Source organism: Tauraco erythrolophus, chromosome 1 (genome assembly GCF_009769465.1).
Source record: "Tauraco erythrolophus isolate bTauEry1 chromosome 1, bTauEry1.pri, whole genome shotgun sequence".
Classification (NCBI taxonomy): Eukaryota; Metazoa; Chordata; class Aves; order Musophagiformes; family Musophagidae; genus Tauraco; species Tauraco erythrolophus.
The window spans coordinates 48,382,541-48,524,326 of NC_141465.1; the positions used below are offsets into that span (position 1 = coordinate 48,382,541).

The 141,786-nt window shown below is 39.5% G+C and overlaps 2 protein-coding genes across 8 annotated transcripts; one reads left to right on the forward strand and one right to left on the reverse strand.

Moving 5' to 3' along the window:
• The first annotated feature begins 245 nt into the window (after positions 1–245).
• Positions 246–93,950, forward strand: MAP3K15 (mitogen-activated protein kinase kinase kinase 15). Of its 2 annotated transcripts, XM_086608999.1 has the most exons (30): positions 246–576; positions 27,982–28,121; positions 31,072–31,095; positions 35,960–36,031; positions 38,921–39,114; positions 41,609–41,777; positions 43,064–43,170; positions 59,442–59,612; positions 60,695–60,807; positions 61,857–62,016; positions 62,638–62,788; positions 63,206–63,313; positions 64,628–64,677; positions 67,609–67,704; positions 69,287–69,374; positions 73,132–73,265; positions 73,861–73,988; positions 75,738–75,868; positions 76,159–76,264; positions 80,308–80,465; positions 84,193–84,376; positions 86,910–87,087; positions 87,805–87,979; positions 89,861–90,046; positions 90,376–90,481; positions 91,697–91,907; positions 92,754–92,866; positions 93,042–93,139; positions 93,262–93,338; positions 93,830–93,950. In XM_086608999.1, the coding sequence occupies exons 1-30, from the start codon at positions 246–248 to the stop codon at positions 93,948–93,950; spliced, it is 4,080 nt and encodes a 1,359-aa protein (XP_086465125.1). The 2 variants fall into 2 exon arrangements, with proteins under 2 accessions (XP_086465125.1, XP_086465132.1); XM_086609006.1 differs by lacking the exon at positions 35,960–36,031.
• A 578-nt stretch (positions 93,951–94,528) lies between these two features.
• PDHA1 (pyruvate dehydrogenase E1 subunit alpha 1) lies at positions 94,529–108,368 on the reverse strand. 6 transcript variants are annotated; one of them, XM_086609034.1, is made up of 13 exons: positions 108,305–108,368; positions 106,588–106,602; positions 106,475–106,489; positions 104,996–105,064; positions 103,241–103,414; positions 102,370–102,496; positions 99,876–99,967; positions 99,400–99,492; positions 97,673–97,828; positions 97,377–97,448; positions 96,446–96,513; positions 95,633–95,741; positions 94,529–94,927 (listed from the first exon to the last, which is right to left on the reverse strand). In XM_086609034.1, exons 1-13 carry the CDS (start codon positions 108,353–108,355, stop codon positions 94,763–94,765), a joined length of 1,206 nt encoding a protein of 401 aa, XP_086465160.1. In that variant the 5' UTR covers positions 108,356–108,368; the 3' UTR covers positions 94,529–94,762. The 6 variants fall into 6 exon arrangements, with proteins under 6 accessions (XP_086465160.1, XP_086465177.1, XP_086465144.1 ...); XM_086609051.1 differs by lacking the exon at positions 106,475–106,489; XM_086609018.1 differs by lacking the exon at positions 106,588–106,602 and having other exon boundaries at positions 108,281–108,368.
• Positions 108,369–141,786: the final 33,418 nt, after the last annotated feature.

Consider the following 141,786-nt stretch of genomic DNA (forward strand, 5'->3'; position numbering starts at 1 on the left):
GGGGCTGTCCCGTCCGGGGAGGGCGGCGCCGAGCTCCGCTCCGCTCCGCGCCAGCCGCCTTCACCTCGCCTCACCTCATCCTCGTCCGTGTCCGCCCGCCGGGGCGCGGTGCTGCCCGGCCGCAGCTCGCGGCCGCGGGGGCGAGGGGAGAAGCGCGGGCGGAAGGAGGGCTGTTCGCCATGAGCCGCGGCCCCGCCTGAGCACCTGCCGGCAGCCAGCGGCTCCCCTCAGCGCTCGACGCCGTCATGGAGAGCCCCGCGGGCGGCAGCGCGGCAGCGGAGCCGGCGCACCCCTCCGCGGAGCCAGACGTGCCCGCCGCCGGCCCGGCCGAGGCGGCAGCGGGCGGCGGGGAGGTGTCGGAGGTGGCCGCGGCAGCCCCGCGGCCGCGCTGCCTGCGGGCCGTGTACGTGCTGAACGACTCGCTCAAGGGGGCCGCCGGGGCGCGCAGCCCCGAGGCCGGGGCGCGGCAGTGCCTGCTGCGGGCCTGCGAGGCCGAGGGGGCCCAGCTGGGCACGGTCAACTTCGGGGAGCTGGACTTCGGCGAGACGGCGGTGCTGGACGCCTTCTACGACGCGGGTGAGCGGGCTGAGCTGAGGCGGGGCTGCGGGGCGGGGGCTCAGGCTCGTCCCTGCCCGGTGCCTCCCTCCCGGCTTGTGCGGGGTCACGGCCGGCCGCGCTGGGGGAGGCTCGGTAGAGGAGGTGCCGGCGAGGCCAGAGAAGAGGGGGAGCAGGGCAAATGTGAGGCTGTGAAGGGGAGTCTTGAGAAGGGGTGTGAGGACAGGAAAACGGCAGCGAGGGGAACCTCATGTAATGGGAGCAAGAGCCTGGTCTTCAGGAGCATCCTGCACGTGGAGGAGGAGGAGGTGTGAGAAAAAATTCAGGCCCAAAAAAATTCACCAGCTCTTTCGGTCACCACAGTGTATTGCCTCAGCAGGACTGTGAATCCTACGGTACCAACCAAGCTTTAAGGAGTAGCAAAATTCTTGCTAGTGTGATTCACTAGGAACCCTCTTCCAACCTCCAGCCTGGTTGGGAGCTTAGAGCGAGACATAGTATGAAGGCAGGTCAGCCAGAAGCCTCTGAGCTGGCTTGACCAAATGTTCCATGTTCTCTGACTCCAGCCCTGGGCAGTGAAATTGGCTTGCACGTAGCCAGGCACAGAGTCATCTAGGACTGCTCTGAACAGGAAAGTGTAGAAACGTACCCTAAGGAACGAGACTTGTGTGTATTGCCTACCTTGTCCCGGCTCCAGCTGGCGTCTCGTCTCTGATGGTTCAAAAGTAAGCTGCTGTCCCTTCTCCACTCAACACCTGGCCAGCTGGGTGCTGTGGGAGAGAATTGTGAGCTTTGTGGGCAAGCAGAGGAAGCCCCTGAGTCAATAGGTACTGGTAAAACTAATCGAGGTAAGTATGTAGACATGTTGCAGACATACTTTTTCTTATATCTGTATGAGTAGGCGATGGGAAACTGGGGGATTGACAGACTCTGAAGAGGGGAAGTGCTGTAAAGTCTAAGTTGATATTTGTCTTTCGCAAGATAAACTTTGTTTTGTCCATGAGGTGTGTTACAGAATACTTCTTAAAACTTCAGTCTTGTTTTAAATTCTCATATGATGATGTGTCCATTTCATCCCCCGATAAGTCAAATATTGAGGAACCTCACACCCTGTGTTGTTGTTGGGTTTTAACTTCCCATTGAGAGGATTTCGTTATATCTCTGCTAGCAAGGTTGAAAACTGTATAATAAATATTTTCTTTGTGTGTCTTAGTACACAACCATGAACTAGTAATTTCTTTCTGCATCTCCAGTGTTTTTGTAGCCCTTCTGAGGGTAAGCATACTGATGGTCTCATCAATGCAAAATTATTTCTGTTTCTTCTGATAGTTCTATCAATGTATTATGCACTCACTTGCTCTGCATTGTACTGAGAGCTTGAGACAGTTATTTAAAATGTTTTAAGTTCCTGCATTCTGAAGTGGGTGTCTCTTGTCTGGGGGTGTGGCCTGCCTTCGCTGACTTTTGCATTCAAGTCATCTCATAAGACCAAGATCATTTTATCAGTGATTAAGACCACTTTGTAATAGTAAAGTGCCTTGTTACTGGATACTCCTGCAATGCTTTTATGTCCAGGTTTAATCAGCAAATACTTTGTATCATTTTTAGTGTCCATTAAAAACTGAGTAGTCCTGAACCAGTAACTGTTCCAAAGGAGACTGTTCAAAATAGTCTTTGTGTGGATTTCTTTCCAGTAGTACCAACATTTTGAGACGAGCCAGGGGGGCAACTTTTTAATCTGTGTAATGTATGCCTCTATTCGTCAAACTTCTTGGTCAAAGCATCCTTTAATGATGTTACCAAACTCAAGTATATTAGCATGAGTCACCTTTATCAACCAGACGTGCAAGCTGTCAAAAAAGCAAAGAGATTTATTTGAAAACTGTGCTGAATGTGTTAGTAGTATTTTAGCGTTAATTCATTGTCATGAGTCCCAAATTAACTGCAATGTTACCCTGAAAATGTAAGCATCCTTAATTAAAAAAAATTGTTAAGTGTAAACAATCATTTTAATAGAGTATTTATTTCACTCTTCTGATGTTTTAATTTTAATAAGTAGCTCTTCTAGCATCAACATTTTTAATAGCTTTTTTGTTCTTGCGTTACTGCAGTTACTGTCTTTTTTTAAACTGAACATCTCAAAAGTTTCCCTTTTTCCCCTGACTCTGTAGTCAGGCTGTACTGACATTTGCCCCATCCTTTGGAGTTTTCCCAATTCCTATCATGTGTCTAAAATTGATGTTCAGAGAAATCCTCAGTCAGAACCTTTACGTTTCTGAAATTTAAACTTATAAAATTATGCTGGCACATTGAGGTGAAGTGTCTTTATCTTGGTAGTTGTTGCTTCATTTCCTCCTACTACATGATAGAGGTGGGGAAAATTTTTGATTAACAATGTCATATGGAGTAATTGTGTCTTCTTGCTTCGTTCTGCAAATTGACGAAAATTATCGATTATGCTTCTCACTTTATTGTTTTTCTTTCTTTTTTTTTTTTTTTTTCCTTTTATCTTTCTGGTATCAGCTAACAGTGGACCTAAATTTCATGTTGGATTTTCATTACCATGGACTTTACAGTGCTGCCTCTTTTTTTTTTTTTTCTAGTTATCATTTTATATGCAATGATCTGTCGTTGTTTCCTGAGAACTTTTGTTATGCCCTTCTTGTTTTCCTGCTCTGGGTTGTTTATTGGTAGGTTCTCCCTGCCTCAAGTATTTGAATATGTATCAAGCTATTATCCAAAAATGCTGAATCTGATAATTGTTAATTTACATGCAACATGCTTAATCTGCTCCCCTGCAATTTGTTTAATCTTTGAAAAATCAATCCATTTTAATTTCTGTATTTTATAGATACAATTAATTGTTGCCATATTCTTTTTCCAGAATGTGTGTTGGATTGGGTCTATTGGCATCTGTTCAATTCTTAATGAAGAACAACATTAAGAACGAGTTTTAAAGTGAGCAATCCTATGGCTCATGATGAGCTTTCTGTGTTAGGAAATTACAGTGTGTTTATTCTTAAAAGAAAAAAATCTAAAGAAGTTTTATTACTGCCTGTGTAACATATTGAGCAGGTGTTTCCCATACTGAAGATATCTATTATAATGTGTATTTTCTTCCTGTACACCATGAGCAGAACCTTGAGAAGCAGTTCTTCTTGCTCTGTTATGAGAATGGGAATTCTCTAAAAGATGCTTGTCTGTAGCCACCTCTTGGTTTACTAGTCGGAACCTTAACCACTAGGTATCTCTAATGCTTAAGAACTGAGCATGAGGTCCATCTGCTTGTGAACAGCAGTGACAGAGTCTTTGTTAAAAGTGCCTGAAATTGTAGCCTTTTACTTAAAGTCGTAAAACGCGCCCCCCCCCCCCCCCCCCCCCCAACCCTGTGAGCAAGCTTATCTGTCATATTTAGTATGAATTTATAACAGAATGATTCTTGAAATTGGTACCTTTGATGACAAAACCAGCAAACTTTAAGGGCAGGTCAAAGAAAAAGATCAACAGGAACCTCTGCAGGCAGATTTTCTAGTAGATGATTTTTCAGTAAACCACTAAGAAGAGTGCTGTAAAAACACCTATATTCCATACTCAGAATATGATGCCTCTTTTTTCTCCTTGAGTGTACTCATTACTGACTTCCCATCATTTGAAATCTTATCGTGAATGGAAGTGTGACTTATGCCTTTGGTTAGTTATTGCAGACCAGCAGGTAATGCAGAATGACCCTAATCTTAAGAAATCACCAAACTTTCTAAGATGCTTTGCTAAAGGGGAAAGACAGCACTTGATAGAGCAAACTTATGATAAATTGTGAAATAAGGACTTGATAACAGAAAGACGAGGTCTCTTTGCTTAGTCTATGCTAGAAACAAGCTGTCAACAAAGTAATTTAAGTGGGTGATTGTACCTGCCCAATAGAGAAGCAACACGGATGCTTGCCTACAGAGACTGTATCTCTGGGAAGAAACAGAGGCAGTATTTTTAGACTGAAAGCCACAAATACTGCGTATTAGTATGAAGCTTTTTTTGCACAAAATAAAAGCAATTTTACATATGAACAGTGAGCCTAGGAGCTAACTGGGGGTTTTTAAAGTTCTTCAGAATAATTCTATGCAGAAAATCAAACTACAGGCACTGTAATCCATTCATAAACAGCTTTAGAGACAGTGAAAAGGTGAGCGTGAGTTGGCTAGTGATGTTATAGGTGATTCAGCCTCTTTGTGCTCTAACCATAACTGCAAAGGATCTTTTTTGTTCTGGATGTACTAAGAAAGCAAACATGGTGTCAAAGTTAAATGCCTGACCTGTACCTATGGAAGGGTGATGCTAGATAGAAAGAGATGTGGCTTTTACTTGTCTACACTTTACTTTATCAAGGCTTATTGCTGAAATGCCACAGTATTTGGCTACAGCATTAAGTGAAAGATTGGCCTTTACAGTTGCATGAGTTTTGGATGTTCTCATTTTGGTTCTGTGAACTCCTGTTTCTGTAGCTGATCATCCTTTTGCCTCTTGAGGGATGTACAGCAATCTGTTTTGAGGCTTGGAATATTTCTTTCACCATTTGACCACAGCATTTAGAGATAACTGTGATCACTGAAGTCAGCAGGATGAAAGTCAACTTGAAAGGAAGACAAGCTAGAGAGAGACTGGAGTAGTAAAGAATAAAGCTAAAAGCTTGCCTGAGACAAACGAGTATTCCTCTGACAATCCAGGAAACTATGTCAGATCATTTGTGAGTATAGTGTAATATTTTGAAGTCTATTTCTGTTGGTTTGCTATGAAGTATGAACATCCTGCATGATAAGGCAGCCCCCAAAGGCTTTGTCTGGTATCTGTCTCTGCAGCCTCGTCTTCACTCAGAGCCAATGTTAGACTTGGGAGGGGGCCCAGACAGAGACTGAAACATGGGTCCTCCTTACTTCTGTGCCATAGTTGAACGACTCTTAACATAACCCTAATTTCTTGTCACTGAAACTTTTTTTCATGTCAGTTACATCGTGAAAGGGGAAGGAGGAAAGGTATGTTCTGGATCTTAATTTTCAGGCTCTGGCAGCCGCTGAAGGAATCATTGCTGCCTGTACCCAGCTGCCTGCCCTGAAGCCCTCTGAAGGCTCCTGTCTCTGCTTCAGAGTTGGCAGGGGCGCTTCACCCTCTTCAGCCCAAAGGTTAGTGTGTCAGGGTACGGTACTAGTTTAAGCTAACATACAGCATGGTAACTAGTGTCGCTGAGCTGGAGGCACATGTTTGTCTTGCTGACTCTGCTGCAGGGATTGTAATCTGACAGGAGGGCAAGAATGACAGCTGAGGGAAATAACCTCTTGAATAAACTTTGACAAACCTTCCTGCCGCAATTCGTCTTTGCCCCTGGGTGTGACAGTGAACAGTGGGGAAGGGGTTAAGGTTTAGCTCTCTGATGCTTACCTCAGCAGGCAGGGTTTGCTGGTTTTCCGAGGAATACTTAAATTTTTTTCTTTCCTTTCTTTTTCCCTGCAACTGGCTCTAAGGCTGGGAATGTATTTACTTTAAATCTCAGAAGAGACATATATACCACAGAATACAGAAGTGTGAAGAGAAGCAAACCAGCCATCTTCAGAACAGGAAGGTGGTGGCTGAGAGGCTAGGGCTAACTAGGTTGGTTATTGTGCTGCCATAATACAACTGCAGAGCTATCAGGACCTGATCTTTTCTCTCTGCGTGGTACTGCACCTCTAAAGCAACTACAGGTGTCTCCAGCAAAACTCTGCATTATGCCATTGAACTAAATATTCAGGACTGGTAATATACCAGTATTGTAATCCTTTTATATCCAAGTGCGTGGTGTGAGTTTTAAGCGGCAGTAACAAGCCTGATGCAATCCATCAAATCTATATGTTACTATGTTATGATACATCTCAGATGCTGTGACACGTGCATTACATTCAAGAGATGTATTTTGCTTTAATGATATTAGTTGGAATCAACTTCCAACATGAAGCCTTCTTGCAGAAATGCTTATTTGTTTGAAGATTTTCATGCTTTTGCTCAAGAGTGCAGAACGTTATTTTCTACCTGTCACCTGTGAAAAAAGGCTTTGTATCAACCCTGTTGTTTTTTTCTGTGTGTAACCTGAAAGGCTTCATGTTGGTTCAACTTGTATGTATGCTATGAAATAGCTCCTTTAATGTCAGTTGAACAAGCTTAGGAACATGCAAATAAATAACCGTACATTGATTATGCAAATAAATATCCATAAATAGTTAAGATGGAATTCATTAACTTTCCTTTTGTACATTGCCATGGGCCAAACACAACATCAGAGCTGTATTCAGAGAATGATGAAGATGTTAAAGAGAAGAAATGTACCTTGATTCTCTAATGGAGAGAGACTCTGTTTTGTTACTTCTCCTTTTGGAACTGACTTATCTTTTTTCAGTTGTGATGCGTCGTATGGAAAGAAATACTGATAGTCCAAATCCAGTATGAGTCCCACCTTTTGATGAAGCTTTGAATGAAGTTCACATCTCTCAAAATCTGGTACTAACCATGCAAATTTAGACTTCTTTCATTGTTCCAACGTGATATTATGTAGGTGTGCATGCCCTGTCTTTGTGAAGTGACTCATTTCTCTGCCAGGACTTTTGGATAAAAGGAAAAAAAAAAGTTAGGAATGCAGTTATTTTTTTCCTGTTCTTTCCTCTGCATGAAACTTACTTGCATGAAAAAAAAAAAAACATTATCAAAACCAAAAAACAACCCAACCTACAACTGTCCATTTTCTCTGCTTGTCTTTCTCTCTTCCTGAACTTAAATATTAAATCTGAGAAGGCTTCCTGGAATCTGACTGCGAACCCTGTGTCGCTGGATTTTGTAGCTAGGAACACATCAGATGATTTCTAGGTGTTGAATCAGCTAAGAAGGAATCTTCTCCCTGAATATAATACAAATTGTGTGTGTTTCTGTTTTGTTTCAATCTACTCTGCAAGTAACGTTTTTCATCGTATAATTAAAAGTCTTACTGATTCTTGCTAAATAGACTTAGTTAGACAGAAGCTTTTATGCCCATTACAGCCATTATAAATGATTTAGAAAATTTGAACATTTAGGTTTATTCTGAAGAGATGAATGACTGTATCTATCTTGAGCTGCCTTTGATCTGAAGACCAATTATTGTCACATTTGTGGCCCTTGAAAACACTATGGTTAGAGTGTTTCTTGTTTTGTTTTTTTAAATATTGATTACATGTTTTTTGGGAGATGAAATATTTCTGCAGCGTTTTCTGGAATTCTTCATACAAGTAAATGTTGTTCTGATTACTGATAGGAGAAAAGCAAAGTGCTGGCTGTATATACTAGTCAGCAAATTCTAAAGGTCACTTTTTTTTTTTTTAAGAATCATATACAAACATATTTTTCAATATACTTCCTAAGTCACTCTAAAGGAATCTGCTGTACCATTTGACCATGAGATGCTGGCAAGCAGATCTCTGGTTCTGCCTTGTCACTGAAAGGCAACTTGAAATGAAACATCAGAGAGCTCCTGAAAATAAGCTGTACGTGAGGCTGACAGGCTTGAGTCAGCCAGGGTGGGCACAGGTGGCTGCTTATGTGGGAGCCTGGTTCCTGGCCACTCGTCTCCTTTGCAGGGGTTGCATGCTTGTTCAGTCTTGCTGTGCTGTGTGTAGCATATTCTTTGTAGGTTTAAGAATTGTTTCTCTGAGACCTGAGGTCACAAAAATTAAGTTTGATTTTTATTTTCAAAAGGAAATATTTGCTTATTTGGGTTAATTACATTGCTTTAATTTCCATCCTCCCATAAAATAGACAATTATGATGGCTATGTGGTAGCTCATTTTATGTTCTGCAGTCACGTCCTGCTTTTATCAGTTTAATCATACATTGCTTTTTTAATCATCAGATTGCACTTGTATGTTAACAAATGTTGATGTACTCCCTGGTTAAAAAGTAACTAATGTTCCTAAGTTGCAGACATAGAAGCTTGAGGTAAAGCTCTTCTGATGTGTAAGGAGTTGGTGCAGAACTCAGGTGAGAACTCCAGACTTTTTGGCTTCCTCTATGTTCTGCTTATAAGATGGCCTCAAGTTCAAATTCGCTGGCTGTCCGCGACGGCTGCAGACCTGTGTTCAGGTGATACTTGGAGCAGACACAGCTCCTTTGACGCACACGGAGGAGCATCCCCAGCCCTGGGTGCTTGGCTGCTGCCTCTTTTCGCACTACAGTGATGTTACGTGGCTGAAATTAGTCAAGATGAGCGCAGGGCCTTTCTTAGGAGGAACTCAACCCAGTTTGCCGCTCGCAGGTGAAATTTGTGAACTTGGTAGGCTCCGTTTACTTTGCACTTCAGCACGGATGTGTATTGCTTTAGCCTCAGGCTACCTTTGAACAGCGATGTGGGTGTCTGAGGCTGAGCCAAGAGAAGGAGCGCAGCTGTTGCTTTATCCTGCTCCCTGGCACAAGCTTGCTGTTAACAGTGCAGCTCTGGTCTCTGCTGAGGTCAGCATGATTCACCTGGCAGCTGATGGGCCAAACGTGTACCAGAGTATGATTTCACTCAGACTGTCTTCTTTCTCTCAGGAATACTGCAAGTACCTTCACCTTTTCCTGGGCGGTTGGGGTGGCTATAGAGCCATGCCTGGAACAAAAGCTACATCACTGTAGTCTGCAAGGAGGAACCCGAAGCTGGCACATGAATTCTGGCACTTAAAAGTATTGGATCCCTGTGTCATGATAAACTCTGCTTGCTTTTTTAATCCTTTGTAATATTCAGCCTGACAAGGTAAATGATTCTGCTGTGGTGTTCAAAGTGGTAGAACTGAAACTTTTCAGATATTCTCTGGTAAGGCTTCTGAGCATTCGGACTTTGGTCTAAGTCAGCATAACTTTGGCATAACAACAGTTATGCCTTGGAGCTCAGTGCCAAATGGGATTCACAGCCTTAAAAAGTGTACCTCAGCTTTTATTGCATTGAAAGTACATGATCTCAGCCTTGGTAAGCGTGGTCTTTCATTGACTGAAGCAGACTGTGATGACAGGCATAAATCCAAAACAGTAAAGACATGGTTAAGACTATGTCTCTAGATTTCTGCTGATAGGGGATGGAATAGCTAAATCCAGTATTAAGGGAAGTACTCCACTTTATCAGAGCTAAACTTGTGTGCATATAGTTGTGTCTACTGTAGGATATACTGCTTTTATGCTTAAATTATGTTTAAAAATTCTTCAATATCTCTTTAAAGTAAGAAACAAAGGGTAATAGTAAATAGAATAATTTCCAAGTGCTTTTTAACGCTATTTCACTCAGTATAATATTTTTTGTTTCATTTTGTATCAAGTTACGGACAGAAATCTTTAGATTCTCTGCTGTTTGTTTTTTCTCTTCTGTTTAGGAAAACGTGCATTCATACACAGAACCGTAGCTCAACCACTGATGGTCATTGACCTCTCAACAATTTGAGAAACGTTCTTCACCTAATATTGAAAGCTTTTGAAGCCTAAGCCCAAAACACAGTAGTTCTGGAAAACAACCTCCCATATAAATCAGCATATTGAGTTTTCCCTAAAATTCTTCAGTTCCCTACTGATGTCAGCAGTGCTTTCCATGAATTGTGGTACTTCATTGCCCCCAGGCCTGTCAAAAACAGAGTTGTAGGTTCGTGAAACTGATTGTGGGGAAAATAGCAGGGGAGTTACATCATTTACACTTGGGATAGTGACTTATTTGCCACTTGATCGCTATCCCCTCTGCTCTCCCCCTTTAAATTTGTTACAGATATTTAGCAGCTAGCTCAGCCGGAACAAATCGTCTTGAATCAAGTGTCTTTGCCTTAGCAATCACAGAAAGACTGCAGGTTTTGTCTAATGCATAAAAATATCTGCCTGTAATAATTTCACTGTGGTGAGACTAGCTGCATTAACTCTCCTGTTGCTGCCTTTCACGGCAGTTGAAGAAAGAAAAAAGATTTTTAATTATTTTTTTTTTAAATTCTGCTAATTTGTGTGTGTTGAGGGGAGAGATTTCTTGGTAGTTTTGACTTTGCTCTGAGAGTGACAAGATGAAACTGGAGTTGGGAATTGGTAAATGAAAACAGCACAAGGCTGTATTCTATGTGTGTTGCTTTCCAGCAGTGCTAGACCAGTCGTCTTTGCTGCTCCAATCTTAGTTGATAATAAAAAAATGCAGGAGAAGAGCTAATGTTTACAGTGATGTTACTGTTTGGCACTAGGCTTCCTTACTTAGCAGAGCTTCTGTGTGCTCCATCGAACAGAGTAACTGTCCGCTTTTATCAGTGTCATCTCTGTCTTTTGTGGAACCGAGTTATTTGTTTCAGATGTTTTCTTTGTAAACGGGTGCTTGACATGCTTCAGTCTTTTTAAACCCAGTTTGAGAAAGGGCATGACCACCAGGCTCAAAGCCAGACATTGTGCCTGTTCCTGCTGCTGTTGTTCATGGTCTTTAAGATAACTGACAAGTTCTGGGTTGTTGTCAGGTGGAGAAAGTATCCAAATCAGAATGAAAGGAAGTATGAAAACAATCAAGATGGATATTTTTGTTTTCATGGTAATTAAGTTTCAGAGTTGATAAACTTACCTTTTTGCTTATTGTAATAACCACAGAACAAAACTAGGTAAGTCTTCATATTGTTTTTGGAAAACCAGAAACTGCCTTGAATTTCCAGCTTGCAATCAAGGCACGAAAGAATGCTTGATTATCTTTTTTTATTATTTTTTTTTTTACCCTTTAATGCCTCTTCAGATTCCTTGTTTTGCACTAATGATTGCCTCTGAGAAGATATAATGCAACTTCTGAGAAGAATAACAAATTAATTTCCTTAACGTTTGGTATTTTAGACAATTTTAAAGATGGATAATCAGAATTTAGGATTGTAAACCTAAACGTCCTTGCATACTCCCACTATGACACAGTCACAAGGTACAGAATGGCAATGAACTGTTGATCCTTTTCCTTCAGTATGACTTCAAATTTGAGTTTCCACCTTATAGTCCCTGAAAGAGGTGGCAGTTGCTATTCTGTCCTGTCTGTTTACTCTATCTGTGGGGCCTCAGCTCTGACTACAGTAGTTGCTCGACCCTAACTTTGACTTGTGTTTCATCAAAGCTGATAAAGCTTTAAGGATTCATGAAAAAATGAGTGCTGCAATGTGTCGAATAGATTCTTTCCTCCTTCTGGAGCATATGCTGCTCTTCACAAAAATACTCCCCATTGTCATATTCCTTAAACACTTTTAACAAGTCCTTTGAAAAATATGCTGGTTTAGTCTTGTATTGCAAGCCTAATACTGAATTCCAGCTAGTGAACAGCAGCCAAACTCTAGTTCCAAAGGAAAAAGCAGTAAATGCCCACTTTCAACAGCGTTTGACATCATCTGATAGTCTGGGTGTCTCATAGTCGTACTGCTGTCCAGAACACGTAGAAAAGCTGGTTCTAATGGTGTGGAGGCAGCCTTATGGCTGGCCTGGCCACAGATAAGAACTGTGCTGTAAATGCACAGACCCAGTTTTCTGGCTTGGTCCGTGACTACGTGACAGGCTGTCAGAATGCCCAGCAAAATTCAGTGAATGTGACTAGTGACATCATTTCTTTGGAAGCAGCATGATGCAGGGAGCTACATTCTGCCTTCTTTCGTGTCACTGAGGTTAGTAATAAGATAATCATGAGATGTACTCAGTTTCCAAACAGCATTCCAGTGATGATAATTTTTTACATACAGCCTGTCACAGTTACCATTGCTGTGATTATGAGAACTCAGTCTGTGAATGAGGGCTAGTTTAGTCAAGGGAAATCAGGCAATATCAGACTGATGGGAAGATTCTGCTGATGTATGCTGAAGGTACAAAGCCCATGTGCATCAAAACGCCTCAGGATTGTGTAGTGTTTGGATGACCTGATAACACAAATTTCCAAAACATTTTCTTAGAAACTACTTGCCATCTGAAAACTTCACTGCAGTAATTAATGTATTTCTTTTTTGCTTGTTACATCTGAAACTGTGCTTATTAAATCCAGCACACAGACCCTAGTGATACGAAATTCAGTGTACTGCCTGCTCCGTGGCTCAAGCCTTACAGCATAGGCCTGTAAGTGCTTCCAATCATTTGCAATTGGCTTTTTCTGTCAGTTTAAAACTGTAAACTAATTTTCAGAGTGACTAGTATAACAAACATTGGGGTTTTTTTGACTGCTGAATTCTGATCAGTGAACTATAATACACTACACAGTGATCTCTGGGGCAATGCAGAGAAGTGGTCCTAGGGTGAATATGCATGAACCTGGGGTAAAGCAGCCTGTCTTAGTGTTATGGCTTGACATTCATTCTCTCTACAGAAGATGCAATACACAGAATTCAAAGCCATCAAAGGGGAAAATTTGCTTAGTAGGAAAACCTGCATATTAATAAAGATGCTCATTGCTTCTGCAAGCTTTTTTTTTCCTGGCTTTTTATTTTTCTTTGCTGATCATCCCCAAATCTCACTATGGTCTTTCCCCAAAATAAGAAGAAAAAGATGCTCCACCAAGAAGTGCCAGAGATTTCATGAAATTTGTTCGGGACTTTGGACAATGAAAGTACTGATAAACTGCTGATTTGATCAGCAGTGTAAAAACTTCAGCTGTGGATTCAGCTGTGTGATAAATAGAATGTTGCAAGAAATTAGCCTCAAAACAATACCTTAGAGTTACATTTACAAGGAAAAAGCTAATCTATCTTGGAATTTATTAAAAACAGAAAAAAATACACCATTGAATACTTAAACTGAGATATTGTCAGCATCCAGGCTGGGATTCATCTTGTGACAACTTTATATGTATGTATATTTTGAGGTGAACCGTCCTACACTACATTTAATAAATACTGGAGACCATGTTTAGAGGCTCATAGCAGAGTCACAATTTCATGGAGGGGTGCCATGCTCGACCTTGTGCTCACCAACAGAGAGGGACTGGTGGGCGATGTGACACTTAAGGATAGCCTTGGCTGCAGTGACCACGACACGGTGGAGTTCAAGATCCATGGCGCAGCAAGGAAACTATACAGCAAGCTCTGTGCCCTAGACTTCAGGAAGGCGGACTTTGGCCTCTTCAAGGACCTGATGGGCAAAGTGCCATGGGAGGCGGCCCTGGAGGGACGAGGGGCCCAGGAAAGTTGGTCTACATTCAAGGAGCACCTCCTCCAAGCTCAGCAGAGGTGCATCCCGATGAAGAACAACGTGTTGGGCCCGGCCCTCTTCAACATCTTTGTCGGTGACGTGGACAGTGGCATGGAGTGCACCCTCAGCAAGTTTGCCGATGACACCAAGCTGTGTGGTGCCGTCGACACGCTGGAAGGGAGGGATGCCATCCAGAGGGACCTCGACAGGCTAGAGAGGTGGGCCCGTACCAACCTCATGAAGTTCAACCAGGCCAAATGCAAGGTCCTACATCTGGGTCGTGGCAATCCCAGGCACAAATACAGACTGGGCGGAGAATGGATTGAGAGCAGCCCTGAGGAGAAGGACTTGGGAGTACTGGTGGACGAGAAGCTCAATATGAGCCGGCAATGTGCTCTTGCGGCCCAGAAGGCCAACCGCATCTTGGGCTGCATCAAGAGGAGCGTGGCCAGCAGGTCGAGGGAGGTGATTCTTCCCCTCTACTCTGCCCTCGTGAGACCTCACCTGGAGTACTGCGTCCAGTAATGGAGCCCCCAACATAAGAAGGACATGGACCAGTTGGAGAGGGTCCAGAGGAGGGCCACGAAGATGATAAGAGGGCTGGAGCACCTTTCCTATGAGGACAGGCTGAAAGAGTTGGGGCTGTTCAGCCTGGAGAAGAGGAGGCTCCGGGGTGACCTTATAGCGGTCTTCCAGTACCTCAAGGGGGCCTACAGGAAAGATGGGGAGAGGCTGTTCAGGAGGGCCAGTTGTGATAGGACAAGGGGTAATGGTTTTAAAATAGAGGGAGGTAGATTCAGATTGGATATTAGGAAAAAATTTTTTACCATGAGAGTTGTAGAACACTGGAACAGGTTGCCCAGAGAGGTGGTGGATGCTCCATCCCTGGAGATGTTCAAGGCCAGGTTGGACGAGGCCCTGAGCAACCTTGATCTAGTTGGAGATATCCCTGTTCCTTGCAGGGGGGTTGGTCTAGATGACCTTTGAAGGTCCCTTCCAGCCCTAACCATTCTATGATTCTATGTTACTCATTGTGTTTGCTGAATCACAGTTTGGAAGTACTAATACTCCTCTGACTCTAGAGAGATCCTATGATGGTTAGCTTTGCGTATCTTACTTTTAGTTATAATCTTAGCTAAAGTAGGGAAATCTAGAATGAATCTGCTGTGATGACAAACAAGCTGTGTTTGTGCTTATTCCCTACCTACATACTTGAAGTAATAACATACTGTGTTTATAGGTTCGTTAAAGATTAAGTAGATAACGGTTGCGACTTGCTTTGGAAAGGCCAGTTTCTACTGAAATCCTAGATTTAATTGATCACTACTTAATGCCTTAAAATAGATTTTCCTCATTTTTTAACGAGCATTGCCCATTTTTGAAATCAGTGTTCAGTAGCACATGCAGTCTTTTAGGCTGGCATATAAAGCTTGTACTGTTTACAGGAAAGTTAAAAATAGCAGGTTGAATCCGCATCTGTCCGACATCCAGACTATTAGATCAGGAGCTCTGTATCCATAGGTGAGTGCAAGTTTCTTGACTCATGGAGGATGCTGTGGCTTTGTGTAAACTTTATTTTCGTTGGCACTTTAATAGTACTGCCTTTCCTCAGTTAACATTTTTCTCTGTGGATAATTTATTGTGCTTTTCTGTGAGTCCTACATGATAGTCTGGGAGTCTGTCAACATAAAGAGGAAATCTGTAATCTAGTTATGAGGTGGGATACCTCAGTTTGGTATGTACAAGTTCCCAGTGCTAATGATGGAGATGTCTCTTGATGTTTGTTTTTGAAAAAAATGTTTGGGGAAAAAGAAGAGATTCAGACTAGGAAAGTCTCATCTTTGTATACTATATTTTTAGTTCTTAAAGAAAAGAATAAAGATCTTAGCTTAACTCACACTTATGGACTTTAGTGTACTGAAATCTTTTTGTTTCTATTATAATGCCTTTTATTTTGGTTACTTTTCTTATCTCTTAAATTTCTTTGGGCAGAAGATAAAGCTCAGCACAATTTTATTTTTTCAGATGTTTTTGATATATATTGTTGGTCAGTGTGTGACCTGTTGGAGATGTGCAGATTTGGCAGGTTTTTTTCTGCTCTCCAGCCAAGGTATTCAACATTAAATAACTGGTGACTCTCAAGTGATTTAGTTTGGATAAATGTGTAAAAGTTTGGAGCTTATCTAAACCTCCTTGGCCTAGAAATTAATTTGCCTGCAGTCAGGGAGGAAGGGAGAGCCTTTCTTGTTGAGTTTCATACTCTTTCTAATTTCACTTAGGCCAGATTATCACATAAGCAATCTTTTTTTTTTCCTTTGTGGTACTTCATTCCCTTTCATTGCCTTTTATGACCTTGTGTGGGAAGTGCAGAGGTGTAGGAAAAGTTAAATAAAGTTCATCTTTCTCATTTCCACCCACCCAAACTACTGGCAAGGTTCAAATTAGGTTCATGTGTTGGGGTGTTTTTTCTGTATGCTCAGCTGGCTAGCTCAGCTCTAGTAAACATTGCAGTGGAAATAGTCTCATGTGACGCTTGGCACACTGCTAGTGAGGCAGGCAAGTGTGAAGCGCCTGTTTTTAATTTACAGCGCTGTTTCTTTTCTTCTCTACTGTTAAATAGGGCAGAGAAGTGGCAGATTCTGTAGAATTAGTCTACTCTTTGGCTTGCGAAGAAATTTTAGGAAATAATGTCATCCTTAATGACCTGACATAGTAAAAAGTATGTATGATGTGAGACATTTGCTCATTATGACTGTCTAGCATCTATGTCAACATTTTTAATATACTAAGAGTATATAAACGGGAAATTATCAAACTGGTTATCTTTCTCAGCTCATCTGTGATGGTTAAGTAAGTGTCCACTGTGATAATGCATTTGGGAAAAAGTGAGAAGTGACTTCTGGAGTCTTCATTTGTCTAATGTCTGTGAATAACAAAGAGGGAAACAAATGTAGATTATTTAAATACTCTTTAAGAAATTATGAATTCTGCTTTGTTAGTATTCTTTTCAGTACAAAGATTGAATGAGCACATGGGAGGTGCCAATATCTGTCTTTTTTTGAGGTAGGTTTCAGGCATACTGATTACGGTTTTGCAATGCTTAGTTGTTTTGCAGATGGAAGACTACAGATGCTAAATCACAGATTATTTGAGTTGTAACTCGTGCTGAGGTACAATTGGATGATAGAAAGGAATAACTTAAGTAAAATATTAGGAATTTTCTTCTCTCTGAAGGCATTGCATTTGTTACAAACTACCTTTAAAATGAGGCCTCTATTTTTCAAAGCCACTTTTGGTGTTCCAGAGAGGTATTTGGATTATTTTTTCCCCTCCTGAAAATCAGAATCTTAGTAACTGTATGGTCACCAAGTCCATCTCTGAAATCTCAGTTTATGTGACTAGGCTAGTGTCACGCAGCAGCTGAGGGGTAGAAAGAAGCAGGAATGGAATTCAGTTTTGCAGGCAAGCATTCAGCTGCTTAAGCCATGATACTGCCCTTTCTCTTCCTGCAATCTTGTCAGCCTCTGTCATGGTGTCACTGCTCATCCTCTGCAGCCATGGAGGCAGGTGGGAACTGCGTTGTTGACAAAATATCCTACAGTTGCTCATCTGCTATGAGCTGTGGTGGTTTAAAAAAGGTTTCTTGGAATGTTAAGATTCTTCAGCATATTTTAACAGTAATTAGGTAGTGAATATGTAGTATTTCATACAATATATTGACTTTTTAAAGGAAGCTGGTAGCTGATACCACTTACAGGACTGATAAGCTGCAGTGACAGAGTTTCTATCTGCTGCTGTGCTAGCAGTAAGTTAGGCAGAAATTATCAAGATAAATACAAGTTGAGGGATAAGGGGAGGATAGAATGGAAAGAGAGAGGAGGAGAGACCATGGGTCATGGGAAAGAGGTAGGAGTTGCAGGCAGGCATAAGCATTCGTCTGCCTGAGCCATGAAATTGCTCAAATGCCTAAGATCCGAGTGACGAGATCTCTGTCTTGCTTTCTAACCCAGGAGCTTGAATGCTTTAATTTTAAAAAGAAATGGTATAACCATTGATCTCTTGTGCAAGTCACAACTTTCAGAATTCATTTATTAGCAGCGTGCTTATCTTGACAAGACCCATCTGTTATGATTGTGGTTGGTAACTTAACTGGGGACTTTGATTGTGGTCCCAGAGTGGGTAAATTTTTACAGCCCTTCCTCAAGGAAGGATGACTGTGCAAAGGGGTGTGTACTGGGGGAGTTTCCAGTAACAGTGTGTGCATACGTTCTTTTTATTGCTGTCATCTCTCACACCACTGTGTGTTAGCTCCCTCAGACTTGAAGCTATGTTGTTCCCAGGACCTTGCAAGCTATGGTACAAAGAAAGATAAAGTCTGCCTTACAGAAAAATGTAATGCTTGTGTTTGGTTTAAAGGTAATTTTACTGAGAATATAACTTGAGTATAAACGTAATCCATTGGCCAGGAGGTTATAGTCAATGTTTCAATGTAAGTAAACAATCAGATCATATTGAGTAGCAGAAAAGACTCTGGCCTGAGGTAGAACACACAACAACGCCTCTTGAAGAACAGTCATTCACACAGTTGTTTAATCATATTAAAAAAACAACAAAACAAGTGCCAAAACAAGTGTCATAAGCTGGGATTCACAAATGAGCTCCCAATTTATGGAAGACTCAAGCAAGATTTAGGTGTTTCAGAGACTCCTTTGGAGATCTTAGCTGAGGGTTTGAATTGTTACAATCCTTCATTTTCTTTCTCACAAGCAAAGTGACTGTAGGTATAGTACTTGTGAGAAAGAGCTGCAGTCTTTCTTTGTTGGCCAGCAATTCATTGATCAGCTGGTGGGAATATTGGCAGTGAAATATTTACTGAGATTATATAATTCTTGACTGAAATGCCTTAATGGTTAATGAAATTTTTCAAAGCAGAGCTGCTGGGCTCTATGAAGGGTGTTCATAGCACTGAACACCTTCAGTGTGGGTGTCTGCAACTGGCTTTGACTCCTTCCATAGTAGAGAGAAATGAGCATTCCTGGGGTGCGATTCATCTTGTCTTGAAGCAGACTTCTGACAGATCAGATGAATGATGCTTTAAAAGTGCTTTTCCTCTTCCTGTTTTGGCAATGGAGTGAGGACTGGCTCATCTGAGACCAAACATCTCACTTGTGACTCTGACCAACTCACTGCTGAAGTCAGCTTTGAAATTTGCAGCATTTCATGAAGCTAACAAGAGTACTTCTGGCAAATTTCTGTTTTGGTGCTTGGAAGCACTAAGGCTTTTTAATTTGGCGTGAGAGGATGTTTAACATGGACCAGAAAAATAAGTTCTCCAACACAGTCTCAGCAATGGCTGGGTTGTTTTTAATTAAATCTTTTATAAAGAAAAAAAAACCAACAACTTGAAGCAAAGACTGGCAAAGTTGAAAAGGATTGAAAGCAAAACTTTGTCTTGGAAAGCATTAAGCAATTTCTAAGCTTAGGCATATACTGTTTACAGTAAATTATATATTTCCTAACTTCTGCAGTTCATTATTGCAAGAAAAGTTTTTTGAGGATTAGTTCTTTGTTTCCTTCTTTCCCTAAGCTACCAACTGTACAAAAAATAATAAAGTTTTCTGATCTCTTCTGGATGGCAGGTTATTTTTAGGTGTTTCACTATTCCAGTTGTACAATACTTTTCTCCTTCATACTTGTGCAGAATTAAATATGCATTCTAAGTTTGGATGCCCTATGTATTACCTTAACTGCATTACTTTTCTTCTCACACCTGTTCTTGTGGGTGCCGGTTGTATTCTGTTTTGGCAGAGTCAGAGACTCTCTTTAAAGATCAGTTAAAGAAATAATAAGCACAGGCATGCTCTTGACACAATTTTTACTTTTCTGGATCAGTAGAACTGCATTCTTATTTTAGTGTTGTGCCTTGCCTTGTTTGAAAGTTAGTTTTATTGTGAATTTAATCATACGTAAGAAACATCTAAAATGTTTCTTAAAGATTTTGCTTTTGGTATCCAAAGTTTTTGGAAGAATCTTTGCTTTCATTTAACAAAAAAGTTCCTAATATGCAATTGCAGGGGAAAGAATTAAAAGCTTTAGGTGATGTAACTAATGAATAAGGAAACCCCAAAACATAAAAATAAATGAGAACTCATGTTACAGATCAACCTCTAGAACTGGCAGTGTTGCTCACCTGCTGTAATTTGTTCTGTTCCTTTTGACTGAAGTGCAATTTCTTGGGTGATTTAATTTTAGGAACAGATGGTTATTTTGATATTAAGGAATGTGTATCAGTTATAAATATGGCACAAATACTTTGTCTTGGTTTAGAAAAATGAATAGTTTTAGATACTACTATCTCTTTAGATACTATTTCTCTTGAGTTGCAATAAATGCCGCTGGAGCATGAAAAATGTGCTCTAGTTCTATTTTTAATGTGTGTTTTGTGTACTAGAGGACAGATGAAAGATGCGATATTTGACTACAACTGTAAAGTAACACCACAGTGCTAACGTGATTAGTGGCTGTAATGGTTGGGTCTGAATGTCACCCTGTTGTGACCAGTTGGTTGCATGAAAGGGGTGCTTGTACAGACCTACGAGTGCCAGAGATGAGCATTGGCCCCTCAGTCTTGTCTGTGCTGTTGTTTTGGATGGTTTCTGACTTTCACTGTATCCTGAAGGTCGATTTTGCTGGATGGGAATTGCCAGTGAATGTTACCATGTTGTATGTTACTAAGATAGCCTAAGACTAAAATTTTCAAGTGTTGTTGCCAAAGGCTGGTATTTGACATCAAAAGGACAAAAGGTTACTGGTGAGAACTGATCTCATGAACAAGAAGTTTCTTTCTGGTTATAACTGAAGTAAATATTTAAAATAAAAATGGGTTTTTTATTCCTTACCTACATGAAAATGCTTTCAGGCTCTGTGTATGCATTGCCGTGCTGGTTGTGTTCGTTGATGGTCTCACTCCAGCTACCTGTGCCTCTGTTTCTTCCGTGCTGGATTATTGTGCTGGCTGCTCCTTTGGACTTCACATTTCACCACCTTGCAGGATGGATATCCAAAAAAGCCCTCGTTCCTGTGCCATTTCAGGCTGCTGAGCGTTCTCCCAGTGGTTTGAATAGAAGCTATGTGAGACGCTTCCATGATCTATACACGAAAAACAAGTGTGCCAGCTTCCTTATCTCCACTTTCAGAGTGTAATCCAGGCTATGGCTTTGCTTGGTAAATTCTAATCATTCCAGTAGTTTAAAAACTGTTGTATTTCAGTTTTTTGCCCTGGGAGCTGAGAGGCTTGAGTTTGATTGCTCCAGACTTTTTAGGTATATAGGAAGGAGGAGATGCCTTGCTGGGCCACATGAAAGGACCAGCACTCAAATGCTGTGGTTAGAAACAAACTTGGACGCCAACTCTTCTCTCTATGTGGATGTGCCTGCTTTCCAAACAAAGGCAGCAGGTCAGCTGGATCTGGCCTGTGGAGTGTCAGTTGGACCAGTTTTCTTAAGACAGCTGTTCTCAGATTTGTCCCTGGAGGTGGGAAACTGCCAGTTTTAATGAGTTTGTGTGTTAAGTGCAGCAAAGCAGTTGTCCTGATTGTTGCTGTTAGCAATGCTGCCATATAGTGGAAAGGCTCATCTGAAAACTAAAGTTTTGTTTCCTAGCAACAGCAGGGCTCTGGATTTTCCTGGTCCTTTCAGGAAACTTATTTCAGCTGACTTTCCTTAGTCACGAATGCTTTTTGTGCTGAGCTAATACATAGTTAAAATTACTTCTTCAGCACTCACAGTATTCACATTCACAGAACAGAATGATTTTATGGGGAAGGATGTGAAACTGCTTTCCAGAGCAAGATTTGACACACAAGAAGGAAGAAATGCAAAAGAAAAGTCTGACTTTCCCGCTTGTGTTTGATGTTCTGATAATGTTGTCTTTTATAAGGGCCCCAATCCTTAGGCTTTTTTTACTTGCCTTCCATTTTGCTAGGTGAGAGGAGCAGAATTGATACATTTGGTGCCTGGTGCAGCTGTCTCACAATAGGTTGTTTTGTAACATAATACCTGTGGCAGAAGAAGGTAAGATTAAAGCCACAACTGAGTAAAAGGCAAATGACAAGCTTGGTCTGAGAACACAAATTAGAGGTGTTGCCCCGTTTTTTGATAAAATAACGCGTGCCTGAAATTGCCTCATTACAACAGTCCTTTTGTTTTCCTGAGCAAACAGACAAATGATGGACAAGCTCATTTCAGAATTTTTTGCCATTTGATGCCCCGGTTTTCAGAATTCCTAAAAGCCTTAACAAATCCATAAGAGCTGCCAAAAGTGATGTATATCGAAGTTTACATTTTGCTTCATTTTGTAATCAGAGTGGATGTGGATAGATAATACACCAGAATCAGAATCTAATTCTCCTTGTTGACTTCCCAAGGTAATCATCCTTTAAAAATAGTGAATTAAAAATGATTTGGCCAACATTAAAGTTGTCTTCTTTCTCCAATTTGTGATTGGTGTCGTTAATAAACCCCCAAAATCTCTGTTTTTTTCTTCAGTGCTTACTATAAGTAAACAGAAAGAAATCTTCTTTTTTCCCTGACTTAAGGTGAGGATTCATACCTAATTTAATTCTTAAATTTCCTGTCCTTTGAGTTCTCAATTCCTTTGGCCTGTGAACTAAATGCTCTTTCCAAAGGAAGTGCCCTCACTGTATCAAAAAGTTTCAGACCTCCAGTGTGCATGCTTGTGTTTCCTTTTCTGAAGTAGGAAGTAGGCTGAAACTTTTTGTCAGACTCCAGCCACAACTGAGTTCTTGTTGATTGCAGCTTATAAGAACAACCTTCCTTCTTAAAGGTGCTTTGTAAGCAGTTTCTAAACTACTACAGTTAATTTTAATTTTAGTATTCATACAGAGGTGGAGGACTTGGTTTTAAACTACAAGAAGTTAAGCTTAGTCTGAAATATATGAAATGGTTTTTAAAATGCTATTTAATGTGATTATAATATATAAAAGTCTATATTGGAGGATAAATTATTACTGCCTAGTCGTTTTTTAATTTTGCGACCAATTCTGACCCTATAGCAAACCAGCAAAGTTAGCACAGTTCATGCTATAATATTGTGAAGAGATTGCATAGAAATACTCTTGGTTTCAACCAGAAATTCTGAATTTTATAAAAAAGTTACATGTTTATGTCATGAGACTTTTATCTTCTAAGGGAACTTCTGATTATATTTTTGTATTTTACTACATTATTTTGTGATTGGAACAAATTCTTTTCCTTTTTTTTTTTTTTAAAGAAAAGTAAGTATATTCTTACAGAATAGCATGATTTTAGAGCAGTGAGATTTTAATAAAACTCAACACATTGTGAAAGACATAATAGCATCACAAATGTTGACAGTGGTTTTACACTGAAATTACCTTGTTTAGGATCTAATGGAAGGCAGTGACAGTTTGCTGGTATAACAAACTGCCGAAAAAGTACCTTAATGGTTCTATTGGTAATTACTACTATTCTTTATTGCCTGGGTCTATTCTCTTTCCCAGTTTCTGGGAGTACAGGGTGTACTAAATTTGAGAGTGTTGTGCCTTTAGTTTTAGCTTAAGTGAAAGCTGCAAAGGGTTCCTACTTTTCAAATACACTTCAAATTTTACCATAGTTGTTTCCCGATAGAAAAATTGGTATTCTTTCCTTTAAAGGACCATGCGGTCATACAGGAAAAAAAAAAAATTGAATGTACTTCCTGAAGTTATGGATTCTTGAAGGTAGTTATGTTTTGTTTTGTTGTTTTGTTTTGTTTTGTTTTTTTTCCCCTTTAGGATCACTACTGTTCTTCTGAAAAATAACTTTGACAGTTTCCTCCAGCGGATTTCAAGGCTAACACATTTGTTTATTTACTAACTATGAAGGACACCATGCAAATAAACAATAATCTGAAGCAATAGTAATCTGAAGGTTCATAATTTACCAGGATGGTAGTGAATAACAACAGAGTTCTGCATTTATCTACAATATTATCACTTTAAGGGTTTTGTTTTCTTAAAATCTATTATGTATAGATAGGTTCTAAATGCTGAAAAATAATGAATCCATAATAGACTGAGGTTCTTGCTTTCCACATGGATAGGGCTGGATGGAGGTGAGCCTTAGATTAGAAGTTGAAAGCAGTACAGACTTTTTCTGTTAGAGGTCCTAAATTCCATCTAACTTTCAGCATATTTCAGGCATTGTTTACTGCTGTTAACTTACAAATCCCCAAACCTGGTGCAAAAATTTTCTTGTTGTTGTTGCTAGCAATGCCATAAATCATACAATAGTCACATGAAGACTTGTGATTTACTTAGATCATTAAATTATATGGTGCCTTCAGATACGTTCTGGATAGAGAAATAAGTCCTCTGGTTTTAACCTGTGTAATAATGTTTTTCCTGTTGAATTATTTATTAGTTTCATAGTCTCCTGTTTTACCTCAAATAATGATCTCTAATCTTTGTTTCAGTTGTCGTATTTATATCTTTCCCTGTCTGGTCTCTTAAGACACGATAGTATTAAAATATGTAAACTGTAGTGTAGGAAATTATTTATGTGCCATCTGCTGCAACAATGCAGAGACCTAATCAAGGCTGTATTTGTAACGCTGGTGAATTACCTTAATGCACTAAAAAATATACATGTAGCAGAATTATTTTTAAATGGAAACAAAAGCTTAGACAAATGAACTGTAATCAGATTCTTAGTAAAGTGAGACAATTTTTGGGTTCTTGGCAAAAGAGAACTATTTTCAGGATGAAAATAGTTTGAAATGCAATTATGAGAAAACAGAGTTGAAAAGATCTCATATGCTTAAGAAGAAATGAGGAAGGACACACTTTTATAGGTATGTTCTTTTCAATGTGAGTTGCTACTACGGAAACAAAGCAATGATTTTAAATGTTCTGTTCCAGAAACATCCAAAATTGGTTGTGTGCGACACTAAGCACACCCCCATCCCTCCACACCCTCTGGTGGATGCGTTGTAAAGATCTTTGTACTTGGAAGCCTTCTGTCTGTACAGAAGGGCTGTACCTTGCCCTGCTCTCTTTCCTTCTGAACACAGGAAACCATATCCATTGGTCTTTTAGACCTATGTGAAATGTTTCATTATTGCGTAAAATTCCTCATTCATTAAAAGATTTGATCAAATTTGACATTAGCTCTTGCTTCACGCTTGTCTATAATGGAGATTGAACCTAAATTTTGAAGGGGAAGCCCAGAAGTATGTTTGGCTGAACAAGTTCTCCTGATATGGAGGACAGGAGATGAGGATGAAGTATGACTGACTTACGTTTCTAATCATAAATCAAGCTTTGTGAAGCTTTTTTATATCTCAGGAAGTTTAAGGGAATTCTTATCTCTTTCTTATCAGCCATACTAAATATGTGCTTGAAGTACAGGGCCCCATGTCTGTGTTTAAAGAACTGTAGATGAAAGATTTTAGCATAAATCAGAAGAAAAACACAGGACAACTGAAACAGAAATATTTGTGGTGTCACATTTTTGCATTGTTCATTGAGCGATTCACAAAACTGCCTACACCAAGAAGAGAGATGTAACCCAGAAAACAATAGTACTGGGGAGTGTGCTTAGACCAGTGATCTGTGACACGGAACACCGTACTCTCAGCACCCCGTGCGCTGGATACATCTTACAGATCTGCTCCTTTAATAAGCATTTATTGTTGGTCATCTGTTTTCCACCCAAATTTGCATTCATTTCCTGGGCCTTCTGTAGTTGAGCTACATTTCATTGGCATGTTAGTAAAACTGGTTTGTGAGTAGATCTCTTTTCACCCTGCTTCAAGCCTGCTGCTATTCCTGCTGGAGGGGGGCTTGGAGAGCATTCCCTGGGAATGCAGCCTCTCATTACTGCTGTAGTCCACAGCCACTAGCACTTCTGATGCTCTGCTTCTGTCCGCTGTCATTTGCTTCTGTGTCATCCCTTGATTCCCATAATCAGACTAGATCCATTAAATTATCCTCCTGGGGCTTTTTTTCAGTTGCATGCGTGTTCTTGTGATAGTGTCTTCATCTCTGCTACTCTTCAATTTGTTTTAATTTTATTTTATTTTACCTTATTCATGCCTGTGTTGGCGAGGTGTGAATAAACAAGAAAAACTAATTTTCATAAATCTTCTTTTGTCAGTGTGAATGAATATCTAAGTGATGAATAATTACCCTTTTTAATGCAGATGCTTTCTTCTGTTCTTATGTCCATTTAATGTTCTTGATACTACTTATATTGTTACCTAGCAGCAGTCGATAGAAGATAAATTGCAGTTGTAGGCTACTACATGTGGCAATGAACTGTGTATAGCCTTGTTTCAATAAACTCCGTTACAGATCATTGCTCATGTTGTGTTGTAAAATGCAATATCTGTTTGCTACATGAACACGTTGTCTAAATTCTCGTACTAGGATGGTGGTTTTGATTTCACAGCACTCTGGTTCCACAAAAAACAGTTTATACAAGTGCTAAAAACAGTCCAAGCTCTTAGACTTAAATTTATTTTCTTGGATGGTATTTGAGTCTAGATCTGCTTGTTAGTCTTAACTTTCATTTTATGGATAATTTGTATTTTCCAAAAGGATTATGTAATATTAGGGCAATCTAAATTTTGATGTATTTATGGAGCTGGGATTTACTGCTTCAAGACCACTCAGTTTGTGTGACCCTACAGTGTGTAGTATGCTAATTTTGACCATGCTGTAGAGAGCTGGCTAAAGGGGAACTGGAAAGATCATCAGTAAATGGTGCAGGATTTGAGGTTCTACAGGAATAAGGGAATTTTCTCTTCTTGCCATGATTTCGTGTTGGAGTTTTCATTTTTTAGAGGGGAGAGGGGTGTGTTTGAATTTTTGTGTTGTTTGTTTTGTTGGGTTTTGGGAATGTTTCTGCTCTTGAATGGTGATGTCTTGATCTTAAGGCAGGTCATTGTCTTTAGACTCAAAATGTTCCTTGTGCTTTAACAGGGAGTCTGTTAGTAACCAGAGGGACTGGCTGACCCCGGTGTGGTGTGTTAGCATTCATTGCAGGCTTTTCCAAGAATTTGCATGCTAAGTATGGGGTATTGATTCTTGTGATGTGTAACCTCGGTGGAGGCCAGGTGAACTGGCTGCTGTGTTTGGGACCTTATACATCAGACCTGCTTTTAGATTTCTTGTTTACTAGTAGCTCACTCTTCTCTGTCATTCCCTGTAGGTACAGACACTGTCTGTTACCCCTTCAGAGATGTAGGATTTACTGCCCAGCTGCACTGAGTCTCTGGAATCGGTTTTGAACCTCAGACTCCCCTGTGGTTTCAATGCCAACACTGTCGTCTTATGAATGCTTTGGATTTAAGTTCACCCATCTATCTCATAGAGAACGGGCATATAGATACAGGCCTTTAAAGCAAAATTTTCTTAGGTGGTGTAGAGGATATAAGGATCAAGGAAAAAAAACTCAGCATTCAGTGTCCTCTTCTCTCTCTACTGGCCTTTAGGCTTATGTGAGAGCCAAATGGTTAACTCAGAACTTTTTGCCTGTATCTAACTGTTCTGCATAATATGGGGTATTTCTCATTAGCTCTCTGTGAAGATCACCTTCCACTGATGTAAATTTTTTTACTTCCATTTCTGACTGGAATACTACCCAAGAGCAATGGACATCTTGCTCTGGCTACTTTTGATTGAATCCCCTTGTTCCTGTTCTTCTTGAACTTCTTGCCTGTAGCTTTTAAGAGTCAACTTTCACAGTCATTTCTTTTTCTACTGTTTAGGAATTTCCTGTTCTTCAAACCTCAGCCTCTTAAGACAAAATTGGTCTTTCATTTTCCCTAATTTTCTGCTACATGATTGTTCTTAGAGGTTCCACCTGAAGGTTTGGAGCCTTCCATCCTATTGGGTGTTCAGGCTGTCAGTCCCAGCTCATAGAGCAAATGAAGAACTACTTATTCACCTGAGGTATTATTCCTGATGCAGTGATTTCAAAATGTCAAGCATAATTCATAAACTCTGCCTCCCAGTTACTGTAACACTGTGCTACTTTCCTGAGTAGGTTCTTATCTTTCATATGAATGGTAAAATTTACTTGTATCGTGAGAAAATGACCCTTGTTTGAATATATTGATTTTGTTTGTCCAAATATATGTCTAAGTTAAGGATTTATTTTAAAGCCTGTGTAAGAATAAAATGAGTTTCAAAGGTTTTTTTTTAGCACTTTTCTCCCCCTCCCTCTCTCGTTTCAGATGTTGCAGTTGTGGACATGAGTGATATTTCCAAACAACCATCACTGTTCTACCACCTTGGTGTGCGTGAAAGCTTTGACATGGCTAATAATGTTATACTCTACCATGACACTGATGCTGACACTGCTCAGTCTCTCAAAGTAAGATTCTCACTTCAAAATCTGCTTCATTTCAGAAATACCTTTAAATACGTGGTCCTCCAAATGTTTGTGTTTTTCTGAAACTTCTATTGAATGTGATTTCCTGATAGCTACGTAACAAAATCATGCTGTGATAAACACGTGCTAACAGAAATAGTAATGGTTAGAATAGTACGAAAGCTTGTTTATAAGAAAAGGGCCATGCTGTGGTACTCATTTTGCTTCAGACGGTTAGACTTGGAAGTGAGAGTGAAGGTAGTGAAGGTCTGATTTTTTTTCTTTACTTGCTTTCCCTGTTTTAATTAGAGTACATGTAAAAAGAATGTTATGGCCTGTATAATAACAACACTTGAACAAGGGCTGTATTGCAACCTACTCGTACTGTTGAAGCACTTGTCAGATGAGGTTAGTATCTCCTAGGTGCTGAGTAGCTGAGACTACAGGAATCTCCTTTTTATTGCTGTTTGAAGATAAGAGATCCTCACTAAATCTTTTTATAGCCCTGTTGTTCATTTTTATAGTAGGGTAGTACGTGCTATACACTTAAGTCCTGAAATTGCTGTTCTGGATGCAAGTAATGCATTGTGGATGCAAGTCATATACTGTGGATGTTTCTGTCTTTCTCAGTGTAGTTTCTCTTTTTTTTAGATCATGTTTAGACTTTTATCCTCCGTATCATCACCTACTGCTGCTTTTAATATCATCCATTTTCTTACTACCTTCACTGAGAGCAGCGTTGTTTGTGCTTTGTGTTTTTTTCCTTATTTTGAGTTATTGCCTCTTAATACTTTATATTTTTCACACTACCAATGTCCAAAAATACTTTTTGGAATTCTTCAACCTCTCTTGATCCTTTAAGAATATTATATTTAATCTTAATTTCGTATGAGTCTGCTTCTTTTTTCGCAGAAAAGCTCTGTTCTGTCACAGCTTCTTTTTCCTCTTTTCTGCTCTCAGTGTCATTGATTTTACTCTGATGTGTCTAGTATCCCACACCTCGTTTCTTCAGGTGGTGATTTATATACACATTCACATTCTATGTGATCTGGAGTCACAAGAACTCAGAGTTGGAGCCTCTCACACTCTTTGCTCAAAGAGGTTATGCATAGGCGCTAAGGCATACTTGCATGCCCTCCATACCTCTAGCTAATCTGGGTGGGCAGGCATACAACTTTTCATCCTGCGTTGGTAATATGCATGACTGCAAAGAGATCTTAGGTGTATCTTACTATGGAATCAGAAGGCTTCATTTAAGATACTAGAACCAAGTAGAAGAGATCCTCTGGATCAAGTGCTGAAGTAGTTTAAGCAGGGCACTGGTACGTGGTTCATTCCTACGTTGGTGTCCTTGATACCTCTTCTGCAATTTAGCAGAATTGCAGTTCAGTGTTGGATACCATCCAAATATGCTAATACACTACTTTAGGAATACTTCAGAAGATAGATAGGGATTGTTCTTGGGGTCTTTCAGTGAAGAACAGTTCCTGATACCTTTCCTGGTGTAGGTGCTGGATAGTTCTCAGAAGAGTTTGTTCCTCCCTGCTGAGAAAGATCTTTATCTGCAGTAGGTAAAGCTCCACTGGAGATGCTTGCTTAGCTAGGTAGACATATTAATGTTCAGTTATGTGATATTTCAGATGTCTAAGCCTTCTGTCACCTTTGTTCTCAGGTATTTTATTGGGCTTAAAGAGTTTAAGTTAATCAGTAATGCTGCTTAGGTTTTGGTACCTTAATATGTATTTTTGACCATCTGCTTGTGTTTCTTTATTCTCAGGTTTATGACTAATTTGGTCAGGTTTTTTTCCTTCCTTTCAGGAATTTTTTCTTTCCTTGGATCTAGGTTGCTGTGCATGCCTCTTAAGAGCGGTTAGCACAGGTGTTATAAAGGCAGTTTTAATGACTGATATTAGTTCTACTGGGAAGATCTGTGAAGTTCAGACAGCCTGACTTTGTGTACCTTATTTCTGAGGACTCATCCTAAAATTCTCCTAAGAGTTGTCTCTTCAGTTTCACCAGTGTTCTTTCCAAAACAGCCTAGTTCCAAGCATAAAAGAATATGTAATCTGGATTTCAAGAGGGCCATATTTGCAGAACTAAACCTCTTGGATTTCCCCTGATTTTTGTCTGTCGTTGAGGAAAAGGGTTCATTAACACGATCATATCTGTGCAGTGGTTGTTCAAATGGATTTCAGGCTGTCAATTGTGAAGTTGCTCAAGCAGAATCATTTTAGGTTGTTAGAGCACATACAATTAAATTATATCAATAACTTTGCTTAGAAACAAGTCTATATCTAATGTTTGTAGGGTGTCTTACCTGGAGGTCCCTTTTTAGTTTCACCAAGCAGCGTTCATTGCACACGTAAGCCATCACTAGAAGGAGGAGGGAGTTACGTACCAGCAACTGGATACCTTCGAGGTCTGCGTTACATGCCCATTAGTTTATCATCTGCCTCATAGTTTCATTATCTCTTTAGATTTTGAGGTGAGAAGAATTAAGTTGTAGGAAGAGTGTGTTGGTCTGTGCCCATCCAGGTAGGAAAGGGGCCTAGGTATCTTAAGGACACTCTTTCAGAGGAAAAAAAATCTCCATGAATGCATTTTTCTCACAAATGCCTGGAGTGTGACTGAGCATGTGCAGTGCCCAGCCTGAGAAACTACAATTACTGTCAAGTACAACTTTCTCATCTTCTGAGTACTTCTTTAAATAGATTTCTTCTTCAAATTGCTAATTTTTTCCTAACCTGAATTACTAAGGCTTTTCTTGATGATGTTCTGTCCCTTCACTTGGAATTTGCTGCAGCAGGAAATCCGGATTATGCTGTGAAGAACACATATCTCTGTGTGTGTGTATATGTATGCCTGTTATTTTAATGTATGCCCGTTCTTTTTTAAATAATAATTCCTAATAAAAATGAATAAACATTTTTCTTTTCTTTTTTTTTTCCCCCAGGATATGGTATCTCAGAAAAACACAGTAAGTATTAAATCCATGTTCATTTTAAAACACAAAATGAGAATACTACATTTGAAGCAACTCTAATAACAAAGCTGCCAAGCATGTATACTCTCTGTATGATTGAAGGAAGTCTGTTTTGACTTTCTTTTCCAAAGTAAAGCTAGATTAAAAAATTACTTTTCTTTAGAAGTTCCTTTTTAAATTCTAGAAAAGTGCCAGTAGATATATGTTATTTATGTAAGTTGATAGATCAAAATGTAAATTAAGAAATTCAAAGTCTCTTTCTTCAACACTTTCACCTACTTGTGTAAATGTATATGTGTGTGTGATGCCTTAATAGGGCTTACTCTTGGATCTCAAACAGCTTTGGCTACTGTATACCCATCCTCTTCCTCACAAATTCACAGTTTTTACTTAGGAATGCCAAAGCTTATTTCCCAAAATCAAAATATTCTTACCCTTAATGCAAATAAAACCAAACAAGTAAGTAAGCCTGAACCAAGATAAAATTTAGTGGTTATTTTAGGCTTATTGCAGTATGCCACGATGTCTTAGACAGTCATGTTTTGTCATGCTTCACATCATGTCAGCGTTTATTTTCATTAAACACTCTACACTGTTATTTTGAGGACTATTGAATTTGCAAAAATCTTGAACTTCCATTTATTCCTTTCTGTTTCTCCCCATTCGCCATATACTTTTATTTTCTTCTGAAGAATATTGAGCAGGACTAAAATAATAAAACATTCTTAGAGTTTGCTAATAATTTAAAAGAGAACTAGAAGAAATAATACATTAGTTCACAGCAGTTTATTTTAAGCTGCTGTTTATAGTTGGCCACAGGGCTGCATGTGGGCTAAAGATAGATCAGGTGGAGCACCTAAAGAAATCCGAGTCTGTCTGTCTTGGTGATCTTTGAAATAGTTTCACCTGTGGGGTGTGAAATGCATTTACTGGTCTGTAGCTTTGTGAAAGCTACTATCCATCAACTGGTGGATGATCAAAATGTCTCAAGCATGTGTCTTCCCCCTCCAGAGCAAGAGGGAGAATTATTATTGAACCATTCGGTGGTAATTCCAGAAGTGGAGTAAAGGCAAAGAGGAAGGTGGCAAGTTCAGCCCGGTGCAATCAGATTAGCAGCCTGCAATCTTTTCTCTTGGCAGAGTCTTTCTCCCACAGAGGGAGGTATTTACCACGTGGAAGAGAAGATGGATCTGGTGGCATGATTTCTACAGCAGGGCCTGTTATTAGACTTGTAAACACCATGTGGCTAGCAAAAGAGGCAGGGAGGCATCTTGAAACTAGGATCCTGATCTCTCCTTTAAAAAGGAGGGATTGCCTAACCCAATTTCTTCAAGTGCTTAAATTAAGAAAACAGTTGTGAGTAAAAAACAGTGAGTAAAAAAAAGTTACTTTAAATACCAAGTATGGATTCTTGAGCCTTTTTTATTATTTGAAGTTGTTGATACTCTCTTTTATTAGGTAAATGTGCTGCCATATTGCATTCTTTTATCAGTTTTTTTAGTCAGAAATTACAACAAACTACTTATTAAGCTAAATAGTAATAGGTTAAAACTTTGTATTTCACTAAGATGATGTTGACTTCAATTAGACAATTGCTTCCCCCTCCTTTCAGATACAACGAGTTGTCATGAGAGGCTTGCAGTTCGCTGCTGCCCCAATATGGTGCCACTGCTTCATTGCTTGGTTCAGTATTTTACAACCATGTGGGCAATGTCTTGTTTGAAGTTAATTGCTAATGAAGGTTCCTGTGCTAGTTAAGTAGGTACAGAATTGGTGTGAATTTACTGTGTCTAATCAAGTATGTAGCTACATAACCATTTCAGTTTAAATGCTGAATATTAGGTACAATACTTAACACCCCTGTACTAGGCTTTTGTGTTTTCCTTTCACTTTTCCTGATTGAAAAGTGTGGGTATGCCTCTGCTGTACCTGTAGAATAGCAGAAAGAGCTTTAATGTACTCTTCGTTAGGGTCTGGAGACATGTTGGAAAGAGGATAGGTACTTGATCTGCCAAGCCTTTCTCCAACCCAGAGGTAGCAAGAGGAATACCATTGCTGGTTTTATGAAGAGAAGTCCTCTCCATGTCTTACAAGCTATGTGTCCACACATCTGCACTGTGTCTAAGGGAAGGGGGACAACTGAGGCTGCTATCAGGCACAGCACGCCATTTTTCCAGCAGTGTGAGTGAAACTTTCTGGGCTGTCTGCTGTAGCTCCAAGCTTCCTCTGAGGTTTCCCTGCCCTCACCGTTGCTATTTATCCTGCAAATCTTAAGTCCTGTACAAAGGTGCAAAAAAATAATGGCACAGAACAGATGTGGAGCCATGTTAAAGATGCAGAGAAGATGAATGTCTAGTGTGTTGTCTGGGGAGATTTTCTTGTGTGTATTTCAAGTAAGCCTTGAAGAAAATGAATGTTTTCCTTGTAAAGAAAACATTATTCTAATTCAGCATCAAGGAGAAGGCAAGAGTGAGGAAACTGGACATAAAGCTCAAAGTGCACAGAAAAAAGGTCAGCAATTCATTTGCAATTTGGCCTGAGTACAGCTGATCTAACAGTGAAAATTATAGAACAACATGCTGCAGTGGTATGAGTCTGAGAGATTTAATAGTTTGCCATCTGAAAAAAGAGTATAAGAGTAGGAGAACTTCCTTCCTTCCCTCCACCATCCAGAAATGAAGTCTTCAGGGATAAGATAAGATGGGGAACTTGATTCAGTTCTACTTGACTCCCCCAAACAAGCAATTGAAATTCTGTATTGATAATTTATTGCGTACTTGGATACAAAAGGAAAGAATTATTGGCTATGGGAGTTCAGTTCCCAAGAAAGAATTGCCCTGGCATGAAATTCAAGGTCAAGATTCTGTGTCATGTTAGTTAGGTTTCCTTCTGCAGAGCTCCTCTGAGCTTTGAGGACTATTTTCTGCTATTTTTACTGAGGGTGTATGCAAAGCTTCCTAGTTTCTGTCAAAGTTATCATTGATAAAATAAATTGCAAATATACGGTCTTGCAGAACAGTTTGTTTCCTGTGTCATTATGGAAAAATCGAGGTTTGAGAGCACAGTGGATGCTAATGGACTGTAGGGTATAGGAAAATAAATTTATCTATGGCAAATGGGCTTGCGCTTTGGAGTTTCCTTAGATGTCAGATAAACATTGGTTTACTGGAGAAATGAAATTTCAAGAATTTTTGAAAGCAAAAAAACCCCACCAAAACTTAAAAAATAATCTTCCCCCAAACCAATGTAATAGATAAAATCAATGGGAAAGTTATTCTATTTCTATGTAACGTTTTGTTGATATCCTTGATTTATTTTTTTTATCTCAATAGGGAAATTTCTTCTCCCTCTACAGAATTTTAAGGAATGATGAATAAAATAAGTTCAAGATTGAGTGAAGAAAAGAGATGCACAAAGTGTTTTTTAAAAATGACTGGAGTCAGAAAGGAAATTGTACAGTCCTTCTGGCAATAGTTCTAGCATTGGTTGCACATAGTTTGAGATAAATCCTTTGATCCATTCAGTTTGTTTGAATGTGGCATTGAAAATATAAACTAGAACTTCTCACTCTGGAAAAATTATTATGGCAAGTAAAGAATATAAGCAGAAAGACTGAGTAGTTAATTTTTCTTTAGTTGATGATATGCTTGAAGAAATTTGAATAACTGTTAATTGCTTTCAGAGAAGGTATTTAAAGGAAAGTAAGCTGTCTATTAAACCAAGAGGTTTATTGTAGTATACTTAGGCCTGTGGGCCTGATGAACTATTTTCAGAGATTTAAATGTTTTTTTTTCATTAAATCCTGTAGCAGCTCTTATAGTAAGCATAATGAATAATGCCTGGGCCATGGAGGACTCATTAGCAAAAATTCTTCTTGATCTAAAGGGAACAGAATTGCAATTTATCCTTGCCACAAGGAATTTTTATGTTGAAAAATCACTTTTTATTGTAATTGGCAGAAAGTCTCTTCAGAGTTTCAGTAGGTGTATAAATTAGACTGTATCTACTCTTTCAAGGCAATGAACATTTAAGAAAACTAAATAGATAGATTTTTAGCACTTGGGCTCATATTCTCCAATTTAATAGTCCCAATGGATTGAAATGAGAGTCAAGACTCTAAAGTATGATTATATTGTATGAATTTAATAATCTGGAGAAATAGTATTGCAGAGTAGCTTTCTAATTTTTGTTTTCTGATTATTTTTTTTATAATATATAAAAGTTTGTGTGATATGGTCATTTATTGTTATATTTCTAAAAAAGCCTGAGGCGTCAGAAGTATGAAAAGAGTTTGCAAAAGGGCACAGAATGAAAGAGGAGTAGGAACATCTTAAATACAGACAATCATTTTTCCTTTTGGGGGTGAAAATAGCATGAAGGCAATGGATAGCCCAGTAAATATTACTTTTAATGATTCTAATCATGAAATATGCCACTGTTACTGTTGATATAATGAAAACTAAGGCTTTTAAACTTTGTTTATTAAAGTTCATTTTTATGGAAAATTACTATCTCAAGGGATGCGTACTTGTAGTGGCTGGATTATAGTTACCTAATCAGTCAATGAATCTGATAGGTTCATAAAAGTAGGACTTGAAAGCGTGTTAATGATGACACAATCAGATGTATAGACAAATAAATGATGTAGATAGATAGAGAAATCCTACATTCTGAGTGGCAAAGAATTGCTCTTTTTCCTTGGCCTTGTAAATATGGACTTGCTATAAGTATCTGTATTCATTTTCTGTTTTGTTTCTTTAATAATTTCTCTATTCATGTGTCAAGTTTATCTTTTTCATTCTTATGCTGTTTGGTGGTGGTGTTTTCCTCCTTGTTGTTTTATTTCAATTTGGAGTAGGTTGCCAACCACAAAGTTTTTCTTCGGGTTCAAGTACCTCCTGAATACCACAGTGGTAATCCAATAGGCAAAGTATGTACCCCTTTAAATCTGCTTACTGTTGAATGAATATGCCGTTTTATTACTGTGTTTTTTGGCATTTTTATATAAGTATGCTTCAAGAACAGTGCTTGGCAGGGTCTTTCCTTCAAAGTGATTGTAATCTTGGAATACTCATTCCTTGCAAGTTAGATCTCAAGCATTTAGAACGTTTGGCTTGTGATAATCTCTCCTCACAGTCTTTACATAAAAATACTGCATATATTCAACTTTGGAAGAGGAAGTATTTTTTAAAAGTCTTTAGCATCTTAGTCATCTTAAATCTTAATTCTTAAGACAACAGTGGATTGAACTCCCTGAACACTCAAAAGTTTGTGACTTCTCTGAGTGAATGCAGTTCATTTTCTGTTATCCTGTGTGTGTTCCTTCTAACTGCTTTGTAAGGTAAGCATGCCTAACACTCTTGATGCTTGAGTAAGGGGCAGAATGACCTGCATGGCTCAAGTAAAATAACTGTGCTATTAGCTGTGCAGGTATAACTCCCTCTCTAAAAATACGGAGATTTTGCTCACCTTATTTTTAAAACAAACAAACAAACAACAAAAAAACACCCTTTAATTCTATTGTAGCATCTCTGTCACAAAGTGACAGTTGCATCAGAATAACTGCAACTAGCAGTACAATTAAAAAAACTGTTTATGTTACTAAGGTCAAAAGCTTACTTTTAACAGCATTTGCATTTGTTTAGAAGAGTGTTTTAAGACAAAAAGCACTTCACATTTGGCCTGTCTTGCCTACAGTCTAAGAATGACCTATGTGGGCCTGACTCTTTCAGCCCTTAGGCTCCTCCATGTAGGACAGTAGTTTTCACAATGATTAACTATTGGTCGATGCCAGAGACCACCATCCTGAGTAGACAATCTGAAGAAGCAAGGATGATATTTTCAGCCATCTCTAGCCCTTGATAGTGTAAGAAAAGTAGATGGATAGAACTGATTTTCTACATAATGAAGACAAGAAAGACTCTCTTACAAAGGCCACACCCTATATGAAGGGCCTTTATGATTTATTATATGTAAATATTGGACAGAAGAAGCTAGAAAATTGGAGCTGATTGCTTTTGAGACAAGATAATATGCTCAAATACGCGCAGGGTTCCTGACTGCTGCACCCAAAAATGTGTCTGTCATGGATAAAAATCTGGTTTTAATTGCATGGATTTCACTTTCCAAAAAGAGACAGGAAATCTAAGTCAAATAGACGAGATGTTGGCTGAATAAGATCAAAAAAGTGTTTCACTCGTGTCATTGAATTTTTTTTTCTGAAAATTACTTTGCTTTTTCAGTAGATAACTGCAACTCTCTTTGCAACACAATATACATCATACTTTCAAATTATTGTAGTTTGGTTGTTTGTGTTTATTTTTGGTTTTGTTTTTTTTTTCCCCACTGCAGGAAGAGTTAATTCACTGTTACAGGTTTACAAATAGAGTTTATACACAAGCGGCTTTTGCATTGCATTGAACTCAAAGTTTATTTGAATAAACCTGAGACTAAATTTCTTTAACATACTGGTAATTTAGGTTGCAATTTTTCCAACTTTTTTAGTTGGAAGTACACATAATGTTGCAACAGATAATTATATCGTTACAACAGAGATACTGTACTACAGGTTTTATGAGGAAGAAATGTAGCTTGAACTTTATCTGTTAGAAATATTTTAACATTCTAAATCCTTACAAACTCAGATCAGCAACAGGATGTCGCTGATACATTTTTTTTTTTCCATCTATATTCTTAGTAACTATATGCTCTACATTTTTACTTCCTGTGGTTTATTTCTTGTGTGTAGTTTATTAATGCATATAAAAATGTGCCATCTTCATATCCATTCTTTCCATCATCTCAGCATTCTTCCATTGTTCAAGATGACTTTAAATGACTATGGCTTTACTGCAGGCTTAGATGATATGAAAAAATGAAAGGTATCATTTTGCTGTATGTGTTTGATGCCTTGATATCTCTAAGGTGGCAACTGAAGGGTATTTTGAGGTAGTGCTTGTGTTAGATGTATCAGACTGACCCGTGCTTCAGTGCTTCTATCTAGTTGCTCTGAAATGCAAAGTTTACTTTTCTTTTAAACAGCAGAGAATTGTCATAGCTCAAAATGGGATAGTGGTGCTTCTAGTAGCTGTGGAAAACTTCACAGTTGTCTGGTTTTTGAGGTCTTGCTCAAGAGTTGAAGACTCTGAACCTGCTGGTTTGGGCCTCCGACGGGCATTTCCTGTTTCCTCTCCCCTTTCAGCACCTTGATCATTTTTACACTCTATGTGGCATATTAAGGATTTTTGGGCTTTACTTCTAGAATTTTGTGGTAAAAGTCTTAACGTATATTAATAAACATTTCAAAGTTTTGTTGGTTGGTTTGGTGTTTGATGGCAGCATGCAGCAGTGTTTTGTAGGCTCTGAGTTAAACATCTCCATAAAGTCCTTCCAATGTCTGTGTTTCTGTATTTCTCTTTCTCTCTGTGGGGAGCTCTGCATCATATCCTTCCTAATACAGAGTGAGTCTAGAGGATGCAAGTACATCTCTGACCCCAAAAATTTGGGAGCAGAAGTTTAGCTTGTAATTGTCGAACCCTATTAGAGTCCATGAATCACATAAAAATAATTGAACAGTTTCGTCCTGTTGTTGCTTAACAGATCTGGACCCTTATTCATCACCCTTATTAATATTTGTAACTCTTCCACAGAAATCCTTTGAATTTAATGCTTGCAAATCTTGTGCTAAACCATGTGCTAAAGCTTTGTAATGCACCAGCCCTAATCTAGCTGTTTTTTTCTGATAGTAAAAGATTCTGTATATACACAAGCATATTTCCACTTTCATTGTTTTTCTAAACTGTGCCTGTTTGTCTTTTAGGCTTCCAGTGGCAATTACTATTTTATTCCATACGTTGTCACACCTTGTGCTGACTACTTTTACTGTGAAAGCCATGCCCAACGAAGAGCTTCTGAGTATATGCAACCCAGCTGGGACAATATCCTGGGGCCACTTTGTGTTCCACTGGTGGACAAGTTTATCAGCCTTCTCAAGGATGTTCATGTTACTTCATGGTAATTTTACAACACATATGCCTCCAGAACATTTGATAGTCTCTTTTTAATATTTTGAAAAAAGATGCAGAATCTCTAGTAGCATTGTTTGTTTGTTTGTTTGTTTTTTATTTTTCACTGCACTTAATATAGCATTAAAAGAAGCTGCTAACTTTACTGCTTACTGTATTAATATCCTGCAGCTGTTGCAGTTAACTAACCATGTTATGATAGAAAATGATTTATGGTTATTTTCTGAAATATCAGTAAGCAAAGGTGGTCCATGGGTAAAGTAAAGTGCTTAAGTATAAATTACATTGCATAAGGTTGTAACAGAACATAAAAGCACAGCCTTTTCATAGACCTCAAAGTCAAAGACTGTCCTTTTCTGTCACCAAATAAGTGTATATATATGTCAGCAATGGGCAATCAAATATAAATTTTGTGGTTTGCTTTTTTTACCTTTTTTTTTTTTTTAATATTATCCTTCTGATACCACCTAATAAACATGATCCTGTTCAGCCACTTCTACAAGGATCTGTTGGAGTTTTGAGGATGGGGACTGGAGATGGAAGTCTCTCCCTCTTAATTGCTCACCTTGTACTCTGCAGCTAGTCTGATTTTCTTTGTATTTCTGGAAAACACTGGGAGATATTGAGCTTCTAGGTTTTCTTTTCCCCAGTGTCTGAAGCATGAAGTAGTGCTGAGGGCCCTCAGATTTCTTTCTCTTTCCAAGTTGCCATCGCACCCAAGTGAAAGGCTCACCTAAAAAACTCCTTTTCTCGCCTGACCCCACTCTTAGGATGTCATAGATGAGCTAGATGACCCTGCCCACACACATCTTGTCTCTTACACCTCCATCCATGACAGCTGTGCTATTCTCTGGCACTTTGCTGGCAGCAAGTGGAACATTGCTGGCCTGAAGAAGTGCAGGCTGCTTCTCCAAAACAGTGCTAGAGGGGAGGCTACATGCAGGCAACACAGGCCCACTTTGAGGAAAGGGACAAGAGGAGAGGCAGAAATTCAATATAAGTTGGTCAGCCTACAGAAGAGCTCTGCTTAGCAGTGCAGACTCATGGAACTAGTAGCGCAATAGGTCCTGGTAGTAGTAAATTTTGGTACTGCTTAGCGTTTGTGTTGTTTAGATGGTACTCGGCACCAACTGTCCGAAGCTACTTGTATACTTTTTCTCTGACATTTATGGCCAGGGTTGTGGGTGATTTTGGTTTGATAATTGTGTTGTGAAGTCCTACAGTAAAGCCTCTTTTGTCTTGCGTGTTTTCAGGCTGAAGTGCCTGAAAGAGGCTTTCGTACAGCTTCAGAATTAGCCACTGTTGTGGTAGATCCCCTTGAAGAGGAAGATGTAGCTAGATGATCCCTCATTCCTGCCAAAAGCTTGAATAAGTTTGAAGAGGTTAAGTGTTGCATCATTCTTGAAAGTGAGACACTCCCATTCCTAAGTCATTTAGATACTTCTGAAAAACATTATCCGGTATCTCCCTGTGGTTTAGTTAGCACAAGAAGGACTAATAATCATTAGCCTGGTAGCAGACAATGCTGGACAAAAACCTGAGATTGGAAATCCATGATGAATTAGGCCTAACCTCCACTGACAATAAAACCTACTGTTAGAAGCTTTCCAATAGTGCTTACTGTGACCTTACTGCTTTGCATTGTAAACATATCTTACATGTTATATGCAAGATATAAAGTGTATTAGACAGAGAACTTACTTTTCTTTGCTATGTGTAGGGCTTAAGCTAAGCAAAGTTGAATACTTGGCGGTACTCATTTGTAAACCAAAAAATCATCGTGTTCACTTGAGTATCTGCCAGGTGACATCTGCTAACTTCCAAACTGTAGACTCCATAAGCTGCTCCAGATAAAGTTGCCTCTAAGAAGCCTGTTCAGGTCATTTATAACTGTCATAGTGATAATATATGTATGATTTTGTATTCTACAAAAGCTCTGGTGTTGCATTGCGCACTGATTTCTGTGTAAATAAGATGCACTTACTGGGTGATTTTACGTAGATCCTGCCCACATTATGTATTATGTCCATCAAACAGATTGCAACTAAATCAGCTTTTGGTGGCTTGTTTTTGTTTTAGTTTCTTTGTTTGAAAATCTCTTTCCTCCTTTCGTGATAAAATCATGTACCTCCTCTTTACATGACACTGGTCTTTCTGTGTCACTTTATTATCCCAATTGCTGCCTTCTTTAGGATACAGGTACAAAGTACCACATCTGTCGTGATCAGCAATGGGACAAAGAAACGCCCCAGTTTTACTGTGATGATAAATGTATCTCACAATCCTGGTTATAAACGTATTGATACATAGCCCCACAGTCTGAGGTCATGCAAGGTGGAATATGTATAATGAGTTAAGAAAAAATGTGGAAACATTTGATGTACACCTCACTGAGGAAATGGTGGTTTATATTAGAAATACAACCATGTTTCGTAAGAAATATCTAACAGTCGTCTTCCCATATGTCTATCTTATTTCTTTAGTGCCTATTATAAAGAAACACTGCTAAATGATATTAGAAAAGCTAGAGAGAAGTATCAAGGAGATGAACTAGCTAAGGAGCTGGCCAGGATTAAGCTTCGTATGGATAATACTGAAGTGCTGACTTCTGACATTGTCATAAACCTGCTTCTTTCTTACAGAGATATTCAGGTATGTTCTTAAAGAGTGAGGAATCCCATTTTACCATGGGATTTTGGCTCTTGTTTGTTCTATACTTCATTGTTTGCTAAGCGGTGATTCAAAGCTGACACAGAATTGTTACATTGTTTAACAGTTTGATTGGTCTGTTGGGCAACTTAAGGGGCTTTAGACTCTTATTTATTTTGCCTATGAACAAGAGACACAGATTAGGTGACTTCCTGAGATCTCCTCCTTTGTTTTTACTAATTTTTAACCTCCCTAAAAAAAAAAAAAAAAAAAAAAAAAATCCCTTACTGAAGCAAGATGTTTTCTTTTCCCTTCCTTCTCTTTCCTTCACCAATCCCAAAGTCAAATATATTTAGAAATGAAGAAAATGCATTTGTTGTGACCATTGTATTGGCCAGAGATACCCAAGTTGGGAACCACCATTCAAAGAAACATTAATTTGTTTTTAAAATATAACTGCACCTTTTTTTTCTTGATTTTGTTTTTTAAATAAGTTCTGTTTTTGCAAAAACACAGCCTGTGTACTGTATTTCCAAACTGCCAGTCTGTGTGTTTGACATCCCTTTTAAAATATACTTCCAACCATTCTATGGAATTTTTTTTCTATCAGGAGCTACATTGGTTGTTTTGAAATTATAAATAAGTCATGAGAGCAGTGAGTGACCACATCATCCTGTATTACAGAACTTTCCATTCTGAGATGTATATTATCCTGCGGCACTTTATCCAGCTTCATTGCATCCTTTTGAAGGGTCTTCTCTCTAGAGAAATGTCATCATCTCGAAACACGTTTTGAACAAAAAAATTGAGTGAGGCCATTTGTGATGTTAGTAAACTGGCCTCTTCAGCAATGTGTATGCCCTGAGAAACCAAAATGAATGCACAACCAGCTGATGTACTGCAGAATAAACTATGCTTGAGTCTGCGAAGACCTGATGAGTGTCATTCATCAGAAGTCCTTAATAAGGCCTGAAAAAGCCAGACTCATCACCTGTCCTTCCTTGTGCTGGGATTGTAATCAATCAAACTGGCCAGAGGGATTTGGTAATTTGGGCAGTGACATTGAGGTGAGGAAGAGTCAAGCACTGACATGGATAGATAGACAAAATTCCTGTTTAATTCCTCTCACAGTTTGTGGCTGTTTCACTGACTCTTCTAGCAACAGTCAGGTGAGATAGTGTCTAACAGTCGTGATGAGTTTTAGTTCAGTGATGCTTTCCTCTGCTTTCAGTTTCTTTTATTTTCTTTCTTTTGTCTTTTTTTTTTTTTTTTTTTTAAATTCATACCAGGACTATGATGCTATGGTGAAGCTGGTAGAAACACTAAAAATGCTTCCTACCTGTGATCTGGCTGATCAACACAACATTAAATTTCATTATGCTTTTGCATTGAATCGGTAAGGATGATTGATTGAGGTTGTTTCATTTTTTTACTGTTCCATATGGGGTTATATATAAATTTATAGTGCAGATAATATCGAATTCTTTTCCCTTTCTGCGTACACTGATATTCACCACAGTCATCTTTCCTTAATCTGATATTTCCAGCGCATGAGGACAGCTTGTAACTTTTGAAATCATTGATTTCCAACAACTATCATTTTGTCAACAACCTGATGAGAGTGGATCTATTCCAAAGGCTACCCGAGTAATTGCGAAAGACTCCAGTGATACCAGTGGGTTCTTAGTCAGGCTGAGATTGTTTATTCTGAGTCAGTGATTATTCTGAATGTCTTGATAAGTTTAGCATTAATAGAGTTCTGGGTGAGGTTATTAAAGTAATAGGTAACAACCACTGCTTGATCCATGAATGCACATTCATCATATAGCTTCCTTGAAAGGCTGAAACATGATCTGGACCTACAGGCACGTTGCTAGATTAGGAAGCACGGAAATGTTGAACTCTTCTAGTTAGCTACAGATCTCTGTAGTGCCTATGTATGATAGCTACTTCATGTCTAAAGGATTTATATTAAGATTATATTGTAGAAAATAGATCTTATACAAATTAAATCATATGTAATAAAATAACTGGTTAGATGCAATCCACTTGCTATTAAAAATTGTGACCTGAGGTCTAACTAAAAATTAGCACTGGATAGCATCACGATGGCATATGCCAAAGGGGTTAAGAACTTAACAACAGATCTAGAAGAGCAGTTCCTGTCGCATTTTGTGGAAAGTAGTGACAAGTCTGGTGCCATTTGACGGTTTCGTCAGACTTAGGAGTAAATGCAAAATCATTGTTCAGAAAAGTATATCACTGCCTCAGTTCTGTGTCAAAGAAAAGTCTTCTCACAACACTTTATAGATTGTGTTCTCTAAAAAAATAATAATATATCCTCCTCATGCAACCATATGTAAGATCATACACATAGGAACAAAGAGTGCAGTGCATGCCAACAAGAAAGTTCATAGTAAACAGTGATTTTTTTAAAAGGATCTGGTCGTTTGTTAACAGGCTGAGCAATCATCTGAGTGATGCGGTAGCAAGTAGCTTGAAGTGATCTTTGAAAGAATGTGGCAGTGAGTAATACAAAGTGTACAACATAGGGGTGGCTGATACTGCACATAATTGTAATGTCTGTGCTTTTATGACAGCTAGCTATAGTGATGTTTTTTGAAGGCTGCAATTAAACCTATTTATGATACCTTTTTTTTACTAAAAAACAAAACAAAACAAAAAAACCTGTAAGTTCTAAGAAGTGAACTGATAACAGTGAGAATTACCTCTGTGAGAAGAAATGTATCAGGTGCCAGGTAACGCTCAAATCTCTCACAGAAAAAGAAAACTAGACCCATGTTTGGAATCTTAACTCAAATTTAGATGATGACGAAGCCTTTTTAATAAGAACAATAAATTCTTAATATTTAGCTCTTGGTAACAAATATATGAATATACTTGCCTACATATATTTCAACTTCTGTAGGGTTGGGGTTTTTTTTTGAGACTGGAAGTGAAACAGTGGGTGTCTTGATTCTCCACTCCTGATATCATAGACCATTAAATCTCAGCTGATTAACTATTTACTGAGTCAGTTAACTTGTTTTACTGAAGTGTATCTTTCAGAAAATTATTATCTGAATATATAAAGATGGAAAGAATCCATTTATATAATTTGCAGTTCGCTCTGGTATTTATCACACCTAATGAAAGATAATTTTCTTACTAGGCTGCTTAGAAATAAAAGGAAAAAGTGTATTTTCAGTATACAATTTTCTAAAATACTGGCACACAAGACAGTATTTTAAAGTAGACATGTCTTTAAATGATGTAAATTATAAACCATTTTCTTGGCTGCATAGTTATCATTGTTATTATTGAATATTATTTTTAGTATTGAATGGCGTGTTTTTCCACCATTTTTCCCCAACCCCTAAAAATTGCAGACTTGATCTTATAAAGCTTCTGAAAGTCAAGTCTCTTTAAGATACTGATGTCATAAGAAGTGGTTTCAACAAAAGGGGTTTGACCCTGTTTTTCAGTTGTTGTTTTTCCAACTTTTTATTGTTTCAGGAATTTGACTGAAGATGTTTAAATTTGCCAGTAAAAATAATGCTAGGGTTGTGCCTAGCATACCTATTAGATAAATATCTTGATATGATCAATCAGTTTTTAAAACTTTTTTGTTTAGATGTGCGTAATAAAATTGACAACTCTTTGTCTTCAAATTCTTTGTATTTTGAGCAGCATGTGAAACTCATGCCATTAAATCTTCTGTTTTGCGATGCCAATAGCACCCTTGTAAGACAAGACAAAATGAATTACTCATGAACTTGCTTTCCCCATAAACAGGTTTCATTAGATCGATCGCTAGCCTGAACCAGCGTGACTCTCCTTGTGTTCTTCTGGGAACAATTTAAACCTTGCTATGGAAAAGTTTTTTCAGAAAGAGATGACCAGTTTTCCATCAGTAAGGATGCAGAATTTAGCTTCTACAAATGTTTTTTTCCATCTTGAAACTAAATGATGGACAAAAGTAAAAGTTAAGAGTTGAACGTTTTCAGAACAAGTCAACTTAGTTCAAAATGACCCCTGAAGTGTTGCTTTTAGCATCTTATTTCCATGGGATTTTTGAACCACTGTTTTTTTTTCTGTTTTAAAACCTATTTTTTTTTAGCAAGTTCAATTGGAATCTATTTATAAAAATACACAACAATATTTTCACTTCATTTTCTATTAATTTCAGCATACAGAACAGTATTAATGTCGCTCAGTACAACTGATTGAGCCTACCAGGAACAAAATACATCACAAACAAAACAGAATAAGCAGCTGTAAGAATATCTGACCCTGCAGAAGTTAATGTTTACTTAATTTCTTTATGAAAGTGTGCCAGAACCGTGATCATAATCAACCAAGAAATTCATTCCTTTCTTTCCTCTTGGACTCCGTAACCGAGTTCTGTTGGCAATTAGTTTCACTTGGCATTTTCAAGTCACTGTTACTCTAGAGCTGGTGATGTGACAGGCAAGTGGTAGAGGGTGGTTGCTTCTGGAGGCCTCGGGTCTTAGCTGGTGCATCAGCTGGAACAAGCCCAATCTGAACCACAGTTGTGTGCGGTTCTGCGTCCAAGTTAATAAGTTGTGCTAAGGAAAAGGACAGGGAGGTTTTACTTTAGACTCAGCACCGTTCTAGCATAGCTCCATGTCTTCTGGTTCAGAGCCAGCCTGGATCTGACCTGGCTTGGATCATGAGCAAAGCAAGCCTGGGCCTGGCTGCAGAGTACTGTGCAGAAATGTACTAAATCGTTTACTATTATCTATGTATAAGGGAAGCAGACATTTTCATGCGAATTTCTAGTACCCTGATTCACATAGCAGGTTTTTAAGCACAGCCTCTCTCCTAGATCACTATCTTTCTTATTTCTGTTTCAGAGCAGACTATAGAGAGTGTCTTAGATTTGTCTTCTCTTATGTCTAATAGCAGACATAATAAACAGGATGTTTGCAATGACAGGCTTGTGCTTGTTTCCAAGCCTGGGCTATCTAAATAGGTCACCCTTGTGGATGCTTGTTTAGGGGTCCTTGGGAGCAAAAGGCCATTCCCCTACCAGTGTCTTAAGCTAATTAATTTTGACTCCACACACAAGCAGAGCAGTGTGTGCTCTCTTTTATACAGATGTGGGTTGATTAAACACATTTTTCCTTCTTGTTTCCCAACTGAGATTTAGGTCTGAGAGTATCCTAATTTAGGCTTAGGAGAGAACGCATCTTTGTAGATGTAAGTTCAGCCCAAATGTGCGACATGGATGTTTTCAATATTTGTATTCACAGCTTTGGTATGAAGTAAGATGCTCTGTAATTGAGGGCCAGGTTTCAGATGTAGATGGCTGTTTGCTTCAGTCCATCCTTGCCTGGAAGGCAAGCACTGTGTAAGGAGAAGATGAGGTATAGGAGCTGCCATGAAAGGATGTTCTTATAGTTCCAGATTCTTGAAAGTGAAGAAATTTCTGAAATAAGGTTGCCGTTTCATTTCCTCTGTTTGAAACGTGTGTCTAACTGAAGGCTGTCTGACTTTTTTCCTTGAGAGCTTTGCCTGGTATAGCGCACTAGAATAGCTGGAGGTCAGCTGGTCAGGTTCTCAGTATTTTATGTCGATCTGCTTGTTAAAGATGTAACAGTGCCATATGATAAATAAATACACATTTATTCTATGGCACAGCTCTCCACCCCATGCATTAGTTCTTTACGGGTCTTTTCATGTTTATTATTGCAATACCTGAGTAATTTGGCACCATATCATGAAGAAATAGAACAGTAGTGTTTGCTTACGTTTACAGATGTGGAACTAACACACAGATACATGAAGTCCACTAATTAAAGGTTCTCAAATTGACATGTCTACAGTGTGATTTGTCTTTTGAAGAATAAAGCATGATCAAATGTAGTTAAAAATCCCATTGTCTTCAACAATAAATGTAAATGCACTTTTATTAATCAGCCTTCAGGCTCTCAAGCTAGCGCTCCTATAAAATGAGGACTGCGCATTTCTGTGGCAAGTCTTTGGGTGAAGGGACTTGTGTAAAGCTAGAAGACAGTCATGCAGGATGACCTCCAGCTGCCTCAGGTGTATGGTTGTCCTTTCTCCTGCAGCTCCCAGCCACTACTCTACCTGCATCCTAGCTCCCGAAGCAAGGGCCTCAACATCAATAGTGAATGCAAGTCCATGGCAGAACCTGACAGTAAAACCAGCTCCTGAATGAGATGACCAGTAGTCATATTTCCTTTAAACAAAAAAACAACCAACCAAAATAAAGACCACCCACACATCCCGCCCAACTTTGATCACACAGTTCAATTTTATATGGGCCAGAATTTATAGGGGGCCAGAATTTACATTGTAATGATGACCTGAATTTCTAGTTGGTTTTTTTTTTCTGAAATTTTGAGGGGTTTGCAGTTTTAAAGAGTGTTCCTGTGTGTTGTGCCATGGTCTGTGTGTCCCTACATTTGTTACTTTTGTCTGCTCTGCTTTCCTGTGTGAGCTACAGCTGTAGTTCATGGGATTGACTTAGGTTAATACTGCTGGCTTTAAGACATGGCTCTTCCCAGATGAGCTCTTTCATGTACTGCTTTTACAGCTGAGGTCTGCTGAATGCTTTTATTGTTTAATTTCTAGATTCACACACAGACGAGCTGGTCAATGATCCATTTTTTGTGGAAGCTTTCACCATGGGATTTGATGTCTTAAAGAATCTGAATGTGTGAACACATCCAGCCATCCCTCCAAAAAGTAATTTGCCTAGATATCTAGTGCAATGGCTGTCTTTGTTAATGAAAATAAGGTAGAAATACTACCTGCATGTATGGCATGGTGCTAAAACTTGGTTCTCTAGTATAACAACTTTTTTCTTCCTTTTTTTTTTTTTTTTTAAATTAAAAAACCCCAAATATTCTTCTTAAGGGAGATGGATATAGAAAGTGATTTAATGTGCTTTATTAATGTATTGTATATGCATTTATTCATGCCTTTTGTGTTTGGAATCACAATGTTTCAATGTTTTAAATTATCATGGATTAATTATAAGCAGCAGTTAAATTTTTGATCCATCTGGGAAAAAAACCCCAAACAAACAGTGAAATAAGATCTTAAAGTTTTTTTTAAAAACAACTACTATTGTTTTCCACCAAGTCTTTTGTAGAAAGCAGTAACTGTGATAGAGCATTTTAAAAAAGAGTTATAGAATATATTCTCTTATGTGATCATTTTAGAATAAAATGAACCATTTTCTATTTTGTGTTGTATATTGCTTCAGATTATCTAAAAGCATTGAGCAAGTCACATGAGCAGTACAAAACATGATCAAAGCCAATGGGGCAGGAAAGTTTTGCAAACCCATTTATGTGAATTTTTCTTTCTTGTAATCAGTTTAAAAGAGTAATAGGAAAGGATGCTAGTTTGTTCTTTATTGTTTTATTTCCTGTTGCTGTAGTATATATGTAGTAGATAGATTAAGTACAGATATTTATAGTTAATTCAAATGCTAAGTGTGCTTGTCAGCTGGCTGTTTGCTTAGGAACTATGTCACTAATTTCGGGTTGCATGGCAGAGTTTTTGATGATTCACGGTACACTTTTGTTTGAGTATTTTCCAGTTGGCCTTATTTACCCAGGACTGGAGTTACCAAGTTCTGGAAGCTTGCAAAGAGGCCAAAGGGTATGCCAAATACTGTTCAAAACAGAGTAGACTTCAAAACCAAACCCAGCCCTGGCATGAGGCCAGAAATGGGAAGACTTCAGTCTCTTTCCAAGGCAGTTCTGTCTTCACTTACTCTCAAGATGAAGGCAGCTGCAGTCACTATCATTTAACTCAGCATGCTGTGTTTTAACAAGCAGCATATTCCAATACAGTAATAAAAAAAGGCAATTAGCAAGTGAAGGGCATAACAGGGTGCAAGCAGAAAATCACTAGTAATTATGAATAATAGTAGCCATAGGAAATTATTCCTATTGGAAAAACACTGGGTTATTTAAAATGTTCTGTTCTGTGATTACTCAGACTTAGTAAAAAACACATCACGGTGTTCCTCGTTTTATGTGAGTGGCTTGCATGAAGCACCTGAAGTGTATATGAGGGGAGGAAAAAAAGCAGCTGTTTTTTTCATTGTCATATCCAACTGGAGACTTGCAAATTTAGTTCCACTCTCAAAGCCCAATTTAGGATCTTGTTTTCCTCATCCACTGTTTCAAATATTGAAGAATCTACAATCAGATTGCATCCTCAGTGAAATGTATCTTATCTTACAAATTAGTTTTTTCTTTTAAGTGAGAGTGCAAATGTAATAACTCTAATTTAAATGAGTTGTATTCCTCAATAATTAAGAATTTTTTTGAAATATTTTTTGCTGTAGATTTCTGTACAGTTAGAAGCAGTTTAGATCATCTGCTATGGAGTCATGAAGGCATACTAGATAAGCGTCCTATTTTTATGCAAGAAAATTCAAAATACATGTTCTATTATTAATTACATATAACTACAGTAAGCAAAGGTATTGTACACAATAATAAATGAACACAGTATTGTATATGAAGACTAGTTATTTTATGAAAGGCTGTATTTATACTAACCTCTTAAGTTGTCTCACTGAAATTTGCTCTGCAATGTGACAGTGAGATCAGAGTGGGGTTTAATTGTAATGTGTGCAGTAAAATATTGATAGCTGCTTCAAGGTTGAAATCAGAAGATGGACAAGATTCATATAGGAATAGAGCGGAAAAAAAAAAAAAACAAGTTACTCTTTTTGAATGTGCTATTCTATGGGAAATGTTTTCAGACTTGTTTGTTGCGGTTTGATTTATTCCCCTCTGTGTTGCTCTTAAAGACATCTGTTTTCTTGTAGAGGCCTTAAAATAATAAGAGATCAGATCAATAAGTCAACATGAAATATGAAGGAAACCAAAGGTGGATTCCCTTGAGCGAATTGCTTTTCACTGGCACATGGTTTTCTGTAGCATATAGTCTTCAGCTGGACAGATGGAAACGAGCCATACAGGGGAAGATGTGAACAAATAGGTGAAAAAAAGATTATATCAGCTGTTACTTGCAGAGCAAGCTAATTCTTGTCCCAGTGAAATCCATGTTGTTCCTATTATCTTTGTTGGACAAAGGCTTGATTCACTAAGTGTAGTTCTGACTCCTTAACCATGCCAATGCTTTAAAGCTGGTAAAACTAGCCTGTGAAGCAGGATGAATTTTTATTTTAGAGATATTTAAAGCTAGGAATCCTTATGACTACAGTGGAGAGAAGAATTTGAAGAAGAGAATGGATTTGAGGAGGAAGAAAGAAGCCATGAAATCAAAAAGAAAGAAAAAAAGAGAATTTGTGTTTTTCTGTAAGGCAGTGTTATTCCAGGTGAGAGACTGTGATGTGAATATGATTCTTGGATGATGTTTGAGAGCTATGAGAGAGAAACAGCATAAGGAAGGCCATACTGGCTCAGGGCATAGTTCCTTCTAGCCTAGATTCCTGTCTCTGACAGTGGTCAATAGCATATGCCTGGGGACAGCAGTATGAAGACGGGAAAATGCATAGCAATAACTCTCCCTAAATATTCCCACTGCTTTCACCAACTTGTGGCTCAGGGACTTCCTGAGGCAGCAGTGATAACTTTTGTGTTTGTCAAATAAATTTGGGAAGGGAAAAGGAGGATAGATTTGTAAAGAGATTCTGCTTTCTGCAAATGGTGATTGATTGCTGGTTTTGTAACCTCTCTCCATTAGTACAATCTCAGAGAAAGCTTGAACAAACTGAAGCAAACCTCAACAAATTATTCTTGCACTTTGGAAGGGGAGAGGCCTAGAGAACTGTGGGGGTGATGGAAGGGGACAGAACTGATTTGTGGAGGAGATGTTTCTGGTACCATTAGCAGTTTGTGAATTTTCAATCTGATAAGGTCTCAGATTCTTTAAATATCAATAGCTACGGAGGATGCCGTGAGTACAACACAAGGAAAGAGCATGAGTGCTTACTTTAGGACTTACTGCTTGGTCCTGTAGTTGTTCCTCCATGGAAACAAGCAAACATGTCTCAGCAGCACAGAGTACCTCTGGGCTTCTAAATCCAAGGTACAATTCCAGTGACTGAAGTTGCCAAGTTATGAAACATCAGCTTCTTTCCGAGAGGGAGAGGAGAGTGTGGAGAAGTGGGGATGGGGCAGGGAGAGAGAGAAAAAAATCCTGTCATAACTTAGTAGTAGAAAGTTTTTTTAATACTTTTTGGAAGAAGTGATATTGCTTCATTTTAAGACTTCTTCCTTGGCTCCAGAAAGAAAGAGTCTGAGTTGAATACCTCTCGTAACGAATAAGAACGTCTGACTCCAACCCTGGCTTAAGACAAAACATGACAGCAGTAGGGTGTGGAGAGCAGCAAGTTAGAACGTGTGATACAAAACCGAAGTCACACTGTAACTTGATCATACCTCTATTCTGCTTGTTCAGTATATGTATTTATAAGCATATGCTGAAAAACTTACTTTTATGATGTGCTAAGCTGCTTTCATCAAATTTGTAGCCCTGCAGAGTGATTCAGAGAGGTAAAGGAGGAGTAGATATTTGGGCAGGACAGGGAGACAGATAAAAGAGGCTTGAGTAGATAGGGAAATAAGAAGACTACATCTGTGATTAAAGAAAGATGGTAGAGTAAACAGATAAGTCATGTGGCGACACTGGAATGAGCAAATTAGCAAATTGGCAAGCAAGTCAGTAAGCAGTTTCTGGAGGATGCAGCCTATCAGGCGAAACTAAAGTGGCAACAGAACATTGAGACTAACTTAGAGGAAGCGATTAGAGTCTATAAATGTGTACTACATGGCAACGTGGTTTTTTTTTTTTAGGAAATATGTAGTCATTTCTGTCTGAAAAGACTTAGTTTATTGAAGCTTTCTTCGTACAGAAACTGTTCCATACCTTTGATCATTCTTCTTTCTGTTGTTTTCCTCCTCCCCCTCACCCCACTAGTTTAGATTTTTTTTCAGATACAGCCTAAAACTGTACGCAGTACTGAAGAATAGTATGCCAGGTATTTGTAAAAAGGCATCATGATGTTTTTAATTTTTACTCTCTGTCTATTTCCTTTTAATTCCTAGTATTTTGCTTGCGGGAGGATTTGGTGGGGTTTTATTGAGCACTAGGATATTTTCATAATTGCCCTAGTATTTAGGAGTAACTTGAACATCTCTTTCCTCACTGACAGTAGCTTTTGCAGTTACTCCGTTCAGATAATTTAGACTGATTTTCTCTGTTTGATTTCTGTGCAAGTTTTCACATGGCCAGGTTTGTAGGGAGAGGACTAAAATATGCTAACAAAGAAATCAGTGGGGAAAAAAATAGTATTATTAACAGCTCTTCCAAGGCATGTGCTTTGTTTTAATATAGTTTAGAAATACATTGTAGCTCATTTACCATTAACATATATTTTGTAAAGGTAAAACTGTATTTTGAAAGAATTTTCAGATTGTGATTTAAAAAACTGCTCCCCTCTCAATCCTGGACAAACCACAAAGAGTAACTCATGTTTTCACTGCATGTATATTCAGGCTTGTTTAAGGTAGGATGCATCTTATCCCAGATGTGGAGAGGCTTACAGATTGTATGTTGAAGAGCTCCAATGAAAAATGCATATTTCAAAATTGTATTTCATTTCCAAAACAATTTAGTTTGTGTGATGCCACGAGGAAAATCACAAAAGCCATTGTGCAGCAGGAAGACTATGATATAGTTACCATAACATGGTGGAATGACTTGCACAACTGGAGTGCTGCAATGGATGTCTATAAATTCTTCAGAAGAGATGGACAAAGAAGGAGAGGTGTTGGGGTAGCCCTGTGTGGTAGGGAGTGTTTTGACTGTTTAGAGCTTAATGATGGTGATTACAGGGTTGAGTGTTTACGGGTAAGAATCAGGGGAAGGCCAACAAGGCAGATACCGTACTGGCAGTCTGTTATAGACCACCCAACCAGGATGAAGAGGCAGATGAAATATTTTAAAAGCACCTGGGAGAAGTCTCACAATCGTGAGTCCTTGTTCTCATGGGGGACTTAAACTTACCAGATGTCTGCTGGAAATACAGTAGAGCGGAGAGGAAGGCCTACGAGATTCCTGGAGTGTGTGGAAGACAACTTCCTGACACAGCTGGTGAGGAAACCAACTAGGGAAGGTGCTCTGCTGGACCTGTTGTTTGTGAACAGAGGAGGACTTGTGGGTGATCTGATGGTTGGCAGCCATCTTGGGCATAGTGATCATGAAATTATAGCGTTTTTGATTCTTGGAGAAGTAGGGAGGGGGGTCAGCAGAAACGCCACCTTGGACTTCGAGAGGACGGAGTTTGGCCTGTTTAGGAGCCTGATTGACAGAGTCCTTTTAGGAGGCAGTCCTGAAGGGCAAAGGAGTCTAGGAAGGCTGGACATTCTTCAACAAGGAAATCTTAAATGTGCAGGAGCAGGCCATCTCCATGTGCCAGAAGACGAGCCAGTGGGAAAAAAGACGGCCTGGCTGAACAGAGAGCTTTGGCCGGAACTCAGGAAAAAAAGGAGAGTTTAAGACCTTTGGAAGAAAGGGCAGACGACTCAGGAGGACTACGAAGATGTTGTGAGGTTATGCAGGGAGAAAATTAGGAGGGCCAAAGCCCAACTAGAAGTTAATCTGGCAGCTGCTGTAGAAGGCAATAGAAATATTTTTATAAATATATTACCAACAGGTGGAGGGCTAAGGACAATCTCCATCCTTTATTGAATGTGAAGGGAAACATGGTGACAAAGGATGAGGAAAAGGCTGAGGTACTTAATGCCTTCTTTGCCTCAGTCTTTCATAGTAAGACCAGTTATTCTTCAGGTACCCAGCCCCCTGAGCTGGAAGGCAGGGACGGGGAACAGAATGAAGCCCTCATAATTCAAAGGGAAATGGTTAGTGACCTGCTACACTGCTTAAATACACACAAGTCTATGGGGCTGGATGGGATCCACCCAAGGGTACTGAGGGAGCTGGTGGAAGTGCTCACCAAGCCATTTATAAGAAGGGCCAGAAGGGGGATCCGGGGAGCTACAGGCCTGTCAATCTGACCTTGGTGCCAGGGAAGGTTATGAAGCAGATAATTCTGAATGACATCATGTGCCAGGTACAGGACAACCAGGTGATCAGGCCCTGTCAGCATGGGCTTAGGAAAGGCAAGTCCTGCTTGACTAACCTGATCTTCTGTGACAAGATGACCTGCTTATTGGATGAGGGAAAGGCTGTGGGTGTTGTCTACCTAGACTTTAGTAAAGCCTTTGACTCCATTTCCCACAGCATTCTCCTGGAGAAACTGACTGCTCATGGCTTGGACAGGTGTACTTTTTGCTGGGTAGAAAACTGGCTGGATGACCGCACCCAAATTGTTGTGGTGATTAGAGTTCAATCTAGTTGGTGGCCGGTCACAAGTGGTGTTCCCCAGGGCTCAGTACTGGGACAAGTTCTATTTAATATCTTTTATCAATGATCTGGATGAGGGGATCAAGTGCACCCTCGATAAACTCGTAGATGTTGATTGACAGCCAGCTGAATATGAGCCAGCAGTGTGCCCAAGTGGCCAAGAAGGCTGCTAGCATCCTGGCTTGTATCAGAAATAGTGTGGCCAGCAGGACTAGGGAAGTGATCGTCCCCCTGTACTCAGCACTGGTGAGGCCTCATCTCAAATACTATATACGGTTTTGGACCTCTCATTACAAGAAAGACTTTGAGGTGCTAGATCATAGAATCATAGAATGGTTAGAGTTGGAAGGGACCTCAAAGATCATCTAGTTCCACCCCCCCCTGCCATGAGCAGGGAAACCCTCCACTACACCAGGTTGCTCAAAGCCTCATCCAACCTGGCCTTGAACACCTCCAGGGATGAGGCATCCAAAACTTCTCTGGGCAACTTGTTCCAGTACCTCACCACCCTCAATGTAAAGAATTTATTTCTTATATCTAACCTAAATCTGCCTCTTTCAGTTTAAATCCATTGCCTCTTGTCCTATCACTACATACCCTTGTAAGAAGTCCCTCTCCAGCTTTCCTGTAGGCCCCCTTTAGGTACTGGAAAGCTGCTATAAGATCACCCCGGAGCCTTTTCTTCTCCAGGCTGAACAGCCCCAACTCTCTCAGCCTGTCTTCATAGCAGAGATGCCCCAGCCCTCTGATCATCTTCGTGGCCCTCCTCTGGACTCGTTCCAGTAGCTCCATGTCCTTCTTGTGTTGGGGACTCCAGAGCTGAACACAGTATTCCAGGTGGGGTCTCACGAGAGCTGAGTAGAGGGGCAGAATCACTTCCCTCGACCTGCTGGCCATGCTCCTTTTGATACAGCCCTGGATACGGCTGGCTTTCTGGGCTGCCAGCGCACATTGCTGGCTCATGTTGAGCTTCTCATCCACCAGCACTCCCAAGTCCTTTTCTTCAGGGCTGCTCTCAATCCATTCTCCACCCAGCCTGTACTTGTGTATGGGATTGCCCCGACCCATGTGCAGGACCTTGCACTTGGCCTTGTTGAATTTCATTAAGTTCTCATAGGCCCACCTCTCCAGCCTGTCAAGGTCCCTCTGGATGGCATCCCTTCCCTCCAGCGTGTCCACAACACCACACAACTTGGTGTCATCTGCAAACTTGCTGAGTTTAAACAGCAAGTTAAACATACAGTACTTTAGCTTTCCCTGTTCAGAGAGGCTGTGGCATCTCCATCTTTGGAGGGTTAATAGATTCAGCTTTTCAGGCAAAGCCAAGGTTGCCATGGTCTAGTGTTGGGAGATGGTCCTGCTCTGAGAAGGAGGTTCTATTAGAAGACCTCCAGAAGTCCCTTTCAACTTGTATTTTTGTGATTCACTCTACTGTGGCTTTAAATGGGGCCCAGGGAAGGTGTGGAAGCTACTTGATATTGGGTAAGAAAAATAGAAGTCAGTACTACAGACTCTTGACACCTTGAAACAAATTGTAAGTTGTCAGACATGCAGATCTAACAAAATGTGGGGTATGAAATAAGAGATGAAAATCTGTCTTGGTCCAGCATAACAGGTTCTGCGTATTATCCAACAATATATTTTCATATTGACTTAGAGAAGTTGCTCAGAGCCTAAATGCGATTTTTCTAATGTCTTTTTCTTGGTTAGCCCTCTCTTTTTTGATTGCTTTAGAAGGTGATAACTGTTCCCAAATTTGTAGATTATTGTAATTGGTATGTTGAGTTTGTATAACCCAATGGTCATCAAATTCTGCAGCCGTGAAAAAAAAGAGTTTAATATAAAGAGATCTAAACTGATTTTCTTTTATGATATCCTGTTAGATTAGTGCATACTTGTCATGTGCTAAATTTTGTTTATCATAATATATTTTTAATGATTATTTTTTCCTTATCTTACAAGAGATAGAGGCCCTCAATTTTATTTTGAGTCCTCTAGTACACTGGTTATTTAGGGCTTGGTCCTTTGAAATGCTTCTAGTGTTGTATTTGGTGTGTACAGGTTCATCCTTAGATGTCCAGAAGTATTAATCTTCACAGTGTCTTATTTTGAACAGGGTCTTGCTTTATGCATTGTGCTTTTTCTTTAAAGTTATGCTTTTTCAATCAGTACATAACACCTTTTTATATTATCATTAATATTTAACCTGTTTTCATACAAGGCAGAGTTGAGTCAAAGTTTGTCTTGTCTGGAAACCAGTGATTTTTAAATTATCTTTTTCCATGCTAAAGTGCCGCATGTTAGGTACTAGTTGTGCATTTCTTGTGTTTTCAGCAAAAGTCTGAACACATACGGACTTCTGTGACCACGTTACACATGACCTGGGAGCTGTTGGACTTAGTTTTAAGGCCTGATTTTGTTCTAAACTCTGTTTACTCACCTTTCTCTGTGTTCATATTAAGAACAGTGTCATGATGATGGAGCCAGGCTCTTCTCACTGGCATCCAATGATAGGACAAGGGGAAATGGATATAAGCTGGAACATAGGAGGTTCCGCTTAAACATGAGGAAGAACTTCTTCACAGAAAGGGTAACAGAACACTGGAACAGGCTTCCCAGAGAGGTTGTGGAGTCTCCTTCTCTGGAGATGTTCAAAACCTGCCTGAATGCATTCTTGTGTGATCTGATCTAGGTGGTCCTGGTCCGGCAGGGGGATTGGACTTAGATGATCCTTTGAGGTCCCTTCCAATCCCTAACATTCTGTGATTCTGTGTGATTCTGTGAAACTTTGGTGCCGTTACCAATAAAATCCGGTAGTTCAGATTAGAACATAGGTTAGAGCACACTGACCTGCACAGTGGATTTACCCCCATACTTTTTGACTTCTATTTATTTATTGTAAAACTGAAAAAAGATACTAACTTTCTCCTTGTGTGCTTGTTAGAGAAGACCAGTATTAATTTCAGAACAACAGTCAATCTGAAATAAAAATACTTTTAAAAATATTCAAGTACTTGGTGTGAAAGTTTATCCTCTTGCCAGAGACGTCAAAGGCAGGATAAAGCCTGCACAACTAGCTATGAATCTGTTTAATCTTATTAAGTGTTCTCCGTCACCTAACGTGCCTGCATGTGTGGCATGGAAGCCTGAATTTTGTTATAGGTGTTTTGTTATTGGTCTTATTGCATCAGCTGGTTACCTAAGGAACTGAGCTGCTTTACAGTAAATATTAATCCTTTCAGGGCATGCAAATAATAAATTTACCAGAAACCGTTATCTGCTGCTGGTACTGCTGACAAAGCAATCATAATACTTGTAAGCCTGTTCCTGGATACCTAGGTAGGGATCAAAAATGGTAAATAGTTCTGAAAAGGGGTTAGTAAGTGTTTTAAATCCCTCTGGTGATTAAAAAGTGTCTTGAACAGACTAATAAACTCTTAAGCTGTGTTTGCAGTACTCTTGCAAATAGACATTTTTGTTTGTTCTAAGTGACTTTTTGCCGTAAATAGCAAATTCGAAACTTGGAAAAACAAGGTAAAGAGAGGCAAACATTCTGGTGTGTTTAATAATAAGAAACTTAAAATGTTAATTAATCAATTTCATACTGTTACAATTGTTGAATATTTGTCAAAAGAAGCTTTGTGACAGCTGTTTCCCAAATTTTTCTCTAATCTGAAGAATTTTAATTAAAGAAAGAAATACAGTTCAGTTTTGCCCTTTTATTCTCGTTGTATTTCAAAGGCCTGATATTGAGCTCCATCATTCTTTTGGCTAATACAGGATTAACCTGGCTTCTTCTGTACTTAGTCAGTATTGCCTGGTATTGGCTCTGGATTCAAAATTACAAATCTTGGGCATAGCTGAACGAGCTGTCAGCTCAAATGCTGAAAACGGCCAGTTTTGTGTAAATATTGTCAGGAATGAACACTAAACAAGCACTTGTTTTCTCATGGCTGGATGTGCAGAGTCTGTCAGCTTATGCAGGGAGGAAACAAGCTAGAAGGCAGATTTTTTTTCATAGAGGAGCTCCGGGCTCGACTCAGTTCTTATGTGAGCTAGAAGTAGAGTCCAATGGTAGGAGAATACAGTTGATTTTTATCAGTCAACCAACAATCATACATCAGTGTAAATGAAGTCGAATCTGTATATAGTAATGATAGATGGGTTTTGGGATAGGTGTGGGATGATTTTATTCTACTGTCTTGCAGTTTCCGTTTCAGATCTGAACTCATGTTTTTTATTCTCTGTATTTGATTTCAGAAGAAATAATGCAGGTGACAGAGAGAAGGCACTACAAGTTATGCTTCAAGTCCTGCAGACGTGTGATCACCCTGCTCCAGATATGTTTTGCTTATGTGGGAGAATCTACAAGGATATGTTTCTTGATTCTGACTGTAAAGATACCAATAGTCGAGATCATGCCATTGAATGGTAACAGGAAAAAAAAAAAAATCTATTTAAAAGCGTTTTCAGACTTTTACTTCTGGTTATGAAAAGCAGGGTGTAAGAATTAGAAAATCAGTTGTTTTACTTATCTTTTTTTTTTTCAGTGTCCTGTTTGAGTAACTGGTTTACTGAACACCATATCTTCGGATATGTGTTTCCTTGCTTCTTTTTGTAGACTCTCATGAATATAGAATGATACCACTTGGTTTATTGGAGGGGATGATGATTCACCCATGTCTTTGTAAAGAAAATATACAATTAATCTGCTTCAGGGCCAAAATGAAGTACAAGTGAGATCATGGGACTTAGGCTGGTCCTCTGCGCAAGGATCGTTTCCACCTTGGATCCCCAGGAAACGCAATGATACACTATATACAGGAAAATATTGATAAACTGCACTATGGATTTTCTTAAGACAGTGAGGCATGCATGTGCACACAGGCTTTCACTGACATACTGTTCACATAGATATGGTTGTGTAATCATATAAGCCACTGCTGAGTACAATAATGTTAGCAATGTGGGTTTGTACTGTGACTGTGAAATACTCCTCTCTCTCTTTTTTCCCCTCAAATCACCTCAACATAGTTAGAGCAGCATGGATCAGTAGTAGTGAAGCTTCAGATGGATCTTTTCATCCTGCACCAGCTAGTGGCATGCATACAGCCTTTGTCAGCTGTTTCTCAGTTACCTTTAATGAATGTGAAGCTTTAAAACAAAGGGCTTGGAGCCTTTTTTAAAAACTTGCACTGAAGACTAATATTTTCATTGCTTTTCTCATATGAATAACATAATAAAATTAGATCTATTGCATTTAAGAGTTTTGCACTAACCAGTTTGTTTTGTTTTCACAAAACTGCACAAGGTGGCAGATTAAGCAGAAGTTTTTCTTTCTTACCATAAGACAAAAAGCTACTTTCTTTCAAGTGCTCTTTGCAGAGTGCCATTAGTACCAACTAGCCATACAGTCCTCACAGTAAATTAATTGCTTAAAATACCTACCAAAACTTTGAAGTATTTCAGTTCTTCTATACAGTTAGATGTGAGCTCTTGACTCTTGTCTGCAGGTATCGCAAAGGATTTGAACTCCAGTCAACTCTGTATTCTGGAATTAACCTTGCAGTTTTGCTACTCGTTGCAGGACAACAGTTTGAAAGCTCGATGGAACTGAGAAAAATAGGTAAATATCCACACACAGTGCCACAGATGAGTTTTCTGTCTCTCTCCCTACGAAGAAAACAAAATGCTTATAGAGATGGGTTGCATAGACAGAAAGGCAGTTCAGGCTTTTTAAAGGTGGGTCCTGGATGGCAGGCTAAAACACAGGGATCTTGAAGGACTGTTTTTCTCCTTGTTGCTTTGGAGCAGCTTTCTAGTAACTTGACCCATCTAAAGGTTCCCAGAGATGGGAGCAGAACAAGGAAGGACCAATTTCAGCACCATCCATATACTGCATTTACTGCACCAGAGAGGTTATCCCATTGCATAGCCAACAGGGGACAGAGACACGAAGTGACAGAATGCAGCCCAGCCCTCCTCAGGGATGCCAGAGCAGGGTCCATGGACTTTCCGTTGTCTCTGAACTGAGACATCCACAGCAAGTGTCACCTGGAAAGATCCACCCAGACAGTAACTAGGTGCCTACCTAGGTTCACATCTTCCATGTAGGTGCTAACTAAACCCCGCCACTTTACATCTATTAAAAAAAAAAAAAGTCATACAATAGAAACAGAGATGCAGTTCTTCCTAGAGAGATAGTAGTTGAAAATTATATTTGGAATCAGATGCTGTCTGGAACACATACTTGAACCTTAAGAGGGGAGAATGCAAAGGTGGCTCTGAATCATTCCCCTGACCTTACTCTGGGGTGGACTTGTGTAAACCTCTAGCCATTGACCTCTTGCAGTTGATGCAGATCTCAAGTACACAGAGATGCGCAGCTTACGCTGGGAATCAGGAGGCAGATAGCCCAGTTAGATAGCACAAGAGGTTTTTCAACACTCTGTGTGATAGGAGTTCTGACTGTCTGAACTGTATTGGGGATGTTATCTGCAGACCTAGCCTCTGTGTTGGGCAATGTGTTTTTTTTTTCTGGGGAAAACTTGCTCCACTTTATTTTTATCACTAATGCTTAATCAAGTCTTTTTAGTCTTTTGCTGTAGACTTACCATTAAAAACCATTAGTGTTTTACTGATAGAAAAATATGTTTTTTAATTGAAATTTTACAGGTGTACGGTTAAACAGTTTATTGGGAAGAAAAGGAAGCCTAGAAAAAATGAACAATTACTGGGATGTGGGACAGTTCTTCAGTGTGAGCATGCTGGCTAATGATGTTGGTAAAGCAGTACAAGCAGCAGAGAAACTTTTCAAGCTGAAACCTCCAGTGTGGTATGTGATGGAAGGTTGTAGCTCAAGTACCCAGCTATAGGGAAATACACAAATTAAAAAAAAGCTTGTAGTAACTTGGTTAACTTAACTGGATTTTTCCCTCTTAGATTGTCTGTAACTCTGACTTTATACTCTCTTCTTTTATTTTGGAAAGGAAGGGGGAAGGTAAGAAATTGTTACTCATCATTTTTGGGTTTATATCCCATTGAAGCACATCTTTTATAAGAGTTTGGAAATTAGTGATGATTCCTTTTCAAACAATTGTGGAAATATTGTGCAACTATTCAGAGTTTAGCTAGCTGCTGTTTCCCTCTCCCATCATCTTCCAGCTCATAATATCCTGTCTAATCACCATGTAACTACTCATGTAACTATACCCTTTTGCAAAAAGATATTGTTCATGAACATCCCTGTGAGCTTATGACTTTAAGGTTTTGACTAAACTTGCTATTCTTTCCAGAAATCTGTAAAAATCAACATAATCATTTCCATTATGGTAGCTTTTAAAGTACATTTAATTTTGCAGTTAATTTTTTTGGATGTATAAGTCAGTTAAATGGTTGTAGGATCTGGTCAGATTTAGTTTTCTCTCTGTTAACTCACTAATTCAATACATTCTAGGTACTTGAAATCATTAGTTCAGAACCTGATGTTAATTCAGCGTTTCAAGAAACTCACCATAGAACATTCTCCTAGACAAGAAAGATTGACTTTCTGGCTAGATATAATTTTTGAGGCAACGAAAGAAACAACTAATGGACTGAGATTTCCAGTAAGATGTTATGTCCAAACAAGTTTTGTATGTCTTATGTTTCTGGACAGGATATAACAAGAATTGAAAGATTCTAAACACAACACTTAACATACTTAACTTCCTGTTATTTCATTGCATGAACCAACCCCCTGTATTCTGCTGATCTTTACTTTGCAAAAAACATTTAACCCACCACCCTAAAAACATTCTAAGAAATACTTTCAAGTCTCCTACAACAAATTGTGATGATACTGTTCTGTTGTACATAGGAACACAACCTTTTCCTGCCTTGTCTTGCCTTTCTCTCTCCCCCTGGAAATTTTTTAGGCCTTAGTTTGAGATTACCCATTGTCTGTATCAGAGTATTAGTTTTTCTGAAGATGCTGTGATGTATTAGCTGCTGGTTTGTTAAGCAAAACTGTTCTTTTTCTTCAGGTTTTGGTGATAGAACCAACTAAAGTCTACCAGCCTGCATATGTTTCAATCAACAATGAAGCAGATGAGAGATCTCTCTCTTTGTGGCATGTCTCTCCGACTGAAATGGTAAAACTGCCAGCGTAGGTTTCATGTATCCTGATTCATTGTGTTTAAAGTTATTTTTTTGCAATTAGATTTTGGAGCACTTTTCAATAATTTGAAGTTTGCTACGTTTCTGTGAAGCACAAGCCTGAATATCTCTTTTGTGCGGTATGAAAGTTGACTTTTTACAGAGAAAGTGAAGGGAGGGACTATGATTAGAACTCAAGTGGTTTTGACCTCTAGTTCAGATTTCACTTATCTTGACCATATCTCTTAAAAGTTCTTGTGTTATTTGTTCCACTTATAATATTTCTTGTTAGAATTGTGTGATTTTTATTCAGATGCAGCTCAAAGCTAAATAAAAAGTAAAGATAAAGTCCAATATTATGTTTAATGTTTTAGAAATTTTAAAGTTTTACAATAATAAGATTGAAAAATAAAAAAAAATAGCAGCCTGTGACAAACAAGTTTCAAGAAGTGAAATATTTGTGTCTTAGATTATTGGATGAGGCACGGGAGATTAGGAAAGGAGTAGGCACAGTTATGGACAGTGTAATCTCTTAAAAATGAGAAATAATTTCAATTTCACATTGAAAGACTTGAAATCTGGAACGTATTTCACCACCTCTTCTTAGTATCAGAACAATGTCAGTGGAGAATAGACTGAAAATGTAGAGAGGCAAAGTGTGGAAAAGCAGCATGTTAGAAAAAAGAGAAGACCACATCGTTACCTGGATCTGTGAGCTTCTTTCCAGTACACTGTTCTACTTCGCTACTTTGAGTGAATGTGTCTGACACAACTTTGCTTTATGGAACAAATTCTTGGTGCATATTTGGCAGTGCTAAATAAGATCCAGCTATTAGCTGGGGATTTATGGAGGGCTATGGTCCCAGGCACAGGCTGTCCTTTCTCTGTTTTCCCTCCAGTGTGCTCTCTGGACCAAAGCTGTTGGGTCACTATCTGTTAGGAAGAAGTTTCCTTTCCCTTTGAGCCTAAATAAGAGTAGAGCATAGTCTGCTCTATGTTTAATATGAAATGTTCATGTATTGAGTTAAAACATAACGTTTGGTAAATTGTACTTCAAGATTTATTCTTAAAATTTAATTTTACACAAGGACATGCGGCCTTTACTTCCGCCCTGTACCATTTATATTCATTTTTTCAGCAATATATGGTCTTTCTTTACCTATATATCAATCTTACTTGAAATTTGGTAGGGAAGAAAGGAAAAAGAGACATGTTGGAAAAACTTTATTTTGTTTACCATGCTGTGACTTTGTTTTCAATAGTACGTCAAGATTAAACTGTGGTTGATTGTAGCTCTTTATTCTTTACAGAAACAGATTCATGAATGGAATTTTACAGCTTCTTCCATTAGGGGAATAAGGTTGGTATGTCAGAAAACAGTCACATGGTTTTTATTTATGTTTTATATTTCCCTTAAGTGGGAAATCTGGATTCTGCCTTAAATCTCTGCTTTGCATTGCCTATTATAAAAGCTTATTCTGTCCAACCTGCCTTGAAATGTCAACACAGAAGAGTTCCATGCATAGGTAGAGCTGTACTTTTCTCATAGGAATACTCATCTAAGAGGAGCATGTGGGCTTGTGTGTTCTCTGTTAGACTTCCTTGTTTTCAATCATGTACCTGTTTTTATATATCTTTCTAAATTTTTCAGTGAAGTTATTGCCATCTTTGCATTTAAAAACATGGAGAGCAGAAGAAAAGAAGAGCCCGTAGCTCTTCTTGCTTCCTTTCATAAGTAAAAGAACAGTTTGTCCATTTTCCTCTAAGGGAAACCATGGTTTCTGTTTTCTGTTTGGAATTCAAAATTACTTCTGATATGGTTCTATCTAAAAATCTACTAGCTAAAACGTAGATTATTAGAGAAATGTTAAATGAGGCATGGACATAGTTTGTGCTAAGGAGGGAATTCTTGAGCTGGAAGGAGACTACTAGTGGAGTTTCTCAAGGACTAGCCTTTAAATAGTTAAAGTAGTTCCATTTTGTGATGCCTGGATTAATGGACACACTAGTGACAAGTAAATAAGTCCAAATATTAGTACAAAAGAAAATCAGAATATTATATAGAAAGAACAGGATTGTTCTGAGGACTGAAAGGATAGAAAAGAATTGTGTTTGGTATTAACAACTGCAAAATGCATGACTACATTTAGAAGGTAGCTTATATATCTTAAATTTGGGCTACTTTACTGCCAAAAGAGGGAGAGACAGAGCACCAGGAGAGAAAACAAAATGAAACCTATCTGTACAGCCTGGCAGTGCATCCATGGCATTCTTGGTTTCTGTCTGCCTTATGCAGACTGCAGCTAAGAACCAGAGGAGCCATAAGCACAAGGAACAGTAGGTGGGCTTTTGCCTTCGTTCTGAGTTTGTGAGTCACTACGTTGGTGGATCCTGCCTTTTTAGGGCCGTAAATGACGGGGCCACTTGTTTGCTGATTCAAGTACAAGTATAAATTAAGATACCTAACAAATTCTGTGGTTCTCAAAGCAGAGGGTTTCTGGGCTGTGATTTTGACCGTAAGCACCTAAGTTTTAGGCCCCAAGTTTGTCTTCTCTTAACTTGATAATTTGCTTAAGCAAATAAGCTCAAGTGAAAAAATATTTCACTGAATAAAGTGAGTGGTGATTGCTATGAAAGTCTACGGCTGTGGATTTGGACATAGACTCTACTATAACTTCAGTATTTTCTTCTAAAAGAAGCAGATATTGGTTTGAATTCATTCAATGTGCTGTTTTATTCTACTATTCCAGTACAATGTGAGTGGATGTGAAGTTCTCATTACTGAAGTTTGTGGAGCTGACTGAGCATAACTCAGCATGACGTTTCTCAAAGCCACTGAGAAAGAGAACTTTTTGTTAAATGGAAGCAAGCAATTCAATTGCTTTGATTCTTAATCACTTCTGGGGTTTACAAAGCTCAATGAGGCAATCTTTCTAAACTTAGTGGAATTAGATGTTTGCATATGACAACTTACAATTGCTATATGTTTGAAATTGCATTAGTTTCAGTAAAAAAAAAATTAGTGGTCTCAGTTAAGTTATACTCTGTCAAAACCCTTAAATTGTATTTAAGCTAACCAGTTCATTTTATATACCACATCTGTTACACTATTTAAAAAACAGTATTCTTATTTAGATACTTTCTTGTCTATCCTGTATTTGCCCCTGTAAGAATCATCTTGCTTTGTCGCTTAGTCCTCTTGTCAGAGATGTGTTAGTCTGCCTTGCTAGACTAGAAATTGCTATACCAGCACCAAGCCACAAAATGACACAGTGTATTTTCACGGATTTCTGAAAAAATCTGTGAAAATTCTAATTTTTTGGAACATTTGTCCATGTAACCTTTAATGATGCTACAACAAGTTGGTCTTACTTTCTGCAACTTTACTATAGTTTACTGTCATGTATTTAAATAACTGACTCAACAGAGGCTAATAAAAATCTGAGAGTTTGTCTAAACAGATCAGACAAGAATCTAATACATTTTATTAATTTAGTGCAGAAAAATAATGACAGTACCTTAAAAAGCATAATAACTTGGCATTTATGTAGAATAATACTGAAGTACAAGTGTTTGGAGTGATAATAGATTAATTCCTGGGTTTACTTTAATATTGATATTATGTTTTATGATCTTTTCACTTCTCGCTACAGTGCATTTAGATGGGATATATATGACACTGGCAAGACTCGACATGCCATAAATAATCACTTTGCTAGAATTATTGATGCAGTTTGGAATAAATATTGGTAATCCTGAAACTTGTTTATCAGTATTAAGGCCATAAAAAGTATATACTGTGAAGGATCTGCTACACTGTAGGTATTTCATAGTTCAGTTTTAATGTAAGAATAATGGAATTATGAAAACCAGAAGTACTTGTCAAGCTTAAAAGAAAGGCTTTCCTGATAGCTAGGTTAGTGTCAAAACAATTCACTTTCCATAGAAGTGTCGTCAAATACCAAGAAACCTGACGGAACTGTGTAAGAGTGGAAGAGGAGGTGAACAACAAACAAACCTCAAAACACTTCAGATAAATGAATATTTCACCAAAGTAAGCAGTAGCTTAATCATTTATAAAATTGGAGATAGGATTATAGAATATATAAATAAATTCAAAGCTTCTAGTTGTAAGGAAAATAAATATAATTGCATACTGCCTCTCTGAGGTAATTAACTGTGAAAAAGATCTTCGCTAAGTGTTCACAATTCAAAAAAGTTAACTCCTCCTCGCTCTATTTCTTCGAATATTTACATCCAAAATAATAATTTCTTAACATGAATTTTACAGCATTTCGAAGTTTGATGAACGATGTTGTTTTCTTTATGTCCATGACAACTCTGATGACTTTCAAATCTACTTCTCTACAGAAAACCAATGTAGTAGGTGAGTTCATTTTGTGTGGATGTTACATGTGAGATCTATGTCTCAAATATAATTGGTTTAGTAAAGATTGAAAGCTGACATTTTTGCTTGAGAAATTATTTCTTTCTTCACTTCTTTTTCTTGATGAAGAAGCAATGAGCTAAACTCAGTGATATTTAAGCTGACAAGAGCAATGTCCCATTACACTTGTTGGCTGGTTCTGATCAGTTTACCTGCAAGTCATCAGGTCTGAGAAAAGGCTTAAGTAGCTTATTGTAATTTATAACTATTATCTTATTTTCCTGTGTCTTGTCCATGTCATGTAAGGTACTACATTGCTTTAGATTCCCTTATGTACTTGTTCAGTCTGATTTAGTAAAAGCAACTAGACATGATAGAAATTTCTAGCTTATATTGTGTCACAGATATCTGTTACTGTCTGTGTCTGTATTCAAACATTTCCTGATGATATGTTGTCTCTAAACAGTAAACATGCTAACTGCATTTCAAGCCTAAATCTTTACAGACCCAATTCTTTCTGGGGACTGATATTTGCCATATAAACCTTCTGAATGAAGTAGGACAGATTTGTTAATATACTTAATATTTGGAGTTGGATGGTATATATTTATTTTTCTTGAAATAATTATTATTTATGTATTACATGGAATAAACTCAGATTAAAGAAAATCATTAGCCCTGCAAAGTGCAGTGTGCCCAAGATAGGAAATATTGAAATTAATGTTACCCACTCAGCCTTAATTTGGCATCACAATTTGTATGTTATGAAACATGGTCACATTTTTTTATGCCTTATTCAGTGCACAACAGGAATCTGTTCCAGAGATGTGTCTCTATTAGTCAGTGAAAGAGATGCGAATATTTTACAGTAATTTTTAATAATTGTTAACCATTTGTTATGGAGTTTGGAAAATGGTGAGTGGCTCAGGCAGGGGACTACAGGAAAAGATGGTCTTGTACTTAAGGATCTCCATCCCTGACAACTGGATGAAATCAGTTAAAACTCTGTTCTTCCAAACATATTACTACTTTTATGTTTTTGGCTTTCTGTATGCCTGACTATAAACCACAAAATCTGGTTTTCAGAATTACTGAGTAATCACAATTGCAACCAAAGTCCATAGGAACATTTACGTGAAACTGAAGGTAATAGAATTCTCATCACTATACAGAAGGAGAACCACAAAATATGATGTGGTAATCAATACTTATTTTCTTAATATCTCAATATTTTCTATAGTTACATATTTAAAGGCCATATTAAGCACTTTCCATCAAAGTGAACTGCAAAAATATTTGAGTTGGCTCTACTAAGATTTTACTATGCAGTTACAGTAACAAGCAAGTACTGAGTTCTGCTACAGCAAACAAAATAATCTTATAAATAATTAGGCTTTTCAGTGTGTTTGATGTTCTTTCTCATTTAAAATAAGATAAATATGAAGAAAATGAGTAATGAAAGAAACCTATGAACATGCTAGTCAGTTTGTAAGCTTCAAAGCAAAGCCCACCTTACAAAGAATTTGTTTAATCTCTAAAAGGACATTTTTCTTTGATCCTGTGCTATTTATTGCTTTTTTAGATTCTGTGGGTTGGTGAAAGAAATTTTGTCTGATGTAGTTGGCAGTACTTTGGAACTGGAAGGAGAAATAGAAGGAGACACATTGGAGGTATGTCAAGGGTAAAAGATCCAAGAACTGTGAAACTTTTTCTCCATCTTCCCTGCACTTTCATATCAGTATACTAGAAAAATTATAAATAGTATTTAAACTCTTTGATTGTATATGGAAATTCAACTGTTACGAAACTATTGTACACAGGAGTTGCATTCATTTGAAAACACACATTTTTAATGAAGTGAGCCTGTTACTACTATAAACTGTATAGATTTCTAATGAAGGGTGTTACTGATCTTGTGTTTATGTTGCAAACAATCTATAGATGAGAATCATCTGATATCAGCTGGCTTAAGTGGATAAAAAGGATAAGATATTAAATAAATTATAGGAAAAAAGCCATTTAGCAAAGGTACTTCAGTTTTTCTGGCTGGTATCTGATACTACTACTACTCTAGGTAATTTGGTTTGACAGGCTTTTTCTCTGACAGAGATTTGCAGATATTTAGGATCAGATTGATCCACTGTGCTTTTTACTTACCACTGAAATATCCATGTTAGGAACCTAGTAGCTGTAGGCTTCTTTATAAGCAGTACAGAGAGAAAATAAAACAAACTTGAAAATTGAGTTATTCGTGTTTTATGTGGGCTCGGGTTAGGGTAGGTGGATCCATGTCTTCATAAGACATGCTGCTTCAGCAAATGTTGAGATTTGTAGCACTAAGTGCATATCCTGTGCTTCCATTTGTTTGTTGTGAAATCTGAAAAGCCATCATAAAAAGTAGGTTGTAACTTTATTTGTGGTCAAGCAAATTCATTCAGTCCAATTAATGAGTGTAAAGACCCTACTGTGGTTTGTTTGAGCTGGGTATCTTTCTGACCGTGCCTCATTCCAGCAATTCTCTTAGGTTTACGATTCAGAGCAGCTCTTTATGATAGTGAACCTTTTGTAGGACTTAAACTTCAGAGGAGGATTAAGAAAGTAGAAAACTCTCTATGGTACTGTTGAATGTAAGTGCATATGTTGGGGAAGATGAGTTTTTGCACCAAAATTTGTGCACAGCAGCCACAGAATTCTCTCCTCAAGTGAAAAAGACAAGATATGCATATCTGTTAAGCTCAGCTTAATACATACATCTGTGGTCTTGGCCTGGGATCAGGGCTCTGCCTTGGCAAAGGCAGGGTATTACCTATAGCTGCAGATTTTACATTGCATACTATGGACTTAGCTAGTAGCAGGGCAATCTTCAAACAACACTATTCAACTGCATAAAAAACTGAACTGGAAAAATCACTCGAGAATGCACAGCAGGAATCAATCCTGCATGAATCAATGACATGGAGAAATGACTGCAGAAATTAATTCTAAATCTTTAAGCTATATTATTCTACATATCTTGAAGTTTTCAGAATCATCGCCTTATACTTATTGTCTTAGGTCAGGAAATTAAAACAGAAATCAAGATACAGAAGGGGAGGATTAATTTATTTAGCTTATAAATGAGCTAAGACACTTAATGTCTTTCTGCAGCCTGGGATTCTGCATTTCAGAAGAGACAACATGAAAAACACAGCTTTGTGTGGTCTTGATGGGCTTGACAAGCACAGAGAAAGCAGAAGTTCTAACCTTTAATAAAACAACAGTTTACATTTAGGAAGAGGAAGAAATAACCTTGAGCACAATTTTGGGGGAAGAAAATCTGATTTCAGTCAGAATTCTTATGAGAGTGTTGTCCCAAGTGTTTGCAAATTTTGGATTGTGGTATTATTTGAAAGCAACTACAGTGTAATTCTACAGCTAACAAGGATTTGGAAGGAGAGTGAGTATGGCAGTTTGTTCTTCCTTAGGGTATTCACTTCTGGATATGGATATTGAAGAAGTTCCTATCACTTTAAGAGTACCTGCTGTATCTCAAATAGGATATCCTAGGGATCAGACAAATAGGATATCCTAGAGATCAGACTCTGCCCTACCACATTTATATAGAAGGTCAGCTATGAACACTTGTTTACTCATACCTAATGATTGAATCACGCATCTAGTGTATCTCATATTCAGACTTTTGGCAACCAGCAGTGATTTATTCAATCTTTGTAGATGTTGGAAAGAGAGGAGGGAAATGTAAAGTGGCATCAAGTATATACAAGTCTATTAAACTGTCTACTAACTATCATTGAACTGTAAATCTCAACGATTTTCATGTATCATGGGACCCAGACTAGAAAACATAGGTTTCTCCACAGTAATTATAGAGCTGGCTTAGGACCAGTCTGTTGCAGATAAGGTTGCTGTCAATCTCAAATTCTGCAATGTGACTGCTGTCTTTTTTCTGCAGTTTTATGTCATATGATTGATAGCTGTGAAAGCTGGGTATGCTCCTACCAAAGAACCTGACAAGTTTTACATATGGCGTTTTGGGTCAGTTATGCCTATCATATAACAAGATTATGTTATGAACCGTGAAGTGCTGAAACATGGAAACTGAAACTGTAGTAAAGCTGTGCTAACTCAAGTTTAGTTCCACTGAGCAGAATATGCTGTTAGGATAAACGACAGACGTTTTTTCTTTAGCACCTTCCATACAGCAGCATGAAACTTGCCATCTTTGCTGAGGTGAAGAGGGGGGGAATATCAGTGACACATGGACATTGCAATACCAGAGCTGCAATACGAGTTGGGAAGACACTTCAAGGAAATAGATCTCAAGGCTACGTTCTGTATGAGAGCCCCTTACTGGATGAAGCAGAAAAAAGTGGTCATTGACAGAAATGTCAATAGTTATGGCCATTGCAAAAAGGTTTGTGGGTTTTTTTATAGAGAATTCATATGAAGCCACAGAGAATACCCTGCAGTTTTCCCATGTGGGACATCCTCTTCGGATATGGGAAGATACTAGGGGAGACCTATGTACTCCTAATAACATCTAGACTATGAAACTGTCAAATTCCTTAACTCTTTGCAAAGCTACTTTTTCAATATCCTTTATCAGTTCCCTGATTTGAATCAGGGGTGTGCTTCTTAACTCAACTTCCATAAGAAATTCGGCTTTAGTGTCTGGGTTGTACTTCCATTAAGCATCATTCACCAATAGGCTTTTTCACTGACCTTTATAGTAGAAGAGCTCCATGATAAGATCACCATATGGGACAAGACCATGAGGTGGTGTAAATTAGTGTAGCTTTAATGAAGTCAGCAGTGACTTATCCAGCTGACAATATGACCCAGCATGTTTCAGCAGCAGTGGGAACCACCACTTCATATATTTAATGATCCTTGGAAAAGATGAGGGTTTTTTGTGGTTTTTTTGTTGTTGTTTTTTTGTTTTTTGGAAACCATAATCAGGTAAATATGCTGTGGCCAAGCTCAAATGAGAGTTTAAAGTCTTAAAACAGTGTCGACCCAGAGTAATGAGAATGTCACTTTTATCTATTTGTTAAACTATTGGTTTCAAAATTATAGTTTAGGTTTCATACACTTATGTATTCCAAAGGCTCTGACAGCAATTCTTAGAGATGACACCTGAATGTGTTCTTTTGACAGCACTGTTCCATTGAACTTGGTTTAATGCTGTGATTTTATTTTTTATTTTTAATGCCAGGAAGATTGTTTTGTAAAGCAAGTAACATAGAGATTTTACAAGTTGTATAACGTACCAGGCTGGTGGGCAACCTGCTGTACTAGAGCTATACTGCAGTAACTACTCTGTACGGTACTAACTCAGTACAGTACACAACAGTTGTTAAAGCTCTCTGTAATGCCAAACGTTAGTGATAATTTCTATACTGCTTTGTTTTTCTTTTCTGCTTGCAGTATGAATATGATTATGATCAGAATGGTGACAGGGTAGTTCTAGGGAAAGGTACTTATGGAATAGTTTATGCTGGAAGAGACCTTAGCAATCAGGTCCGAATAGCCATCAAAGAAATACCTGAGAGAGACAGCAGGTAAGACCTAGTTTATTGTTATATATACACTACTAATGAAACTGCGGTTGTTTGCTGAAAACTTTGCTCTTTTTAGCATGTATTTCTATGTGGCTAGTTTATAAAATCTCAGTATACTAAAATTCGGTTATTTCCTCCTAGTATTCAACAGTACCCTTTTGAGAATAAGGACTTTTTATTTTTTGTAAAAGGTATGATATATATCATAAGACAGTTTGATAATCTATATGTATATCATAAATTATAGACTAAGACATATTTGGGATTTTAAGCTGCAGTCGTATCTCCTTCTTTTTGGGGAGAGGGAAAAGCATAAAAGGAGTTTCAGATGCAAAGACAAGTACTATGTAACTATACAGAAGAAAGGCATGTATAAATTCTTTGAGGGCATGTTTCTCCTTGAGGGTTCTTCTGAGATCTACCTCTGTACTTTTTCTGAATACTCAACCAGTCACACTGCATTTTGAAGGTCATGGACAAGATGTTTGCTGAGAATTGGATCAGTATCCCCAAAATCTATTCTATTCTGTTTGCAAACTAGCATTTAACCTTTACCTGCATGATGAGTTACTCCTTGATTTTTTTTTTTTAATAGGTATTCTCAACCTCTTCATGAAGAGATAGCACTACATAAATATTTAAAGCATCGGAACATTGTCCAGTATCTTGGATCTGTTTCAGAAGATGGATACATTAAGATTTTTATGGAGCAGGTGCCAGGAGGTTTGTATCATTCTGAGCTCAGTCTCTCAAAGGAATCAAAAGCAGTTGGGACTTTGAACTTAGTGAAAGCAAATAGATGTGTACTTGATATGATATTTTTGTGCACTGTATGTGGCTTTTCTGTTGAGATATTAACTACAGGTGGCATTCTTCTCATATAAAGTATAGATTTGAAGTGTACAAGTCTCAGCACCCTCTCCCTTTTCTGTAATAAGCATAAAGTAGAGAAAAGACATTAAAAGTATTTGGTGTCAAATACTCGTGTTAAAAAATAGTACAGTTAGAACTGTATAGTCCATTTAGCCCGAGCATCTGAATGATGACTGGAGCTTTTAGGATGAGTTTTCTGTTGAGCAGGAACACTGATTGAACAATTAAGTGTTATTTTGTAAGTGCTATATACAAAGCACTGTTATTTCCTAGGTAGATTAGAGATAGAAGTTATATGCATACCTTGTTCATAATTTCCAGTTTTGCTCCTCTAACCTTCTCTACATTGTAAGATGTGAAGTCTCTCTGTATCCTCTCTAGGTTATGTTTCCATCTCCCTTTTGCTATTTGCTCTTCAGTGTCAAGGATGTGTTAGAATGAGCGTTAAATTCTTGTGTGAATATAATTTGCAAAATAGAAACAGAGATTAAAAAAAACAGGAAAAAAAAAGTTCAGATTTTCTAGGGAAGAGCCAGACACAAACATTCAAAGTGTAATTAAATACATCTGGGGCCTTCAACATGCTGAAGTTTAATTTTTGAATTCCTGTGACCTTCTCACCTGAAAGCTGAGACACCCTGACATGTATGATGCAGTGATGAGTTTATACCAACACTTCCACTTGTTTTCCTGCACTTGTTAAAAGTATCAGCTGATGTTGTTTACATACCTTTTTTTCCTGTTCATATATGTGCAGTAGAGTGTGCTGTGATTAGTTGCTAATGTCAAGATATTATTGAGCCAATTCAAGTATTTTAAACTCTGCAGCCAGTCTTAAAAAGGAACCAACTGCTCAGATTATGCAAGATTCTTTCAGAAAACTTCACTTTAGAAAGCTGTTGGTGTGGACTGAAAATCCCTTTAGCTGAATTTGTCTGGCATTAAGTAGACTCACTGCACTTAGTTTATTATAAGCAGAAAAAGCAAAACTGTCTGTATTTTGCTTCATGATTAAAATATTTGTGTTATTTAAAAAAAAAAATCAGATTTATTAGAAGTAAGGGAAGTGTGGATGACCAATCTCCTACTCTGAACATGGATTACTCGGTTTCTTTCCTCTATCTCTGAGTATTTCCACAAGTTAAGACCGTATTTGCAAGAAAAAGCCTCTTTCCATTTTTCTTCTCCCCTCTCTGCCTCAAGTAAATCAGCTTCTCTTTGCCCATGCATGTGGTTCGTGAAGAATAGTGTGTAACATCATACAGTGTTACCTTTAGTCTTTATTTTATTAAGAGCTAAATGGCTCTTAGTCCTATTCTCAACAGTTGTTAGACTGAAGCGAGGCAGACGCGTCCAGCCCTGTCGTAACATTTATTCCTGTCATGAAGGTGGAAGCTGAGCTGTCAAGAAAGAAATAACCATTCAAGAGCAGCAGCAAATTATTTGTTTTGAGGGATCTAGGAAGAATTTGGCTTAATTATAGATACTGTGTTTCTCTTGTATCGGGATGTTGAGCAAAGGCTTAATCCAGACTTAAATGGTTCATGTTAATTTGGGAATTTTGCTATCTTGACACGTTTTTTTTCTTAATGCTTGTAGGCAGCCTCTCAGCTCTCCTAAGATCTAAATGGGGCCCAATGAAAGAACCTACAATTAAATTTTACACCAAACAGATTCTGGAAGGCCTTACATATCTCCATGAGAACCAGATTGTACATAGAGATATAAAGGTAAACTTTCCTTTAGTGTGTCTTGTGTAATTTGCTTTTTATCTTATTTACTTCAGTTAGTTTTACTCTAACCTGAAGTAGATTTTTTAATAGGATTTCTTGGAAGCTTAAAACAAAAGCAAAGAATAAAACAACCCCTTCTCTCTGGTGCTCCAGGAAAATTCCATTGTAGAAAGGTATATTAAAAAGATAACTGCAGACTTGAAGGAGTATTGAGATTGGGATTTGGAATCTGTAGTCACCTGTCTCACCTCCCCGCTCCCTCTCTGTCTCTCTCATCCAAACCACAGGGTGATAATGTTTTGGTGAACACCTATAGCGGTGTGGTAAAGATATCTGATTTTGGTACTTCGAAACGGCTGGCAGGAATCAATCCATGCACCGAAACATTTACAGGTAAGACTAATTTAGCAGAGTTTATAAGGGTTTTGATGCTAGATTTAGAGTTAGAGCCAAGAGGCTCTTTGGATTTATGATGAAAACACAATGAGGGTTCCATTTTCAGGGAAGAGTGAATGGGAATGTGATCAACATAAACACAGGCTTGCTATCTTTTTTTTTTTTAAATGTAATTTTCTTCCATTTTACTTTTTTTTTTTTTTAACTTCTGAAGTGTGGTGGCATAATAGTTTTTCTTCCAAGTGTTTTTCACTGGAAACACTTGATACAGCAACTTTTTCCTTTAATAATCTTGATATTATCATAGAATCATAGAATGGTTCGGGTTGGAAGGGACCTCAAAGATCATCTAGTTCCAGCCCCCCTGCCATGAGCAGGGAAACCCTCCACTACACCAGGTTGCCCAAAGCCTCATCCAACCTGGCCTTGAACACTTCCAGGGATGTAACTTATGCATGCACACTTTCTTGAAATATGTCTAAAAGTGCAGAAAACCAAGCACAAACTTATAAATACTTTCAGTTTTGAGGCATTAATTATAAAACCCAACCAACTGACTATCTTTGTGTGAGCAGCAGTAAAAAGAATGGTTTACATTAAAATACTAGGCTGATATGTTACAGAAAATTTTTCATATGCAACAAGGTAGTAAAAACTTGCAATATTCAGAGAAAATAAATTGCTGAGTAACAGCCGAAGCTCCACATTGAAAAATGAATATATGATCATGTAATTACTCAATTCGTTTATCAGTAGAGGTATAGATAACATGGTGTTTTCACTTGTTATGTGGCCATATGCATAGCCCGATATCACAAATCACAAGCCTCATACCACCCTGCAGTTTAAGTAAATGATACACAGACACAGTCATCAGTCGTGTGTGTGGCAGACAGAAGACAACAACCTCCATTTAAATGATAATCAAGGCTTCCCATTACCTCTTTGGTGGTGAGTCTGCAGTTCCTCAGACTTTCTTACAAAGGAAGCCATGAAAATGAAATTATTAAAGTTCTGAAATAACTTACCTTTCTAAGCGTGTTTTTTACTCATTGTTATCAAAGCTTGTGAATTGGAAACAGAGCCTACGTTACATCATGACCTGAACACGGCGTATGATATCTGCATGAATATCTCATGAGTTCAACATCTCATCAAGTGCAGACATTTGAAACAATCTATTTCCTGCAAATCTGTAAAGATTTTAGTTAGAATCCAATTAAGTTAAGTTAGGAGTCCTTTAGAGAGAAAGAAAAAAAAAGTATTGTTTGTCCAGTTTGGAACCATGAATGCAGCATTTCACTGTTTTGTTAAGAATGAAGAGGTACAAGAAACAGTCTCTTCGGTTTATGCTTTATGCTACAACAGATAGATACATCAATGACAGTATGTCTGAACAGAGCTGATTAAATGCTGGCTTCTGAAGCATTCCTTTAAGGAGTTTCACCATTTTTTCCAAAGAAATTATTCAACAAATAATTTTCTCATGAATCATTTTGCATGTGCAACTGGATGAATAGTTCTCAAATACGTACAGGTCTCTTGTGGTATCTGGAAAAGAGTATTTTCAGGTTTTGCCTGCAATGTTTGTCCTTGCCATTTTTATTAGACTGGTTCAATGTGCTTACGCTCCATGGGAAAGAGATGCACTGCTGTTACACTGAAATGAAAATAGTTAAAAATTTTCCTAATAACCAGTGCTGTTAAATCAACCTCTGTAAAGCCCTGTCCTTTAGAACAAGTTAATGATTTACCTGGAATAGAAAAGTGAATAGCAGACCACCTGGCAATGTGATTTGTAGTAAACAATGTGACTTATTTAATAAACAAAGTTTTCCTGGGTGATAAATACCAAGTGTGATCAGCAAACCAGAGAGGACAACCTGGAACTGCCAAGGTAAAGGAAAAGTAATTCTGACAGGGGGAGATCGCGACCACTGATCATTGACCACCTACCCTCATTATACCACCCACTCAAAAGAGAACAAGAGAAGTAGGAAACTGAGCAGCGTTCTGACTTGCATCCTAGGCAAAGAAATTTTAACCAATCATTTAATAGATAACAATGTATATGTATTAGAATAATGAATATGTTAATATTTTGGGTATAAATAATTGTCGATTTGGAACTTTGGTGTGCTGGCTTGAGACAGGCACCCATATATACACATATATGTAATAAAAGAAAATAACCTTCACTCTGTGTGTGGATTGGCATATTGCATACAGGGTGAACAAACTGCAGGTTTTGGGACAACACTACCATGTGGTGTGATGTGTAGCTATACTGTGCTTCTCATTTCTACAGGATATTCTGAAAACTTTAGATATATAAAGGCTTTCCATAAGGTAAAAGTTGAAGACGTTAGTGGCTATGAAAAGTCATAGTCCAAAATTTAATTTTGGCCCAGGAAGCCATTATTATGGCTGATTGCTGTTATAGTTGGAGCAAACACTAAGGGAAACTCATTCTGTCTTTGCCTGTGTTTTACGTACTCCTGAGTGGGTTTTTAGCAACTAGTTGTTATTAGAGATGATATATGGTGAAATGGTATCTGAAGAAAAGTCACCATACTATAGTAAAAGGAGGTAAATCTTTCCTTGTGCCCTTCTTCTTTATTCTTTTGCATGTTTGTAGCCCTGTTTCTGCCTCAGAGATGTAATTTACCATGAGAATAAGTATTTTACTCAAGTGCTCATTTTGAATTTAAAAATCAGTAAGCAGGTAGCTATAGCCCAGAGGGTCTTAAAAGATCTCTTGCAATTTGTTTTGTTCTTTAACTCAGTACATAAATTCTGTGGATTTTAGGCATTATGTAATGCAATCACATGATTTGAAGAATCAGATTGCTAGTGATTTAAACATTATATCCCTCCATTCAAGACACACAGCCTGAGGGCAAAGCTGTGGCTTGAACTTTTACTCTACAGCAGTCACATTTGATGAACACAGTAATATCCAATCCCTTTTATCTTCTCCAGATGTCCTTTAGTTACTAGTTCACAGCTTTAGCACAGTGTAATTTTATTGCATTCTTAAGAAGAAAAATTTAATTTCAAGATGTTATAGCAGAGTTGATAAGGATTCATGTGGAGAAAGTACTGCAGTGTTCAAAACACTCAGAACATCTATAGGTTTCTGTTGGTGTGGACTGTCTCCCTGCAGAGACCTCCTCTTAGCTGCGGTAGTATGTGATTGAATATCAGTGATTCCAAACTGACCATCTTTTGTTTCATTTTTACTCTTCTTTTTGTTTCTCGGTATTATAACTAGTGTTATAGTCAGATTGTCGGCAAGCAAACTTTAGAGACATTCAGATTTGTCTGTTAGGAGCCAACTATAGGCTTAGGCAGATCTTATTTTGCCAACACATACAGCTTTAGAAAGGTTGGTTTGAGGTGTTTTTTGATAACCTTGGATGTCGGAAATCCCAAGCACATCCAAAAGACTTCATGAAATCGCAATTATGATGGGTTCCCTTATTTTTTTAGTTATTCTGTAATTGATTTATCTTGATTACAACCTTGATTGTTTCTGTGTAAAACTTGAGAATTTTTTTTTAAATATCCTTATCTTTTTTATCTTATATTCACAAAAATAGCTTCTTTTAATACTAACTTTTTGAAATTCCCTGTCATTAGTGTTCTCATTATAGGTGTAAACATAAGAAAAATTATTCTCATGAAGACTATCTGTCACTTTGCAGATTTTCATCACCTCTTACATCCATAGTCTTTACAGTTTACTGTCTGCAAAAATTGTTTGATATAAATTCACATTCTGAGGAAGCATTTGGATTATGTGGTTAATATACGTTCGGCAGTTTGAAGCCTTGTATTAGAAGGGGGAGGAGGAGATAATTTGTAGAAAAGATGTTAAAACATAAGTTTCTGTTTAGTTTTCAGTGCTGATATGGGAAATGAAATATTTTGGCTACACAGGTTGCATTTGACAATTTTTGTCTTTCTTAGTGGTGTGTTAATTCTCTTTAATAAGAGCGAAGGCTATAACACTTCACTGTTCTTTTTGTCCTGACTAGGCACCTTGCAGTACATGGCTCCAGAAATCATCGATAAAGGACCACGAGGATACGGTGCACCAGCTGATATCTGGTCGCTAGGTTGTACTATTATTGAAATGGCCACGGGCAAACCTCCATTTCATGAACTCGGAGAGCCTCAAGCAGCAATGTTTAAAGTACGTACGGCTTTTATGTCATAGAATTTATGAATTTTCAAATGCTAACTTATTTTTTTAATATTAATTTAACTGATAGTAATTTTTTGTTATGTGGGTTGTTTTGCGCAAAGCCACAGTCTGACCTGTGTTCTTAACTCTCACTTGAACAATTGTCCTCTGCTCTAAGCTGTATTGCTCTAGGGGGTAGTAATTTATTTTTATGCAGGAAATAGGTCATGACTCAGAGCCACAACCTGAAAAATGAATGGAGACTTCTGAAAACTAATATTCTCTACCCTCTTACTTCTGTCATCTCCTGCTCTTGGTGTATGGTTTCCTTCTTGGCAACTAGTTTCTCTAATAATGACAACCAAGTTACTTCTGCTCCTTTAAGTCTTTTTTTTTGTAAGCCTCCCAGAGCATTTGTTTGCCTTGTCTTTCAAAGGCCCAGACTCTGCAACATGGTAGGAAGCTGTGGTGGAAGGGAGCAGGGGGCTAACTTTCCAGAACTTCTGATAAAGTACTGAAGGAATGAAATACTCTGTATTTTACATCCTAAGTCCTTTGGATCAAAGCTACCTCCTGGGTAAACTGTCGCCTCTAGTACTTTGTTTCTCTTAGTATATCTGTTTTCAAATGCACAAATTTACACTTGAGAAGAGAGTACTTAAGACAGTTTTGATAATAAATGTATTCGAAAAAAGACGCTTGTTCTAACTCTAAAAAAAGCAGTAGCATAAAAGCTATGATGTGATAATGTGTCAAATATGCAGACTGAAAATTTTTGGTTCTTCCACTGACTTGCAATAAACCTTTAGTAAAGTGCTTTAAGTTTTGACTTATGCTGCAGAGTCTTCATTATTAATAATGGGGAAAATACCATATCCATAATCCAGCAAGCTGCTTTAAATTATCAATATTGTTAATTATTTGTGTATGTTGCTTAAAGTCACTGTGTGAGCATAAGTGTAAGTATTATTGGAACCATGGTAGCAAAATCTGATCTTTATCAATAAGTATAGTAAGCTGGGCTGCAATTCAGCATGGCATGTAACGCCGTGCGTCACGCTAGGCCTGTGAGTTGTCCCATGCACCACAGCTAAAATGTAAATAAAGGAACGGTTATGGGTTTCGATGTAGTTATTTCAACGGTATACTATGTCACCTTGGTGCTGTTGATTTCTGACACTACCTCAGAAGAAGCTGACGGGGTGAACATGGTTTGGTTCACTAAGGCTTTCCTGAAGGAGCCACGGAAAGAGACTTTCCTCCACATCACTGTAAATGTCAGATGTGGTTCTGCCAGCAGATGGCTTTTCATCTTCTCTATCTGGCACATAGTTGAATTGCTTGGTGAGTTACATGTCTTATTTTTCAGCACAGTTTATTGAATTGTCAGGAAGCGCTGGTTCAGTTCTGGGTGCTTGATGAGCTCTGCACAGGCTCACAAGGTGAGAGGCCTGGCAGGATTGTGCATGTCCCCACATCCTGCCCATAAGCATCTCCAGGCCAGAGAGCTGTGTTCTGAAGTCTCAGAATTGGCATTTTTAAAAATAAATTCCTTGCCCTTCTTTTTCAAGGATGTGACAGAGCTTTTAGCATTGTTATTGCAGACTGTGTTAACATGCTACAGTCAAGCTTTTGTTTTCTGTGTCTTGGCTCTGCTGGGACCTGCTTGAACTGCTTCTTGCTGGGCACCATAAACTACAAACTGTGTTTTCTTTTTGTTGTGTAATAGAAGTAAGCAAGCTGGAAGATAGGTTTGAAGCCAGGAGTGAAGCAGGCCAACTGGGCAGGCATGTAAAAATAAGCCTGGAAAACTTGAGATATTGAACTTTTGAGTTCCCCACCTGCCCTCTACACACTCTGTCATGCATAGGACAGGTGAGGAGAAGGAAGGTCTGAGTCTGGCTGTGCAGTCAGCTGGAGAATGCAAATGACCAAAGAGTTGGACTAAGTAGAGAAAGGGGGCTAGAGGAAACAGAGAACTGAAAATAATTCCTGGATGAGTGCCCATTATCTACTGTTTAATCTGTGAGCACAGTGTGTGTGCATCTGGTTCTGCGTGAAAGGAGCGCAAACAAATGACATTCAGCGGCGATAAAGTAAATTAAGGTTGCCACGGAGTTTCCGGATGCTTGCAACAAAATTTTTTCCCCTTGAGCTGTGGAGATTAAGATAAGATCAGAGACAGGCATTCAGATTTCCTTGTCTGCGTTTGGACTGTCCTGGGTTTTGTTTGGTGGCTGTATGAGCCTGTCCTGAGTGCACAAGGAGGAGTTGGGCTGACCACAGAGACAGGCATGCGAAGAGCAGTTGTCAGAGCACAGCAAGCAGGTGGCTGTCTTCTCTCTCTGCTCCAAAGCAAAAATCTTGCCCAGCTGACGTTTTGAAGTGGTAAAACTGGATACCTCATTTATAAAGCACTGTCCAGAATGCACACGGGGTTTTACAAATCAGATAAAAACAGTCCATCAGACAAGGTAAATGTAGAGATGTTGTATCCTGCCAGCAGGACATAACATCAATTTATTTGTTTATTCATTCAGTTTCTCTATTAAATACATCAATTTAATTGCAGAGGTCAGCAAGTTGCATATATTAAAAATGTTACATGCAGGAAATACTGAGTTTTGAATGTGCTTAGAGTCATGGTTTGGAAGGGCTTAACGCGTTATTAGCGTTTTATATTCTGTACTGCCATTCGAACAGAAGCACAACTCACAACTGCTCAGCATTTTTTGCTTCAGCTTCCAGTGAAGCTTCCATTGAAGCTGAACCACTGTTGTGAGCGCCTAATGGTGCCACAGTGTGTTAATGCAGCTGTATAACCACATTATTTAAACTACTCTTCATTTTAGCAAGCAGCTGGCACTTGTTTAACTGCTGGGCTACTATCTCCCTTGTGGCCACTGTCTTTCTGTTTGTTCTCCAGAGCCTGTTTTATGTAAAGATGCTGAGACTACAAGCCATAATCTGACCAGATACGTGCCATACAGTGCACACGTGCTACACAGCTCTTGCTTCCACACATTTATGCCAGATTGGCATTAGAGAATAAGGCAGCAGTGAAGGAGCTGGAAAAATCCCTAGGGAGCAACCTGTAGAAGCACGTTTTTCATTACTTAGAGAGTAGGGGGTCTTGTTAAACCTTTGGACATGATGTGATTTTCAGTTAAATAACACCAAAAGGCATCTGGCCCGAGTGCCGGGGGTGGAGACAGGTTCTGGCAAGGTCGTTGTGAGCATTCGTACATGGAAATTTGGCAGCGGTGGGAGCAGAACAGGTGCAGGCCCCAGGCAGTCGGTGCTAGAGGAGGAAGTTATTCCTATTCCTGGGCACAAATGTGCTGGAGGAGTCAGCAGTGGAGAGACATGGTACTGGGCAGGGATGAGAAGTGTATGCAGTAGCTGGAGGGATTGCAGTTCTCAGTGCTGGTAGGAGAAGCAGCATTTGGAGCACTTTGTGTGGATTACGTCCAGATCCCGAGATTGGTTGGATACATCCATAACTTGACATTTCTGTAATACCACATGGACATTCATGCCATGTTTACAATGAAGTAAACCAGGATCAGAGCTTGTCACTTCACAGTTCTATGTGGGTACCTGGATTGCTGCTTTTGCACAAGAGTCAGCGAGGATGTGAGAGATCATACTAAGAAAGCTTTGGCCCACGGTCTCCTTGCAGTTGTTTAGTACAATGATTTCGTAAAAATAATCTGTATCTGTGTTTTACTTCCAGGTTGGGATGTTTAAGATTCATCCTGAAATTCCAGAATCACTGTCCCCTGAAACAAGGGCCTTTATTTTGCTGTGTTTTGAACCTGAGCCTAGTAAACGTGTTACAGCATCTGATTTGCTCAGAGATTCCTTCCTGAAACAAGTAAACAAGGGCAAGAAAAGCAGAATTGCGTTCAAGCCTTCAGGTAAGGAATTATCAGCCAAATCCAAGTCAACATCATCATTAAGTGTTATATAAAAGATCGGAATCATTAAGCACTCCCTTTTACTAAGGACGTTTCTTGTGCCAGGAAAGCAGCAGGAACTCAACTGTTGAAAGAACCTGTGATTTGTAATTAGATCTATTTAAATGTAATAATTCCCACAAAATATGGTGACTTGCTTATTTTGTGTTTTGCTTGATGAAACCTCCCCACTTCATTTTTCCTCTGCCCAAAAATATGTGCCTCATTTATAGTAAATTAAAATTAGAAAAATGACATTCAGGGAAGACTTTCCAAAGCAATTCTGCATTTTAGATTCACAGTTATATACACTTTAGAGATCTGAGTTTTATGGAGTAGGTGCTTGGCACCTGGAAAGTATGAGTCTATTAGGTGTTCGGGTCTACAAGGGTCAGCATTTCCAGGCTTGATATGTAACTTGGAAATCTGGCATATAGGTGCTGAAGTAGCTGTTTAGCAGGTTGTTTTATCTGCCCAGCATGTTCTTCTCCCCCTCAAAATATCAGCCACTTTTTCAGTGATAACAAACCTTAATATAGACCTGCCAAATAAATAATTAGTGTTTGAAGGAACTGTCCGTTTAAAAACAAGCAAAGCTCTTGGTCTTGCTGCTTCTTTCTCGTCTCCACACACACATGCACACACTCCCAGTGCAAATTGAATTGCTTCCCTTTTTGAGCTTTTTCCCCCTCAGCAGGGGACATTTGAAAGAATGGAATTCTACGGGGAAAAACTAGCAAAGAATTTAGAACATCTGGTTGAACTGGTTTCAGCAAAGAAATGGGCATCATCTCTTGTCCTGAGGGGCATGAGAACTGCAATCCCTGGAGTTACACTGGGGTGACGGGAGGGCTCACTCCGCTCAGCCAGGGCGGTGGCAGTCAGGAGCTGTTGGCAGGCTGCAGCCTTCTGCCCCACTGCAACAATGCTCTCCTGTGGTCTTCTCAGACCCTGCCTGAGGACATTTTCCTGGAAAAATTATGTGGCATTAGAAAGGGTGGAGCTTGCCTTGTTAGCAGCTCTGGGAGCAACAGGCTCTTTGTCAAATACCAGGGGAAGTGCAGCTGTCTTTGGCACCCCTCCCTCCTCCTGCCTTCCTCTCTTCTCTCCTCCTGCTCATTGTTGAGGTTATGGAGCTCCTTCAGATGGCCTGAGGATCTGGTGCTGCAGGGTTAAGCATTGGGCTGCAGCAAGAAGCAAGCCCAGTGATGGCCATGGACACGAGCAGAGTGGGCAAACGCTATGAAAACTCTTATTGGGTGAGAGGAGGGAAAGGCAACCTGGCTGCAGCCGTGTGCTTTGCTGCACTGGAGCTGGGGAAAGCTGTGCTGGCTGCTGCGGCCATCTCTGAGGGGAGTTTGGGGTGTAAGGCAGGTCCTGGCCCGGCAGTTGCCATGATCTAAGCTGCCGCAGTTCACTCACTCTCCTCCGTTTCCCTCACCACCAGTTTCCTCAGCTTTGTCCCCATCTTTCCATCCTGTCTTTATCCCTTTTTTCTTTCCAACAATAAAGGGAGCCCAGAGCAAATCTCAGCCCTTACTCATAGGACAGCAACTTTCAGTTTTCTATGCTGCTGAGATGCCTTGAACCAGTTCTCACAAGATGACATACATTGTTTCATTTCTGTGACTGTTTAACCTCAGCCATTGGAACATCAGTTGTGCACCATGGAGTATGTCAGAGCTTTCTGAGCAACTTCTAACATCTAGCTCTTTTCCTCCCTCACCTCCACATAATTTGCAGTGACAAACATCAAAAACTTTTGTGATATTTTAGTTCCATGGATGTGTGCACTCTGAGTTGACAGAACTTCTTCGTTACCTTTCCTATCACACAGCTGCAAACCAGCAATTAGGATTATAGCAAGCTCTCAATATCTGTAGTTTTTTTGTTTCTTCTTACTTTTGAGGTGAATTGGAAAGGGACAAGAGATTTCCTTCAGGCTAGTGCTAAGAGTCCTTACTGAGGGCAATGGGACATGCAAGCGAGGCAGCTGCCTTGGGTGTCGGAGAGGGAGCAAATATACGTCCATGAACACAGTCAAACGGAGGTGAGGAGGGCAGATAGCAGAGTGCTCTCTGCTTAGAGATATGGCTGTGGTGGAGCAGCTGATGGTAACCTCTTGGTTTGATTCAGGCTCTTTACACAGCTGTGTATCCAGTTGTACCACTTTGTGAGACCAGCACCAAGGGGGACTTGTGTGTGTGTGTGTGTGTTTGTGTGTGTGTGTGTTTGTGCAAGACAGGGTGACAAAATGGCATTTCATGTGAGTATCTAGCTGCTTTGTGTTTTTGGGTTCAGTAGTTAGTTTGTTCACATCTTTTTTTGCTTATGCGTATAATGATTTCGAGTTGTATTGCTTCTTTCTATCAACAAGGTTACCTCTCCCTCAGCCATTTTGCAACATGAGGTCTTGATATCCCTGAAGATGATTGCAGCTGTTTTGCCCTTTTCTGCCTCGTTCTGTCACATGTTTTACAATATCTGCCTGTAGATTATAATCGTAATGCATCCCTCCCACTGCCAATCCATGGAGAACAGGCTGGCAGTAGCAGCAGTGACCATGGCTCTATTTCGCCAGACTCCGATGTACAGCATGACGTGTTTTTTGAAAGGCCAAAGAGATCCATTTCGGAGATTCAGACAAAGCATCCTATTTCCCATTTACTAAGGTAAAGTATTTGTTTGTCACTTGACACCCGTGCGGGATTATGCGGATTTAATTCACATTATATTTTATCTGAGCAATTTTTTCACATAATGACTAGATAAGCAGGTGTGTTAAACAGCAAGTGAGATGCATAGGCAAGTTACCAGCTAGTTTAAATATTGTCTATATGTAATTAATGAACAATGATTCTTTCTCCTTAAGGTTTCTACATATAAATATACTTTTTCCTCCCCAGTGAATAAATGTCAGTTGTGTTATTAACTGAGTGGATATGGATTCAGGAGTTAGGAGGAGAGTTGACTCTTCCATATACTCATAAAAAAATGTGGGAAAGGGACAGCAGAAAGAGAGTTCTGCGGCTCAGAGCACAAAGCAATGCTTTCAAATGAGTACGTTACAGTATTACGTGGCCAGAAAAAATAAATAGTTATCTCAGTCCAGGGTTCTCTCCCTCCTCTTTTGGGGAGGAAACTCCCCAAAACTGAAGCAGTGCTGGGTCACATTAATGTCAGCTTCTTAGCAGGATAAATCAGCCTTGTGCTTTTGGCATCAATGGAGTTTACACCAGCTGAGGATCTGAGCCATCTTGTTTGACAGTCTTACCAATCTGCTGATGTAGATTTTTAACCTCCAAATTGTCCCTGCTCGCTCCTGACAGTACTGCTGTGTTGCTAACACTGAGGTCTCTCTTGTGCATGTGGCCTGGCGGCTGATGCAGCGTGCCTGATGAAGGCTCAGCCTCGGAGGACAGGAGCGCCTCTCCTTCCATTGAGGATAAGGATTCTGGTCTGTTTCTGCTGCGGAAGGACAGTGAACGTCGAGCGATCCTATATAAAATCCTTAAGGAAGAACAGAATAAAGTTGCTTCCCATTTGCAGGACTGTATTGCACAGGTAATTTCACTTCAGCTCTCCTTTTCTCATGTCAAAAGGGAAACAACAAGCCAGGTAGTATTATTCCTTTTCTGAAAACTAATAAATGAAGGTGCTTGGACTATTCCTTTTGAATATCTTTAATCTCTGAGACCTGTGTGCAAGCTGCTTGCTGTTGTCTAAATAGTTAACAAACACCACCTTTTGCCTACCGCTGGGCTCCTGTTTTTTTTCTTCAGGGGAAGTTTGGGGCATTTGATGTGGGGTTGAGGGGCTGAGTTTGGTGAGTTGGGTGGTTTCGATGTTGTGTTTTACTTTGGCTTTTAAGGACATGGAAATGGAACGCCAGGTAGTAGTAGGTATGATTTGCTTTAAGGAGAGAACTGATGAACAATTTTTAATTCAAAGCGTTTTTAAAATAGGTGCCAAGAATCACAGAATGTTAGGGATTGGAAGGGACCTCAAAGGATCATCTAGTCCAGTCCCCCTGCCGGAGCAGGACCACCTAGATCAGACCACACAAGAACGTGTCCAGGCGGGTTTTGAACATCTCCAGAGAAGGAGACTCCAATACATGAACTCCAACAAAATACATGAATCTTAAAAAAAGCTAAGGTAGATTTCTGTAGAGGGAAAGGCTGAGTGGGAAGGTTTAGTGACTGTAAAGAGGAGCAAGAAAAATCATGGTTTTAGTTACCCCGTAGCCAAGCAATGCCACACACCAGTAACAGAGTCAATTGCTCAGCCTTTTCTTGTTAATGTCTGCTTCTCCTGTGCCACTGACATCATCTGTTCTTATCAAAGCTATGTTTTTTCACCTGGACTGCTTTTACATAAAGGTGAGCCTGCTGACTCGTGTGGTGCCCCGACGAGTCATTGGTCTCGGAGCAAAGGCACTTGCAGCAGGGGCAGCTCCAGCCCAGCCCGGCATGGGCAGCCGGCTCCATGAAGCACGGAGCTTTGCTTCTCCCCGTGACTCGTTTCCCCTGCAAACTGCCTCACGGTGCACATCAGCTCGCCCCAGAACCTGGGGGCTCCTGCAGAGCTTTACAGGCCCAAGAGAAAGGCCCACAAACTCTGGCTGGGGAAGCAATTGGGGTAAATTCCTGCTCTGAGCTTAAACTGCAAATTGGCTTATAGCCTTACAGATGACTAAAATTCATATCTGAGATCTTAGTCAGAAATAAGCAGGGCTCTAAATATTTTCCAGGATAAAGAAGGATTATTTAATAACAGCAAGTCCTACCTCAGTCTCCAGTTGTTTTGCAGCACTGCTGTAGTCCTCTCTTTTCCATAATTTATGTAATACTCCCTTTACTTTTTAATTATACAGGTTGTTATTCCTACAGGCACTTGGATGGCTTTAACTGTGGGGGTTATGGACTGCAAATCATAGTATGGACGCTTGAGTCCTATCACTGTGTAATCTTAGACCTTTTTCTGACTTATGATAAACGCATACATAAACCTATTTTTTTTTTTCCTAAGGAAATCAAATGTCTGCATCATTAGATATAAGTCCAGATTCAGCTTATTGAAAGGATAGCGTCTGAAAAATTTGGGGTCTCTTATTGAATCATTCAGCTGTTTTTATGGAGGAGAGCTGCCCTCTGCAGTACATTGCAGAAATGTGTAGATGTTATCAGGAACCTCTTTGTGACAGCCACAGTAGCAGTAGACTTGATTTATTTTTTTGGAAAATAGGAATTGCTATTTAAAAAATTTTAGTTAGAAAAGGTAGAAAACAAAGGCTTTGGTGAAACAAAAGTCCTGCAATTTCTGTGCATCAGTGTGAAATATACATTGGCAAAGCTATAAATTGTAACCTGAAAAATACGCTACTGATTAGATGTTTAATAACTCTGGGATTTACTTGATACACATTCATTATCTTTTTTCCAGAACTCTGAAGAACTGCAACTTTCAGTGGCCCACATCAAGCAAATTATTGGGATATTAAGGGACTTCATACGCTCTCCTGAGCAGAGAGTGATGGCTTCTACCATATCCAAGTTGAAAATGGATTTGGACTTTGACAGCACTTCCATCAATCAGATTCATCTGGTGCTGTTTGGATTTCAGGATGCGGTGAGTTCCTTGCCTAGTGCAGGGGGAGAGGAATTCTTCCTGGACAGAGCTCACCCCAGGGGTTTGCCACTTCCCCAACTCTTCCTCACTCCTCTTCCTTCTTGTATAGTAGAGGAGCTTGAATGTCACAGTCTGGGTACGGTTTGAAAGCTCTAGCCTAAAACTGTCAGACCTGTCGTTTAGTCTTTCACTAAACCCCTCCCACCTTTGACTCATGCAGTTGTTGCTTTATTAAACTTCATCTGACTATGGAAAAACAAGATTCTTTTTCCTAAGGTGTAAGCTAATGTTGTTTGCTGCTACTTTTTAGCTTGTTTATTTATTTATAGGTGAACAAAGTATTAAGAAATCACTTAATAAGGCCCCACTGGATGTTTGCAATGGATAACATAATTCGCCGTGCAGTCCAAGCAGCAGTCACTATTCTTATTCCAGGTAAATCAAAGCAGCTGAAAATAATCTTTTTTTTTTTTTTTAAAAAAAAGGCAGCTGTTCACATACCAAAGAATTTAACGAATAGAACAGTTTAGATGTGTAATCTGTCAGCATGCCATTAACTGCATCTCCTGTGCCACTACATCAAAGGCACAGGGTCAGAATGTTGTATGGAAAGAAGTGTGATCTGGAGGATTAATGCTGTACTTACAGTACAAAAGCACTTAATGAGGAGATAACCAGTGGTTCTGCACCACCAGTGTGGTCCAACCACGACAAAAAAAGGCAAATTATATTCAGTCCAAGCTCCAGCTTTATTAGTAAGAAAGAAAATGACTCTGTACAACATTATAATGACATCCAAGGTGGGTAACACTGCATAAGTCCAGTTTGTGCTCTGAAAAATGATTACTGAGCTGTGGAACAGATGCAGAGAAGGGATCGCATTAATATGAGGAGGAGTATGATTTTTGGCCCACAGATGGATAGTAGGAAAAATCACCAGCACCGAGGAGGAGGATAAATGACTAAGTCTAAGTTAGAAATTTGCAAGTAGTTTTGCAACTCTTTGAAATACTGAGCACCCCTTTCCAGTATGAGAATGTTCTGAGAGCACTTAGTGATGGTGAGCCTTTTCAGTCCAAAATTGCTATGGCTTTAAGCCAAATCAGCCAGATTTTTTAGGACTTTGTAAGAGAAAAATGGCAGCTATTCTTTGCTAGGAAGAGTGGCCACCTGCAGCAAATTCTGAGAGAACTGGTGTTAGAGATGTTACCTGAAGAGGAAGGCTTTGTAAAATCTTTGGTCCAGGGCATTAGGGGAAAACAACTTTTTTTTTTTTTTTCCTTTTTTTTTTTTTAAAAAGCAAGCTTTCAAGAGCTTCTCATTAATACATTTTATTATCTGGCATCTTATTCATTTCGTCATGAATGTATTTGTCCCTTCTACAGCTGTAACCTACAGCTACCTACTGGTACGCTGCAGCTGAGCTGTTACAGTGCCACCCATTTTAGAACTGATGCCAGAGAACCTGTGGTCCAGCTCCTATAAGGCTTTGCTGCTCCCCTGGTCAGTACTGCAGTAAAGCACATCGTGCAAACAGTCCACTTCCTCAGCTGAAGCTCCCCCACCCGCAGTTACAAAAAAAACTGTCGTACCTCTGAAGACAGACTTGGCCAAAAAAAATCTTATTTTTACCCTGTTTCCTTTTACCAGAGCTTCGAGCTCACTTTGAGCCAGCATCAGAAACTGAAGGTGGGGACAAGGACGGTGACGAAGTGGAGGACCGATACCCGCCCACTGAACAAAACGGGGCTGAGGGTCCTGCCGTCACATCAGGACTCAGCACCCTTAGTTCTGCGGTGTCACACGAGGCTCAGCAGCAGCTTAGCCTGGAGTTGGGCAGACTTAAACAAGAGTCCTTAAGGTAACCCTCCTATAACGACTGCGGATTTATTTTCAGGCAGTCTTTGAAAAGCTCTCAGATGTCGCTTTCTACAGTGACATGCACATTCGTAACAGAATTACTGCTCACCTACTATGACTGCCTCATGATAAAGCAGACCTTCTAGGAACACAAATGGATTCAGAATACACTGGCAGCACCGGTATGACAACTCAACAGCCTTCAGTACAGCTTCTGTTTGTGTAATTCGTTTTTTAGTTGCAGAATGTCATGTTGGATTTCTGCTGTTAAGTAATTTGGCTTGTGCAACTGTGCTGGTTTCTTTCTTACTTCCTTAGCTCCTTGGATGACACCTGACCCAGGGGCAGTGCCCTCAAAGCTGTTCCTGCAAGCAAAGGCTAGAGCAGCCCTGTCCTGGCCCACGAGACAGGCTGATTAGCACACGCAGAGCTCAGCAGAGCCCCTGTCCTATTTCTCTTGAGTTACATTTGCAGGCTGCTGCCAGGGTGTTAACAGCTGAAGGTCCTATATTTCTTTATGGATGTGATGTAAATCTGTGCTCAGAAAGGCCCCAGTAAAACATCAGTGTTATACTGTTCAGCAGTAAATTACAGCATAAAGGCAGCAACTCTGCCCAGGGAGGCTGCAAAACAATAGGAAGAGAATTTACAAGCTATTTACTAAATTCTGCAAAGATGAAAGCCTTAAAGTGCCAGCACTAAGTTGAGTCTGAGACAACCAAAATGAAATCTGTAAGCCCTGAAATACGTACTTAAGACTTTGGTAGTCGTTAAAAATGATAAATATTTTTTTCAGCTAGTTTTAGTCTCATCATGGTTGTGTTTGATCTCTCTCATATGCGAACAGGCTTTTGGAAAATCTAGTTCAGAAGGAGAAAGAGTATCAGACCCTCTTGCGACAATCTTTGGAGCAACAAACTCAGGAATTACGCTTGCTTCAATTAAAACTTAAACCCAAAGGTATGAGGAGATACTGCGCACTTTGAGAGTTGCACACAAATACTTTGGATGGCGCGTTTGATTTGGCTCAGTGTAACTTAAAAGATGGTCTATTTTAAGCCTCAGTAGTCTGGAAACCATCGCTTTTGCCCTGGTTTTGAGGTGTATTAACCAATACTTTTGTTTTCAGTTAAAGATTCCCAATGGTCTGCAGCAGCTTTGAGAGAGAATGCAGACCCTGAGCTCATGAACTGGCTGAAACAACAAGGAGCAGATGTGGATGCAATTAAGCGGGTAAAAAAATTTAAATAATTAAACCAAAAAAAAATCACCTTTTAAAAAAAGCTCATTGTAGTCATAATTAGCAGTTTGGTTTCAAAGAAGGAATATTAATTTAGGAATAATTTGCCTTTTAGTTTGCTGAAGAGGATTATACATTAAGTGCTGTCCTTAATGACATCACTAAAGATGATCTGCGGTATCTTCAACTGCGGTAAGAAAATACTTCTTAGTTCATTGTTAAGAGCTTAGTTAAAGTAATTTGTAAAGAAACTTTTTTAGAAGTTAGGTTATTCAAATAGGTCAGTGATAGTTCAGCGGCAACTGCTGAGACTTTCATCTCTGATTGTCTACTAAAGTTTTTCATGCCTTAACTGACACAGGTAACAACTACACCTAGGGGGGTGCTTCAAGCCATCTAAATTTTGGCATTTATCAAGGTTGAGAGCAATTATTTCCGAACCATGGAAAAGAGGGAGAAAGAACTTAGTTTTCCTACCCATTGTCATTCAAGTCCCTTCATCACTATTCTGTTAACCCCTGGCTGACCTGGAAGAAGTTGTTTTAACCTTAAAGTGTAGTGTTTTCCATGTACTGGCATAATTGGTATGTCCTTCGGATTTCTAGAATTTACTTTTTGCTAACTTTAAACTAATGGAGAGGAGGGAGTTTTCCCTAAACTGTTCTCCCTTTTTCTTCACGCAGGGGTGGTCTTCTCTGCAGAATTTGGAATGCAATATTAAACCACCGACAAACATTTGGTAAGACCTCAGTGCAGAAGATTAACACTTCGGAAGGAGAACACGCAATGGGAATAAACAAATGAAAGATACGTTCCTAACACTTAAATTATTAGATGTATATATTTATGTACAGTGGCCTTGCAGGTTTTGCACAATTATGTAGCTCGTTTGACCATCAGTGTAATACACAGTGAATAGTAACAGCTTTTAAAGTCAGTGCCAATACACTTAAATTACTTATGAAAGAGTAATGCAGAAGTCACATGCCTATCAACATAATATAAAGCATTAGCTGAGAAAAAAAAACACCTTTTCTGCAAACAGGTACCACACATGGATTGGCTTTAGCATTGTAAAAACTCTGACCTTGAAACATGTTATGGTTGTGCTGGCTGATGGAGATATGCTAGAGCATATGTCACACCTCTTCATAGTGGAACATATACAGCTTTTTGTATTAAAGCTACTCTAAGAAAAGCCTGGTGTGGTGTTTTCATTTAGTAACTTTTCTGCAGCAAAATCAGAGTATCTAAATGGCTTTGGTTGGTGGGTTTTTTTGGAAAATGGTTCATCAAGAAACAAAGCAAATAGACCATCAGATAAATGTTGTTAAAGTTTAATAATTTTTTCTTTTTTACACTGTACATAACACATACAGCAATCCAAAGAAAAGTCAGTAAATATATAGCAATTTAAATAAACTGCTGCTTTAATTTAGCTCCTTCTGCAACAACATTCAGGATGTTTAAGAAAAATCCATGCTGAGATGGATTTCCTTACACATTTCCTCTTTGAAAGAGCTTTTAAATAAGCTTAAGGGTTGTTTCTGAGTCATTATAGTTCTTGTAAAAGCATTACTTATTCTTCTGGATAAGTTATGCCAACAAAAAGGCTTTTAGCTGACAGACTTGTACCTTATCCACTGGTTTGGGCCACGCACTTCAAAGGGTGGCTCATTGAAGTAGATGTGGTTACCTAGTTCTTCCAACGGTGGCTCTGGGTCAGTGGTAGCAAACTGAGCAGCTTCCTCAATCTCCTTCCTTACAGCCACATCAATTTCCTAAACCAAACACAAAGACTTAGTAGAAGACAGGAAAAGCAGCATAATTTTGAATTTAAATGTAATGATTAAGTATTGGTCAGAATTATTGTTAACACAGTCCATAGAGATATATTAAAAGCCTGTGAAAATTTCCTTCCTACTAAACCACAGCATTTGTCCCTTTTGAATAGTACAGGTAACTTGACTACCAGAGAAACACAACCCCACTGAGCCTCTACATTTTCAATTCTGATTCTGCAAAATACAGAGTTGTCAATTTTTTTTTAAACAGAGTTGAAGAAAGTGTTTACAACATTTGCTTAGAGGTTTCCTGGCTCCTTCACTAGGATTTTTCACTACCACTAACTTCCCTTTCAGAGAGACTTACACCCCCCTCCCCCCCTTCCTAGGTAGTCAAGCAAGCCTGGGTAATTTTAATTTCTACAGGTCAGTATATGACAAGACCTCTATTTGAAACACTATCACCCCTACACACAGCCTCGCTCTGCTGAGTTACACTCAGCACCCAAAACCAAAACACCTTTCCAGCAGAGCGCAACTTCATTAGTTGGTCTGCACCAAAACTTCACGTTCACCAATAAAAACGATGTTAAAACGAACTTCAAAGAACAACTGACGCATGGTGCCCTACAATGTGCTTTTTGGAGATCACTTGTGTGCGAATGCTCAAGAGTTTGCTTGAAAAGCAGCTAAAAGCCCTACCTTTAATTCTTCAATGCTAGCAAGGTTGTTGTTGACCATTCTGTCCTTCAGCAAAGTAATGGGATCACTTTTGCTTCTCACTTCTTGAATTTCTTCTCTGGTACGATAGCTAAGAGCAAGACAAGCAAAGACATGAACTTCTTCAGGGATATCCTTGAGTAGCAGTGAGGTTCTGGACACAGCTCACTCTTAGAAAAAGGTGTGACCAAAGAATTGTCAGGAATGCAATGAAAATACAGTGACATTCATCACTCAAAGGATGGCACAGCTACATCTAGAACACTTCTTAGATCTGTAAGCAGCAACCAAGCTGAAGTAGCCTCAGACTCGAGTGTAATGTAAGTGCGGAAAGGGGAGCAATCCCAGCCTGAGACAATTACTCTGAAAGGCTGTATTTTCTCCTTCCCCTCTCCCCTAAGGCAAGTCCAAACTGTTCCTGTAATTTTAGCTTACAGGATTTTAAATACTCTAAAACCCCTGGAAAAGCATGCTGCTTTTCAGTCAAAGCTTAATTAGAACACACTGTGAAGTCACACTGAAAGCAGAATTCATCAATAGAAAGTACAGAGGTTTAACTGACTTTGTGCTTGTTGTAAAACTAAATCTCTTAATACTGCAAGTATGTTATGTGGCCACGGATCATCAGCTAACTGAGCAATGAGATGAGTGATCAGACTGCTCATAGCAACTTCATCGTAACAACTTTCCTGTGCACTTCACAATGGATTTAAGCACTGAATCCATGAGTTTCAGGATTTTAACCCTCAATACTTATTTGTTTTCAGTAAATGCCAAGAAAGAACGTCACAGTACCTTATTCCAGGGTCACTCATACTGTGGCCGTGATAACGGTATGTCTGCAGCTCCATCAGAATAGGACCCTTAAAAAGAAAAAACAATATACAGTGTTACCACCTTGAGTGCTGTTACAGCAGCAAGTATTTGCTATAGGTGAATTGCACCAGTGATGAATGATTTTAATTCAATGTTTTTTCTCCGTGTAATTTACATAATATTACCACAACTAGTAAAATGAAACTTAGCTCTTTTCAAATGAAAGCACAGGTTGATATTGTGAGCATTTATCCTCATGTTCTTACTGAGCAGCATTAAACAATTTCTTCCCTTCCAATGTCATTCCACCATCACTCATCCCATATTACAACTTGCCTGTTGTTTCACTGTAAGATATTAACTCACAGAACCTTATTATTCTCTATGAACCTTTTTCTGTTGTATTCCCAGCACAAACATTATTTCACCAAATATTAAAAATGTTCAGAACCAGTGTGTCATACTTGGGTGACAGACACTAATGCTGACTTGCAAAACTTTTACTTCACTTTCCATTTGTTGCAAATATAGAGTGATTACTGCTTCCCTTGATGCTTCCCCCTAATTCATCTCTTCACAAAGAGCACAACTGTCTGGCGGTCAGAACACCCTTCTCACAACAGAACAGAACTGGGATAGAAATGGGGGAAAAAGATGACAGCAAATCAGGATATATATATTTTTTTTTTAAATGCTTGGTTAATGCCAATGGCAAGTTAATAAATTCTAACAAAATTAAAGAACCACTCAGTTGCTTATAGGTTCAATACTGTGGAGAAAAAAAAAGGAAATAAAGATCAAATAGTTTCAACAGTGACTGGAGAAAACGGGCTAGATAAGGAACTTATTATGCAGCAATAACACGGGTAAAATTTCACCTGTGGAAGAGGAATGATGATTAGAGACTTACTTTTCCAGCTCTACAGTGCTCAGCCGCAAACTTTGTTGCTTCTCGAACACAGAGAACATCCATGCCATCCACCTGATAAACAGAAACTACGAGTTAAGGAAAAAAAAAAAAAGCCAAACCCCAAACTTCCAATTTCAGTACCTCGAAAAGTGCAACAGGAATTTAGTTTCAAATTTTCCTATATTTTAAAAAAATAAATATATTTATAAATAGAAGAAATACATACATATGTATGTATTTTGCAGATGTGTGTCCACTCCTGCCCTCAAAAAAAACCAACCTAGGGTTATGCTCACCCTGAGCCCTGGAATAAAGTCTCCTCTTTTGTAGTAGTCAGTACTGGCTGCAGCTCTTTCAACCGAAGTTCCCATTCCATACCGATTGTTCTCACAGATAAAAATACAAGGCAACTTCCATAAGGCTGCCATATTGTATGTTTCAAATATTTGGCCCTGAAAGAAAAAGAGCAAGTTACAGCAAGACAGGGAGCTCAGTCTTCCAGCATTAGGCTCTACTGAAAATCATTCACTTGCAGAGGTCTAGCTAGGAGACATTTTAACACTAAACGTGATCGGGAACCAGCCACTTGCTGCAGCTCAGCAGGAATAGAAGAGAAGCTACACTGTATGAGGTAACTTTCATCTCAACTAATAGTTTATAAAACTTAATTTTTAAACCTATTTCATTATCTGTGTTAGGGTAGTGCAAAACCTTCAACTTTATTATGACTGTTGCTGAAATACTTCGGTTAATCTGGCAGGATGCTGCTACAGCAAAGTACAAGAAAAGTTGAACCACAGTGACTGCATCAGCCTTGCTACTCTGGGACAGGGCAAACCAAGAACTGAGATCTCCACCTGTGTTCTCAAAGCAGGAAACTAACAACGGTACACTCAAACCCACTGATTTCTTACGTGGCTTAATGTCTCTGCTGATATCAGGAAGAAACCAACTGGAATGTCAAATAGTAAGTGGCTCTGCGAGATGCTCTGTCCTCAGAAATGTAAGTTACATGTTTTCCTATTCAGCAGCAGTGTCATCTTCACTGCTATCATTCAGAGCTCTCCTTAAGCCCAGAGACTTCAAGGTGTCACACTTAGGTGAGCCACAGGCAACTGGAAAGAGGGTAACAAGAGTAACTGGAAATCACAGAATGGTTCGGGTTGGAAGGGACCTTAAAGATCATCTAGTTCCAACCCCCCTGCCATGGGCAAGGAAACCCTCCACTACACCAGGTTGCCCAAAGCCTCATCCAGCCTGGCCTTGAACACTGCCAGGGATGGGGCATCCACAACTTCTCTGGGCAAAAATCACAAGAAATCCCTCCTCCCACAACTTGGTTAATTATGTGAACAGCACACGTTAGCCCCACTCACTCCCTCAGTATTTAAAACACTCCAGAAGGGAAGGAGCCGAGAAGCTTTCCTTCCACTCCAGCAACAAGGGCAGCATTCAAAATGGGGGTGAGGAAGGACAGATGTTTACACAAGTCCAAAATGTGATAAAAAAATAAATCCAAGCACATGCCACATTCCTGACACACAGATCATCTAGTAATTAACATCTTAACTGTTCATCTGATTGACCCCTCTGAGGACTATACAGTACTTAAAACACACTCCTACTCAAATGCCAAAGACAATGCAAGGAAGAGGTGCTAGTGTCCAACACTTGCAAGATGCCCAGCCACCCTGTCTCAGTGAACAGAACTTCACAACAAAAGCCCTAAGGAAAACTGCAGCGGGGTGTAGGACAGGGCGTACACTGTCTACTCTCTCCAGGGTTGCTTTTTCAGTATCAGTGGACTCCTTTAGCAAAGCATCCTTGCAGCAGAAGGCACAACACACAAATCTCAACAGAAGTTCCAACTCAGGTGTTGCCTGGGCAGGAGGTACTGCACAGACAGGGTGAAAGGTGCTCTCCCCCTACTTGGTGGAAAGGCAGAGATCACTGTTCACAGGAAAATTGATTATCCACAGCCACATTCCTCCTCACAGAACCACATTAGACACGACTCTTTTACCTGATTGGCTGCACCATCCCCATACAACGTCAGACAGATTTCATTTTTACCGAAGTATTTACAGGCCAGTGCGATCCCAGCTCCAAGAGGAACCTATCACAGGGTACAGGACAAACCAAAATTTTAGAACAATGCTTAGAGGGGTTGGACATAGGCAGGTTGTGAACTGTAAAGGGACATTTACACTGCTAGAGATCTGCTCAACAAACAAGTTGTTAACAACCCACTTCCATTTGTTCCAATCTGTATCACAGCCAAAATACAAACATTAACGATATTCTTGATTTGGTTAATTTTTGCTACAGTTTACAAAACAGTGAGCAAACCAGAAGAGACGCATAATGGATTTAATAGCCATAAAGCAATGGTATCTGCATACAAGCTCACACCACAAAAAAATGAGAGGAAACACCAGCACAGGACATAAGCCAAATTCAGCTTGTGCTTTAAAGTAGAAGTCATATATATATATATACCTGAGCACCAACAATACCATTGCCACCATAAAAGTTTTTGGTATACATATGCATTGATCCTCCTTTTCCCTTCGCACATCCTCCTTTTCGACCTGCAACATGAAGGACAAGCAATTTATTTTTTCGGAGGAAAAATACTACGTAAATGGGAACATCTAATTCAATTCCTAAAGGTAATAACACTAAGATCACACTGTTGTCATTAGATCTATGTGGAGTTAAGACACAATGGCCTCTCCCCAGAGGGTTTACAGTTAAACATATGACAAAACAAATAAGAGAAGGGAAAAAAAACAGAATGATAATGAAAACACAATTCAGGAAATACAGAATGAGATTAAGAAGAAATTTTAAACCCAAGAAGTTTCAGTGTCATACTATACAAAAGCACTTCCTGATAAATATGGTGTTTTGTTTGGTTGGTTGGGTTTTTTTTAATAGCCAACATGGTCTATATTTCTCATATACGTAACCTGTAAGAAGTATATACAGTCCTTATTTTGGCTTCTGCAAGAAAAGTATCAACACTGTTCCAAATCAGTCGCAATAATCTACATTTGTCTTCTCTCTGACAATCAGAAGTAAAAACTACAAAGATATTAAAAAAAAACATCCAAAACAAACCAATAGCTCCCCACCCCAGGATAAACATCAAAAAGTCACCCTGTCCATCTATACTCAAGCCACAGTTTGAAGATAACTAATGGTCCATGGAGCGTTACCACAAACTCTATTTAAACGAGCTGATCCAAGAACACAGCATTTCTCATCAGCCCACTCCATTTCTTATTCTCATCTACCTTGTTACTAGCCACAGAGGCTTGTATTTTATTTCTAATGAGCAGAGCGCATTTGGTTGGTTTTTTTTCCTTTACCCTTGATGTTTATTTTAGAAGCTGAATGGTGGATCTCTTTCTGGAATTTGTACTTCTCTTTCTTACTTAATAGTGGATCATTTTTATTATTGGCCTTTCTCATACCTTTCATACGCTTATGAATTGGTTTCTTGCAAGCTTTTATAGCTTCTGCCAGCTAGGGCCAAAGCAAAAAAATAAGTCTACTTTTAATAAGAAAACTATTTTTCTTAAGTGTAATTTAACTTCAGTAATCTCCCTCCACTTTTTCTACAATCATTTCTTTTATTTCAGAAATTATTTAAGAACTCCTGATCGACCAATGTCACTTTTTGCTATACTTTCTACTTTTTTTAGAACACAAAACCATTTCTCAGGGAACTGTCAATTCTCCTGAAAAGTCCTTTTCTATAGTTTGTTTCCTGTAGGATCTTCTCTACTAGTCTTATTTTAGGTGCCTCTGCTTCCTGCTTCTTTAAAGACTTTTTAATTCTATCATTTCCTGGTCATTGTAACTCAGGCCATCTTTCAGTTTGGCATTTTCAGTCAAAATCTTTGTTTGCAAGAATCAGCTCTAGCAGCACTCCTCTCTACAAACTTGGCCTAAACGTCATTTCCTGGAACAGCAGTCTGTGCTGTGGCTGCTCTTTCCCAATTAAAAGAGCCCCACTAAAACCAAGCACAATGCTATAGAAGATGATGTATCTCATGAAAAGGAATAAAGAAAAAAAACCCACATCATCACTGGTATATGTGGTTCCAGGGCCAACATCAGACTTCAGTCATGACAATCTCATCATTTACTCCCTCTCTTATCAGTATCCAGTGACACTTGGTAAAGTCGATCAGCCACTAGATTCTGGGCTTTCATGCACGTTATTAATACGCATTCATAACACACACATACATTCCTTGTACACGAAACCACAGCTCTTCTCTACCTCCAAAACATGCTTTCCTATATTAACGTTTTGAGCATGCAAATTCTCAGATCAAGTCTTTATTACACCAATAATTTGTAAGGGCCCTGAAGGCCCTTGTTCGTTTTTCACTTCTGGCACCCATTCACAGATCTCAGAGTTCAGCAGCCTGATCCTCTCTCCTCTTCCTTGCTCCACCTACAACCCTGTTGTGAAGAACCATCTCTCCTTTCTGCGAAAGCTTAGATCTGTCTAGATTACCATTTAATATTATTTTTAAATGCTCTTTCCCAAACCATTCAGTTTACCATTACAGGCAGTGTTTACCCGTTTTCCTAAGACTTCAGCAGCATAACTCTAAAAATCCATGTCTGTCTCCTAGGGAGGGTAATGTCCTGTCCTATTCAGAATAAACATCTACCACCAGCAAATTCCATTTAAATAAGCTGCTGCAGCACAACAAATACAGCACATGGTATCAAGAAGAATTTTGTGAATCTGTGCTTTAGGAGCAGCAGCACTTCAATATTCCTTAAGACTTACATTTTATAGTAAAAAGTGGTCGCATGGTAAAATTAGAAAATTGATTTATTCTGCTACATCATTAAACTGCTTCTGAAGCCCCAGTATATTGTGTGCATCAACATAATTGTGAGTTTGAATAAAAAATTCTGACACAAACACAGCAGCACATGAATCCTCATTTTACTTAGCACAAACCTGTAAGTTCGGCAAGAATTTCTCGAACAGGCACTCCTCGCGCATAGGTGAAGCCATGAGCTCTGTAAGCTGTTATCACGTGGTCTGTAGGCTTTATGGCAACTTCCAGCCCTACACAGCAAGCCTCCTGTTACAAAGGAAAAGTAAGCTGAGCAATGAAGAAAAGTACACAACTTCCACAGTCGGCAGTGTGGCGAGAGCTACCTATGAACCCCCATACATCAAAAATCAGCAGAACATAGGAAGAGCACAGATACAGGAAACTGCTTTAAATCCCAAGGGACAGCAGGCCTGGAGCTACAACAGCCTTGGCCTCTAAATTCCAACCTGACTGTGACTAACAAAATCAGACAGGAGGGGAACTAGAAGCTGCAAAAATCTGCAGACTTTTTCTACACTCATCTCCCAAATGAAGTATCTAAACAACTGCAATTCAAAAATGGCAGGGGGGAACAGACAGAGAGGAAAGTTTCACCAAGTTCATTAAATTCCTTCTCTTGGCTGTAGCTTTTTAATGATCTATGAGACACTGGAACAAAAGCCATCAATGAGGCTTGATGAGGAGGACATGGGCCTCCAACCATGCTGAATTTTACATACTGCAGTTGATCGTTCCTCACATTCAGCTCATCTTCAGCTGCATCTTGCCTTCTCCCTCTTCCCACAGCTATTTGCAAGACCTCATGGATTTCCTTGTGTGCTCGGACATTGTTTTTAAAGAAATAACGAACTAAATCATGGATCCAGCTATAACTTCTGACATTGTACACAGATACTCGGTTCTAGATTTACTCTTCACTCTATTCAAATCCCTACATTAAGAAAAGTAAGAAAATATAAAACCTCTTGGAAAAAAAAAAAAAAATCTTACTTGACCATCATATAAGTGGCAGAAGCCACGGATGATCTTCTGCTTGTACAGCTGGTCTGACTTCAGCTCCATGCGTCGTATGGTCTGCATTGTCTTGTAGTAATGAAGCCCTTCCTCTCGGGTCATCACTGCTGTGGTACTAGGGCCTTCTTCCAGGCGATGGAGGTCGCATTTCTGCAAAGTTGAACAACTAGTCATTTCTTGAAAGTAATCCATCCTATTTATGAATATCACTTTTTTTTTTATGATGTGCCATTTTCAAATTCTGATTTTAATATATTTTAGAAAGAAAGCCAGAAAAACCTAAATTTGTAGGCCAAAATAACCGTAAAGTTTGTGCACTATTTCCAAATTCAGGGAAATAAAAGCTTTACTTTAAATAAAGACAGATTTCTACTCATGAAATGAAGCCCTGTAGTTCCTACTAACAGTAGATAAACCGAAGTCCTCAAAAAATACTGGAAAAGCACATTTCCATGGTTGCTACATGCCAAATACTTCGTTAGAGCTACAGAGGCTTAGTGAAGAGACAAGACAAAAAGTTTCTCTTGTGAAAGTTTGTAAGACCTGGTCCTAAGAGTGGACTTCACCTCTTCTACCACCACTTCTAACAAGCAGTAATAAGCCACTGCTGCATGCACCAGCTACTCTGCCAGTCAAACCATAACGGGTAGAGTACAACTTCCTCTCCAAACCATGGGCTCAGTAGAGTTGCACAGAGGGTTGATTTTAGGTACCCACATCAAATAGATAACAAAAAAATCAAAATCAGTCAAGTTCAGTGGTACAGACTCAGCTACTCTCAGTGCAGATTAAATGGCCACAATACTGCTCTACAGATTAAAAACAGTTTATATTAAAGCAGAGTCTCTCCAGAGCAAATCCACTGACACCCAGATGAATCTGATGTAACCCACATGCACACTACTTACTCTTAAGACAGCTTTGCTTCAGAGTTCAAGTAACAATAGAAACCTAGGAGTCTTTTAATCAACTCAGGATGAAATGATAAACCTTGTACCTACTCAGAAGAGACTTTTCATATAAGCATATTTTCCTTCTGCCTGTGAAACAATTTTAATACTTTACAGGCACAGACAAACAGGGAGAAGGTAAAAGGAAAACTAAATAATTTCTTTCAAAATTTCTTCTATCAATTCCTGAATGAAAAGCCAGCACAAAAGCTACTGCCAATAGAAGCATCACTTTTTCCTATGACCTAGCCACCGTGGAAAGCTGACAGAATATACCTTTATTTTTTTTTTTTTGAGGAGCACCAAGTCAAGCATTAAAAAGGATGCCGTATTTTTTCCTCCAAAATCCATATGGACCTCAGTCAGCCGCACACTTGGGGTACAGCAACCATGACTCCATAAACAAAAGGGAGATAGAAAGAAGGGTAGGCAGCAAACACCAAATATTTGTTTAAATGCATTAAGGAAACATTAACAATCTTCCCTCAGAACAGAAAACTGTCTTGGGCTCCTTTGACTTCATTCTCACAGTTGCAGTGCAGGATCACAGCTGCAATGAATCATAACGTCACATTCTTCAGAAACAAGTAACATTACTACACACTGACAAGCACAGTACTTCCAGCTGCATTTAGAAATCAGGCCAGACAGTGAGGGGTTTGGTTCTGGAAATTCAAACAGTATTTTTCTAATTGAAAATAGAAGGGGGCAAGTCCATCATGTCAAGATGTACAACAAGTGCTTATGCAGAATACCAGTATTAAGTGTTCAGCTGCTTTACCTTAAGTTCAAATGTAGCTTCACTTGCAAAGTCTGCATAGTTACGCGATGCTACCATCACTCGAGATGCCTTAAAAAAAAAAGACAAAATCAAAACATGAGAAATATTTAAATATAATTATTAAGCAAAATTAAGTGAATTCTCAAACAATTTCTAACAGTACTCTCAAATTGAAATAATTTGTGAATTAAACTCTTCAAGGGCATATGCCTATAATTAACTAGAGAGCTTTTATTTTGTATGTATGTGCTAGAAGCTCTTTAAAACCCAGTATTTAAAATTAAGATTAGAAAAAAAGAATAGAATCTAAAATTTGTAATCTTCCTGATTATCTAAAATAAAACCAATAAGCTTTAAAAGACTGTGAAGAGCATAAAAATAAGAAAAAAAATAACTATTTTTCCCTTCACATGTGAGGTTGCCTATATGAGTAGAGACAGCTAATGCAGACTTTGATGGCTCTCTGTACTGGCTGGAATTTTGCCTTGATAGAATAAAAAATTTCTTTGACAAAACCAAACAGCAGACTTCTGGAATATGAACTACTCTCTCTCTTTCCTTTCAGTTAGGAAGAGATGTTGGGAGAATACAAGGCAAAAACAAGGAAGAAAGAGTATCATTTAAATGGGCAATGGCACGGCCACTACTCAAAAACAATATAGAAACACAAAAAGTGACATACGTAAGGATACGTGAAACACAGGACAACAGAAGGGGCAGTGTGGTAGGGGAGAGATGAAAAGGTTGTCTAAAAATACACTACCCTTCTGTCTTAAAGAATGTGCACAAGCTATTAACTAACGAACAACTGGTATTTTTACATAATTTCAGTAAGTTTCACTGCAGCATCAGATACAATGCTTATCAATCCATGCATGCGCAGTGGCCACAGCATAAGGAATGCACTGCATCTTTAGTGGCAAAATTGTATTGCCAATTAAGTTACACACAAACGCTTCAGGAGCCCACTCAACCATGGAATTCATGTGCATTTAGCTGAAGGTTCGTTCTTTCAAATTATTGAAAATATCCAATGTCAACCTGACATTGACCTGGTCTGATTGATAGGTATAAAGCTTGGAAAAAGGTCAAGAGAAATTTCTCAATCCATTTTGGCTACCTACTCTGTTGCCTATTTGATTTAGCAATCCCAATCCACCCCCCCTCTCCCCGCTCCATTATCAAATATTTAGAGTTTTTAATGCAAACTAAGTTTCTGCACTCTTTACCACAATGCATCAGTGCTATCAGTGAGGAAAAGCTATTTTACCTCCAAAGCTGGAAATAAATCAAGAGTTTGGGACTTGCAGAATCACAGAAGGGCTGAGGTTGGAAGGGACCTCTGCAGGCTCTGGTCCAACCCCCCTGCCCTTAATACTATATAAAAGCAACACTGAGGAGGAGTCTGTGCAGAAGGTCTAACACATGGCCAGTACACATATCAAAACAAAACCTTGATAAGATTGATTCAGGCCTTACCTCACTAACGGCTCCCTAGGTTAGCAGCATTTGAAAGAAAAAAAAAAAAAGAAAGAAAAAAGATAAGTAACAATTAGGGGAGAAGTCAGCAAATCATTAGCCAGCTAGAACACTGTAAGAGGTAGCTGCTTTACAGGTAAGCTCTGCATCATGGAAATGCATCTATACACCTTACAATATGCTCAAAGCATATATAAAACACTGCTTTACGGATTAAGACTGCTTCTGTTTATTTGGTAATTTATACCTCCACCATAAATGCATAGGGACAATTCAAAACAGATATTTACATATTTGGTAACCACTAGGGTCCAAAAACCTATATTAAAGATATCCAAACCAGATCTGGTTTGGAACTCCAGGAAAACGCAGTATGTCAGGAGCAGGCCAAGTACTTGCATTAAGGCAAGTACTGGTTTTAGGCATCCATACTGGAAAATTTTAATATAGATTTTTTACTTGTAAATTAGGAAATACTTTAAGATCTATAGTCCCAACACACATAGTTAGACCTTCCGGTAAATCTGCTCTGTTGGGTCATCCTCACGAATCCAGTCACTCACCTGCTTTTTGCGCAAGAAGCGAGTATTAGGTGAGCCACCACAGACTAGCAGGTAACAGTAATGGATTTGCTCCCAATGGCAAAAAGGCAGCTGACTTCCAAACACCCAAAGTACCCTTTAGCACTGACTTGGTCTCACCACTGATTTTTTTTCAGCAGGGTTAATTTTTCCTCATGGCCACAGTTGTTATAATGGAATAAGGAGCACGAAGAGGTAAAAGTAAGGTTTTTCACACAAAATAGATAACGCACAACAAACGACACACTAATGCCAAAAAACAACAAAATTTGGAAGCAAATTCAGGAAGAGATGAAAAGGGACTGTTGTTTGGGCAAAGAAGGGTGAAGCAGCATAAAAGGTCAGATGGCTGCGCTTCAAACGAAACGAGAAGGGATTGTTCACCCTCTGTTTAGGATCTGACCTGTGCTGACAGCCGAAACGTACTAAAGTAAAATAAACCAAAGCAAAGGACCCCGAAAAGCGTCTCGAGAAGTTAATCGGAACGTTTTACACAGACTAGTAGCACAAACGGGAAGCAGCTGGCGCTGCACAGGACTGACGGCGGGTTCCCGGGCAGGGCGGCTCCAGCCGGCTCCGCTCTGCCCTCCCGCGACGGCTCGCGGGCTGCGGGCGGCACGTCTGTCCCGAATTTTGACGTCGTGAAGAACAAAACGGGCCCTGCGGGGATCCCACGTGTGGGCAGCAGTTATCAGCCATGTCTTCCGCTTCGGCGGCGCAGGACACGGTGGGCATTTAGAAAACGAGCTCCTACGCGCAGCAACCATTTTATTTTCACGCAGTATTTTACACGGAGTGAAAAAAAAAAACCACAACCCTTTATTTTTTTTTTTAGTTTGCCGCCGGAACCCAATAACGGGGCTGCCAGCCGCTACACCCGGCCTATTTCCAAAGGAGACACCCGTGACCCCGCCGCGGCAGCCGTGCCCTTCCACCGGCAGCGCTCCCCGGCAACGCGGCCGCTGCTTCCCGGCCGTGCCCCGACCTCCGAGGGCGCGGAGGCGCCGCGCCCCGGCGGAACCCGCGCCGGGCGAGTGACGGCGCGGCGGGGGCGCCGCTCGCTGACGGCTGAGGCAGCACCGGCCCCCGCCGCCGGCAGCGCCCTCCCGCGAGCCTCGCCCGCCCCCCACACGCACACCGGGGAGCACGCGCCAGCCCCGGGCTGAGCCCCGCCGAGCCCGTTGGTCCCCCGCGTCCCGGCCGGGCAAGTAACGGCCGCACTCACCGTCCTACCGGCGGCGGCAGCGGCGGCCGGACCCTGCAGCACCCGGGAGAGCGCGGCCAGCAGCATCTTGCGCATGGAGCGGGGAGGAACGGCCGTGCCTGGCGCGAGACCCCGTCCTCGAGTCTCCTTCAGCCGCCGCCCCGGCCGCGACCGCCAACCGCCCGCCCCCCGGCCAACCGACACGCTCCCCGAAGTGACGGCGCTCCCGAGGGGAGGGCCGACCGGCGCCTTTCCCTGCGTCCTTTCTCCGCGGCGCGCATGCGCGCGGTGCGGCGGCGGCGGCGCGGGGGGGAAGCTGCTGGGCGGGGCGCGGCGGCGAAGGAGCCTCGGCGCGTCGGGCGTGTGGACAGCCGTGCGAGGCCACCGGTAGGGCCACCCGGTGCCGGTCGGGGCTGTCGCTGGCAGCGGGCCCAAAGCCCGCCCCGCTCGGGAGCCCTGCGAGGGGCGTTCCGGCGAGGGCACGGGCTGTGTCCGGGAGGCGGAGCGGGGCGGGGGGTCGCCGAGACCCCCCTCTGGTTGAGAGGGGCTCACGAGCCCATCGTTATATGTGAAAAAGATTAATTTGTTCAAAAACCTTGGAGTCTAGCAAGCGTACCTGCGCTAATGCTGACCTTGGCCAGCCTGGTACGGAGCGGCTTGGACATGCCACCTCTTCCCCAGCCGTGCCGCCTTCCGCAGCTCCGGTCGTTGCCTCAGGTAGCCCAACCGGCACGAGCTGGAGTACTTCCTGCTCTGCTACACGTGAATTGCTCTTTGTAAAGAGCTTTCTCTGACTGATTTTTATATGCATAAAGTAACTCAAGTGTTAAAACAGTACCTTTTACTTCCACAGCCATCCCACCCCAGGGAAACGAGCAACAAAGTTAAGAATTAACTAAATGTTGAAGAGTGCTCTCATCACATCACATCACATCTGCTGATCTCTCCAGCCCGCCTCCTCCGTTCTTCCCACCCACTTATGGGCTCACACTGGGGTGCAGCAGAGCACCCAAACCAGGTTAACCACTCGCCCCACCATCCTGACTCCACGTCTGGCCGTTGGCTCCCACCCCTGCTCTGCTTCCCTCAGCAGTGCTGACATCAGCACGGGCATAATTCTGTAGCTGAACACTGATCTGAGCCAGCTGGAAGGTATCAACCCTCTCCGCCCCAAAAAAATCAGAAAACAAATTATGCTCACCTGTTGGAATCACAATGCTCGTGTCTGCTGAGTCTGAGTTGTACAGAGCTCAGCACATTTGCAGCGCAGGTGGTAAATGCTTATGGCATAGCTGGCATTGAAAATGTGTTCCTCAAACTAACTACACCCTCAGCCTCCATCAGAGAGGACAGAAAGTGGGCATTTATTTCCGAAACACAGTTTCATGTGGATCGGCGCTGCGCTGTTCACCTCCTTACTTGCCTGCCCACCTGCTCTATTATGCAAGACACCAGCAGACAGTGTGATTTCTTCCTCATCTTCTCTGTAACACAAAGTAGGAAGAGATGAGGAAGACTATGAGGAAATCATCTATGCAGGCAGATGTTATGAAGAAGACTAACTCTTCAGGTATTTGGTTAGCTATTGATTAGAAAAGCAAATCCAAGCTTGGTACCAGCTTGCTGGAAGACAGAAAATTACCAGACTTTCTTCAGCTTTAAATCTGAGTGACAGCGCAGAGCATTGGCAGTGCTCGGCATCCTACCTTTGTGCTCCACCCTGCAGGTGCTCTGAGGTACGGTGTGCCTTGGCACAGGCTGAGATGTATAAAAGAAGCAATATAAAGCTACCACTTTTCACATCTAAGGGATGAAAGCCTTAAAAAAATCTGAAAATAATGTCACTTTTGCTATCATGAAATCCGCCTGTGAGTAGATAGATAGTGCTGTTTTGAGTTGTCACCAGGGTCAAAGCAGCTCTTGCAAGCACACTGGTAAAGGCAAGCCTACACAGAGACTTCTTGTGGGTAATTTTTGGCATGTAACTTGTAGGAAGTTTGAATTTGCAAGTCAAGTCTGCACTATTAAGCAGCTTTATGAAGCAACAACAGCAGCTGGCCTCCAACAGGACAAAGAGCAAGGTGAAACGTTGACAAGTTGCATCAGAAGCATTTTTCCTGGAGTATCTTTAGTCCGTAGCATTTCCTTGCTTGGAAAGCAAGCATAGACTCGCTGGAGATGATGTTCTGCAGGCAGGGTGCGGAATATCATGCAGCTGTTTTGCAGCTGGAGAAAGCATTATCCCAAAGGTCTGTGTGGGGCTTTCCTCAGGGCTGCCAAGGTACTGCACCAGCCCGAAGGGTCCCAGGCCACTTCTAAATGGTGTAGCCAACTCTCTCTGGAAGTTTGCAACCTGCACTTTTGTCAATCAGTGTTGCACAGTCCTGGAGAGATTACTGATGGATTCAAGCGCACTGATGGTGTTTGTGCACACACCAGTTACATTGGTGTGACTCACGAAACACAGATATTTCCAGCATCTTCCTGGACTGCTCAGGTTTATATCTACATATAATGGCACCTGAGATGGGATGACTCCTGCTGTCTGCAGGTGGCAGGATTTCCTTAGCAGCCTGTGTCACTAACCTGCTCGGGACAGAGTTAAGAGATGGGTAGAGGGAAGCTGAGACTTTGAGGCACTCCTCATGATGACCCTGCTCTGGCTGGCTGGTGACAATAGCTTCCTGATGCCTCTCACAGGAGATGCTACATTTTGGAAGAGATGTGCAATAACAGGCTTTGCAGAAAAAAAAAAAAAATCTATATGAAGATCACAAAGGGACCAAAATCCCCAGCAGCAACAGTAGCACCTCTCTTCTTTCCCTGGTGCTTTCCGGTGAAGAGGGAGTAATGACCGACTAGGAGAAGGAGCGCCTCTGAACATGATGCTTTGTGCCTATGGCTGAATCATCCTGCTGCTCATTCCCTCTCTTGTGCCTGGGCCTTGTTCAGCTTCCTTATGTATTATCTTCTTATGGAGAGAAAAAATCTCTGCTTCCTCTCCCCACGGCTCCCAGTGCTGTTTCTTCCCTCTCTGCCATTTTGAACAAGCTGTTTCTTGTTGTGTCTCCTCCATTGCATGAACTCTGTGTAACATTTTCACCCCTCCTACTATCTCCTTTGTACCCAGCTTTTATTCTTATTAATCCATATTTTTTTAGCACCTCTCGTTTGGAAAACTGGCCTCTGGTCAGAGCTGGGGGGATGCACAGCGTAGGTAGCTTGCACTGCGGAGGATGGTGAGGCTGTCAGTTTCCTGTGATACGTGGCTGAACAAGGATTTACCACTTTATTCCATAGTTTTAGCATTCTATAGATGAGGTTCATCTGCTTTAGCTGAAAAGAATGAAGCGTACTGGTATCTGTATGTGAGACACAAAGCTTATGGTAAGCTCACATGCCACTTTTCACTGAGCAACGCTATGAAGTAAAGGTTTCAAGAGATCTATGAACAATTGTTAACTGTGGACATGGTCCTGCTCAAAGAAAAAATTACATTATTATTACAAAAGAATGCAGTCAAGTTTATTTCAAGTTCAGTGTCATCTACCTGTTCCTTCTCCACGTGAAAGAAAAAGCGGAGCAATTTTTATAATTCTTTATAGACTGATACATTATTAACACTTCTAGTAGTCAAGAGAAATAGGTATTTTTGATGGGAAAAGATCCATTTTTGTCCTCCCTGGAAAATAGTAAAGCATTGATCTACATTACCTCTGCGGCTTTTCTACTTTTCGTAGTATTTAATTAATATTCATTAATATTCAATGTTTTCTCCATGAAAAACTCTTAAAACATCCTGAAATGATTAAATTGTCCCACAGAAAGCTCATGCAGAAAGCCAATTCATGAATGAGGTAAACAATGAAAAGGAAAACATAATAAAATCATAAGTAGAGAATGACACTAGAAAATCATTTAATGAAAGATGTCATATTTCATAATGGAGCACCTTGCCATGTGTGACTCTAGTATTATGACATCAAGGGTGTGTTGCATGGCAGTTGGCCAGAACTCATTGTTCTCTATTGCTCTGGGTGTGATCCCGAAATGTTATGATTTTTCAGATTGCAGCTGCTGTTACAAATGTCTGCTGTTGGGTTAAAGACAGAGCAGAGCATCCAGCATTCGGGACTTTTACTACTCCATGTAAAAGCAATCCTCACCTTATTTTAGGAGTCAGAAACTTGCTGCCTGATTTTTCTTCTTCCCATGCCACCGTGGATCTAACTCACAGAAGGCAGCAACGTGGGGGACTGACCTGCGGCTGCCAGGACGGCTGCCGTGGACCAGCTTGTGGTCACGTCACTTCAGGCTTGTTTCTTCTATGGGGGCATCCACACTGCGGAGCACTTGTCCAGGTCTCCTGTGAGGTGCTGTGTGGTGGCCCCCTTAAATTGTAACAACTATTCTTTGTGTTTATTTAGTTCAAGTGTTTGAAGTAGACTGAGGCCGTGTAACTGCCCTCCTGAGTGGCATTTGAATGGCATTGCACAGTGGGACTGAGCTGCGTTCTCGGTGGCGTGGGAATCTGTGTGGTGGCATGGTGAGCTGGCTCCCTTTTGGAGGGCTGGCTGGGAAGGATGGTGGCACAGCCTCATCCTTGCTGGTCACAGGCAGCAGCCTCCAGGACTGTGTCCTGGCTTCTTCCTCGGGGTAAGCAGTCAGTTAGCTCCAAAGAAGAGCACACAAGTGGATGAACATACTCAGATGTGAATGACTGGGAATCAGGTCCTGGGACTGAACTGAAGAATTTAGTGGTCAAACAGAACTATATCTGTCTTAGTTCCTTTTCCATCTTTAAAACCCGAATCACCAACTTCATTCCAGGTGCATCCTCCAGTTCTAAATATATTACGCTCTGTTTGAAACTACTCAGCAGGAACAACCCTTTTTCTCTCATTATTCCTTCTTTTGAGTTTTCATTTGTTTTATCTCCTCCCATTTTTCTTCCTGTCCTCCCCTCTCTTATTTGATTTTCTTGCCCAGATGTTTCTTTTGTCACTATTCCTCTCTTCCTTTTCCCAGGTCCACATTGCTACTCTACGTCTCTCACAAAAAATGTCTCTATTTTTCTATTTTGCCTCCCACCCCTTCTGACTAATTCACATTCTGTCCTATGTTTTCTAGTAGTTCCTGCTTTAGACAGCAACACTGCTCCCAACTCAATTTTACTATTGAGACAAGTACAAATGACATTGATGGGGTAATTAGAACAATTAATTATGCTGTCAAAATCCTTCAGATGATTCGTTTCCTTTGGAGTCTTCAGAGTTTGGAAGAGAAGTAGCTTTCTAGGATCTTGCAGATGTTTTGCTTCTCGCAGTGACAGAAAAATGGACTAACAAGTTACGATTTCTGTTTATCATTTTGATTGCTTTCCTGTGTTATTATTTGGAAAACACTGAAGGAGCAAGATGCCAATGAAGTTTTAATATAATTTTTCATATTTGAGTTATTTATCCTTTTTTGTTGTTCCTCTCTGTGCTTCCCATTATGTTACTTCCCCCCCCCCCCCCCCCCCAGTCCCAGGAGTAATTAGTATTACAACATATAGAGAAGCACTGCTGTAGAAAAGGCTGTATTCATTTACATAGTAAACTCCTAGGGGAAATGAGATGTTGTTTTACTTGCTTGTGTAAGCCTAACTACTGTAGAGTTATTTGAACATAACATTGATCAGTTTGAAAACCGAGAAGAAAAGAGCCACACATATTTTCTGTTGCTGCTGGATCTTGTAGGTATGAAAACTGAAATGTTATGTCTGGGATTCAGTTCAGTCCTTCTGCATTTTGAGATCATGTATGCCTTTCAGGTATATACAAAGGTGTAGTTTTAGCCACAATCAAGGTCTTAGACTTTGTGTCTGCAAGGCTCAAGCAAATGCGCTAAACAAGCATTTTGCGAAACCCCTATGCACATAGAAATCTGTTTAAAGAAACCAACAGTTTGTATTTTATGCTTTTTACAAAAGTATCCTTATTCTGCTGTGTTCTTTTTCACAGCACCTGTGGATAGCATTCCTATTAATATAGCTCTGTGTAACACCTGCCTTTTTCACTGTGGCATAATATTTTTGAACGACACTCACTTGTGACTCACTACAATTCCAATTTCTTGTCCGCAGGATTGTTGCCAGCCCTGTTGCCCTCTGCCTGCTTTTTCTTTGCTGGGTCCTGCTCTCTGCTTCCAGGCAGAAACCACTGATTTACATCCTGTCTTCCAGACCACTCTTCCAATTTTACAAATAACTTCGGAGTTCTAATCCTCTGCTCCAGAGTGCTCGCAGCCTCTCTCGGTTTTATATCTCCCCAGTACTAAACGGGAGATTATTTCTTTATCCCTGCCAAGAAGAAAATGGAATAGTACAGGCACAAGGAAAGACCTTGTCAGAATTATGTTACCAGCAGAATCATAGATAACTATTCTTTGAATATGGGCTTTTGGGAGTCTTGTAATGAGAGAGAGCAATGTAGAAAAAGTGCCGTCAGGCGGCAGTGTAGCCCAGGGATGGAAGCGCCTCTGCACTTTCTCCTGCACCCAGCAGCGAGCCCAAAACCAGCGAGAGTCCCAGCAGTGACTCAAACTGTTGTCGCAGTCGGGCGCTGGAGGTTGCTTAGTTACTTGAAAAAGTAACGTTAGCATAATATTAAGGGAACAAACTGAAAATAAACTGGTTACACTAGAAAGGGTGTGACTGCTTGGTGTTGCTTCCCCAGTTGTGTCTGTGGTGTTCATTTCCTTTCCCTGTGCACAAGAGGATGTTTTATTACCCAGTCTGTTGCCATTGCCCCTAGTCCTCTGTTCCCCTGGGGGAAGAAGTGCCTGGTTTAGATTTGTCCTTCAATAATTTTGATGTTTAGCTAGTTTTAATGAAGCTCATAAATTTGAGTGGAGTCAAATTTATACAACCCTCCTCCTCACACTCCCTGCACCAAAGTAACACAACTGTACTGGTTGCAAAGCTTTTTGAACCTCTGCAAAATCCAAGCCAGTCTTATAGTATACAGTAAGGGTTGTATATCACAAAAAAAAAACCCACCCTGAGGTATGTATCATTACCATTCGATACCAGACTCATACGATCTGAAGCCATTTTGCATTAAGCCATGTTATCTCCGACAAACCATAGCAGATTCTGATTCATCCCTTGCTTACTCTAGTTTTGTGATGATATGATGCCACTTGCTTTAGCATGCATGCATCTGGATCCATGTGTGGAAAACCTGCAAATGATTATAGGAGAGAACACTACACTTACGAAAGCAGATCAAATAAGAATTAAGAATGTTCTTTAATTTGGCTTCCTGAGCTTTGATACTAAAATGCACTCTTGCCCCTTTGTGGAGGACTCGAGAATAGAACTCATCCATCTCTCTAATCTCACACTTTCAGAAATTCTTTTCTTCTGTCATGATTAAAAGCATTCAAAATTATCTTTGATTATGCAACTAAGACTGCTTTAAATGCATAGAAATAGAATGGGAAGTGGGGAGTGAATTAAGTAAGAAAATAGACTTCTGTTTTTCAGAAAGGTGAAGAGTAGTCCCTCCAGTTGATAATTTTCTGTTCAGGTTTTTTCTTTTCTTGAGGATGGTTGAAAAACATTTAAATGCAAGAATTTGTTTAGGGAACTTGGCTAACTTTCATCAAACTGCTGAATCTCTTCTGGTAATCTGCACGTGACTTTCTGTATGAGTAGAATGAACCCCATATTATTACTTTTTTCCTAGGTTTTAAAATTAAGTACAGCTTTGTTAGAGCTTAAGTCAGTGTCACCTGGTCCTGAGCATTACAAGGCAATGACTACACAGTTTTTTCTAAATGTTATTTTCTTGGTAACCTTAAATGAGATCTTACATAGAATTTTGGCCTAAAACCTCAAAATATTTCGACTGTATTATTGGTTTACATTTGGATATTAGATTTTTGCTTGCATTACTATCCGTCAGGCAAGTCCTGAACAAGTGGCCAAAAGCAGCACTAGTCCAAGACTTCATAGCAATTTTGGAAAGGTTGAGTTGGCTAAAAAAAATTGGAAGCTATGTCCTGGGCCAGAGGCAAAAAGGAGTGGAGAGACCTATAAAACTGTAAGGAGAGCTGTATGGAGCTGGGTTTGTGACTCCTGAGGCCCGAGTGAACATGAGGAACATGGACACTGTGGCCTGCCTGAGCAGAACTGCTGCTCCATGGACTTCTCTGCCAGCAGCATCAACCAGCATAACTTTCCAGGGCCTTAGCACAAGCAAAATAAGCAGTAGGGACATGATAATTTTGTTGCCCCTGGCAGTCAGCTGTCCTAGGCAAATCCCTGCTTTGCCCATGGTTCTAGTTGACTCTGCATAAAGATGGCTTTTTATTCCAGCTGTGTATCTCCTTGATGTGTTTTCCTTGCCTACAAACCCTAGAACTCTTTGCCTGAAGGTCCAAGGCATGCTGCAAACATAGATTTGCTTGCAAAAATATTTGCTAAAGAGTAATTCACTGTAAAAACACAGGAGAGGGAGGCAGAGGGGAGTGCCTCTTCAGAAAGCATCTGGTGGAGGCTAGGAAAGGTTGCCTGCATATCTACCATCTTGATGAGAACGAGATTTACCTTACTGGTTTTCACATTATGGGTCTTCTCCAGACTCAATAGAAATCAATGAGAAGCCTCCTATTGATTTCTGTATGTTTCCCACAGTCAAACCCATTGTGCCTTAACTTTCAAATACATCAATATGTGCATCTTTGCAGTCAAACATAGGATTCTGTAACACTTTGACATAATACAGGCAAACCATTAAAAGATTTTAAGATTGTATGAAGGTCCTATGTTCAGAGTTTGGAAGGCACAATTAACTTCAACTGTACTTAAAAAATGAGTAAACATGAAGAAGAGTTCACGTTTGAATACAAACTATTTTTAAGTGTTTGTTGATTTTACAGTGTCTGCCAAATAAGGCGGAGTTTATTTATTTTTGTCTGACTAACTTCAACTGCTTTAGAGTCATGTAAACTTTATACATCAATTATGCCCTGGATCTTTTTACTATAAGGTATCGTGCCCCTTTGCTCTACTTTTTCTTCAAACGTCTTTCTCCTCTTTCATCGACCAAGCAGTGTTCTCCCAGATCCTTCACCAGCTAGACTCCAGTATTCTCTTGCTGATGTTATATAATGCAGCTGGCGGCAAATTTTATTTCCCATTAGAAACCTCAATAGTCACTCATTGTTTTAAATTAGGTTTGTTGGAATATTTCCCTTTTTTTTTTGCAGGTGGCTCTTTTATTTCCTCAAACAAAGCTAATACTTCAAGTGAGTCAACTATTTTGATTTACATATTAACCAAATAAAACAAATTTGTAATATTCTCCTAGACTGTTTACCTGAAGCAAGTACATTTTGATGAGGAAAGGAACTATGTGAGTTGGATGGAATGGGTATGGGCGAGGAAAATTCATGGTTCATATTTTTCTACAGCAGCATGGCAGTAATTGTCAGCAAGGTTCATAGCAATTTGTTTTAGTCTCCTATGAAATGGGTTCATTTTTTTTCCCATTAATTTTTCATCAATTTTTCAGTGAGAGTAGACAAGCAGACTGAGTATCTGGTTTCCACAAAGACTAGAATACACGTTTTTAAGATTTACAGAGTGGCTGGATATATCTTGCGTGCTTTTTGTATGTTTTTTTTATGTTTGTGTTTTGGGTGTTTTTTCCCAGAATTTAACTCCTAAAAACTTTTTAAGCCATTCTAATTGCAACATATAGTCTGCTATTCAGATATTCAGCTCAGTCAATGCTTTAAAGAATCTGAAGATTTATGTTGGAAAAAAGAGTTGACTAAGTCCATTTCAGAACACATTATGACTGCATATCGATTTCCAATACTAACATTCATCCTGAGAGAATTCTAACAGGGAAAACTCGGTAGTGGTAATCATGGCTATCTGTGAGGAATAGGCAGCAATCAAACCAGAAGATACACAATATTAGAATATTATTTTTACCTAGTTTTTCTTGGGCATGCTGTTGAAATGGAAGAAAACAAGATCACTGTACAAATTTGGTATATGGCCACCAACCACTTGAAAAGCTAGTACGGAAAGACAGACAAAGAGAATTTGTGATAGAACATTTCTCAGTGGCTGGAAAAGTGTTTGAGACAAGTGATCCAGCTGGCTGACCCAAAGCAGTGTAAATGTTGTTGATTTCCAATGTGGATTTTTTTTATAGCTCTTTTAGGAGAAGTTCAGCTGAAAGAGCAGATCAGAAAACAGAAGCAAAGGAAATCTGAGCCAGTGTGAGTTTTCCTGTTATTTTTCCAAACTTTTCAAGCACGTACATTCAGTCAACTGAAGAGCTCCCTCATTTGTCCTGTATGCTTCTTTCCACTTGTATAGCAGAAGAAAGGCCAAAGGTAGAAATATAAAATGGTGGTTTTTCAGGGTATTGTGTTCAACTGATTTTCTTTCTGGTTTGCCTTAATCTGATGCTAATTTTAGTAATTAGTTTATGCACTTGGCCCACATATAACTGACTTATAAAGACTGCTGCATTCTGAAGCTTGCTTGTTAGCTATATGTTAAAGGACATTCAAGAGCATAAATTATTCCAGGAAGGGAATGGAATAAAATACCAAACTATTTGCCTCTGAATTGACTTTTCCTGGACAGTAGATAGGAATAACTTCTTCATTTCTCCCAGAGCATGTAGTTTTGATTCAGCCATGCCTCTGTTGCAGCTTATCCCTGCCAGCAAAAGACGTGTCACTAGGAAGACCAAAACATGTTGCAGAGAACAGTATGCCTTGAATCAGCCCAAATGTTTGACACTACAGTTGCTGTCCTGCCCTCATAAGTGTAATTCATTTTCTTGTTAATATGTTAGAATTAATGTAAGCCCTACAATGACACTGAAATGCACACTTAAGGCTATTACTGTAGTATTTTATATTGAAGACTGCTTTCTTTTTTTTTTATTTGCAATAAAGTATCAGCCCCATCAAAGCCAGCGTGAGACACTGTCACCCTTTGAGACTCATTACGGCTTAGATCAGGGGTACTTAACAGTTTAGTGGGAAAGATGTGAGTTTTGGGCACATCTGCTGTCCATTTGTGCTGCTCTCTCAACTCACTTAGATGGGATTATTGCTTATCAAAGAAAGGGCCCAAGCATGTGCAATCACAGTAGGGTAAGTCTGAACTGTTAGAGGTTGACCCCAAAAGCTGCCAGCTGCTTTCTCTGATCTAGGCTGTTACTTTGGTATTATTTCTTACCAGACCTCGGTTTTGCAAGGCTGTTGTTCCCTCCATAGCTGGAAAACTGCTGTAACTGAGTGGATAAGCACTTCAAGAGGAGAGATTTTTGTTAACAAGACTGTCATTCAGCATCAGGGAAGTAGCAGTTAATTTTAAGTCTTTGTTACAGATGTTACAAGATGACCAATCTAAGAGTCTAGTAGAGTGTGAAAAATCCAAACACGAGGACCTCAAAATGAGGGTTTCTGACAATACTTCTTTTCAAGCCATTGTTACAAGGACATTAATTCTGAAAACAAAGACTTACATCCTCTTCTGTACAAAGCTACATTGTTATCAGTGGGATGTTCATATGCAAGAAAAGCTGTGGATCTGTCTGCCTGCACTGAAGGCGTCTTGAAAAATCTCTAGGCGGCCAGTTGATTACATTCTTAAGGGATTTGAACATTTGGTGTTGCCAACCTGAAATCTGACATCATTAAAAGCAATGTAAAAGTATCATTTGAGAAACCCATAAATCTGTGTGCAAACAATCCCTTTGCAGTTAAAGACATAATGATACTAATTTGACTAGTCCTACAAGAAATGGTCACTCGGGTGAGTAAACGCAGCAGACCTGAATCCACATAGTTCAGAGAATGGAGATAAACTCAGATTGTAACGAAAATCGATTTTGAGATTACTACCTTTTTTGATGTTCTTTCTCTCAGCAGTTTCACATCAGTCAAACTTCACTCATGTCAAGGAAATGCTTTTTGAACTTTCACTGATGGGAATAAGTCTTATGAAATTGTATACAGGTAATGCTGGCATGTCTTAATTTATATTGCTCTCCCAAAGGGAGATCCATTAAGAGTAATTTAGAAAAATCCATGTTTCAAATAGATTTTAAAAAATATTTTCTTCTGTCACGGAAAAGCAGCATCATATGGAGATACTGAGCTAAGATTAAATCAAGCAATCTGAATGTCAGAAGAAATTCAGATGTACTAACACAGTTCCCTTTCTTGCTAATTTGAGCAAGCTTGGGCATTTTTGCATAGCACCAGTGCTGTATTTGTGTGTGCGTGTGTGTGTACATAAAATGGTACACAAACAGTATAGATTTCCCTCTGAGAAACGAAGTTTGAAGGTGACATTATTTATGTTCTTAATTAAATAATGAGAACTTTCCGCCTCTTGTAGGCAAGCTATCTCAGACAAGAATCCAATGCACACAAAAACAGAAGGAGGAGACAAGAACAGGGTCCTGTCCACACAGAGCATAAAGTCAGAACAAAGGCATAGAGAGAACAGGTTTCCGGTAAATGTCTGTCATGCAGAACATAAGGAATGCCAGTATTAGGAACACATACAAAATGTACCTCAAAACAAACATGCGCATGAAGATGCTGCATTGGCAGACAGAAGAGCACAGGGAGTACAGTGCATGAAATTGCAGAACACCTACAAGGAGAAAAGGTTAACGGTGATGATACATTTTTTTCTTGGAGGTCATTCTGTGACAATGGCTGTTCACTGTGGACAATAAAGGCCTGTGATTTCATGCAAAAATTCATACTAGAAACAGGATTTAAATGGGAAGGAAAGATAAAATAAATTCAAAATTACTTATGGACTACCATTTAAGATTAGAAACAAAAATCATGCAAATAAGAAATCAGAACCATAAGGCCAAATGAAAGGATTCACAGGTTTACCTGAAAATGGTGGGGTCATGTTACATAGTTTCATATATGTAGAAATGAGACATGCTGTCTGAGCTCATTATTTAGACTTTATGGTCAAAAGAGAGGTAAACAACCCTATAGAACCATTGACTTTACCCTAAAATATCAACAGTAAAATAAACGTCCCTCTGAAAGAGACTGGCTTAGAATATGTACTTAATTTGAAACGACCATACGTAGGTGAGAAGAATCATGCATGGCATGATCACGATAGAAAAGAAAGGCAGGAGTTAAACATTAGTTTGTACTAAGTAGAATAAACCAGAAAATCTTAAAGGGACCCTCTCAACCATGAAAACAAATATCTTAGCTCCAGTGTCACAACTTCAAAGCAACGCGTGCTTACTACGCATCTGGGATTAGATGCAAGTTCAGAGCACAGAAAGGTTAGTAGGACGATTTCATTCGTGCTTTTGTGCTCATTAAAATATCAGGGTATATGACAGTTTTTGCTGTCTTTAATTTTTTTTTTTCATGTAAGGAGAAACAGAAGCACAAAAACAATCCAGGGATTCGGTGATATCCATCTTTTGCCTCCTCCAACAGTTTCTGAAATAGCATTTTCATTTCAATCAAAACTCACACTAACTTTTTCACTGCACTTCCAACAGATTTCAGAGATTTTTCTTCTTTGGTGTGGCCAGTGCTGGAATAACACAGATATCTCTAGTGGATTTTTTTTAAAGTACACTAAAACAGAAGGGGAATTTTACCATCTCATCAAGCTCTGATCCTGCCAAGTGCTACATAGGCAAAATTTGCACAGGAGTTTGGCTTAGTTACTAGACATACCGAAATCTTGTTCATCCTTTATTATTATTAAAAATATTACTGCAACTATCCTCCATATCCAGCCAACAATGGAAAACAGATCTATGGGAAGGCTGAGCTAAGGTAATCTTAGTTCCTTGGACTTACGTACATTGCTTTTGAAACAGTCTCTTCTCGTATAGTCAAGGGCAAGAGTCCACATTTTCCTCCTACCTATTACTTTTGTGTTGCAAATTGCAGTAGAGAGATCTTGAAGTACATTTTACAGCATGCAGGTTTCCTTCTCTGAAATAAATTCATCGTATTGCTGTTATTGTAGTAACTCTCCTTTTTTGGAATCTGGACCTGGTTCCTTAGGTGAAATAAAGTCATTTGTGAAATAAAGTCATTTCTGTCAATGAGGGTCAATAAGCAAGAGATAAGGATATGTCTGATTCACAGCATTCTAACCTGACAAAGTTATACTACCAACACTGTTTATGCTGAGGATTACACCATTTCTAAAAATCTTTACGTTTACAGCTTCTGGGAGATGATAAGTGCAACAGAAATCAGAGTGAAGTTCTCTAGGTTGCCAGCCAAATTGGCCTCAATCCTGCAAATACTTTTGCAGAGGCTTAATTTTACATCCAGGAAAGCAGATCCCATTATTGGTCTGCTCATTTTAGTAAAATCAAGCATATGTCTAGTAATTGCACAGTTGCAGGGAAGGAGAGAGGCAGGATGAAAGAAAATTCTAGATTGGTTCAGTCCCTTTCATTGTGTAATTTACAAATTGGATTGCAGGGAGCTTTCATGTGCCATTTGGTCTAATTTGCAACAGAATTAATTTCATCAACAGCTACAAGAAGTCCTGTTTCTTCTACATGTGCAATTTGGCACAAAATAACATTCTCTAAGGAACCTCTGACCTTTGGTGTTCTTACCTGAAAAAGAAAGTTATGTAAAACTGGAGAGCTCACATCTAACTATGATTTAGTGCTCCCTTTCAAGACACAGCTGATATACAGAAGAGCCAACTCTCCTTTTGAACAGGGAATGTTCTGCCTTTTCTAAGAGAAAATTAAGAAACTGGTACAGAATGCACTTGAGCATCACCTCGGGTTACTTTGAGCAGAGCTGTGGGAACATCTAGTATCTGGTAGATTGTCAAAATTTGAGTCCAGACTTTTTAACCACCTGCTAGAAGCAAAGAAATGTGGAAAATTAGTGTCAAGATTCAAAAGTACTGTTAATGTCATGTAACAAAATTGTCACCCTTGCAAATTTTGCACTTTGGGGCAACAACCTCAAAGGCTTGGGAAAGGCTTCATTCATTACTATGGAAATACAGATGAGTATTAAGAAACACTTATAATCCATGCTTGTATAAAATGGGAAGTAGTGTGAAGAATCAGGAAATTGATTTTATCTTTGCCTGCAGTGCTGATATTGGAATATTTTGTACTGTTCTGAAACCTCCATGAAGAGAGAAAAGGGAAAAACAACTCAAAATTGTTATAATGCTTTACAGTAATAAATTTAAAGAGCACAACATGAGCATTTCATACATAAAATATCATACTTGATACCTTTATCATGGACTACTTAGTAGAGAAAAATATAAGAAGAACCAATGGTCAGAAAATTTGAGCTACATTATTTCACTAGAAAAAAAGCATGTCTGTTTAACAGTGATGATGATGACACCCAAATAAATTATGAATAGAAGCATGAGGTTCTCCATCCTCAGTCTGAAATTGCCTGAAATGCTTTCCAGAGCTGAGCAAAAGTTATTAGACTCAATTATGATGCCATTCCATGGATGACATTATGCAGGCTATCAGGCTGGTGATGTAATAACTTCACAGTCCACAAGATTTTATTGGCCAAACTCTGCTATTCCTGTGGACATTCTTGCAGATTTCAATACCATTACTAGTATTTATCAAACTGACAGAGACAAATTACAAATGGTTTTCTTCTCTTTAGCCTTATGTATTGTCTCCATATGTTGCAACAGAGAAGACAAAGTCATTATTGTATTTCATTTTGTGAGGAAGTGTTCTACCCAAGACTGTCAATGAATCATAGTTTGTTAGGGTGGCCCTTGCAAGTTCACTTGAAAATATTCATGAGATTACTGTGGTTGCAATTTGCCCATGAGTGGTAGGATAAAAATAAGCTTCACAGCTGTCAAGATTTATAGAGTAATATGTGGAAATATAATTTTGGGAGGTTAGAAGTGAGATCAATCAGTTACTTTAAACTGAGAATAAAAATAAAATATTTACTGACCAATTTATTTCTAACTCAGATATCTCACATAAGCCTCTCATTAAGCCTTCCCTAGGTTTGACTGTTAAGGGAGCAAATGTATTTTGTCATCTGGTTTTATTTTGAGGAAATTATGTCTCAATTCTTATAATAAATGTCTTAAAGGAAAGTTTGAGGGAAAGTAACATTAAATCATATTCCAGACAGCAATTCCAAGACTAAGTCATTATTACAATTCTGAATATTATTAATGTGTTGGATTTATTAAGACAAATGTGACATGTTACATTTGAGGTTACCAGCCTATGGTTGGAGTTGTAGATTTATTTTTTAAAGCAGATGACATAATATCTGGGATGCACAGTCAGCTCTCATTCTGTTCTCAGAAAAAAAAGTCCAAAGTAGCTCTGACTGCACAGAGAATTACACTGTTGCAAAAGTAATCTACCGTTAGATTTCATCTGGTTGCTGATTTATGAACTTGGGCAACACAGCGTTACTTTAAAATAGAAATCTAAAATTCATGCAGCTCCTTCCACAGACTGGTAACCTCAAGTGCATCTTATTAAATGCACTGTGTTAATAATTTACCTAATTTTATTCATTACTCTGAATTGCTGTTTGGGATACAATTTGATTTTGATTTTGCTTTCCCTCAAATTTGCCTTTGTAACAACTTAAAACTGAGTTATAACTCTCCCCCCAAAATCTCATGACAAAATACATTTGGTTCTTTGCTAATCAATGTCTATAGTTTTTCATACAAAATAAGCCAGAGCAGTTTGTCCAGGGAAAAGTTTCAGCCTTCTACATCTGCACCAGTGTAATTCCCAGTGCAATCAGAATATCTCCAGATTGATGCTGGTTTTATGAAGGCAGACTTACTTTACACAGTAGGTATTATTCCATTGTGCATATCATTGAATTTCAACTTTTTTGAGGCTGTCGACCTTTCATAGTTTTCCAAGGGAAGTACAGACCCCTGGATAGTGAATTTAAATGGTAATACCAGTAGGCTTGGGTTTTGTAGTACCATTTTGAAGACCACCTTTGAGAAGCAGTCAACAAATCCCCAGGGTTCTGTAGGACACAGTGTGAAAACCACTGCACCAAGGGCTACTCTTCCAGGAAATAGTTGCCAGCCTACACTGTGACCGATAGAGATCTCTCTCTCCATTCTGCAGGGCACAAAGCAACCTTGGCTTCAGCTCCCTCCTTTGCATTTCTGCAGTCACATTGGAAGAGCAGGACTCCTGACCCATCACAAATAAAGCATAACTAAACTACTTATAATTAGAAATACACAGATGAGGGTGAAGTCTGATTCCAGACAATTCCTTGTTTCCAGTCTCTGAGCAGAATGCACCGTGTTAGAGCCTATTTCCAAAACAGTGTGCTTCCTTTTCAGCACAGGCGTTGACTCATGCTAAGGAATGTATTCCATTACAGCTCTGCTGGCTTGCACCATAACTTCATGTAGAACCAGTTAGTTGCTGTGGTGACAGTGACCAACAAACAGAAAAAAATCATGAACTCTTTCAGGACCAGTCAGAGCAGTTTAATGACAGCGTCCATGCTTAAAAATTTTAAAACTTTCTCATTTTGTTGTCTTTTAAAAGGAGGCTCAACCACTCCAGTGAGCATGTAATATCATCCTAAAATCATCTATGTCTTCTTCTGAGAAATTGTTTCACACATCTTGCAAATTTTTACAGCTACAGAGATTGTAATCTATAGACATTATTTCTAGAAAATCTGGAGTTTATCTTCAGATTTGTTATTGTTCAATAACAAATTGAACTGCTGCAGTTAAACTTGATGAAACTCGACTGTCTTTTGGAGAGGTACATGAAGACAGAATCTAAGCTTATTGGTGTGGATAGTGTTCATCTAGTGCTGAAATCAGCACAATACCTTTATATCCTGAAATCAACTATGACATTCAATGGGGTTATTTGGAAAATAAGGTACAATAAAGATAACATTGTGTTGTTTTAAAAGAGAGCTACAAACTCTCTGAAAACTCACTAAAAATAAAAGTCATAACTATCTTCATTGCTACTTCTGTTTTCTAACTTACTAACAAATTCAAGAAAGACATAGTGTGGGATGCGGTCTATGAAAAGGTGGCCATTTCTCATTTTAAAGAGAAAAATCGTTTTAAAAGTCCCTTATTCAATTTTGAGCTTGGTGACATTTAGCTCTGCAGATGTGACAATGCAACAATGAGATGGGTGTAAAGCTGTGGTTCAGGTTAATGCAAGGATTCTGAGTTGTTATCTGCTCTATTCTGAAGGAGATGGAGCTTGAGGGAAATGAAGGTTACTTAGAAAGGGTTCATATAGAAAGGAGGAGACTCGTGTTTCAGGAGATTGCTATGTTCTCTTCCCTCAGATTATTTTGTTCAGTTTGATCAATAAAGAATCAAGGGAAGGATCTTTCTACAGGCATGTTTGGCCTTTTTTGTTCAATCCTGCCGCCATTTACCATGACTGCTAAAAACTGTGATTACAGTTTTGTCCGTTGCACAGCTACGAAAGAGCTGAGTTTCTCTTCTTTTCTCAATACGTTTTGTTTTAGAAGAGTGTCACAGTTAAAACTGATAGTGAAATAGCATTTCTAGCTGTGGAACTCATGGAGGTTTTCAACCGATCCACAGAACCACAGCAAAAGCTCGGGCTGGAAGGGGCCTTGATGAGATTACCTAGCATCCTGTGCAACCACATCTTGGAAACCTCAAGTAATGAGGACTTCACCATGTCCCTGGAGAGGTAGTTCCAGTTATTGATTGTTCTCACTGTAAAAAATTTCTTTCTTATGTCAACATGAAACCTCTCCCAGTACAACCTCTCCCTGCTGCTTGCAGGAGCACCTGTGTAGGGGGCCCTGGGTAACCCCACCAGAGCTGCCAGAGTCCTGTGCTCACAAAACACTCAGAAGCTCATCTGAGTGTTCTGCTGCATCATTGCCAACTCCACAGAGAAGATGATGCTTCCAGAGTGCGCTCAGCTCCATCTGCAAGGGCGGCATCTGGGATTAGTGGGCCATCTGAGCTCAGCCAGAGGTCAGGCAGCGTGCAAGAGCACAAACATGGGGTACCACCATGCCAGTGGCTACTGAGAGCTAGAAGGTGCCTGGGCTCACTTGCCTCAGAGGAGAGTGGCTGTGACAGCATGTGCAGGCACGTGTATGCATATGCATAGACCTGGCATTGTGCATACATGCTGTTGTTTTCATATACAGACATTATAATGGCCTAACCATCAGACCAGTCTGAGACAAAGAATGATGCATGTACAAATCTATGAGTCTTGCTGTGGTATGATGTGAGTTGAAGATTTTGGCTCAGAATTTATACGTATGCATATATGTGCCTGTAAGTACACATATCTGTATTCATGTATGCCTGTATATTTCATTAATATATTATTATTATCATCATTATCATTATCATTATCATTATAATTATTATTATGTAATTCTTATCCCATTAGTTTTATTGGTATATTTGTTAATTTACTGTGTATCCTCAAGGGACTTTACTAACATTGGCAGGATAAGCTTAACGGCTGTTGTGATGTCTAGACAAAAGGAATTAAAGACACAGCAGAACTACTTACTCAATATTTCCCTTCTGTGGGAAGTTTCTGTCTCACTCTTACAAGCCTTTTAATGCAACTTTATTAAGGATTTAATGTAATAACCAATGCGAGCTGTAATGGAATAAGTGTAAGCATTTTACATGTATTTAGAGTTGGCTGGGCAGACTCTCCCTGCCTAATATCAAAGCCAATTTAATGTTGTGGGTTTGGAATTAAACCAGGGATGTTAAGTTTCTAGGACTGTCACTGCAAATGAAAAAAAATCACATCAGTTAGACTGGTACTATGGAAATCCCGCACTGTTTTGAAAAGAAGAGAAAGAAAGTGAACCCGTTCTTGGAACAGCAGCAGATAGAAAAAGGAAAAAGCAAATACTTGGAGTATCTCTGTGTGGGAAACCTAATCCAGGGAAGATCCAGGAATGCACAGATTCAGTCAGAGGGGAGAATTATGATAAAAATCTTGATTGAGGCCCTTCTGAACAACCAGACAAAACATCCTGTAGCGTCCTCCCGTTATAATTGCTGTCACAAGAGAACTAATGGGAAGAGATGCTGACAAGTCTGCTTCTAAACTTATGTCTTGACTTTTCTTCTCTCACATCTATCAAGTTATTTACATTGAGATGTCTTCTACAAAGAGGATCTGAGACTTGTGAATGAAAGCCAGATAAGTCAGAAGATTGTAATGAGAAAAAGTCAGGAGAAAGAGGAATGGAAGATAAAAGGGAAGTTCAGACAGAAGAGGAAGGATCTGATAGAGTGAGGAAGTCCAGAAGAATGTGAGATGGAAAAGGGATATGTCAGAATATAAAGAGGTTTTGAAAAATTTCTGTACTTACGAAGATTGAGCTGACTGATACTGGTCTGAGTCTCCAACAAATAACTTTGTCAAAATATTCACTGTTGGTTCATCTAACTCTTCTATTATCCTTGGAGCTGTGCAGGAGGTGTTCTGGTAGAATAGCTTCATTAGAAATAAAGACAAAACCCCAGAAAAACTCAACACATTTCCAGAAAGATCTGTTCCCTGATATTGCCATCCCTTCCCTTCTTTCTGGAGTGAAGCCACCTGCTTCATTTCTTTCCTTTCACTGTCCATCCCAGCTTGCAGGATCCCACATCACATTGTGGGAGGCTTCAATCCCTGCTGTGTCACAGCTGGCTCTGTGCCCACACACTGACGGGGTTTTTGGCAATGTCCTGTTGCTTCCACCCCATACCTTCCTCTGCTACCACCATGGGCAGATGGGCCTCGTCTGTTATTCTGCTACACCTTACTCCACTGATGGATTACATATCTTAAAATGTGAGGACAGTGAAGGAAAAATAAATGTTGATTGGCTTTGGAGATCCACTCATCTCTGTCTTTTCCAGCAGTAAAGAGAATGTAGTCAAAACCAGAAAGAGGGGTAATTTACATGACTAAACATCAAAGTTTTATTGTCCAGATTTTTTGATATTGAAAACATAAACAAAAGGAGTGATATATAACTAATGAAAAGAAACACAGGAGAAAAGAACAAAGCAGAATTGGAGAGCTTGGATAAAGATATCTCATTTATAAATGCTGTATTGTTAAAAAGTTTAAAGATGCATTTTGTTCTGAAAGCTAGGAATACTTTTCCCAAAAAGATAAAACTCCAGCATGACCCAGATTATGAAAAGGCTTTCCCTTGGCCTTACTAGAAAAGACAGTTGATAGTGATTTGGAGGCTGTTTCGACAGCCTGGAGTGTGAGGCTTAAAATGATCTATTTTTTCTGGACTTGATTTTGAAGTTAGAGACTATGTTGTCACATCAGCAAACCGCAGAATGCATGTAATCTGAAACAAAGCCACTAACCAATTTACAAATGCAACCAAATGCAGGATTGTTGACAATGCCTATGTACACTGGGCTAAACTGTACCCAAAGTCTTTATCAAAGACACTAAATTCTCCAAGATTTCCATACAAATTCTCAAAACACATGAACATGTCCATATATATGTTACACACGTTTTTAAATGCATGAAATGAGGAAAAGAATAGAAAAGTAAACAGAGATGCCTGAATGTTTTCATAGCCAACTAATTTAAATTTAATAATCACATTTCCTGCCTGATTGTTGCACCAATGTTGAAAACGGATGTAATGGAAAGACTGTGGTAAATTTTGAGAGCCCGAGACAATAACACTGATAAATGCTTCCACTAACTTTTTCTCATGTGGTCATCTTATTTGTACAGGTACATTTTTCAGAGGAATTGTTTCAAGGTGTCTGCAGACTTAAGAAAACAAAATATAATCTAGTTGATTGGAGGCATTATATTAATGATGGTAAACAATAAATACACCTACCTTTGTCAAAGTGTCTACTTGGGTCATTGCAAGAGCACCTACCTCCATGGAGCACTTTTCATGTAAAAACGACTGTGAAAGTGAAGACTCTTGAGGGGACTAGAAATAAAACTTTTAATTCTTAAGAACAATTCTAAGTAAATCACTTTATTCTTCAGTGATGAGGTAGTAGGACTCTCCCTCTACCCCGTGAAAAGGTTAAAAATTCAGTAAAAATACAGGCCTATAATATTTTATGTCATTCATAACTAGAACAAGTTCACTGTGTTCTTATTCAGTATTTTCCTCTTCTTGTAAGTGCTGTAGAAAAGTAGTATGGTCTTTGCATCATTGCTGGATGGTGTCCGAATGAAAAAAGCAGGTAAATCTAAAAATTGAAAATAGTCAGTAATCTTCAGACAAACACTGGCCAGAGGCACCTGTGTATAGCTGTCCTTTGCCCTGTTTGATTGAGAAAAGCAATCAATCCAACCTTCCCTAGCATCTGAACACTTCAGGTTTTGCCTGCTGACATACTTCTGCTTTACAGATTGTTTTTCTTCATGGATTTCTTAGCCAAAGTGAAGTCTGGAATTTTCCTGGACTGCTCCAATCCTGAAAAAGTGCTATTAAAAGATTTAGTACTGTTAAGGGACAAATAAGTTAGCGTTAAATACATAGTGAAGTCAGCTAAAACTTTGCTAACATTTCCTACAGCTCTTAAGTAACATTTAAGAATCTTTTCTCTCTGCTTTTGAGTTTAAGTTCCCAAGGCAACTCCCTGCTGTAATACTGAAGGTATCCAAAAGATGATTCTTCTGACAGTCTAGCTTACTCTGCAAGAAACAAGCTCAACATCGATTTCCAGGGGTATTCTGGGAAATCAGAAATGTATATAGGATTGAAATAAGTATTACTGTTCAGATTTACATAAAGCACTCTAATACGTGAAAGTTAGATATCATTAAAAATACTGGGTTTTATTGACTGACTCAGTTTCTTAGTAGACATGGGGGTAGGTGACTTCCTGTCTTTGTTTTCCTAGAAAGCAGAATGGAAGGACCATCTCCATTGTGGTGTTTACACATAACTCTACCTGGCAGAGGCTTGCTTCACCCAGTATCTGAGCGGAAACTGATGACCACTGTTATCAACACTGTTTAACACAACAGTTGCCTCCTAAGAAAGCTCGGTTACCTACTTTTTCCTGTTCCAAGCCAACAATAATGAAATTAATCAGCAATGTTTATTTAAGAAAAATTTTGAACTCAGATGGGCAATTTACTCTGTTAGTCTCTGTTTCAACCAGCACAATTCAGAACCGTTGTCTGATCAGCAGGTCTCCCCAAAGATCCCACGTTCCTGTTGTTGGTACATCTGCTCACCTGATGGTATCATGTGCCAGCTCAGCCCGCAGTGGTTGTTCCCAGTCGTAGACTTCAGGAGAAGCAGTGGCTCTGTGCTTGTCATTTCCTGCACTTTTGGGACATGAAGAAGATGCCTATGACTCCATAGCTTGTATATAGCTACATGTCATGGTAGAGCTGCTGTTTGCAACTGTTTTTCTGTCAGAAGGGTTTTCTTTTATTTTATCTGTCTTCTAAACACCAGGCAATCCGATTAAGTAAGACATCAGCCTCTGATTGTCCTCTATTATAAAAAGGCCAGCAAATAACTCAAACTTTTCTCCCTTTTCCCCCTAACAATGCATCAGACTGTCTCTGCAACCTGTGGATGCAGAGGTTAATTTATCGATTACAAGTGTCTGTATTGTAAATTGAACATAAAACTGAAAGAAAAATGGTGCTGTATGGCACATTAGGTAAGTTATATGATTTTCAGTTCTGAGTTGAACCAGTTTTCTGAAGGTGATAGCATATGCTTTCTTGGTGTCATTCCACCATTTAATAGTGTTAAATCTGCATCGGTGTCCTGAGCTCCTTTACCTGATTCCTTCCTTTTCTTAACATACCAGAATTTGTTCACCATGCCACTGCTCGTATGAAACCTAACATGTGGATATATGGATATAAATACATATGTACACATAGAATTGACCATTCTTAGCAATGCTTTTTTCCCGGATCACGGTTGTGGATGTTTTGGTATTGCAACAGTGAGTCATCACCACTGTGGTGCTTTTAAATGGGATTCCAGATAGCACCGCCTGTTCCTTCTGTGTCTGTGAAGATAGTGTGCTAGCTTCTTGTTCTGCTCATGTGCTGTATTACTTGCTACTGTGGCAAGCATTTTACGTGCATGACACTCACTAGCCTTCCATAAGTAATATGTAAAACTTTTTATGTGCATGAATTATGTCTCAAGTTGTATGCTCTTGTATAAATCATTGAAATTCATTATTACAGTTTCTCTCATACTATCCATCAACTTTAGTGAGGCCCTCAGTTTCTCAAACTCTTTTACGTTAAATGTATCCTTCATTTAGTAGTCATTGTTGCATTCTAGTACTTCCAAGCTGTTTGTTCAGGTAGTTTAACTAGGCGAATATTTCCCTATGAACAGCAATGTCCCTTACAAAAGATCATCTATTTATGTTCTCGTTGAACTGCTTTCTGATTTTGTTCTAAAATAAAATAAAAATTCAAATAAAAGGATGCCAAGTGTTGGAGCTTTCAGATATTAAATAACTGTGAAAGTTGGAAATGCTCTGGAATAAGAAGTCTGTAGTACATCATGCTTTTATATTCCCTAATCTGTGATTTCAGACATTTCTGTTTTAGTCTTTACCAACTCCTTAATTCTGTAGGGAAGTGAAATATTCCCTGACAAATTTTGTTTTTCTGAAAGTGAACTGTTGCTATAGCAATATCTGATGTCTCCAATTTAACTACAATGGAGGCTAAAGGAGAGCAAGATATTTTAGAAGAAAATCATTCCTGTAAAATCACTGAACAGACTGTTTAATAAACAAAAGAGGCTGGAATTGCATTTAACTGGATAATTTCCTGTTACTAAAAATCCTCTTTCTTTAGTGGAATTTACCAGCTCACATTTTCTATTTAAAAATATTTGCATCTCTCTTCCAGGGGCAAAGTATGTATATTTTCTTTAACTATATTCTTACATATGTGTAACTTAGCAGATGAAGTTGGTCTTGGAGTACACAAGGAAGCCACTGGCCTGAGTTTGTCTTGCCTGGATCATTTCTTCTGAGTACTCTGGGACAGCTATCCTACAAGGAAAAGCTAATGGAAGGGAAAGAAATGTGCTAGTCTGGAAGTGGCACTCAGTTCCCATACAGTGGCTGGGCACTCCTGCTCAGACAGCAGTTCCCGTCATCCCATAACCCTGACAGAAAGTCCCCCGTGATCAGAGCAACACTGGGGGAGAGAGAGGGATGGCCAATATGTGTGAGTTAGTTGATTTACTCTCTGTAAAGACATTTGACCACGTGAAAAGAGATCCATTTGCAGAAAAAGCATTATTTCTTTTGTGACTGGCTATAGCATTGCGAATATCTTAGTGTTCAACTCAGGTCCTGGAGTGAGAAAAGCCTTGTTCAGGAGGATTTTACATGCCTGAATCCCAAACTGGATTGCTTAAATGAAACTGTTCCCGTGGCGTGACAGAAATAGTGACTGTCTTCGTGGAATCTCACACCAAATTGTGTATATCCAGATGGAAAGTGCTACACAGAGCTCATAGGGTTAAAAGAAGGAGATATTGTTTGAATAAAACCCATCATTTTGATTAATGTGCTCAAGCACATTCACAAAAATTGGAAAAATTAATGAGTTGCTTGGAAACATCTGTGGTTTCTTATGAACTAGAAACTTGTAGCACCTATCAATATTTTGAAGATATATGGCAAAATACTTAATGTATTTTAGTATGAATTACTATTTTTAATATGCTGTTATTTTTTACTTCTTTTTTTTTTCTTCTAAAACTATTCTCAGGAGTACAATCAGACACTAGCAACAGCACAACACAATTCAAATGATCTTCTTAATCCACTGGCTTGGAGAGCTCCAAAGCACCCTGCTGCCAGGGCACCCACTGGGCGGAGTTCATCCTGCCAGGACTGCCGGGGTTCGTCAGGCTGGTTGGGCCCAGCATGGCTGCAGCGGAGAGAGGACTGAGACCTGAGAGAAACGGCCACGCAGACACCAGGTCAGTGATGATGGGGCGGGAGGAAGTGTGCTGGGGCTGAGGTTCCCCTGCAGCCCATAGGGAGACGGTATCACCTCCCCTGCTGCCTGTGAGGATTAACGGTGGAGCAAGACCCACCCGCAGCCCGTGGAGAACCCCATCCTGGAGCAGAAATGCCTGTGCCTGAAGGATTTTGTAGAGGACTGTCTCCCATGGCAAAGGACCCCACACTGCTGGAGACTGTCAATGAATCAGAGATGCATCTGCAGTCTGTGGGAAGGGACTCCACGCTGGAGCAAGTGGCTGCACCCTTAGAAGCAGCAACTCTGTGGGCAAAGCCAGAGCTGGAGCAACCTGATGGAGAGGGATTGCATGCTGTGGGAAGGACTCACTTTGGAGAAGTCTGTAGAGAGCTCCCTCCTCTGGGAAGGGACCCCACACTTTAGCAGGTCAAGAGTGTGAGAAGTCCTCTCTCCTGAGGAAGAAGGAGCAGCAGAAACAGTGTGTGACAAACTGACCTGCAACCCCCGTTTCCCATCCCCCTGCGTGGCTGTGGGGAGGAGCTGGAGCCAGGAAGAAGGGAAGGGTGGGGGGCAAGTGTTTTTAAGATCTGGCTTTGTTTCTCATCATCCTCTCTGAATGAACTGATAACAAATTAAATTGATTTGTCCCTAAGCCAAGACCGTTTTGCCTGGGGCCATGGTTGGTGGGTGATCCCTTCCTGTTTTTATCTCCACCTTCAAGCCTTTTGTTACATTTTTCTCCTCTCCATCCCACTCAGGTGGAGGAGTAAGTGAGCAGTGGTGTGGTAGCTTAGCTGCTGGCTGGGCTAAACCTTGGCACTGCCCTGGTTCCCAGGAGGTACAGGGTGGAGGTTTGGATATCTCAGCAACTGGGAGGCCTTCCCTCCGCGGCTTGTCCCCAGCAGGAGCTGCTGAGCAAGGCTGGACCTGGTGTGGCTGCATGGCAGGGCGGGCTGACAGCTATCTTAGGTGACAGCTAGCTGTGCCTGTGCCTGTGCCTTGGGACTGGCTGGGAAACCACCTTTATCCTCTGCAGTGCTCTCTGGATACTCAGGAGTAAGTTTTGTTGCTTTTGTTCCACCAAGCACAGGGTCATTACTTCTCCATCAGAAGATAGGGAAAGGAGACTTAAATAAAGGAGTTGCTGCTGTTTGCTGCCACCTAACCCTAGAGTTTTCTGTATGATTGCTCAAAGGGACTTTTATTTTCTTTTGTGGCTGTAGGGAGAGCAGCAGTCTGCTGCCACATTATGTCCTTTTTACTCCAAGACCCTGGCTGTTTTAATTTTTAGTGTGTTTCTTAGTGATATTTTCAGCTATTCTGTACTAATCTTACCTTCCTCTCCGTTCCCATTGCCAAGCGAAAGTGGTTTCCCAGGGAATTACTTCACAGTTGCTGCTCTTCCCAAGACTGAACATTTGTACTCGCTTAGAGGAAGGGCAGATTATTTTTTGCCATGTCCTTTTGCATTGCTTTAATCCAGCTAACCAGAGGCAGGCGCCTGCCAAAGGCACGGCAGCAGAGTGGATGCCGTGCTGGCTGGCTGCCATTTCGCGTGAAGCGGCCGTGCTCTGGCTCTACCCCTGGCCACCTCCCTGGCAGCCCTTCCCACCGGTGGGGCAGCAGGGGCGAGGTCCTTCAATGTCCCGGCCACCACGCCGCTCACTTGTGGCACTTTGTGTCTGAGTGTAAAATTAACTACTATCTCTGTGTGCTTGGGGTCTGCTTCAAAGCCCTTTGAAATTGGTGGGGATTTTTCAACCCACTTCAAAGGGCCCTGGCTTGTGAGCGTACAGGACAGGGTGCACCAGTTAATTTTTAAACTCACCTTACCTGAAAGCTTCTTGTAAAGTGTACCAGAGCGTAGGGCTGGGGACAAGCTTGCTGAAACACTTGACAAGGCACAGCTGAACAACTGGGATTAAGAATTTCTTTCTTTACTATTTATCCTTTATGTCCTGCACATGCCTTTTAATCATTCCTTGTAATCATTTACCTGTGTTTTCTACTGTCCTGCATATTTAGTGCTTGGCCGGTCCCCTTGCGACAGCCTGCCCAGTGACACTCAGGACCCAGTGAAGTTCTGGAGTATGCAGGAATTGCCTGAGCTGACCTTATATTTCTGTCCAGCCCAGAGGTTTAGTAACCCTTGCCATGTTTGAGTCCAGCTCGTATCACCACTTGAGTAGCTCTGCAGAAGTGTGTTGTCTCAGCAGGGAGCTGGGTAGCCATCTCTCCTTGCCTCCTCCAGGGCATTGCCTCCAAGTCGTCTCCTCCACTACTTCTTGGGATGGTTACTGTCACAGGATGGTTACCGGCAGGATGAGGAGAAGTTGTTCAATGATGTGTAAAGGCTGCTATTATATTTGGCTCTGGTTTGTGAGGTGTATAGTGATATGGCGTGAGATTTCAAAACAAACAAACAAACATAAAAGAAAACACATTCCCTTTATTTACTTTCCCAGGAGAACATCATGTCTTTGTTTCATCTAAAGTCCTCTCCATCCTCCATTTTACATTACAGCTCCAAGAGTAACAAATACAACAACAAAAAACGTTAATTTGGACAGTAGGTTTAAGTAGTGAAGTTAAACAAAGAAAATATTATTTAAAGAGTAAGGAATAAATAAACATACCTCTGAATTGAATTGTGGAGTACTCTCCCAAAGGAAGTAGTGGAAATCAAAATGCTTGAATAATTTGAAACTAAACTGGACAAAGCACTTAATAATATATGGCAGAAAAGAAGCTTGCCTTGGCAGGAGATGGAGTGAATGACTTAATAGATCTTTTCCTCTCTAGACTGTATTATTTTATGGTTTATTACTGTAGATGACTCAATGTTAACAATGCTTAGTTTATTTTCTTACAACTGCTTGCCACGGGACAGTGTAGGTCTGTGTTATTATACCTTACTAATTATCCCCAGGTACCAGAAAGGCACTGGAGACACTAAGCAGTGTTTATGCATGAAATATTGTGTGAGCGTCTCTGGTTTGGGGCTGCATATGTGAGAAGAATGGCAAAGACATCTGTCAACTCCATAGATTACTGTAAAAAGGCACAATATATGTCACACATCACTATCATGCTTCTTGCATTAGTAAAAGTTACAGCAAAACTCTTTGTGGACTGTTTTCAAACCGCTAAACATAAAGTCCACTTTGCCTTAATTATAACAGTGTAACATTGCAGAGCTCTGTGAGAAAGGGAATAATGCAATCTGTGTTGCTTCTGAAGAGGAGTCTAGATAAAATACTATATTAACTTTATAAATATTAATAAATGGCATTAAAAGCAATTTACATCTGCTATTCTGTCATCTGACTTGGCCATAAGGGGACACCTCCTTATGTGAAACACACTGAGAAGCATGTGGGCAAAGATACTTAATTACAGATTTAGGAAATGTTTATTAGACATTGAGTAAGTCAGAAGGTAAGTTATTGGGAAAAGATCACACATAAACCAAGAATTGCACAACTATGACTATATTGATCATGAAATATCTATTATTAAGAGGACAGACAAACACTGATCACATAAGCACAAATGGCTTATATGTAGGAAAGCCTTTCTTGGTTCAGGGGCTGAACCAGATGAACTCTTACAGGAAAGAAGAGAAAAAGACTCAGTTTAGAGAGGAGGAGACAGGAGACACCATATAAAAGTGTCTAAATATAGAAAAGAAAAATTATATAGCATCTTCTACACGTTTCTTCCATGTAAGAGGAACAGACTTGCAGAAAGGGAAGCTTAAGTTAGACACATGGAAAATCTAATAGTAAGAATACTGAAGAACTGGAATGTTTTGCTCGGATAGTATGAAATGCTATCATTTTTATTTTAGAGCAACGAAACTAGTGAAGGGTTTAGAGAACTTGTCCTATGAGGAGTGGCTGAGGGAGCTGGGACTGTTTAGTTTGGAGAAGAGGAGGCTCAGGGGGGACCTTATTGCTCTCTACAATTACCTGAAAGGAAGTTGTAGGGAGATGGAGGTCGGTCTCTTCTCCCATGTTATGAATGACAGGATGAGAGGGAATGGCCTCAAGTTACACCAGGGGAAATTTAGGTTAGATATCAGGAAAAATTTCTTTACAGAGAGGGTTGTGAAGCATTGGAACAGGCTGCCCAGGGAGATGGTGGAGTCCTCATCCCTCGAAGTGTTTAAAAACCGTGTGGATTTGGTGTTGAGGAACATGGTTTAGGGACCCTGAAAGTGCAGGGTGAATGGTTGGACTTGACGATCTTGAAGATCTTTTCCAACCAGACGATTTTATGATTCTATGATTCTATGAAATTTTTCAATGGATGTCAGAAAAGTATCCATTTAGAATGATTTAAGTGCATTTGATATTACTTCAGGCCAAAGTACACCGGATTATTTCTTTATGTTCCTTTCAGCCCTGCTGTTTATGAATTTGTGAATCAAAGGAGAAGGCATGTGTGAAGAGAAAAATCTTGAGAGGATACTGACAAAAGGGCTTTTGAGACTGGTGTGGAAAAGACATGTATGAAATTATTTATAATATTGTTTGATTTGTACATTTGTCATGCTACCTAAAAAAGTCAGAAATTAGCACTTTGGAACTATTACATAATTTTTCAGTTGTCATGTGGGCATTGTAATCCAGAGCACCTACAAGATGGGAGTGCCAGAAAGGTACATTTACAGAGACACTGACAAGTCGATGGTAGTCCTAGCCTGAGGATCTAAATGTTCCTGGATTGTGTAATTTAATTTCTGTGAAGCGGTAACGGACAGGGCCATGCTTAGCAGAGGAATGAAGATGCCAGCAAAGAAGAGGTGTTGTTACCTTCCTAGTTTTTGCCTGTTTAAAAGAATGCTTTCCCAATATTTCCCAAGCTCTCTTCTTTGCAACACTGTGAAAAGTTTACGTCAGTGTTTTTTGATCAAGTTAATGCATATTGGCCTGTGTCAGGGGCCTCATTCCACATACAAATGGTCTAAACCATTCCGTTTTAATATCTGGGTTACCAGGCAGAAAAGTTCTCTTAGTCCCTCAGTTATTTCTGCTCCATAAAACTTGAATACAGCTTTAGGCTATCTGAGTTTCACATCTACAAATGCCTGAAATAGGCTGAAAAGAATCAGTACCAGATATGTCATGGACCTCTATCTCATTCATCCATATTTTCAGAAGATCTAAATGGAAATGTAATACTGCCTATAATAGATAAGCAAAATACTAGCTATATCTACTGATGATAAATCTGATTTTGTCATTACTAAAAGCTGTTTGGATTTGCTTTTTAAAGTTTATATCCCATTTCAGTAATAATCAACATAAAGTGCTCTCTGTTGTGATGAGAACATGGGCTTTTGAGGTTTGTTTTTTACTCATTCCTTATGTAAAAAAAATTGCTTCCCACTCTCCCCCTCCCTTATGGATATCCCATATGGGATTTATGTCTTCCCTTGCTTTATCGCTCTCGTCTTAGTTCTCTGTGTTCTCTCACTGGAAAGCATACCATAAATAACTGAATACAAGCTACTCCCTCATCAGAGCTGCCACTCTTTACCAATACCAACAAGCATAATTTCCGTAGTTATGAATTCCATAAAACGCAGCAGAAAACAACCCCCAGAATGCCACCCGTTCTCCACTGTGCCAAAAGTCTCTAGGTCATCAATCCCCGCAGCTCTGCTAGTATTTTTTCAGTAGCTGCTTTTTGTAGAGAAGGGTGAGATATTTGAAGAGCCTCTTGGGCAAAATTGAACAGTTGGTGACAAACAACTTGGAACAGTGTCTCTTTCAGAGAGACAGATCTCTTTCAGATCCTTTATATTTCCCCTACACCCACTAAAGTCATTGCAATACTAACGTCTCCTTAAAGATGCACTCCACAAAATAATTTGGCTGTTCATATTCCAGTCTCAGTTAAAAGCCTATTTATAGAAGCAAATTTAACTAGGATTTTCTGGAACTACATGTTCACACCCACCCTTCTGCTTTTTTTTAATTTTATTTTTGCTTTTTTTTTTTCTACTGTAAGAAATTAAACTGTGCCAAAGTTGTTGAGATGTTGAAGTAGATCTCCGGAGGTGATCAGAGTGCTCCTCTGATGTTGCAGAGGAGAACGGGTGATGGAAGAGATGAAACTCATCAGAAGCAGGTGAGTGTTCTTAGCTGTACATGAGAAATCCTCACATGGCCAAGAACTACATGCACTGCAGAAACTCAAGGGGAAAGGAGCCTTTGAGCATGAGCCACAAGCAGAAGTTGCCCATGGCCACTGGGAATGGCAGTGAGCCAGCATGGACAGGTGCTGGGCACAGTGTGCGACTGAGGCATGGATGGAAGACTCAGGATACCGTCCCACAGCCTCTGATGGTTTTTCTCCTGGAGGTAGGGATTTGGATAATTTAGTGCTAACACAATAAGGTGATGCAGGCGTAACCTGTGGTCTGCATTTGAGCTGTTTGCAACAGGTTTGAGACATCTGATTTGCAATGTACAAATCTCTGATCTCCTCTTTTAGACCTAAAGTAACAGGAGGGGCTTAACAAATTGTTTGTGCTGTACTTTCTCATTTAAAAATTTGAACAAGTCACTTTGGCTGCTTTGGTTTTGGTGAGAGTAAGGAACATCCAACCATAGCCTGTTAAAAAAAAAAATAATAAATTAATCCGTCCTTCAAAACAAAATAAATCAAATCAAATCAGAACAGGGCTAAGGCAGAAGTTGGATAACTCTTGAAGTTGGCAGGCGCGTGCTACTGACTGAAAAGGGTGTGCATCACTTGGCTTCAGGGTGAAAAAAATCTTCAACAACAGTTAAATAACATTTAAAGTACAAATTATAAGAGATTGAAAAATCATTTTCAGGCTTGCTGCAGGGCATGTGCTAAGATTTCTAGCAGAGACTAATGGAACCACACCCCTTGTTATCACACGTGGTGTGTTCTGGAAGAGACTTGGAGAGATGCTATTGCAATTATTGGCCTTTTGCTGAAGCAATTAATATGAGGGAGACAGTAATTGTCTGATTGGAAGCAACAACCAAATTCTTAACAAAGCAATCAAAACTCAAGAAACAGAACAGTCCATGGTCCTCCTTGTAATTTGAGGGGAGAAGAGATGAAAACCGGAGAGATTGGAACAAGAACAAAGAATTGAATCAGAAAGGGAGACTTAAAAAATACCTTAAGATTGCAGGCCTGGGTATTTAAATTAAAAACTCTGCCTGACAGTAAAAGTTTTGAACTCAAGACACATATTTATTTTATAAATATAATTCTGCTCATTCTCCCATAGTTAAACTTCTCATATTTGAGAGCCAAGAAATATATGTCTCCAACTATGTCGGTAACCACCTCTGTGTGTTGGCCCAGGAATATTTCTCAGTTGGTGGTTCTGAAGGTGTCCCAAATCCACATAAAATCTCTAAGTCGCTATGAGCTGTAGTACCACACCTGGGCTTCCCTCTCGAGATACCTTGATGTCCA

Bases quoted from the DNA above. Each gene is read 5' to 3' on its own strand.
- PDHA1 (XM_086609018.1), bottom strand. From the start codon at position 108,355: ATGCGCAAGATGCTGCTGGCCGCGCTCTCCCGGGTGCTGCAGGGTCCG. The intron at 103,415-104,995 runs GTAAAGCAGCTG...TCAACTTTGCAG, and splicing joins AAGCTACATTTGAACTTAAG to AAATGCGACCTCCATCGCCT. The intron at 97,829-99,399 runs GTAAAAGAGTCG...TTTTTCTTTCAG, and splicing joins GGGATGGTGCAGCCAATCAG to GGCCAAATATTTGAAACATA.
- MAP3K15 (XM_086608999.1), top strand. From the start codon at position 246: ATGGAGAGCCCCGCGGGCGGCAGCGCGGCAGCGGAGCCGGCGCACCCC. The intron at 28,122-31,071 runs GTAAGATTCTCA...TTTTTCCCCCAG, and splicing joins ACACTGCTCAGTCTCTCAAA to GATATGGTATCTCAGAAAAA. The intron at 73,989-75,737 runs GTTTGTATCATT...TAATGCTTGTAG, and splicing joins TATGGAGCAGGTGCCAGGAG to GCAGCCTCTCAGCTCTCCTA.